The sequence below is a fragment of the Littorina saxatilis genome, linkage group LG3 (genome assembly GCF_037325665.1).
Source record: "Littorina saxatilis isolate snail1 linkage group LG3, US_GU_Lsax_2.0, whole genome shotgun sequence".
Classification (NCBI taxonomy): Eukaryota; Metazoa; Mollusca; class Gastropoda; order Littorinimorpha; family Littorinidae; genus Littorina; species Littorina saxatilis.
In genome coordinates, this window is record NC_090247.1 from 36,970,962 (window position 1) to 37,095,005 (window position 124,044).

Here is a 124,044-nt window from a genome sequence, read left to right on the forward strand (position 1 = left end):
AACAATCAGAAAAGGGAGGGGGTGGTAGTACAGAAGGTGGGGAACTGAAGCTTGACGGGGTTAGCCCAGGCAAACAAGGTTTAAGTCATCATAGTCTATCGCTTTAAACGCCGCCACGACAGTTTTGTCACTATCGTCGTCGGCACACAAGTTGTGGCTGATAAAGTTTATCCTTTTAAACGCCGCCCGTGCCCGGCAGAGGGGACATATTTTGTTACTACCGTCTTTTGGCAAACACGTTTTGATTGATAAAGTGTATCCTTTTAAACGCCGCTCACGCCCGACGGAGGTGACAGTTTTGTTATCATCGTCTCTCTCTCTTTCAGGGGGTAACAAACCCCCGTCTTTTGATGGGAGGCGACGGTGAGTGTGAAAGCTCACCAGATGGTAGCGAGCCGCAACTGAGAGGGGCGGAGAGTTAGAGCAAAGCTTTCTTTGTGCTGCGTCAAGATTTGTGAACAAACACGCCTGTTTCTTCCACTTCAAGCAATGAAAACTTTGAGGACAGATTGAGAGACTTCTTCTTCTTGGCGTTCGCAGAGGTTACACAATCAGTCCAGCACTGGTGATAAATGTTGTCGTTTTCTCCAACTCCTGTCGACTGCCGTATAGTTTGGTCTGCAAGGGAGTTGGTGACGGCCACACTTCTTTTCGTTCCTCATCTAGTAAGGGACATCGCTGTAAGATGTGTTCCGCTGTTTGGTCCTCTTGACCGCAGGCACAGGTTGGTGATGGCGCCAGCTTGAACTTTCGGTTCATGTGAGCATTGAGCTTGTTGTGGCCAGTACGCAGCCTGATGAGGTTGACTTGCTGCTCTCTGGACATTGTGTGGTAGTCATCTCTGTTTGTCCTTGGCCTCATCAATGCCTTGATGATTGTCTTCTGCTCACTAAAGCTGACACTGTTTTCAGGTTGGTCTTCCACGGCTCCTTCTTTTGCCAGCTCATCTGCCCTTTCATTTCCTGGTATCCCACAGTGTGCTGGTATCCACTGGAGGACAACTCTTCTGGTTTGTCTGACCATCTGTAATGCTTTGGCCAGCTGTGGGAGTTTGTCGTTCTCTAGGGCCTGAAGGACTGAAAGGGCGTCTGAGAGGAAGACAACTTGGTAGCAAGGGTCTGCGGAGTCCTGAACGAAGGAGGCGGCCTGCATGAGAGCTTCTGCTTCTGCTTCTGCTTTATAGTTTGAGATTGAGAGACGATAACGTATAAATCAGTTATTGCAACTGATTCTATGTGAGATTTAAACAGATATTATATTAGAATGCTGCGAAAGTGGATAAAGTCACAGCGTGAGTGTCTATTGAATTTCACTAGATGGTAGAGAGCACAGGGCGGAGAGACAGAGCAAAGTTTTCTTTGTGCTGAGATTTGTGAGCCTGTTTCTTCCGCTTCCAGTAATGAAAACTTTGAAGAAAGATTGAGAGACGATAAAGCATAAGTCAGTTATTGCAATTGATTTTATATGAGATTTAAACAGATATTGTATTAGAGTGTTCTAAAAGATGATAAAGTCACTGCGTGAGAGTATGAAAACTCAACAGATGGCGGAGCATGCATGCATGGGTAGAGAGACGAACCAAAGCTTTACTTGTTAATGCCGTGTCAAGATTTGGGAACCAACCTGTCTGTTCCACTCCAGCTGATAACAACTTCGTGGAAAGACTGCAGAGACTGTCAGCGTCATACGCGTTTATAAAATCAAATTGTTGCAATTGCTTTTGAGGCCAGATTTGCATGAATAGACGTATTTTGGATAATATGTTGTGAAAGTGGATAAATTATATAAAGTCACGGCGTGAGTTTACGAAAGCTCATCAAACGGTAGAGATGGGCAAAGAGACTGAGCAACAACGTCTTTGTCAATGCTGCGTCAAGATTTGGGAACCAACCTGTCTGTCTCCTCCACTCAGTCAGGAAAAAAAAAGTTTGAGGAAAGACAGAGAGACGGTCGAGACATGTCATGCCATACATGAGTTATTGCAATTGAATTTTATACACGATTTGAATATAGATGTCCTGAGCGTAGATTAAGTGAGAAAAAAAACCTGGTAAATAAAAATAGAATTCAGTCACACTTGATATTCTTTGTGTCGATAGTCCGTGCTTCGCGAGAAATGAAGAAACAATGGACAAATAAGAAATATAGAAATAAAACTAAATACAGGAAAGACATAAAAGAAAAAGAAAGAAAAAACGAAAGAAAGAACGAAAACAAAGAAAGAGAGAACGAAAATAAGAAAACAAGAAAGAAAAAGGTAAGAAAGAAAGAAAGAGAGAAAGACAAAAAGAAAGAAAATAAGAAAACAAAAAAAGAAAGAAAGAAACTGACAAGAAAATAAAGAAGTCGCGTAAGGCATTTAATCAAGCTGTCGAACTCACAGAATGAAACAGAATGAACGCACTGCTTTTTTCACCAAGACCACATACTCGTAGTTTCGTCAGTCCACCGCTCGTGGCAAAGGCAGTGAAATCGACAAGCCATGCAGAATAGTGCGGTAGTGGTCGCGCTGAGCAGGATTACACGCTTTTCTGTATGTCTATTCTTTTTAGCTTCCTGAGTTTGTTTTTCATCCAAACATATCATATCTATATGTTTTTGGAATCAGGGACCGACAAGGAATAAGATGAAATTGTTTTTAAATCGATTTCGGAAAATTAATTTTAATCATAATTTTCATATTAATTTTTTAATTTTCAGAGCTTGTTTGTAATCCAAATATAACATATGTATATGTTTTTGGAATCAGAACATGACGAAGAATAAGATGAAATTATTTTTGAATCGTTTAATAAATAAATAATTTTAATTACAAGTTTTCGATTTTTAATGACCAAACTCATTCATTAGGTTTTAAGCCACCAAGCTGAAATGCAATACCAAAGGCCGGAAAGTTTTTAAGCACCAAGCTGAAATGCAATACCAAAGTCCGGCCTTCGTCGAAGTTTGCTTTGCCAAAATTTGAATCAATTTGATTGAAAAATGAGGGTGTGACAGTGCCGCCTCAACTTTTACAAAAAGCCGGATATGACGTCATCAAAGGTGTTTATCGAAAAAAATGAAACATATGTCCGGGGATATCATTCCCAGGAACTCTCATGTCAAATTTCATAAAGATCGGTCCAGTAGTTTAGTCTGAATCGCTCTACACACACACACACACGCACAGACAGACAGACAGACAGACAGACAGACAGACAGACAGACAGACACACACACTGACACACACACACACACACACACACACACACACACACACCACGACCCTCGTCTCGATTCCCCCTCTATGTTAAAACATTTAGTCAAAACTTGACTAAATGTAAAAAGAAGATAAGAAAGAAAGAAGGAAAAAAGAAAGAAAGAAAGTAAGCATGTATTATCCCTTTTTCAACAGGGACCGCGAATCTTTCAATTTTAAACATTTCACACCAAGAATTAAGTCCATTTTCCGCCCCTTTGAAGTCGCAACTGGGCGTAAAGTTCTGAACACACCGAAGTCGTTAACCCAATGGATCGGGGCGGAAAATGGGCACCACCCATGACCCAACACGGGTGGGAACAATTTAAACGGGTAACGGGTTCCGCTTTGACCTTTAGCGGAAAGCAAAGATAGCGGGTTCAAACCCAGCAAATCAACTCTGCGTGTGTTCACCATGAGAACTGTTGCGTTGTATTCATAGAGCGAGGGATAGAAATCATGTCACGGATCTGTGTTTATCCCATGCATCTGTAGTCGATTTCTTCCCGCTGTGCAAACTGAACTCTGATCTCATTCAGCTTGTCAGAGAATCGGATCAAAGTTCCATTTCGTACACGCTTTAGATCACGGAGCGTGATACAGTGGCACCTCCCCTCCCTCGCTCCCTTTTTAAGGCCGTCAACATGTTGAGAAAATCAGGTCCGAAAAAGGAGGGAGTCTTATAAATCGAGGTAAATTTACAAAGGTAATGAACAAAACATGTTGAAAAAGCAGGAATTGAAAACATGTTTTCAAAGACGAAAATGGGAATGGGCATCAGCTATAGGATGGGTGCGTAGGCTCGTTCGTGGGGAGGGACAGGGGATTGGGGTAGGTTAGGGCCTCCGTAGGGGGGTTCCCCTGTATCAGATCATGGAGGGTGTATCAATGGACCAGACCCCATCTTGACCCCCTACCAGGTGTGAAAACATGTGGACAGCGGTGTTAGCATAGCAAACGTGATTGTGTGAAGATTACCCCTGGCTGATCGCAGAGGTCGAGCTTCCTTTGATCTGTCCTTCTTCGGCCTCTGGACTTCATCACCGGCTGATGAGTGAACCTCACTGTGGTAACCTCCATTGCCGCATAGTTTGCGATAACCTCCCTTGCATCGGTTTGGACAACCCCTGCTTCGATAATGAAACTTGATTGGCTCCCCTTTGTTCCGGACGTGACGTAGGTTCGCGTGATGACGGGAAGAAAAGGTAACCTCTGCATCGTTTAATTTTACTTGATTGGCTTGGCGAGGGATCTCCCTCCCTCTTATTCTGGACGTGATGTTGAGTCACGTGATGATGGAAATTAAAAGAAACCGGCCCTGCTTTCACTGTTGGATTCAAGTTGATTGGATAGGCAAGTGGGTTTACCTTTGTTCCAGACGTAACGTAGGGCCATAGGATGAAGAGAAGGAAAGGAAACGCTTGCTTTGTTTTTATATTTAGTCAAGTTTTGACTAAATATTTTAACATCGAGGGGGAATCGAAACGAGGGTCGTGGTGTATGTGCGTGCGTGTGTGCGTGTGTGTGTGTGTGTGTGTGTGTGTGTGTGTGTGTGTGTAGAGCGATTCAGACTAAACTACTGGACCGATCTTTATGAAATTTGACATGAGAGTTCCTGGGTATGAAATCCCCATACTTTTTTTCCATTTTTTTGATAAATGTCTTTGATGACGTCATATCCGGCTTTTCGTGAAAGTTGAGGCGGCACTGTCACGCCTTCATTTTTCAACCAAATTGGTTGAAATTTTGGTCAAGTAATCTTCGACGAAGCCCGGGGTTCGGTATTGCATTTCAGCTTGGTGGCTTAAAAATTAATTAATGACTTTTGTCATTAAAAATCTGAAAATTGTAAAAAAAAATAAAAATTTATAAAACGATCCAAATTTACGTTTATCTTATTCTCCATCATTTGCTGATTCCAAAAACATATAAATATGTTATATTTGGATTAAAAACAAGCTCTGAAAATTAAATATATAAACATTATTATCAAAATTAAATTGTCGAAATCAATTTTAAAACACTTTCATTTTATTCCTTGTCGGTTCCTGATTCCAAAAACATATAGATATGATATGTTTGGATTAAAAACACGCTCAGAAAGTTAAAACAAAGAGAGGTACAGAAAAGCGTGCTATCCTTCTTAGCGCAACTACTACCCCGCTCTTCTTGTCAATTTCACTGCCTTTGCCATGAGCGGTGGACTGACGATGCTACGAGTATACGGTCTTGCTGAAAAATGGCATTGCGTTCACTTTCATTCAGTGAGTTCGACAGCTACTTGACTAAATATTGTATTTTCGCCTTACGCGACTTGTTGTTATATGAAGTCTTATATCGCGCGCGTATCTCCAGACTCGGACTCAAGGCGCAGGGATCTATTTATGCCGTGTGAGATGGAATATTTTACACAATACATCACGTATTCACATCGACCAGCAGATCGCAGCCATTTCGGCGCATATCCTACTTTTCACGGCCTATTATTCCAAGTCACACGGGTATTTTGGTGGACATTTTTTTTTTATCTATGCCTATACAATTTTGCCAGGAAAGACCCTTTTGTCAATCGTGGGATCTTTAACGTGCACACCCCAATGTAGTGTACACGAAGGGACCTCGGTTTTTCGTCTCATCCGAAAGACTAGCACTTGAACCCACCACCTAGGTTAGGAAAGGGGGAAGAAAATTGCTAACGCCCTGACCCAGGGTCGAACTCGCAACCTCTCGCTTCAGTTTGTAAAACTTGATTTTCTCGGCGAGTGATGTCCCTTTTGTTCTGGACGTGACGTGAGTTTAATGAAACTTGGTTGGCTCGGCAGTGATCTCCGTTGTGTTCCGGCCGTAAGTTCACAAGATGACGTCAAATAAAGAAAAACCCTGCTTCGTTAATGAAACTTGATTGGCTTGGCGGCGAGTGCTCTCCCCTTTGTTCCGGTCGTGACGTAGAAGTATCACTTGACGACGGAAATGAGAGAAATGGAAAACGAAATGAGAAAGAAATGGGATTGTAATGACTGTGTGGTTAACGCGATACCGCTGCACACAGTCACCCAGCCAATTACAACAGCGGGGGCAGCGACTGACCTCCAGATGTTCGAGCAACAAGACTGTGATAAGTGATCAAAGCTCCTGGCGAGTAACTCTTGATTAGTACTCGCTTTGATTAGCTTCTCGCTCGTTCTTGACCTTTGATCTGTGGAAGCGTTGGCTGCGGGCTGTGAGTAGGTGTGAAAGTGATCCAGATTGCGCGCTTCAAATTCTTTTGTTCCGGTGCGATCAGGTTAGACAAAGGCCAGGAACCGTTAGCTTTATCGGCGGGAATGCTATGGATCCAGGTTGTCGTCGTGTGGACGATATCTTGCCCCTGTCCGATTAGATTAGAAGGGTGAGATTTTCTGTCTTTGAGATAGAGGGAGCCGTTGTTTGATGCACATGAATGCGATCCGGACTGTCATTTACATTAATTTTCAGTCAGCGATTCTAAGCACGTGTACCTCCTCTACTCCTATTGTCAGTATACATATTAACCGCTGTTTTCCCGTGTTTACATTTTTTCCTCTCCATTTTTACCTGTCCTTTCAACTCAATCAATCAATCAATCAATCAATCAATCAATCAATCAATCAATCAATATGAGGCTTATATCGCGCGTATTCCGTGGGTACAGTTTTAAGCGCAGGGATTTATTTATTCTTTTTATTTTTATTTTATGCAATTTATATCGCGCACATATTCAAGGCGCAGGGATTTATTTATGCCGTGTGAGATGGACTTTTTTTTACACAATACATCACGCATTCACATCGGCCAGCAGATCGCAGCCATTTCGGCGCATATCCTACTTTTCACGGCCTATTATTCCAAGTCACACGGGTATTTTGGTGGACATTTTTATCTATGCCTATACAATTTTGCCAGGAAAGACCCTTTTGTCAATCGTGGGATCTTTAACGTGCACACCCCAATGTAGTGTAACAACTGTTACAAACTGACTAACTGACTATTCCTATTTTAAAGTCCTCATAGGTAATATTATCCTATCAAAAGCATAACGTTGAAACGCTATGAAAGGATGATGAGAATGATGATGGTTGAACGGGAGATGACAGAGTATAGGGCCAATGACAGTTATACTATTTAATTTTTTTAAGGTGTTAAGCTTAGTTCATGCTTTTACCAGACTGACTCGCCTGCTGGAAAAACTTGTAACTGCGTGTTATGCTTCATATTTACACGAGCAAGGTGCCTTTCAAGTTTAGTCACTTTTAGCTGGCCGAGTTCTAACGGTATTCCGCGTGCATACCAAACTCTGTACTGGCACACTTTCACATCAAAAGCTCCATAAAACCACCGCTAACATAAGAATTTGTCATAGGCTCTTGGGCAACGAAGCATGCAATTATATGTGCGATTTCTCATCAACTCTCTGTGGTTCCTTGCCTAAGCTCTTTGGTGAAGAAGCACGCGATTGCTTATCACACATCTGTGGTTTCTAAGTTCTCCATGCTATACGACCTGCTGGTAAATAGACATTCCACCAGCTGGTATGCAACACCTTGGACCGTATAACGCGTGGGTGACATATTTTGCAAATCAGAAACCGTTCTGGAACAGCAGCAGCGTCAAATCCACTTCAAAGGTGAATGAACTCGTTGCTATCTTGCGGCCCTGCAACGTTCACATTTGTCACGGGTCTGTGTCCACTCTCTTTGATTCCAGGGTCTTCCTCCTCATTTCCGCCCATCGTGATAATGACCATCGTTCTCAATTACCCTGTGATGGGGAAGAAATGAGGTTCTGAGGTTATTAGCTTCTGCTTGCAAATGAAGAGGCGGTTGAGGGAGAGAATATTCGGTTCATTTTACCAACGAACATCGATTTTTTGTTTGTGTCGATCGACTCCTTTTTTTTTGTTTGGTGATTAAAAAGTTGTTTTTAGAATATTCCGGTTTAGTGCTTTTTTGAAGCATACAGATACTCTGGGGTTATTATTTAAATAAACTTCGATCAGTTAATAACTGGTCTGGTTCGACTTCCTTGTTTTTCTTGGACTGAATTCGTTCTGACCCTGTCCCCTTTTTCCTGTCTTTGTATTTTTGTAAACAAATCCGGCCATATTAGTCCATGGAAAGGCATTGCATGAAAGCGATTATTGTAGAACATTTTAATGTCTCGATACAAAACGGATGTCGAAATAAATGGCTGCTTTCGTTACCATGGTTGGATTTCTTGTTGCTCACACGAATTCTTAATAATATGATAATATGATAATAATAAATGAGCATTTATGTAGCGCAACATCATAACTTTACAATTATGCTCTTTGCGCTTGACACATTTAAAATTAAAACACAGTTATACAAGCATTTACATCTACATTCATAGTCAACAACGCTTAATTAAAAATTCTTAAGAGGAGGGAACAGTGTCGACCGAATCAAAATACTGACCAGAAGAAGCTATAATTATAATTTGTGTTAATGTTTTTTAGATTCACTAGGAAAGAATACTGATCAAATTCTGCAAAAAAAAGTGCGTGGCTCGTCGATCGATCATGCGTAAACGCCGCACTCATTTTTACAGGTCAAACAATCCTGCTTTTTTACTCTTGAATGGAAGTTGCGGTTTAACATTAACCAACATTAATTCTTCTTTCAAATGAATGAGGCTCCAGAGCTAACTGTTACTCTTGGCAACAAGCTGTAAATGGCTTTCTGAGTGGTCATTGCCTTCACGTCTTGCCATCAAAGAGAAGTCTTGTTAGATGGATGTGGTTGTGAAAACCGAGAATTTATTACCTTCTGCACCGAAGACGCAGAACAGTCTTGTCCTCTGTTTCGAAGATGCACAGACAATTTACAGGGATGCTTAGCGGCAATGAGCTTAGTGGGCTGTTTACAACATGTTTCCTACGTAGTGGACTCTACATTTGTATGTATGGCCCGTTTACGGCCCACTGTGGAACATTTGCACTGTGTGGTCACCTTTAACCACTGAGCAGGGCCGGACCAAATGAGTTGTAAGGGGGGGGGGGGGGGGTCCTCCTTTTTTGGGGGGGCAAATCAGCAAATTTATTTTAAAAAAAACAAACAAAAAAACCAAAAAAACACTCAAAGCAAGGTACATGCTTTTTCCAGGGGTGGGGTTCCGGAACCCCTGGAACCCCCCCCCCCCCCTGGGTCCGGCCCTGCTGAGTTATAGATATGGATATACTCAGTGACCCAAACAGACGCCATGGTTTAGGCGGGGGAATTTCAACAACTCTGACAACTTCAGTTGAAGTCTTCGATGATGATGATGATGCCGGTGATGGCAATTATAACGATCACGATCACAAACGCTTCCCGATCTGTGGCTGGACAGTAAAGGCCTAGACAGACGATAGGTCATACCAGTCAAATATTTCTCATAGTCGTCTGCATGGCACTTTCTTTCATCCTCAAATCATCAAACCATCATGACCCACTTTGAAGTTGCGATGGTCCTTATGCTTCAAAGACTTTCGCCCTTTTCAGTCTCAGCTTTAAAGACGTTTAAGGCTTTCGCCCACTTCAGAATGCAAAGGTGGCTACCCTACACCATTGAAGCTGGAAGGGTTCACTACGATTTGAGTCTCAACCTCATCCCCCCGCCCCTCCTTTTTCTCCTCCCTTTTCAGTTTTGCTTTCACTAGCACACAGGGAAAAGAGGGTTCTTGGTGCTCTTGCTTGGATCAAGTGGTCGTCTCTCTCCACTGGAGTTGGCGTCCCTGTCCATATGTTGTGTGGTTGGGGAAGGGTAGATATATGTGCTCTGTGTGTGTGTGTGTGGGGGGGCAGGACTGTTGGTGAGTAAGGGTGGGTAGGGTGTGTGTGCGTGTTTGTGTGTGTGTGTGTGTGTGTGTGTGTGTGTGTGTGTGTGTGTGTGTGTGTGTGTGTGTGAACAGAGCATCATTAAACGAATTACCTTACAGTTTGCAAAGCTTTTGAATCATAGTTAGGCCTCCTCAGTATTAACTGACAAGTGCCCTTTCAAGAGTTTACATAGCAGATAAGTGTATATTATATTATTCAAATGGTTATTCAGTTTGTCTGGAGAACCGTTGAAAACCAACAATGAATATTACTTCAAGAAATTTCTCGGTTTAGGCCAAAAGTTTGAACGACAGTTTATCAAGCTTGTATGAGAAAATCAGTGAACATTTTCAAATACTATTAAAAGTATGTACTGTATATAGGGACAAAGCCTTTAGAAAGTCTTTGAAAACTATACATATATAGTTTGAATAGTACTGTACTTGAAAATGTTCACTGATTATCCGATAGATACTTTATAAACTATATATAGGTGAGCTGTTTGAGGACTGAACACTTTTCAGACAGTTTCAAAACCTGATGGAGAAATGCTACGCTTAAAGGGTCAACTCATTGACATGTTCAAGTCCCGAGGGTGTCAAACTCAAGTGCACAGGTACAAAAACAGTATAGTCACACCACTGAAGTTCAAACAAACCTGACAGCAGCTTTTTGTCATGTAGTTAAATAAAACGTCTTTCGAGTGATTGTAAACAGAGTCCGTCCACTTTAAATGACACTACAGTATTAAACACAAGTAACAAAGCTGTAGAGACAGATGTGACCAATGTATGCAAGCTACTCCAGACTATCGAAGGCTACTTAAGCAGCGTCTAGGCAAGACAACTCGCCCAACCTGTCGAACAAAGCACTGTATGTACACACTTAAACAGCTCTCAACAGATGACGCTGACATTAGTTGGCATGCAAACTGCGGTTTTTTTCTGCCTGTTATCCTCAACCCTGAAAGTGATGTTTGTCCGACTGTACTCAAGCTTTGAAAAACTGACGCTGAGGTTACGGTGGGATATTCTTTGAGACGGAGTACAGCTGCCCGTGGTGATTGGAAACAGTCGCGCACGTGATCTTCCAATTTTAATTCATGACAAAGTCACCTTGTCTGTACTAAGTTGCCCCTCGAGTGGTTAGCGTTGGCCGGGTACGCTAAACAACAATGACAAAAACAACAACAGCAGCAGCAGCAGCAGCAACAACAACAACAACAACAACAACAACAACAACAACAACAACAACAGCAACAGCAACAGCAGCAGCAGCAGCAGCAGCAGCAGCAGCAGCAGCAGCAGCAGCAACAACAACAACAACAACAACAACAACAACAACAACAACAACAACAACAACAACAACAACAACAACAACAACAAGGAACTTAGTCGATAAATATCGACAGGGGGCCGACTAATGGTTTAAATGTGAAATGTGTGTATAATAATGGGTGTGGGTCTGAAATGAAGTTAGGTAGTAGTTAACATTTGTTTTGAATAATTATTGGTATTTTGACAATGTGGGTAGCAGGGAAATTTAAGCATTCTTAGGTACCATTGTACCCAGGAAGAGAGACCAGAGATAGGAGTAGGTTGCAATAGCTTGTGTGGTCTTTACGTTTTGTTTTTGGAAAGATATTGTTAAAGAAAAAGAAGACAATTACAGTAATGCAATATTTATTGTGAAAACCAACGATTATACAAAGAACATGTGAAGTAACATTATGTCTATGATGGTGTGAAGAAAATTAGTTATGATTTATACTATTATTATTTAGACTTGAGACTGACAGTGTTGTGACGAGCGTTGGCTAATGGTAACGAGTACATATGTGTGTAGTTGTGGTGTGTGTGTGTGTGTTTGCGCGTTGGTTTGGATTATGGGTGTAATTTGTAAAACAGATGTGACAGTAATAATGGAGTTCACATCAGTGAGGTTAGTTTGAAATGGAACACACGCACGTTTTTGAAAAAACAATATGAAATTTTGAACCATGAGATCTTTATTAAATAATAAACTGAACATCAGCAAAACATCAAAGCAATTATTAATAAGGTTTGAAAAGCTTGATTTACTATGTTAAATAGTGGATTGAAGGCTGAAAATGTCATTTACAAATTACATCTGAGATAGGGAGGGCGGGTGGGGGAAGTGCTGAAAGTGTGGATGAGAATTAAAACAAAATGCTGAGTGACAACAGGGAGGTTAAAGGCTGCCCTTTTCGTAGCGTTCATTAATTAATTCCTATTGTTTACATGTGCCAATAATGTTATAAAACTGTACCTAAGGGGATGTAATAACGATTGGCTGTAGCTTTCGAACACAGAACAAATTATTTCAGTATTGCAAAGTGGTTTTGATAGTGTCGAATGTAAACAGAACAGTCTCAAAGTGAAAGTGGATGTTTTCCGGAAATTGCGAAGTTAACAAGAATACAGAAAAGCGCGCTTTCCTGCTTAGCACAATACGCTACCGCACTAATCTGGCGTGTCAATATCACTACGTTTTGGACGTGGAAGGTGAGCGATTTCCTTCACGCGGGGATTGACGACGCTGTACTGTCTGTGTTGACGGTCTAAAAATAGCCCAACCTCTGCTTTGAGACACATGTTTACCGCCCTCAGCTAATTCAAGAAATCACCCCCCTCCTGCTAGGTACACGTGCACTCAAGTTAACCTCTGCTTTGACCTGTGTGCCAAGAGTCAGATGAGAGAGAGAGAGAGAGAGAGAGAGAGAGAGAGAGAGAGAGAGAGAGAGAGAGAGAGAGAGAGAGAGAGAGAGAGAAATGTAACTGATCTCGTGAGAACGGTTGAGGCCTTGCAAGGTTTTGACGGCAACAATAATTATTGTAGTTCTCTAAGACTTTATTTCTGTTTGATTTGTAATATGTTGAGTGACGTATTTCACAACTTCCTGTGTTACACAAACTCAGTGATGACCAATTTTGCCTTCACCCCTCCCATAGGGTGACGGATTTCACAACTTTCTACTGATGAACAATGTTGCCTTCACACCTCCCATAGGGTGACGGATGTCACAACTTCCTGTGTACACAAACTGATGACGTATTTCACAACAAAATGGCGCTGCCCATGGTCAACCTCGAAACTAACCGTATGAATGGGGGCCTCCTGGCCCCCATAACAACTGAAGGGTAAACTGTGCCCCCCCCCCCCCCACCCCCGCCCAAGCCGCTAGTTTGAAACTGTACGCCTTAACACCAATTGAATGTTCCTATGCCAACTCTTCCTACAACGTTGATGCAAACTGTTTTTTCTATCAACTTTGCTTGGTTTGTTTGTTTGCTGTTGTTGTTGTTGTTGTTGTTGTTGTTGTTGTTGTTGTTGGTTGTTGTTGTTGTTGTTTGTTTGTTGTTTGTTTTCACGTACGCGAGAAAGGCTGTATCTTTATTCTTAATTAAACCATTAATTTCGAGAGAAAAACATAAAACACACTTTTTTTCTTCTTCAGTTTTTGTTTTGTTTACCTCCCAACAGCTGTCGCTAGAATCCCTGTCTTTGAAATCACCGTGTTAAGTACTGTATAGACCAAAACCCTCGGTGGCTAATCTCCACAGCAGTGTTCATGCACGGTTCACAACTCTGAATGACCAAAGCTATCATCGTGGTGTTTGATAACAATCAGTGAATGTAACAGCTTGCTCAAGAAGAAACCCCCTCCATTCAAGCCGAAATACCCACGCTGATTTATAACCTTACCGTCAACTGTGGTGTGTCAACATCTGCCTAGACACGGGTAGATGAACACCGTATTGGCAACAGCTTGTTAAAAGGGAAAATCTCAGTTATCTTTATTGCTGTTGTTGACATTGTTGTGGAAACCCACGTACACGCGCTTTTACCCTTGCGGGGTCATCCGGTACAGAGAAGGTGACCTTAACAGACTCAATCAAGTGGGACGATTACGTACACGACCGTTGTCGATCCCGTGTCTGGCAGCAGTACTACGTCCGAAGACACAGGCACTCGTCACGAGGTGGGCGGGGCCTATGTCTTGGATGTCACTTGTGATGGACGGGGGTTCTTTTCTTATGGTTTATAGTAGTAGTCTTGAGAGCGCACAGGCCCCGCCCACTTTGATCCAGACCCGCTCCGTGACGAGTGCCTGTGGTCCGAAGAGGATTAAGGCAATGTGAGGCACTAAAATTACCAAAATTAAACTTGGAGAATACATGGAATACTTAGTTTTCTGGGTAGTTGTTGAAGTGACTGAAAAGAAATTAAAAATGTGGAGGCTCTACATAAGCTTCATAACCAGAGCTGGACTCCAAGTGTAACCTAGGTGAACGACAAGAAGAGTAAAAGTCTTATCCCATGAAAACCTGGACTGATTTGTGATGGTCAGCCTAACTATTTTCACGGCCTGACTGTATCTTTAACTATGGCGTCAGTACTGTTGCGTGTACTCCCAGCAGGTGGCGCTGGTCAATGTCCACCCTTACCTCAACGGACAATGGCAACAGGAGGTCTTTTTTTCTCACCTAAACGCCGGACAAGGAAAATGTTACTGCTGACCGAGTCCATGCTTCAACAGTTTCGAGAACCATAATTTATTCAGCCGTGATGGTCAGTGCGGACGTGTGATAGAAAGCTCTCTATTTTCCCTGTGTTTCCCTGACCGTTGGTCATTTGTGGTACATGTAGTACAAAAAAAATCTAAACAACGAAGTGACTGTGGTAAGATGAACAAAGTTAAAAAACAAAGGATTACTGTACTCACCGATACAAAGACGACACAAGACGATTACGAATTTTCGCTTCTGGAAGCTTCATCAGGAAAAGAACACAAAAGACAACAAAAAGCAGACGCAACACGGAACGAACAGGGTTTAAAAGAAAATGGAGGGGAAATACGCAAAAAGGGGAAGGAACTCTAGGAACGGAAATGAATGAAAGGGGAGAGAAGTGGTTGGATGATGTCAAGGGCACAGGCATACAGACTAAAAGTAATACACACTCATAAAGGGGTACATGTAAACTACTCACAAAAAGTTAGGGAACACCCTTCATTTTCATGTGTTTTTGCAAATCGATGCTATTGTCAAAACTTTGCAAGCTACAACGCTGATCTTACACACACGCACAGAGTGGACTCCTGCCTTTGTTGTACAGGCTTGGTGTGCTGCACGTGCTACTCGGGCGTCAGTGGCTGAGCGTTGAAAATTGGTGAAAAGTTGGAAAATGTTACCGTTTTATGCTGACTCACCATTTTTTCTATAGCGTGTTTCTGACAAAATGATGCACTGCACGTGGAAGCTTGATGCTTTGACTGTGAACACTGGTCACTGGTTACTCAATAAAAGCCAGGGCCTGGGCGGACCAGGGCACAACATCACGATGGTCGGACGACAGAAGTTAAGCCTGCTGGACTGAGGAAGAGCCATAGGGTGGTTCCAAGACGGTGTTGGCGTACGGGAGATTGCCAGAAGGCTTCTGGTGTCCCCCTCCGTCATCACAAGACTGCGACAGCGCTTCCAGGCCACTGGACTAGTTGAAGACAGGCCTCGCCCAGGCAGACGAAAGAAGACCACAGCAAGAGAAGATCGTTTCATCACAAGACAGGCCCTGACAGTGCGAACTTCCACTGCAAACCGTATCAGAAGGCAATTACGGGCTGCTACCAACACCAACGTCAGCACACAGACTGTTCGCAACCGCCTGCATGCTGCCCAGTACCACGCCCGTCGTCCATCCAAGCGCCCCAAGCTGACCCTCGTCCACAAGAGAGCTCGCAGAGTTTGGTCCAGGCGTCACATTGGCTGGACACGTCAGCAGTGGGCTGTGGTCCTCTTCACTGATGAGTCAAGGTACAGCCTGGAGCACAACGACGGCCGTGTGCGCGCGTGGAGGCGACAGGGGGAGCGCTACAACGATGACTGCATTCAGGAGGTGACTGCCCATGGTGGGGGTTCCATCATGGTATGGGGTGGGATCTCTGCCCATCACAGAACCCCCCTCTACCTCATCCAAGGCAGACTGAACGCCCAGCCATACAGGGACGAGATCCTTCGCCGTTTTGCTGTACCCACATTACAGCAGATTGGAGCCCACTCCGTTTACATGGATGACAACGCCACGCCGCACCGTGCTCGGCTGGTAAACGCCTTTCTCCAGCAAGCAGGGGTTGTCAGGATGGACTGGCCATCCTGTAGTCCGGATCTGAACCCTATTGAGAACTTTTGGGATGCACTGGAGCGCCGAGTGCACGACAACCATCCTCCACCACAAAACCTGCAACAGCTCTGGGGATTCCTTCAAGCAGAGTGGCAGGCTGCACCCCAGGCTAACCTGAGGAGGCTTGTCGAGTCCATGAGACATCGCTGCACTGAGTGCCTGGCAAATCGTGGAGGCAGCACTCATTATTGACTTTGTTTTCGTGATTTTCACACAGTCGAATGAACTTTGAAAATTTGGTGACTTTTGAAAATGATCCCTGCTGTGTTTAAAATTTTGCCAAAAATGGATTTGTCCATTCATCCCTTTGATTGTTTTGTATTCAAACTGTCGAATAATGAAATTAAATATGTGCGAACGATCATCATTGTGTCTTGACTGGTTTTGGTGCATTGCGTAATATAAAAAGTGTTCCTTGACTTTTTGTGAGTAGTTTAGTACAGTTAATGTGAAATACATTGTCTTGGATTGTGTGTAAAGTGGCCTTAAAGGTGGTCGTCTACATTTTTGCTTTTTTTCAATAATCTTATGGTTAGATTTCGATACAAAATTATGTCAAATGATGAATGAACCATGGGGAAAAAAAATTATAGAAAAAAAAATATATGTAAAAAAAGATTTTATTTTTGGGTAGCGTGACTCACGCTTCCAATATTTTGTTTTCTGTTTGCTGAGAACGTGTGCTTTGCCTAAAAATACTGACCAATCAAATTCATGTCACTATGCTTATAGCCACGCCCAAACAAGTGCAGCAACAGTATGACACTGGAGCGCTGTCCACGCGTTTTTTTAAACGCACGAAATGCATGGGATTTGAGAGGAGTTTTGCGCTTGGCATTTTCCAAATAAGGATATCCTACTATGAGTACTACGCTGGAATACTACAATCAATTTTCAAACGGCTACACTGGCTTCGCCTTTCCTGATCGAAAGGGGGTGTATTGTTGATATTTGTAGATAATAGACTCTGCATTTTAATGGTCAAATGGCGATTTTGGCATAAAAATGTAGACAAGGACCTTTAAAAGCGATATCTTGGGGTTGTATCGAGAAAGCATTGAGCTTGAAAATTGGCCAAGTGGTTGTTGTTTTGTTGGAATGTTTGAGTGGTTGGTGTTGCGAGTGAGTGTGTGCTAGGGGATACAAAGAAGTAAGTAAGTAAGTAAGTAAGTAAGTAAGTAAGTAAGTAAGTAAGTAAGTAAGTAAGTAAGTAAGTAAGTAAGTAAGTAAGTGAGTGAGTGAGTGAGTGAGTGAGTGAGTGAGTGAGTGAGTGAGAATGAGTAGGCACGCAAGCAATCAATCAATCAAGCAAGCAAGCAAGTAAGCAAGTAAGCAAGTAAGCAAGTAAGCAAGTAAGCAAGTAAGCAAGCAAGCAAGCAAGCAAGGAAGTAAGTAAGCCAGCCAGCAAGCCCATCCGTCCGTCGGCAGGTAGGTATAGGTTGGTAGGTCGTTAAGACTAAGATAGGTAGTTAGATTGGTAGAACTAACAGGTAGTTAGATTGGTAGAACTAACTAACTAACTAACTAACTAACTAACTAACTAACTTACCAACTAACTAACTAACTAACTAACTAACTAATTAACTATTTCCTCTACTTCTTGGGTCATTTTGTTATTGTGGAATTTGTCTTCGTTGTTATTGTTGCCGCTTCTGTTCTTATTGTTCTTTTCAGTAATCTTCAGGTACTCCCCCCCCCCTATCCTCTTCCCCCACAACACAACACCCCACCCCCACCCAGCCCTAACCCCACCCTCCCGTTTCTCTTCCTGCTTGTATGAGACGCATTGACAAAAAAAAATGGCTATTCGAGGGGCAGTTTAGTATATTAGCAGGAGAGAGGATTTAGCAGGGTTCGTGTGACTAATTATCTTAGAAATCCCTACTTGTACCTCTCGACAGGGCAGAAATCAGATTGTGAGGGTCGCTTGACCTCAAGACGCCTGGACCGAACAACAGTGGGAAAAACGACACATGCGTATTAGAGGAGTGTAACAAAAATGTAGGTCACGATGTCTTGTTCGTTTACTCAGTATTCTCATTTTGTGAGTTTAAAACAAATCTGTTGAATTTATGTTGATGACTCTATATAAATAGAAAGGTGTGAGTTGACTTGTTTGTAAAGTTTTAGATGACGGTTTTGGATGGTTATATATTCCCTTTTTTTCTCTCTCCGACACGAACGGTTCGGTAGTGTAGTGGTTATCACGCTCGCCTCACACGCGAGAGGTCCTGGGTTCGATCCCCAGCCGAACCATATATTTCTTTTTAATGGTTATTACGTTTTTCTTGTTCCTCTCTATAATTATTTCCTCTCTTCTTTGTCTGTGATTTGTTTTCAGAGTCATTGAAAAAAAAGCCTGAATAGCTATTTGTGACAAATAAAATAGTTGTGTTTTAAAAAAAGTGACTATCATTCAATGATTTCTGCGGCACCTAACATCCTAATTGTGCATGAATATAAAAAACGCTCGCGCTGGACCCGAGTACTCTTCAGACATTCACACACACACACACACACAGACACACTCTCTCTCCCTCACTCCTTCTCTCTTTCCCTCTCTCTCTCTCTCTCTCTCTCACACACACACACACACACACACACACACACTACCACATCTCCATTCTAAAACACGTCACGTTCCAAATCAAAAGACGACATTCTATTTTCTTACGTCACTATTCTTGGTTTACGGTACCATTCGGCGGCTTTGCTACGAGTATGGCATAGTCTTGGTTTGCCGAGACCTTGCACCGTTCTATCAGGCTGTTGCACCACGAATTCCTCCCACCGCCAAGTCGTTTTTTTGTGGTTTATTTCGCATTTAGGTCCCAGGTAACATTATGAAGTTTTAATACGATCAATCGGACCTATTATCAAGTTAGTGTATCAACTTTTGAACGAACTGCGCCCAGTAGTTTCCCAGCAATAAGCTGTTAAGTCGAGACACACACACACAGACACACAGACAGACAATTAAAGTCTGCTGGACCCTAGTACTAGCGTACTCGGGGATAAAAAAAATTATACTCTCTATCACACAGGGTAAAGAATTCAAAACAGCCAGACAGCCAGCAAGGCAGAAAAAAATCCAACATTCTCACAGACAAACATACAGACAAACACAGAGATTCATAAACAAACTTTAAACCGCACTAAAAAAAACTTTGGTTCGGCTGGGGATCGAACCCAGGACCTCTTGCGTGTGAGGCGAGCGTGATAACCACTACACTACCGAACCGCACGAAATACTGCCGTCACGCTCATAAGATAATTGCCTCTGTCATTTTATGATGTTTTGAAAAAAACGAAAAAAACTTCTTTGGTTTCTGAACAATCTGCCTATCTCATTTTAGTTATAAGTTGCAAACTGCCTATCTCGAGCTGTTACCACGGGATAAACGTGAGATAAATAGCTGGCAGCAACATTTTCAATCAGCAAAACTACATAACAACCCACAAAGAGCTTTTGCATACCTTCACATTCTCAAAACAAGTCTTCCTGTGTCATAAAGAAAAAGTGCCTGACTCAAGAAACGTGATCGGCAGTTTTGCTTACGTTACCGTGCCAATGGTTTCCGATGGTCTGAGAGTTTATACTCTCTAACACATGATAGATACCCTTCCAGTAGCTTCCCCTGTAGTTTCACTACATAAATGCCTAAAACTGAGATAGGTATTTTTTATGAGCTTGACGCTGTGTAGAAACATTTCCAAACATATCGGAATCGTTTTCCAGCTGCCTGACATGGCTGACAGAAGGCTTCATAGCATGTATTGTAATCTGTACTACTTGTTTAGCCGAACGTGGCTAAATGCAAAAAATCCCAAGCAGGTGTTTCGGGTAAAACACTGTCAACCAAGCTTAACATCAACCGACCAATCAATCGATCAATCAATCAGCCAGTCAGCCAGTCAATCAATCAATCTTCTTCTTCTTCTTCTTCGGCGTTCCAGGATTTTTGGCCTCAGGTCAGACTTCAAGTTTTGTAGCTTGAATAAAGCTGGTGGTCAGGATCAGGGAGTCTTTGATGCCCCAGAGTTGCTCCTGCAGTGTGGCACCTTGGGGCCAGTGATCTGTTCTGGCTTCCTGGTGGAGCGGGCAGGTCTGCAGGATGTGCTCCGGGGTCTGTGGGCCTGTTTCGCACGGGCAGTTCGGTGTGTGCGACAGACCAAGGCGGTGCATGTGGGCACGCAGTCGACAGTGTCCAGTCCGTAGGCGGAAGAGGATGGTCTGCTGATGGCGCTGTAGGTTGGGCATCTGATCATCAGATGGCAGGCTGTGTTGGGCATTCCAGGTGGTTTGGTAGTGTCTTTTCACCAGGGTTTTGGCTTCACTGTAAGAGACTGTTGGTCTTGTCTGCTCCAGATGGCTGCCAGTCTTGGCCAGTCTGTCCGCTTCCTAATCAATCAATCAATCAAAGGGTGCCTTCTTGCAGATCTTTGCGATGAGGTTGTTTATGTTAAAGCCATGCACATTTACTGTTATAACGGGTATTTTGTTCCGTGCCATGTGCAACTGACGGCTTGATTTACATGCGGAAGTTTCCATGCAATGTAAAGGACATCTTGAACACGCGGCCAGTACAACTGGCCTTGACACGGAAGGATTCAAGGGGGGCAATCTCAGTCATCTGAAAGAGGGAAATCCAAACGCAATCCGCCTTGTTCGATTTTATGGGCTTGGACGATAGAGAAAAAATAAGAAAAGCAAGAGCTGGAGTCCAGTCTGGACGAAACTGCTATCAAGAACGCAGAATTGATTTTTTCTGAGTTTTTTTTAGCCGCGTAAGCGCCATGTTTATCGGAGCAGGAAACTCTTCCAGAGTGAGGCCCCTTTGTTGGTTTCACTGCGGTGAACAGCAGTTATGAGAAATTCGAAATGAGAAATGGCGCTTACGGCTAAAAAAAAAACTCAGAAAAAATCAATTCTGCGTTCTTGATAGCAGTTTCGTCCAGACTGGACTCCAGCTTTTGCTTTTCTTATTTTTCTCTATCGTCCAAGCCCAAAAAATCGAACAAGGCGGATTGCGTTTGGATTTCCCTCTTTCAGATGACTGAGATTGCCCCCCTTGAATCCTTCCGTGTCAAGGCCAGTTGTACTGGCCGCGTGTTCAAGATGTGTAAAGGAGACTACAGTCACATCCGCGACAAATCTAAATTTTAAGAAAAATCAGCTATTGGTGAGGAATGATTGTTTTTTTCAATGAGTGTGTATGTCTCGACCCGCATGCACTAAAAGCACACCAGCAATGAACCTTTTCCCATACCGAGAAGAGCAGAACAATAATCTATCTCTTTTAATTCCGGGACACCACACCTCAATCCTAACACAGTGTGAGGTCTGCACGCCTCAACTGACCACGTTCCGAAAAGTGACCTCAAAAGGGAAGTGGGCATCATTTCTTCTTCTTCGAGTGTACAGGTAGCTTGCTCCTGTCCAAGACTGTATCATGCGGATCACTCGTCTGTGTGTGTGTGTGTGTGTGTGTGTGTGTGTGTGCGCGCGCGTGGTGTGTGTGTGTGTGTGCGTGCGCGTGATGTGTGTGTGTGTGTTCATATGTGTGTTGTGTTGTGCTTTGCTGTGTTGTCAGTGTTGTGTGTGTGTGTGTGTGTGTGTGTGTGTGTGTGTGTGTACTGATATGATGTGCGCGTGCCTCTCTGCGCGTGTGTGTGTGAGCGCGTTCTCTTGGGAGCACATGTTTTTGTGTCTGTGTCTATGTCTGAGCATACTCGGTGCGTGCCGCATCTTATGACCAGCACTTGAGCCTATCACCATGTTACAAAGCAAAAGAACAGTAAATCTCCGCACCTGTCCACACCACTAACTGGACACAGTGACCGCAAAAGGGAAGTGGGCATCACTTCTTCGCCCTCCGGTGTACAGGTCACTTGCTCCTGTCCAAGACACAGAGATATAGAATATTCTATATCTCTGTGGTCCAAGACTGTATCAGCATGCGGACCACTGGTCAAGCAGTGATTTTCTGAGACCTGCGGACAACGGGAGTGGACATAAGTGGACACAACACACGGTGTGAGGTCCCTTTGTTTCAGCGGTCAAGCACGAAACGCTTTATACATCGGAACACCACTTTTAAAACAGCCTCGTTTTAAGTCTCGCTCCCTTTGTAAGACCCGACTTTTTCAGCGTTCTGTTCATTCTGTCTGTATCTGTTCCTCCATTCTAAGACTTGCTCCTGTTTAAGACCTGACCCCCCCCCCCCCCCTACCCCTGCCTAACCCCCCTACCCCCTACCCCCGCCTAACCCCCCCCTACCCCCTACCCCCGCCTAACACCCCCCCCCCCCCCCGAATTTTTGGAGGTTTTAAAAGACGGTTTAATTGTGGCGAGTGTTTTAGCAATGTTTTGTTCTTTTACAGTTACATTTTATTTTTATTTATTCGCTCCATTCCTCTGCAGAACAGCTAGTTTATTTCTCTGTTCTTTTTCTCCTTGTTTATTCTGCTCTCTTCCTCACTCAAAGCCCTTCCATTTTTTTTAGAAATAGAATTGCTTCGGTCATTGAAAAGAGTAATACGTTTGGACATTTTCCTGCTCTGAATCTACAGCTTTTGATACTAATTTCTACCGCCACGAGTATACAATTATATATTTTGCAGAGTTTGAGAGCGAGAGAGAGAGTGCGAGAAAGAGAGAGAGAGAGAGAGAGAGAGAGAGAGAGAGAGAGAGAGAGAGAGAGAGAGAGAGAGAGAGAGAGAGAGAGAGAGAGAGAGAAATCGGTTTGATCAACAGACCATTGTTTTGTGGCAGCTTCCAGCCCCCTTATTAGCGACTTTAAATCCAATCCCCGAACATGATGCGGACTTTCCGACAAATTCTAAAAGAGCAGACACTTATCAACAGATTTCAAGGTCTCCTCCATCAAATGCTTTTCAATCCACAAAAAAAGATAGGCTGCTATAACGCTGCAAAATTTGAAATAAAAAAAATCCAACAAGAAAGGATGATTATTGGAACGTGTAAGTTTTGAGAAAATGAAACTTTTGTTCATCGACTCAATGGTCTTGATAGTGGACAGACCAACACATGATTATGAGAAAAATGAAAGAAACTCATCTCAGGATGAAAAACAAACAAACAAGAAAGTTAGGTTGTTGGAACGTTTGTTATTGACAAAACAATACATTCACAGATATTTCAACCCAACGGTCTTTTAAGTGAACAGACAAACAAATATTCACACAAAACTTACCTTGATAGTTCTCTCAGTTTACGTCCACTCGCCAGGAAGTTTTGTGTGAATATTTGTTTGTCTGTTCACTTAAAAGACCGTTGGGTCGAAGTATCTGTGAATGTATTGTTTTGTCAATAACAAACGTTCCAACAACCTACCTTTCTTGTTTTTTGATTCTGAATTTTGGAACGTTGGCAGTCTCTTTGTTTTTGGATTTGCTCATCTCAGGATGGTTTTGTTCCGATCTCTGGCAAGAGTTGAAAAGTTCACTGTAATGTTCAAAAATAGTGCCCCAAGTTCAAGGAAGTTGTTGGAAACTTTGCAGACGGAGAGATTCGTCACAGTGGGTTGAAACTGAGGCTATTTCGTCGTGAAAAGCGATACTTTTTATTTTGGAATTCGTTTGATTCATTCCGCAAATTTTATTTTCAGGTTCAGTGGACATACTGCTATAAATAGCAGACTGTTGGCTCAAAAAGTTAACTTGGGGGACACTGTTCTTTCTTCATTTTCAAGTGTTTTTCGTTTTTAAATTCCAAGACCTACATTTGTATGACACTCCGTTTGTAAAGAAAGTCAGTCGCTTTGTTTTCCGTCTGATATTTGCACGTTCTACTTATTTGGTTTTTGTGTGTGAACATTTTTGTAAATGATAGAACTGAACATTTCTGAAATGACAAAAACAGTGTGGCCCACATGGGGGTCGAACCCACGACCTCCGCGTTATCAGCACGGCGCTCTAACCAACTGAGCTAATGGGCCTGCGTGCAACACAATCGTATCAAATGGCTATAACACGTTAATACCCCCCACTTTTTTCCAACATTTGTTCTACATGTATTACATTTGCTAACTGTTTTTGTTTCTTTGTTGTTGTTATTTTTCAAAGGGTTGTTTGTTTGGTTGCTCAAATTGTTTGTTTCTGTGTGTTTCTCTTTCTTTCTCTGTTAATTCGTCGAGAAAAGCGATACTTTTTATTTTGGACTTCGTTTGATTCATTCCGCAAATTTAATTTTCAGGTTCAGTGGACATACTGCTATAAATAGCGGACTGTTGGCTCAAAATGTTAACTTGGGGGACACTGTTCTTTCTTCATTTTCGATTTTTTTTTCAATTCCAAGACCTAGGTACATACGTATGACACTCCGCTTGTAAAGAAAGTCTGTCGCTTTTTTTCCCGTCTGATTTTTGCACGTTCTGATTTTTGCACGTTCTACGTATTTGGTTTTTGTGTGTGTACATTTTTGTAAATGATAGAACGGAACATTCATATTAGTTTGGAATAGCAGAAATACACCTTTTTTGTATTAAAAAGGCAATAATAATAATAATATACATGTGCTTTGCACGCTTTTCGTACAGACAACGCTGAGAAGTCCGCGTCAAATTCAAAACCTCATTTAATCCTTTCTATATTTACTCATTGCGCAAACTCAATTTCTGCGGCTCCCCCTTTCCCTCGTCTCAGTCCCTATACACATTGTGTGCTTTTTATGTGCACTTTGTGCTGCGAGTTTTTATGTGGCGTTTGTCTCTCAAACTTTCAACCTCGGCTGGCCTTCCGAGACAGGTGGTTTGTTTAGGCAGGTGGCCTGTTTAGGCAGGGGTTTAAGGCAACACTTTGAGCCTACAACGACGTGTCAGTGTGTTTGACAGAGGAAGAAAAAGACGGAACACTGACCTCGAGAATTTCCCCTTCTCTCTCAGAATTGACTGCGATCATTGTTTTCATTTTGGGAAACAGGTGGGAAGGGATGGAAGGAAAGGGGGTGTTGTTGACTGGTTAAGACTGCTGAGTGATTCAGACATTGCACACAGAAACACCTAGACACGGAGAAACAGACATAAACACTCACACGCAAATCGGCACACGCTTGCTCGCACACGCATAAACCAGCACACACACACACACACACACACACACGAACATACACACACACACACACACACGCACGCACGCTCGCACGCACGCACGCACACACTCACACACACACACACACGCACGCACGCACGCAGATACAGAAACACACATACACACAATCTCACAAATACAAGCACAAAGTCACACTGGCATCCCGACAGACACAAGGAACCACAGAGACGGACCGACACTCCAACACACAGGCACATTAACAACGACCGATACATCTACAAAGACACCGACACCCGCACCGACACGGACACATACACGCCCGCACGCACGCACGGACGGCACACACGTACGCACAGCAAGAGACACACACAGTCATACACACAGACAATCTTTCTTTAAAAAAAAAGAGAGAGAAAGAGGGAGCAAAATGAACAAGAAAATCGTTGTGCTGAAAACGGCGAAAGAGAAAAGAGAAACAAAATAACAAAAATGAAATCTGAAAAAAACAAAAGCATTGTGGCCCACATGGGGGTCGAACCCACGACCTCCGCGTTATCAGCACGGCGCTCTAACCAACTGAGCTAATGGGCCTGCCTGCAACTTAAAACGTATGAAAACGTCAATACCCCCAACAAATTTTCAACACTTATTCCACATGACTATTGTCATACGTGAAATCAACAAAATAAGGCGTGTCTCGCATTCAAAGTCTTGTCTCTCGCCCTAAAATCCCGTGGCACGCCCGAGACGGAAGGAGCAGTGTTGGTCAGTCAGACTAATCTTTGACGCAAAATTGAATTATGGGGCGGTGTCCTATGTATGGCAGTTCTTGTTCCCCTGTTCGGTGAGAGCTCTGTCTCTGTGTCTGTCTCTCTCTGTCTCTCTCCGTCTCTCTCTCTCTCTCTCTCTCTCTCTCTCTCTCTCTCTCTCTCTCTCTCTTTCTATCTATCTATTTCTCTCGCGCTCCCTCTCTCCCCCCCCCTCTCTGTCTCTGTCTCTGTGTGTGTGTGTCTCTCTCTCTCTCTCTCTCTCTCTCTCTCTCTCTCTCTCTCTCTCTCTCTTTCCTCTTTCTCTAAGAGCCACCTTATTCTTCGACTCAGAAGGCCAAATGCCAATGTGCCACACGGAGAAAATGAAATCAACGCTGTAATTAACGCTGTGCCCCCAAAATAAGGCGTATCTCGCATTCAAAATCTTGTCTCTCGCCCTCTCGTCAGTGCCACGACTGAGACAGGAGAAGCATGTCTGTTAGCCAGATTAATCTTCGACGCAAAATGGAATTAGAGTGGCGTCCTAATGGCATTTGTTGTTCACCTGTTCGGTAGTGCTATCTTTGTCTCTCAGTGTCTCTCACACTTTCTCCCTCTCACTCTCACACTCTCTCTGTCTCTCTCTATATCTTTCTCTCTGTCTCTCTTTCTCTGTCTCTCTCTCTCTCTTGCACTCTCTCTCTTTCTCTCTCTCTCTCTCTTTGTCTATCTCTTTGTCTCTCCCTCCCTCCCTCCCTCTCTCTCTCTCTCTCTCTCTCTCTCTCTCTCTCTCTCTCTCTCTTTCCTTCCTTTTTCTCGAACACAGAAGACAAAAAGCCACCGTGCCGTACAGAAAATCAAATCAACATTGGGTACCCAAAATAAGGCATGTCTCTCATCCACATCTCGTCTCTCGCCCTCTAATCGCATTTCACTACCGAGACACGGAAGGGGCAGTCTACTTGGTCAGTTACATCCTGAACTCAGGTCAAAAATGAGTTACTTCCGTTCGGGTCTCATTCTATCCCTGACAGGATTTCCTTGTCTGGAGAGGAAATCGATTTTTTTACATATTTAGATCTTTTCGTAATGTGTTATGGATATAAGCAGATTCGCGATCGTCGATAATGATTTTTCATGGTGTTGTGTAATTTTTAAATTACAAAGGAATTGATATATAAGACTGTTTCAAGCGAGCTATCTTTCGCGGATGTATATACTGTGCAAACAACTCTAAAGTGTCACGTGATAATCAACTTTGGCTCCGGTGCGCGCCGGTGCAGACGATTTTTGGCTCACGAAGTGTAGCCTATGCGATGCTAACTTTTGTCTGTCTGTGCGTGCGTGCGTATGTATGTATGTATGTATGTATGTATGTATGTATGTATGTATGTATGTATGTCTGTGGTAGAAACTTTAACATTTGAAGACGTCATATTACATTGACGTCACATTATGACGTACGAGGGTTAGACGTCACGCGATGGAATTACTGAAAGTCTCGGTGATTGTTATTTTGAGCGGGCCGAGACTATTTGGCAGTCGTGTCCATGTAAGTATACATGTATGCAGACAGACAGATCTAGATCTAGTGTCTCGCTTTCTTGCACAGTTTCACCTATGCTCTTTCTCTGTGTGTGTGTGTGTGTGTATGTGTGTGTGTGTGTGTGTGTGTGTGTGTGTGTGTGTGTGTGTGTGTGTGTGTGTGTGTGTGTGTACTGTGTGTGTGTGTGTGTGACGGAGTGATTGAGTTTGTGTTACTGTTTGTCGATTTCTTACGTGAGCCTTGAAGGCTTCGCCTCTTGTTTTTCTGTAACTAGTTGAGAGTGATGCAACAATATAATTATCACGGTCTCCTTCCGACAGCAGTTTCAAAATTTCGACTTGTTTTGACCTTGGAACGATGTCTTTATCATAACTGTGAAGAACAGAACGGCGATCACTGTCGAAGTCGGCCAATCTGCAATCATTTTCGTCTCGCGAACACTGATCTCAAATTTAGATCAGTGCTCGCGAAAAAACATATGGGAGATAACTCTGCATTCTTGTTTTGATAGATTCGCGCAATAATTTAGCATGCTGTCAGAGAGAAACTGACGATAGCCGTGGAGCGATGATTATCAGAATGGGTCAGTTAGACTTATCTTCGACATCAAATTCAATTAAGTGGCATTTGTTGTTCACCTGTTTGGTAGAGCTCTCTCTCTCTCTCTCTCTCTCTCTCTTTCTCTCTCTCTCTCTCTCTCTCTCTCTCTCTCTCTCTCTCTCTCTCTCTCTCTCTCTCTCTCTCTCTCTCTCTCTCTCTCTTTCGCCTCAAGTTATTTCTTCTCGAACACAGAAGACAAAAAGCCACCGTGCCGTACAGAAAATCAAATCAACACTGTGTCCCCAAAATAAGGCGTGTCCTTCATCCAAATCTCGTCTCTCGACCTAAATCGCGTTGCACGACCGAGTCAGGAGTCGTCTTGGTCAGCCAAACTAATGGTGGCCGCAAAATTAGATTAGAGTGACGTCCAACCCTCAATTGTCGTTCACCTGTTCGGTAGTGTTCATCTCTTAATTAGTGTCTGATTAGAGTGTCTCCTCAGCCTCAGGGATGTGCTAAATAGTTTAGTGTCATCATTTTGAGCGTAGTTGCTGATAACTACATTTGACTTAAAGTGTTTCGTTTGTAAAGAGATCGTGTAATGTGTTTAGCTTGGAAAAGTTGAGGTCACTTTCAGTGCAAACTTGTTTCCATGTAAACAGCTCGATTCACCGTCTCAAATCTGCCTGGGCTTTTACATGGGAAAAGACCACCCCTACACTTGGGCACATACCAGACGTGAACAGCCTATAGGCACTCTCTGTGCAAAGTGAGAAATGTTTGTTGAATCGGTTTCATTTATAAAAGCCACCAGTGCCTTTCTACGTAAGTAATTCATTCAGAAACTCCAACTCGCCACAGCAACTGAGTAGTCTTCTTCTTCTTCTGCGTTCGTGGGCTGAAACTCCCACGTACACTCGTGTTTTTTGCACGAGTGGAATTTTACGTGTATGACCGTTTTTTTACTTCGCCATTTAGGCAGCCATGCGCCGTTTTCGGAGGAAGCATGCTGGGTATTTTCGTGTTTCTATAACCCACCGAACTCTGACATGGATTACAGGATCTTTTTCGTGCGCACTTGGTCTTGTGCTTGCGTGTACACACGGGGGTGTTCGGACACCGAGGAGAGTCTGCACACAAAGTTGACTCTGAGAAATAAATCTCTCGCCGAACGTGGGGGCGAACTCACGCTGACAGCGGCCAACTGGATACAAATCCAGCGCGCTACCGACTGAGCTACATCCCCGCCCTGACTGAGCTACATCCCCGCCCTGACTGAGCTACATCCCCGTCCTGACTGAGCTACATCCCCACCCTGACTGAGCTACATCCCCGCCCTGACTGAGCTACATCCCCGCCCTGACTGAGCTACATCCCCGCCCTGACTGAGCTACATCCCCGCCCAACTGAGTAGTCAGGTTGTTTGACTGTTAGTACGTGTCCAAGTGGAGGGATGGTCTTATCCCATTTAAAAACCGCAACACGGTGGCCTAGTGGTAAGGCGTCCGCCCAGTGAGCGGGAGGTCGTGGGTTCGAACCCCGGCCGGGTCATACCTAAGACTTTAAAATTGGCAATCTAGTGGCAGCTCCGCCTGGCGTCTGGCATTATGGGGTTTGTGCTTGGACTGGTTGGTCCGGTGTCAGAATAATGTGACTGGGTGAGACATGAAGCCTGTGCTGCGACTTCTGTCTTGTGTGTGGCGCACGTTATATGTCAAAGCACCACCGCCCTGATATGGCCCTTCGTGGTCGGCTGGACGTTAAGCAAACAAACAAACAAACAAACAAACAAAAATCCCATTTAAAAGCCTGGTGCGCTGAACGGTTTACACGAGAAGGAGTGTGTCTTTAAAATAAAGGGTCAGTCGTCATTGAACATCTAGAATTGTTGATTGGATAAGCGAAGTAACTCGTTCGAAAGTACATGTAGTTGCTTTTAAAGGCTTGCTTTAAGTAAACATATGAATGCAGTTGTGCAATACCCTAATGTGATTAGTTGCTATAGACAGTTATATTATTATATCATTAAACGACCTAATTCAATTAAAGAAACGATCTTATAAACCTTCGGGTACCCCTTCTTCCGCGCTCACCTCCCCCTCGCCTCTTCCCCCATTTCTTTCAACAATAAATATTATCTTTATCACCATCACTACCACCACCATCACACCCCCCTCCCCCATCGCCATCGCCACCACACCAACGTCCTTCCGTGTCTCGGAAGGAGGTTACGAAGATTGGGATCTGAAGTGTCTCCCTCAGAGCTCGTTAACGTGTGCAGGGCAATTGTGTTTATGTCATTGAAAGCCTCTATCTGTCTTTTCGATCGGTTGTGAAGACCTGTCCCCTCTTAGCGTGTGTCTTTGTGTTTATGTGACGACAGATAGAGGACAAGTAACGTACAGACACGGTAACATGAGGCGTGGTTGATGGTTTGTTGGTGGTCGTGTGTGTGTGTGTGTGTTTGTGTGTGTGTTTGTGTGTGTATGTGTGTGTGTGTGTCTGTGTGTGTCTGTGTGTGTAATTGTGTGTGTGCGTGTGTGTGTGTGTTTGTGCGCGCGCGCGTTTGTGTGTGCGTGTGTGAGTGTGCGTGTGTGTGTGTGTGTGTGTGTGTGTGTGTGAGAGAGGGATAGAAAGAGAGAGAGCGAGAGAGAGAGAGAGAGAGAGAGAGGTACAGAGGGAGAGAGAGAGAGATAGAGACAGAGATAGAGAGAGAGAGAGAGAGAGAGAGAGAGAGACAGAGACAGAGATAAAGAGAGAGAGAGAGACAGGGGGAGAGAGAGAGAGAGAGAGAGAGAGAGAGAGAGAGAGAGAGAGAGAGAGAGAGAGAGAGAGAGAGAGAGAGAGAGAGAGAGAAGTGCATGAAGATAATGGATTTAAATGAGAAGACTTAAGTGTGTCTACGAGTAACAAGAAGGTACCGAACTCGAGAATCGGGACTGGAAGCATAGGGGGGGGGGGGGGGGGGGGGGGGGGGGGGGCAATTGTGTTTGTGTCATCGATTGGCTCTATCGGCCCTGTCAATCGGTGGCGAAGATGTGGTATGGCAGGTCCCCCCGCTAAGTTTGTGTCTTTGTGTCTACGTGGAGACAGTTAAGACGAAAGTGGTAGACTTGAAGACAGGTGTACAACTCAACGGGGTTAAGCTTGGAAGACAGGTGTATTTACCTGAGGCGGGAACAAAGAATTTTGTTTACCGAAAGACCTATGAAGGAGAGAGAGAGAAAGGGACAAAACTGAAAATGGCACATTTCTGAAAATGTTACAAATCTTGTTTCGTCTGAATCAACCTTCGTGTACTAATTCTATTTTTGATGGGGGGGGGGGGGGGGGGGGGGGGGGGGGGTGGTGGTGGTGGTGGTGCAAACATATTGGATTGTACAAACTGAAAAAGAAAAGAATAATTATACAATTTTTTTTAAAGAAACAATTAAAGATAGCAGACCCCGTCTGTCTTTATTTTTTTTATTTTGCAATACAAACTTTACACATCTGACTTCAAAATATGTGTTTATGTCATAGATGACGGTATGTCACAAATGCAACTATGCAACTCACTATAATCATTAGGAAAAAAACGATACATTTCCTTTTGCTAGTTAAAACTGGTTAATAACAAGCCTTCTGAACATTTGACTTTTGGGGTCACATTTTTAAGGAGCGTGTCGACGAAAAGGTTTGTTAAGATGTTATGGATTAGGAATCTCCACAAACTGAATTTATTTTTGATGACGTTATTAAAAAGCATCCACAATTTCGAAAATAAACAACCCGTGACTTCATTATTAAATTGAAGGATGCAATTTCTCCGTGTGACAGCCTGAACGCATAGATGCTTAACGAGATCGTTTATACGAGAAGGAATGAACATTGTCTTTATCGTGTGTTTAAAAATCAATCTGGAATTCCAAAATAAACCCTGACCGTGTCGTTAAAAAGTCATGACTTCCTAGGCAATATAAAAAGGAAATTGATAAGCACTCAGTCATTAGAACCTACATAACACATTGCCTGAACAATAGGGCAGCTATAACCAATTGAACAGTATATGCAATTGTTAAAATTACAGCAGCACAATTAGCAGAGTAAACATGACGCCGAGCGATTTAATCTGGCTATTATGTTTGTATGGTCTTTGTGTGTGTGAGTGTGTGTATGTGTGTGTGTGTGTGTGTGTGTGTGTGTGTGTATGTGTGTGTGTGTGTGTGTGTGTGTGTGTGTGTGTGTGTGTGTGTGTGAATCAACATAACATGTCACATGGAGGCCAAAAGAACCCCCAAAAGTAGTTCATCAGTTTTGATAAAGTAAAGGCGGAATTGTATATGGAGGGAATGTTTTTTATGTTACCTTCTTTTTAATCCTGCACAAGTAGTTTTTTGTTTGTTATTAGTGGTGATTATTTTGTTTGATTACTTATTGCTAACAAGTCTGCTATTTGGACGGCGACGGCGTCCTAAAACGAACATATTGTTCTTTTGATGTTCTATAGATATAACTGTTTGTGAAAGATTCACCACCTCCAGTTGTGTCCTCCAAATCAAACAGAAGTTCCACTCATTCCAACCTGATGTCATAACCATTCCCATTCTTACAATAATTTTCTCAGTATCTCGAATCTACCTTATAATACTAACTACTAAGGCAAAGTAGACGCAGTCTTCAAAAATAAAACAAATTTAACAACCTTTGACGTGCCTTAAACAACTATTCGATCATTAAGACACAACTCCATTCGATCCGTCAAAATCTACAGCTCAAAACTAAAAGTACTGTAAGGCAAGGCAGAAACAGTCTTCAAAAATCAAATAAACGCGACAATGTCGTAACCATTTGAATTCTTACAATAATGTTCTCAGTATCTCAAATCGGCGGCATCCCAACCTGCCACATCCCACCCTGCCGCACCCAACCTGCCGCATTCCAGGCTGCCGCATTCCAGCCTGCCGCACCCCAACTTGCCGCATCCCATCCTGCCGCACCCCAACCTGCCGCATCCCAACCTGCCGCATCCCAACCTGCCGCATCCCAGCCTGCCGCACACCAAACTGCCGCATCACAGCCTGCCGCAATGTCGATTTACATCGACAAGGCGGCAGGCTGGGTTGCGGCAGGCTGGGTTGCGGCAGGTTGGGTTGTGGGATGTGGGATGTGGCAGGTTGGGATGACACCCTCGAATCTATCTTATATATGATACTATTAAGGCAAAGAAGAAGCAACAAAATAATTTTACTAAGGCAATTAGCAGTTTTCCAAAATCAAAGAAACTCGACAAATTTTGACGTGCCGCTGTCAATATTTCAAGTGTTCCGACGCCTCTCCACGCAGTCCCTGAAGAAGCCTACAGCACAATGCTGATAAGGCGACACAAAAGCAGTCACCGCGAAGCGCGAAAATACTCAACACTCCAGCACCAAGTTGGACCCACACACAGTACACAATACACCCGCAACGCTAAGACGAGATGCTCAAACGCCTTGTAACCCTCGCTTTTACTCCAATGTCTTCACAATCTTCACCAAGGACAACAGGTAATAAATAGCCAATGGTCAACACAGAGGTGGCTCAGCCCGACACAGGTAGGTGGTCGGAGAAGGATAATATTGACGCTTTTGAGGACTCGGACAGTTCAGGAAATTGCTTCTTCAAGGTTCTCCACTTCCCCCCCTATTACTTTTGACAGCTCCGCTCTGAGAAGACTGAAAAGAAAATTGAGCGGAAGAGATTCTCAGTGCCGAGAAGAATTGCTGTTGGAAATTGTAGGTTTGTTGGGAAGTCCGTTGGCACGTTTTAGTGTTGACGAATTACTAATGAGTGTCCCCCTTGAGTATACCCCCCGTTCTTCCTTTGGAAAAATTACGGCCTTGTATTGCTTGTCTTCTGCTGCCTATCTCCTTCGAGGTCATTTTGCTCTCTCTCTGTTTGTCACTCTGTCTCTCCTTGTCTCTCTCTTTCTGTCTCTTGCACGACTTCCTGTCTGTCGTCTATATCTCTGACTGCCTGTCTGTTTGTGTCTGACTGTCTGCCTCTGTCTGCCTTTCTCTGTCTCTGTCTCTGTCTCTCTGTTTCGACGCGTTCCTGTCTGTCTGTCTATCTGTCTCTGTCTGTATGTCTTTCTGTTTGTCTATCTGCTTCTGTGTCTTTCTGTCTGTTTGCCTGTGTCTGCCTGTCTGTGTCTGTGTCTGTGTGTCTCTCTGTGTCTCTTATGTCATGCCTTTATTCGCTTCCCCGTTATAGTTGCTTTGGTCACTGTAAAAATGTAACAATTCCTTACATCATGACCTCGTTAATACAAACAATTCTCTCTCTCTCTCTCTCTCTCTCTCTCTCTCTCCATCTCTTTCTCTCTCTGTCTGTCTCTCTCTTCCTTTTTGTCTCTCTGTCTGTCTGAATTGTCTGTCTGTATGTCTGTCTCTGGTTCTGCCTCTGCCTCTCTCTCTGTCTCTGGTTCTGTCTCTAGTTCTGTCTCAGTCTCTGTCTCTCTCTGTCAGTCTCTCTTTCTCTCTCTGTCTGCCTGACCGTCTGTCTGTCTGTCTTGTCTGTCTGTATGTCTGTCTCTGGTTCTGTCTCTGCCTCTCTCTGTGTCTGTCTCTGTCTCTGTCTCTGGTTCTGTCTCCGGCTAGTCTCTATGTCTGTCTCTCTCTTTCTCTCCAGCGAATCCTCCACTGTACACACTCAAATTTTCCGTGACTGAGTAAATGACAATTATGCAGCTCGCGTGTCATGTCATTTCCGCCCAGCTCCACCCTGTCAACACTCGTGGCGCAATTCATGCAATTAGCAAGCTTTTCTCACCCAGTGCCAGCGGAGGTGTGACGTAAGCATAAAGTGACACGTCACGAATTACGTCATTCAATGACGAATGGCGTGGCAAATGAGGCCAGAGGCAGATGCAGTCAATAAGCTCATCAGTATACTATCTTGTCAGTGGAGGGAGGGGAAAGGGCAGTTGCATGTCCCTCCGGGCATAAAGATAGAACTGGGGTTGAGTGATAACGGGGTTGAGCTCTCAGCAGGTAAGGTAGCTCTCCCCCCTCTGTCTGTTCATCCTTTTATGCCTGGAACATTCGATTATACCTGCCACACTTGTCAACACCGAATCTGCAGATTCGAGATTAGAATTTAATTCGATAATACTTGGGTAGCTTCGTGAAGAGAGTGTGAATATGAGTACTCTACCGGATATATTCGATCATACTTGGACACATAAATGGGCGAGACATTTGAAGATTCAAACCAAGCGAATATTCGATTATACCTGCCACACTTGTCATCGCCGAAACTGCAGATTCGCGATTATAACTTAATTCAATAATTCTTGGGTAGCTTCGACGAGAGTTTGAATGTCAGTATCCCAGCGAACGGCAAGAAGAATCAAGAAGAAGTATCCCAGTGAATAATATTATTCGATCACCCTTGACACACGTGTCTTCACAGCATCTGCAGATTTTCGATAAGGCACAAAAAAAACCCAAAAAATAGGTGTGGTTACGGTAACATAGCCCCCCAAAATAGGGTAGGAAGGTAGGCAATCACTTTTTTTTTAAACTTTTTTTTCTAATGTGTACAAATTAAACCTACTTGACAGGGAAATAAGTGTGCGACTCGGGCGCTTTCGCTTTCATTGCGTTTTCTGCACTCGTTTTCTTGTTTTTTTTGTTTTTTTTGACAAATGTAATAAAAAGTTATAGGGTTGGCCCCTAAAAATAGGGTAGGTCGGGTTACTGTAACCACACCTATTTTTTTTTTTAGGCCTAAGAAGTTAATTCGATAATACTTGGTTGCATCCATGAGGGTTTGAATGTTACTGTGAGTATCCTAGCGATTTTATTCGATTAAACTTGACACACTTGTCATCATCGAATCTTAAGATTTGTGATTAGAATTCAATTCGATAATACTTGAGTAGTTTCCACATGAATTTAAATATGAGTACTCTAGCGAATATAATCGATCATACTTTATGCATAACGGGGCAAGAAATTGGCAGGTAGTATACGGCACACAGGCTAAGCGAATAATAATTCGATCGTAATTGACACATGTGTCATCACGGAGTCTTTAGCTCTGTGATTAGAATTTAATTCGATAATACTTGAGTAGCTTCCAGAAAAAATGAATTGAATATGAGTATTCTAGTGAATATATTTGATTATACTTGATGCATTACGGGGCGAGAAATTGGCAGATAGTGTAGCACACAGGCTTAGTAAATGATTTATTCGATCGCACTTGACACATGTTGGGTAGCTTCAAGTAGAGTTTGTGTTTGAGTGCTCAAATCAAATATATTTGACGATATTTGATACATTATACGGCAGCTTCAAACAGAGCTAGTGGGATTTTTCCACGACGAATTATATCCCTTTATATACTTGACACTATAGGCATCATTGAGAATTTCGATTAGAATTTAATGCGGACCATGATTATTTGGGAGCTTCAGCAAGAGAAATGATTTTAGTACTCTAATTCTAGTCTATTATAGCAAATACATTCGATTATATTAATATTTGACACATAATAGGGCAATGACCTAAATGGCAGCTTCAAGCCAATCTATAGTGTAGAACAGTGCTTCATCATGCAGCAACTATTTGATACTACTTGACATGCACGTCATTGCAGAATCTCAGAATTGCAAATAATGCTATTTGGTTTTTGTTAAATTTTAGTTTTTTAATTGCTGTTTATTATTTTCGAGAATACATTGTTGAAATGTGCACCACCTGCATCTAACAACAAGGATGTGTATGCGTGTGCGGCCAGGACTGGGTGGCCGAGTGGTAACGCACTTGCGCTTGGAAGCGAGAGGTTGCGAGTTCGACCCTGGGTCAAGGCGTTAGCAATTTTCTCCCCCCTTTCCTAACCTAGGTGGTGGGTTCAAGTGCTAGTCTTTCGGATGAGACGAAAAACCGAGGTCCCTTCGTGTACACTACATTGGGGTGTGCACGTTAAAGATCCCACGATTGACAAAAGGGTATTTCCTGGCAAAATTGTATAGGCATAGATAAAAATGTCCACCAAAATACCCGTGTGACTTGGAATAATAGGCCGTGAAAAGTAGGATATGCGCCGAAATGGCTGCGATTTGCTGGCCGATGTGAATGCGTGATGTATTGTGTAAAAAAAATGCCATCTCACACGGCATAAATAAATCCATGCGCCTTGAATATGTGCGCGATATAAATTGCATGAAATAAAAAAAATAAAAAAATAAATCCCTGCGCTTAGAACTGTACCCACGGAATACGCGCGATATAAGCCTCATATTGATATTGATTGAACTCAGTTACAACGGTTCACAGCCAAAGTGCAGCACATTGTGTTAATCGATTTGACATGAATGTGGTTAAGCCAATGGCGTCCTAGAATGAAAACAAGAAAAGGTATGACGGCTTACTAGCGCCAAAACCAGATAATTAAAATGTTCACGTAAACATTTGAATTTTTATGAGAAATAAGAGATACACTCTAAAAATTGCCACTCCCCCCCCCTCCCAGATATTGTTTAATTTTCAGTTCTGGCTCTAGCAATCCGTCAGGAATCGCACCAAAACTAAAAATAATTAATGTTCACGTGAAAAGTAACATTTTCATAATGGTAATTTTTAATTATCAGGTGATCAAGTTTACTTATGAGTTTGGCACGAGCACGCCTTGGCCAAAATTGAAATTTAGTAATTAACAAAGTCATTGAAAGGCACAGTGCAGATCACACCCTTCGTTTTGCGTTTTTTTTTGCAGCTGAGTGCATTTACAGTTCAAAAATCCTCCTATGGTAGTAAAACAAACCCAAAACTACCCAACGACGACATCTGTGAAGCTCGACAGTTTCTTGTTCACGCGAGTGCATAAATTAACCTAGTTATTACGTGGTGTTTGGTCGGAGTTCGATTCAACTGAGTGATTCCGGCCTCCATTTTGTTTTACACAAACTCATGATGACGTCTGACATAGTTTGCCAGTGACGTGTCTTTTTGTGCATGATGTGGTGATCTACCTGATCTAAATTCAGATCCAAAAATAGGTCAAGACCAGCCGGGTCCGAGTACGAAATTAATTCGTAAAAAAATCGCAGTTCTTGACTCTTTGGGTGCAAGTCAATGAAACTTGGTAGTTCTTCTAACGGATAGCTGCCTGAGGTATGACTAAAAGCCCCCAGGGGCTCCGTGCACCTGGATTTGACAAGTTCAGTACCTTTAACATTATAGCTGTAAATTACAGAGAACAAGCTAACTCCATGTTTTGGCACTGGTAAGCCTTCATAGAACTGCTCAATCTGTTTCAGACCTTTCGCAAAAGGTAGTGTTCAAGTGAGCCCGGTTAGCTCAGTCGGTAGAGCATCAGACTTTTAATCTGAGGGTCAAGGGTTCGAGTCCCTTATTGGGCGATCAATTTTTTATTTTGATGAATTTTCTCCCTGTTAGGTAAATTCTTACTTGTACCGGCACAGCAACACTTTACAGCTTTCTTATTTTATTTTATTGATGCTCTTTACCTACTTGCGCTTTTGTGTATTTTGTTGTTGTTGTTGTTGTTTTGTTTTTATTTGTATTCTCTTTGTATGTTTTTTTCATCACCGAACATATAGTCATTGGTTATCTCTGCATTGGCTCTTGCACGCAATCCATTTTTTTTCTCCCTCGGACGGGGGACTTTTTTAATCCTCAACACTTAACAAGAAGAGGTCATTTTGCGAAAAGATCGTATCTTTAACGGACGCAGGGTAAAATAGGGAGAAATTAGGAAGAAATCGCGAAGAAATAAAAGTTTAAAATGACAACCTGATGGCTGCCATACTTTTATGCCACACTGCAAAGTTATCCAATCACACAATCAAAAAGGACTATTCACACTATTCCAACCAGCCAGACGGCAAATGTTAAGGAAATGTGAACACAGCTTAACGGTTCTGAAGGAAGTACCAGAATTACAGTAAGACTGTGATCAGGAAACTGCCGGATTGGGGTTTGCGGTCTATTTCCGTCCTGGGGAAACTCTTGCGCGGTCCAGGGCAGGTATTATGTCTTTGAATCAATCTTTCAGTCGGTCTGTAAAATGTAGCAAAGTTTTAACATTAATCTGAATGATATTAATAATGACAGCATTAATAACGGAAAAAAAGCATACTGAGCAGTCGATAGCTTGCCGCACTGAAATAAAAACGCTTAGCCGAGTTTTCACACGAGAAGGAATGCATTTTTTAAAAACTGACAAACAACTTGGACACCACGTTACGCCACGCTGCAAATAATCCAACCTCACAGACTCTTCTTGTTTTGAAGGAAGTAGTAGAGTATAAAAGCTAGACAACCACCTCATGTCCCAAATAGATTCTTATTCTGGGGACAAAAATAGAAATTTAGCATAGCATGGAAGTGGGGGGTGGAATTCTATTTCCGACCCAGGAACACTCCCTCCTCCGTCAGACAGGCATGTGTAATCAGCCGTCATTCACCGAATCTTCGAGCTACAGTAATCAATCTTTCAATCAGCAAGGGTAGTGACTGTTACGGCAGTAACATCATGCCACCATGAGCCGGTTACACGCTCGTCCGCGGTGAACATTTGCCACATGATAGATTGCCCCAAGTGTTTGCAAGCAGAGCAGCTCTACGGTTGCCACTGGTAATTGCATAGCCCCAAGTATTTGCGAGTAGAAAGGCTTATTTCTGAGTTGCCCTGTGCATGGACAGGTACTTGCAGCCCAAAATATACTCTGTTGAGTCTGTCGTGAATAACATGATTAAAAAACAAAGAAGAAGAAAAAGCGGTGCTCAAAAATGCATCAGTGCAACGTAAGAGTCACAAGCCTTTCAAGAAAGCAATTGAGCGAGTATGACAAAGAAGAAAACAAACCAACCAACAAACAAACAAACAAACAAACAAGCAAACAAACAAACAAGCAAGCAAGCAAGCAAACAAACCAACAAGCAAGTAAACAATCAAGAACTGCTATCAAACGTGAACGCTATGTCAGAGACACAAGGAAGAAAGCAGTTTAGGAAAAATGAAAAGAAACAAACAAACAAACTAACAAACTAGACCAAACATGAACCCCTAAAGGCAGACACGGCAGCTGAAGACATCGACAGTAATAATAAAGACGCAACAATCCATTAACAGCATTTAGCCTAGACCATTAGCTAATTGACAGGATTCCAAGGTACATCAGGGCCCCCTCATGGGAACCCGCTGTCTCCCCTGGGGCTCGGCGTGCCACGTTCAGCTGTTGGGAGGAATAATCGTCCGTACAAATTTGTTGAGGGGGCAACAATTATGCTTATTCGTGGATTGAGTGACAGTGCCAGATGCACCCTTGCAGCGGCGTCTTAATGTCATCCCATGCCAGCGAAGGAGGCACGCGTGGGTTGGAGATGCTTTGGGTTGAGAATGTTGCGGGGGCGACTCAGGCAGAAGACTCTTTGTACCGGCAGTGGATCCAGCTTTTTCACACCCATCTCCAAAAGTCTGAGAAAATCAGGCATCAAAAAGGAGGGAGTCTCTGCATGGCACAGTAAACAGAAAATGGGGGGGGGGGGGGGGAGGAGGGTGGGGGGGTTGGAAGAGAGGGGGGTGGGGGGGGGGAGGAGGGGTGTGTGTGTGTGGCGGAAATACGTTTGAGAAAGACAGAAAGGATAATACGTAAAATCAAAACAGGGTTCATACAGCTTGAAAAAAAACCACCCACAAACAAACAAAAAGAAAATGGTTCGGCTGGGGATCGAACCCAGGGCCTCTCGCGTGTGAGGCGAGCGTGATAACCACTACACTACCGAACCGATATATATGGTAACCACCCACTAACAATAATTCCAAATAACAAACAAAAACAAAGAAGTTCTTGATCACTTCCGTATACCACTACATGCTGACAGAGTTCCAAAACTGGTCTAACACAACTTTCGAATTAATCTATGCCAAAGCAAACAGTCCATTGTTTTTTGACAGGACCCACAAGTACAATCATTTAAAAATGGTGGGGGAGGAATAATCGTCCGTACACATTTGTTGAGGGGCCAACAAGTATGCTTATTCGTGGATTGAGTGACAGTGCCAGATGCATCCTTGCAGCGGCGTCTTAGTGTCATCCCATGCCAGCGAAGGAGGAACGCGTGGGTTGGTAATGCTTTGGGTTGAGAATGTTGCGGGGGCGACTGAGGCGGAAGACTCTTTGTACAGTGGATCCAGCATTTTCAGATCTCCAAAAGTCAGAAAAAATGTGGTCTTAAAAAGGATTGAGTCTGACTGAAAATGGAGGTTCATTTACAGTGGTTATGAACAAACATTCCAAAAAAAAGCAAGGACTTAAAAATAGGGAAGTCTCAAAATCGTGCTGTCTTAAAATGGGGTTTCACTTGTAGAAGCTTGTAACACTAACTCCATAAGGCGGCATCCCAACCTGCCTCATCCCACCCAGGTTTTTTGAGTTAAACAGTTGGTGCTCTGAAGGGACGAAATGTAAATCGACATTGCGGCAGGCTGGGATGCGGCAGCCGGGTTGGGGTGCGGCAGGGTGGGATGCGGCAGGTTGGGGTGCGGCCGGCTGGGATGCGGCAGGTTGGGGTGCGGCAGGCTGGGATGCGGCAGGGTGGGATGTGGCAGGCTGGGATGCGGCAGGTTGGGATGGCACCCCCCATAACACACCGTGACTTTGAAAATGACAAGATCACCGTGATTAAGTTACCCGCTGGTTCAGATCAACCTCGCATACAAAGACGGGTATTACGCAGTCAACATCGGAGTATCACCGACATCTGTAATGTGAAACGTTGACTAATACAAGGCCAGCGTCGTGTTGGGAGTGACACGCGGGATTAACACTAAACTTTGACAGACAGGTACCAAGTGCAAAGACAGATACGAACATGGAACATTTCGACCGTTTCTTGTGTTCGCTGCGCCTTGAGTAGATTTTAAGGCTTGTATCTTGAGATTGACACACTGGTCGTAGACAGACAGGTACAGGTGCAAAGAGAGACACAGACAAGGAAAAATTCGACCGTTTCTCGTGTTCGCTGCGCCTTGAGTAGCCTAGATATCCAGGCTTGTATCTTGAGATTGACACACTGGCCTTAGATAGACAGGTACAAGTGCAAAGACAGACGCGGACATGACTGAAGAAATTTGACCGTTTCTCGTGTTCGCTGTGCCACGAGAAGATCACACGACTCACAATTGACACTGACATTGGGTTAGGACTGGAAATGGACAGACAAATACACAGTTCAATGACAGATACGGACATGGAACAATTCCACTGTTTCGTGTGTTTGCTGTGCGTTGAGTAGATTGCAATCTTCGCATCTTGAAAATGCACACGCTCGATTAATACTGAACTTCGATATAGAGGTACAAGTGCAAAGACAGAAACGGACGTAAAAAAATTCGACCGTTTCTCGTGTTTGCTGTGCCTTGAAAAGATCACGCACGACTCACGAATGACACATTGGATTAGGACTAAACATCGACAGACAGGTACACAGTGCAAAGACAGACACAAGCAGACATGGAGAACTTCGACAGTTTCTCGCGTTTTTGCTGAACCTTGAGTAGATTTCAATGCTTGCATCTTGAAAGTGACACGCTCGATTAATACTGAACTTCGACATAGAGGTACAAGTGCAAAGACAGAAACGGACGTCGAGAAATTCGACAGTTTCTCGTGTTCGCTGTGCCAAAAGTAGATTGATTACAAGGTTTGTATCCCATGTTATGAGCGACACACTGATTTAAGACATGCCTTCGACAGACGGGCACATGCACAAGTACAGAAGCAGATACAGGTACAAGCGCATGAGACAGATACAGACAAAGAGAAATTGGACAGTTTCTTGTGTTCGCGGTGATATGAATAGATTGATTACAAGGCGTGTGTCCCAAGTTGAGAGTGTCACATTCAATCAGTTAAGGCAGGACATTGACAGACATGTACGAGTACAGAGACAGATACAGACATGGAGAAATTCGACCGTTTCTTGGGTTCGTTGTGCCATAAGTAGATTAGAAGACTCGCATTTTAGATTGACACACTGGGAAATGACAGGTTTTAGAGAGACCGGTATTTTACAGATACACATTCAAAAACAGAGATTGAATCTTGGCCGTCACTCGCGTTATTCGTTGTGCCACATGTACGACTGATTAAGTGCTGTTCACATGGCAGAATTTCTACCCACTTTCTCCCAACTTTCAAGCGATTTTTAGTCGGCGCCAAGTCAAATCAAAATCGCTGCCCGTGATTGTCATCACAGCGCAAACGCTCAAACTAGTTTCGCGGCTAAATCGGTCCTAAATCGAACCTAAATCGTTTGGACCGTTTAAAAAGCAATCTTTTTGCCGACTTTGGCCTGAACAACTCAGTGGCAATTTCAAACCAACAAAAGTTTGGGGAAAAGGGAAAAGTTGGTTGAAAGTCTGCTATGTGAACGGCACTTACAAGGGGGGGGGGGGGGGGGGGGGTAAATAACTTTGGAGTGCCACCTACGCTGGGTCATATAGTAAGACAGGCTTTTGGGAGACTGGTGCAAGTATAGATGCATAGTAAGATAGAGACGATGACAGCGACATGCATCTGGCTCTTTATCGTATCCGTAGTGCCACAAATAAGATTACAGGCCATGACACGGGCACTGGATTAAGGCGGGCTTTAGAGAGAGAAGAACAAGTGCAGAAACAGATCCAGACACAGGGATATTTGTCCGCTACTTGCATTCGCTGATTTACCCAAAGTAAGATTAAAGGGGGACTAAGACAAAGCTCAGAACCTTTGAGAAACGAGTATATAAGGTCAAAGACAAAACAGGGACATAATGTTTTGGTCTTAAACCGTTTTAATCACAAGGCAACATCTGAACTGACATGTACAGACACTGCATTAAGATACACACGGGAATTTAAACGACCGCGACACTTGAAGTACTGAGACAGAGACAGAGGCGCCACGAAATTTGACCGTTACTCGAATTGGTTGTGCCACCAGCAAGATTACAGGGCAAGCATCAGTCTTACATGTGACATCCAAGATTAACGCTGGACTTGCAGTTTGTGACAAACTAAGCCCTGGAACATTCTCCTATTACCGGTGAGGTGAGGTGTCTAATTCCTCTCTACAGCATACGTGTCGCCAATTCTGACATTTAATTGCCTTCAGGGAGCTCCTCTTGCATTTAAGTGGCGTCAGCACTGTAGCTTTTGTCACTTAGTTTTCATGTTCGCAAAATATGGAGCAGCCGGTATAGTGTGCTATATACAGCAGACAAATAGACAGACATACGGCCATATACGGATGGATGGACGGAAGGTCGGGCAGACAAACTGAATAACAGACTGACAAAGAAAGAACCCCAACAAAAGGAAACTAAGTAAGAGTGAGAATGAAAGAGAGAGAGAGGCGAACAGAGAGATATTGATAGAAAGAGAGAGAGAGAGAGAGAGAGAGAGAGAGAGAGAGAGAGAGAGAGAGAGAGAGAGAGAGAGAGAGAGAGAGAGAGAGAAAGATGTATGTCAGTGTCAACGCACAGGTAAATGACAGGGGTGCCATGACAGGTAGGTGAGCCAAGCGGAAAGGGAGGGGCGGATCGAGGGTTTTGTGGGCGGCTCCATAATAATCACCTGTCTCACAGGTGTCATAATCAACCGTTGCCTCTCCTCCCTTTCCCTCCCTCCACACACCCTCTCTTTCCCCTTTTCCTCCAATCGTCTCCCCATCTCAACCTCCCCGGGCTTTTTCGGGTTCTATTTTACCCCTTTTCCCACCGGTACCTCTATCGGCCTCGGTTTTTAGGCCACTAACACTTTTAGTAAGAGTACAATTAGCCTATTGGTTGGTGTTCTTTTCACAATGTAAATTAAATGAAGAGAGGATGTGTCTGTCAGTCTGTTGGTCTGTCGGTCGGTCTTTCGGTCTGTGTGTCTGTGTGTCTGTGTGCCTGTCTGTCTGTCTGTCTGTGTGTCTGTGTGCCTGTCTGTCTGTCTGTCTGCGTCTTTCTCTCTTCCCCCTCGTCTCCTAACAATGCAGTAAGTTTGAATTCCTCAAGGTAATGAGTCCAACTTGAAGGAGGAGTCTTTTCTGTTGGAAACACATACACACACACACATACACACGTACGCACGCACACATACACGCACGCACACACACACACGCACACACACACACACACACACACACACACACACACACACACACACACACTCTCTCTCTTTCTTTCTTTTTCTTTTTCTCTCTCTCTATCTCACACACACACTCTCTGTGGACTGACAAAATATACAATCATAAATCATAACTTGTCCAAACGTATAAAAGGAGAAGGGGGGGGGGGATATGTTCACAAAAGACAGGAAGAATGATACGTAAATGCAAACAACGTTCATACAGCGTTATAAAAAACACAATAACACCACACACACACACAAACAACTAAAAAACAGATGGTTCGGCTGGGGATCGAACCCAGGACCTCTCGCGTGTGAGGCGAGCGTGATAACCACTACACTACCGAACCGATATATGAGGTACGCCACCTACTAACACTTATTTCAAAGCGCAGCAAAATAACACGAAAACAAAAAATAAATCATGGTCACTTCCGTATACCACTACTCGCTGACAAAGAGTTCCGAAACTGGTCAAACACAACTTTTCTAATTAGTCCATGCTAAAAGCAAACAGTCCATTGTGAGCATCAGTTGAGCGTCATATGATTTTTTGACAGGGCTCGCAAATAAAATAAATTAAAAAGGGTGGGTGAGGAAACAATAAAATACATTAACGCAGGGCAAAAATAAGTACACATGTATTTAAAATCAAAACGGCGTACACACAGCGTAAAAAAACGAAAAGACAAAAATGGTTCGGCTGGGGATCGAACCCAGGACCTCTCGCGTGTGAGGCGAGCGTGATAACCACTACACTACCGAACCGATATATTGAGTACGCCCACTGAGTTCTATATTACTGGGTGCACCACCAACAAAGAATGTTTTTAATGCGCACGGACATGAAAAAACAAAATTAAACATTCTTGATCACTTCAGTTTACCATTCGCCACGATGTCACAGATTTTTCATACTGGTCCAACCCACGTGATACACCGTTTCTACTCAGTCCATGCCAAAGCAAACATTCAATTGTGAAATTCATGAGTACTTCGACCCAATTGTCTTTATAGTGAACACATAAATTAGGTAAAAACTTATCCCAGAAAGCATTGATTGTGTTCAGTCTCTGCATGACACAGTAAACACAAAGGGGGGTGGGGATGGGGGAGTGGGGTGGGGGGGGGGGGGGTGGGGTGGGGGAATACGTTCAAGATAGACAGAAAGAATGATACGTAGGCCCCTATACAAATCAAAACAGGATTCATACAGCTTAGAAAACACCCACCCACACACAAACAAACAAGTCGCGCAAGGCGAAAATACAACATTTAGTCAAGTAGCTGTCGAACTCACAGAATGAAACTGAACGCAATGCAACGCAGCAAGACCGTATACTCGTAGCATCGTCAGTCCACCGCTCACGGCAAAGGCAGTGAAATTGACAAGAAGAGCGGGGTAGTACTTGCGCTGAGAAGGATAGCACGCTTTTCTGTACCTCTCTTCGTTTTAACTTTCTGAGCGTGTTTTTAATCCAAACATATCATATCTATATGTTTTTGGAATCAGGAACCGACAAGGAATAAGATGAAAGTGTTTTTAAATTGATTTCGAAAATGTAATTTTCATATTAATTTTTATATATTTAATTTTCAGAGCTTGTTTTTAATCCAAATATAACATATTTATATGTTTTTGGAATCAGCAAATGATGGAGCATAAGATGAATGTAAATTTGGATCGTTTTATAAAAAAAATATTTTTTTTACAATTTTCAGTTTTTTAATGACCAAAGTCATTAAGTAATTTTTAAGCCACCCAGCTGAAATGCAATACCGAAGTCCGGGCTTTGTCGAAGATTACGTGACAAAAATTTCAACCAATTTGGTTGAAAAATGAGGGCGTGACAGTGCCGCCTCAACTTTCACGAAAAGCCGGATATGACGTCATCAAAGACATTTATCAAAAAAACGAAAAAAAAACGTATGGGGATTTCATACCCAGGAACTCTCATGTCAAATTTCATAAAGATCGGTCCAGTAGTTTAGTCTGAATCGCTCTACACACACACACAGACAGACACACACACACACGCACGCACATACACCACGACCCTCGTCTCGATTCCCCCCTCTACGTTAAAACATTTAGTCAAAACTTGACTAAATGTAACAAAAAGAAATTGGTTCGGCTGGGGATCGAACCCAGGACCTCTCGCGTGTGAGGCGAGCGTGATGACCACTACACTACCAAACCAATATATATGGTAACCACCCACTAACAATAATTTCAATGCGCAGCCAAATAAGCCAAAAAACAAAGAAGTTCTTGATCACTTCCGTATACCACAACATGCTGACAGAGTTCCAAAACTGGTCTAACACAACTTTCGAATTAATCCATGCCCTAGCAAGCAGTCCATTGTTTTTTTGACAGGACCCACAAGTACAATCATTTAACAATGGTGGGGGTGGAGAAGAAAAAAATACGTTAACGAAAGGCAGAAATAATGATTCTAAAAATAAAAACGGCGTACACACAGAGTAAAAAAACAAAAAACCGAGAAGAGCAATTAATGGTTCGGCTGGGGATCGAACCCAGGACCTCTCGCGTGTGAGGCGAGCGTGATAACCACTACACTACCGAACCGATATGGTTACCACTCACTAACAATAATTTTAATGCGCAAGCCAAATAACCACAAACAAAAAAAGTTCTTGATCACTTCCGTATATACACGCTGACAGATTTCACATACTCAATCAATCAATATGAGGCTTATATCGCGCGTATTCCGTGGGTACAGTTTTAAGCGCAGGGATTTATTTATTTTATTTTATTTTAATTTTATGCAATTTATATCGCGCACATATTCAAGGCGCAGGGATTAATTTATGCCGTGTGAGATGGAATTTTTTTTTACACAATACATCACGCATTCACATCGGCCAGCAGATCGCAGCCATTTCGGCGCAAAGCCTACTTTTCACGGCCTATTATTCCAAGTCATACGGGTATTTTGGTGGACATTTTTATCTATGCCTATACAATTTTGCCAGGAAAGACCCTTTTGTCAATCGTGGGATCTTTAACGTGCACACCCCAATACTGGTCTAACACAACTTTCGAATTAATCCATGGCAAAGCAAACAGTCCATTGTTTTTTTGACAGGACCCACAAGTACAATCATTTAACAATGGTGGCGATGGAGAAGAAAAAAAAACCGTTAATGAAAGGCAGAAATAATGATTCTAGAAATAAAAACGGCGTACACACAGAGTAACAAAAATATGAGAGATGAAAAATCAATGGTTCGGCTGGGGATCGAACCCAGGACCTCTCGCGTGTGAGGCGAGCGTGATAACCACTACACTACCAAACCGTTTTATGGATTTCATCCACTAAGTTCTATATTACTGAGCGCACCACCAAAAAGATTACTTTTAATGCGCAGGTACATGAACATTTGAAAAAGAAAACAAGTCGCGTAAGGCGAAAATACAACATTTAGTCAAGCTGTCGAACTCACAGAATGAAACTGAACACAATGCAATTTTTCAGCAAGACCGTATACTCGTAGCATCTTCAGTCCACCGCTCGTGGCAAAGGCAGTGAAATTGACAAGAAGAACGGGGTATAGTAGTTGCGCTGAGAAGGATAGCATGCTTTTCTGTACCTCTCTTCGTTTTAACTTTCTGAGCGTGTTTTTAATCCAAACATATCATATCTATATGTTTTTGGAATCAGGAACCGACAAGGAATAAGATGAAAGTGTTTTTAAATTGATTTCGAAAATTTAATTTTGATCATAATTTTTAATATTTCTAATTTTCAGAGCTTGTTTTTAATCCAAATATAATATATTTATATGTTTTTGGAATCAGAAAATGATAAAGAATAAGATGAACGTAAATTTGGATCGTTTTATAAAAATTACAATTTTCAGATTTTTAAAGACACAGTAAGCCTCCCGTAAACCATTACAGAGCTCCCCGAGCGTCTACATATAGTACAAGCATACTTCCATTTGAACGCTCACCGAACGGGAACATTCTGGCTGCTTTCTGTCGAGCGTGAGAAATTTTCAAAGAATATATTTTTGTGGACTTGGTCTTCTACAACAATGGCGCCTCGTTTTGGTGCTGGACGGCTGTTATGAATACCGGAATTCACGCCCGGACAGTAAGCCTCCCGTAAACCATCACAGATACTGTCAGGCTTTTACACACAGTACAAATACTCTTCCATTTGAACGCTCACCAAACAGGAACATCCTAGGTGCCCTACGTAAAGAGCGAGCAATTTTTAAAGAATTAATTTTGCAGATTGTCTGGAACACTTTTTGGACCCATCCTGAACTCAGGTCAAACATGAGTTACTTCCCTTCGGGTCTCATTCTATCGATGTAAACTGGCGATAGCCGTGAATCGATGATTATCAAAATGCTTTTAGACCGTGGTGCGTTTTTGCGCAGACCTAACTTTTAAAATCTAAATAATAAATTGACAGCTTGTTACACAAACATTCTTTAATCATAAAAGAATTCTTTTTTCATCAAGACAAGATCAGTACAACTCGAAGTTGTGAAAGTTTGAAAAAAGAAAAGCCCGGAAGCAGGGTCACGCAAGGGTCGTAGCAGACGACGGTTTATGCATATCGCCGTTCCTCTCAACAGTCAAAAGCCATCGCCAGAGTTCTTGTGAACCACAGCCGTTTGTTTCGTGCATAAAAACGTGCTATTGTAAATAAGCTCACATCGAGTCGCATTCAAATGACTAACTGACAACTACATTGTGAAAAAGGGAAACTGGATCACACGGGTTCACGATGGCTCAGGGGTAAGATAAACCACGCAAAAATAAATTCTTTGAAAATTGTTCGCTCTTTACAGAGGGCACCTAGGATGTTCTCAATCGGTGAGTGTTTAAATGAAAGGATGTTTGTACTGTGTGTAAAAGCCTGACCGTATCTGTGATGGTCTACGGGAGGCTTACTGTGCCTTTAATGACCAAAGTCATTAATTAATTTTTAAGCATCCAAGCTGAAATGCAATACCGAAGTCCGGCCTTTGTCAAAGATTGCTTGGCCAAAATGTCAATCAATTTGATTGAAAAATGAGGGTGTGACAGTGCCACCTCAACTTTTACAAAAAGACGGATATGACGTCATCAAATATATTTATCGAAAAAAAGAAAAAAACATCCAGGAATATCATTCCCAGGAACTCTCATGTAAAATTTTATAAAGATCGGTCCAGTAGTTTGGTCTGAATCACTCTACACACACACACGCACAGACAGACAGACAGACAGACACACACACACACATACACCACGACCCTCGTCTCGATTCCCCCTCTATGTTAAAACATTTAGTCAAAACTTGACTAAATCTAAAAAGGCTCTTGATCACTTCAGTATACCATTCACCTCGATGTCACAGATTGTCAATACTGGTCGTGATGCACCGTTTCTAATTAGTCCGTGTCAGAGCAAACAATCAATTGTCTGCATCAGTTGAGCGTAATATGCCTTTTGACAGGGCCCGTGAACGTGATCATTTGCAGCCGATGGATCGAACACGGTGGGAGGACACCTGTTGAACGCGGAGAATCAGTAGCACTGACGTGAGCTATGGATGACGTTTATCAGACGCTGGCAATGACACCTGTTGGACACGGAGCGCAGAACTGATGTCAGTGAGCTGTGGGAGTTGTTCGTAGCATCCAATGACGCTGTGTACTATTCAGGTGGGGGAGGAAATACGTTTAAGAAAGACAGAAAGAATGATACGTATACAAATCAAAACAGGGTTCATACAGCTTAAAAAACACACACCCACAAAAAACACACAAAAAAAGGATCGGCTGGGGGTCGAACCCAGAACCTCTCGCGAGTGAGGCGAGCATGATAACCACTTCACTACCGAACTGATATATATGGTAACCACCCACTAACAATAATTCCAATGCGCAGCCAACCCCCCCCCCCCCCCCCCCCACAAAAAGAAAAAAAAAGAAAAAAAAAAGAAGTTCTTGATCACTTCCATACATGTACCACTACACGCTGACAGATTTCCAAAACTGGTCTTACTCAACGTTCGAATTAATCCATGCCAAAGCAAACAGTCCATTATTTTTTGACAGGACCCACAAGTACAATCATTTTTAAAATGGTGGGGAGGAGAAGGAAAAAAATACGCTAACAAAAGGCAAAAATAGTTATTCTCAAAATAAAAACGGAGAAGTAAAAAAAGAAAAAGAGGAGAGCAATTAATGGTTCGGCTGGGGATCGAACCCAGGACCTCTCGCGTGTGAGGCGAGCGTGATAACCACTACACTACCGAACCGATATATTGTGCACACCCACTAGGTTCTATATTACTGAGCGCACCACCAAAAAGATTACTTTTAATGCGCAGGTACATGAACACTTGAAAAAAGAAAAAAGGCTCTTGATCACTTCAGTATACCATTCATCTCGATGTCACAGATTGTCCATACTGGTCGTGATGCACCGTTTCTAATTAGTCCGTGTAACAGCAAACAATCAATTGTCTGCATCAGTTGAGCGTGATATGCCTTTTGACAGGGCCCGTGAACGGGATGATTAGCAGCCGATGGACCGAACACGGTGGGAGGACACCTGTTGAACGCGGAGAATCAGTAGCACTGACGTGAGCTATGGATGACGTTTATCAGACGCTGGCAATGACACCTGTTGGACACGGAGCGCAGAACTGACGTGAGCTATGGATGTTGTGCGGCTTAGCGTCCAATGACGCTGTGTACTATTCACAGAAAAATAAAAGACTGTGAGAAAAAGTTATACGAAGACCGAACCGACCCCACCAGTCCTATTTTCTCATGAGTTTGTGGTATGGTCACTAATTTAGCATATTGTCGTGCGATGTACAGCAAGATAAACTGGAAACATAATTATCAAACCCCTCGTTTATTTCGCTCCTTCCTTGGCTTCAGGTCTGGAATCCTGTACGCAAATGAATGAAATCGTGCTCTGTTTTGCACATTATTGTGTCTATTGTTGGCAGCAGCGCGACCACCACCATCAACAAGAACACTATTCCTTTACTGATACTATAGTACTACTACTACTACTACTACTGCTACTATACTATACTATACTACCACTACTACTACTACTACTACTACTACTACTACTACTACTACTACTACTACTACTACTACTACTATTACCACCAGCCACCACCACAAAACAATTCATTCCAAAGCAAGCAGTCAATTGACGCAGCAGTTGAGCATGATATGCCTTTTGACAGGGAGCGTAAAAGCTGCCAGTGGAGCCAACATGGTGGACATGACACCTGGTGGACGCACAGGGCAGCACAATAATGAGCTCGTCTGGTGACACTTTGTACACTGCTAAAAGAAAAGAAGGTCAATGATATTTTTTGAGGGATGTAGTTACAGTGTAAAGCGTTCCGGTAAGAAACACTATATGTAGACCTATAAACCAGTTGTTTTTTCTACTCAAAAATGGGCTCAGGTGTTCTGTCGAAACGATTACGACCTAGATCATTTTTGGTGGGTTTTCTGCAGTTGATGTAACATAATTCAAACAATATACAGAGCAGTCTCTTCAAAATACGCCTTATGTCATGATGGAAAATTCCAGGTTCTAAATACGTGCCGATTTACAGGGAGAAAAAAAACACCAACAACATGAAAATGGATATTGTAACGGTTTTCCGTAAAATTTGAGATCGCCTTTGACTTCACAGAAACAAGAGAAGTGGCTCCTACTCTTCCTCCTCCTGCTCCTCCTCCTCCTCCTCCTGCTCCACCTACTACTACTACTGCCATTACTGCTACTACTACTACCACCACCCCTACAGCCACTCCCCAAGCCAATGCTCTTACGCCAAACAAAATATATGTTGGTTTAGGGTAACCCGACCGACCCTAATTTCCCCCGCCGACCCTAAAACATGTCTTTCATTTCTAAAAAAACAAAAATCAACTTTTGGCACATTTTTCGAACCATACGGAGACTAAGGGAAGTAACCTCCTTTAAACTCGACTTAATCATTCTGTACACACAAAAAAGAAGAAAAAAAAAAAGAAGAAAAAAAAGGCCGACCTACAGAAACAACCTATATTTTTGTTTGGCCTTATTACAATAGACTCAACAGCAGTTTAATACTAACATAAAGCATACACCTGAGGGAGGGGTGAAAGGAAGCGGGGGGGGGGGGGGGGGGCATACATATATAATTATCTATCCCGAAGTATCCCTGGCTGTCAAGACTGAAGCGTCACCAACGTCCAGACCCAGACTCCTGCCACGACTTTCCTGTTTTCGGCTGCTATGCTATGCTAACTTACAGGAACTAGTGCCTTGACATAGGACAAGAGACTGATACATGGTGGGGGAGGGGTTGAGGGGGGTGAAGAGTCGGAGGATTTGGTTGGTTAGTTAGTTGGTCAGTGTTGGTTTTTTTTATACACGTCCCTTCAGTCTATTTGTTGGCTGTTGAGGACCGATTTAAGTTTGTTTCCTTTCTCAGTTTACGTTGGGGTCTCCGTGTTTCAAATTATTTACATTTTGGTCTATCACATTTAAAAACCAAGAAGGTTTTAAAAAGCTTGTAATTACTTTAAATCTTGTTTAAAAAAAAATCTCGAACTTTTCAAGTTTAGGAAATGACAAATCTTGTCCGGCAGAACGTTTCGGAGGAAGAAAAAGAGAAGGGGTGTGTGTGTGTGTGTGTGTGTGTGTGTGTGGGGGGGGGGGTTACTGAAGCTAGCGGGGAGTTGTAATGATTTACTAATTGAAAATGGCTTGACAATTCCAGGGTTTGGGTGGGGCGGGAAGGGGTGATGAGAGAACGGATGATGGGAGGAGTTATAGAGAGATCCCTTCTTTATTTGGTGTTTAACGTCGTTTTCAACCACGAAGGTTATATCGCGAAGGGGAAAGGGGGGAGATGGGATAGAGCCATTTGTCAATTGTTTCTTGTTCACAAAAGCACTAATCAAAAATTTGCTCTGGCAGGGACTTGCAACGTAGTACAATGTATTACCTTACTGGGAGAATGCAAGTTTCCAGTACAAAGGACTTACCATTTCTTACATACTGCTTGACTAAAATCTTTTAAACACAAATTGACCATATTCTATACAAGAAACACTTAACAAGGGTAAAAAGAGAAACAGAATCCGTTAGTCGCCTCTTACGACATGCTGGGGAGCATCGGGTAAATTCTTCCCCATAACCCGCGGGGGGTTTATAGAGAGATGAGGGGGGGGGGGGGGGGGGGTCCTGAAGCTAGCGGGATATCATAATAATTTACTCAGTGGGAATGGCGTGAAAAATCAGACTAACAGACGAATACAAGACGAAATGTGTTGGTCAGCAAATCTGTTGGCTGACACGAGAGGGAATAAAAGAGGAAATGAGAAAGACAGAACCTTTATAAAGAAATAATGGTTTTGGTGTGGCGGTCTTGACTGGAGAGAGAAGGTTGAAGAAATGATCCGAGGAAACTCGAGCACACGAGTGTATGCAGACAGCGACGACAAACACACGGACCGAATAACGTGGAGACAGGCAGACACGATAACACACAAAAATGCATAAACACACAAACATGCTGAATTGCGTATAAAAGAAGGAATGTAGATTAGTACAGTCATTCGCAATAAGACATTCGCAATTTAACAAAACAGAAAAGAGACAAAGAATAGTAATACAGTAAAAAGACACAAAAATATCAGTGGCCCACATGGGGGTCGAACCCACGACCTCCGCGTTATCAGCACGGCGCTCTAACCAACTTAGCTAATGGGCCCACACGCTAGAGTTGGCAGGTTTGTGAAGGACATACACACATCCAAAAAAATAGTTTTTCAGTACTGGCGTTGTGCGTCCGCCCCTCCCTCAGTGTTTGTTTTTGATTCAACTGACAAAAATGGTTTTTTTCATCAGACACTGACAATTAAGTTCTGTAAGGCGCATCACAGGTAAACACATTTTGTTTTGTGTAGCTTGGTTTGCAGTCTCAACAGATTTTGTTTGCAAAGTTTTACGAAATCCCTAAGGTCTAATTTAACAAGACCGCTATACGGTTATGATTAATACATCAATGGCGAGGCATTAATACACTCGTGTTTGCTTTTATTATCGGCCGGTGTGCTATTGCGGTAATCTGAGAGCTTAGGGCGGGCTTTAACCCAAACGATTTCTGTACCTGAAATGAATATTCGACGATAATACTATGCGAAAATGTTTGCGTCTGATGCAATATTAGGTACAAATAATACTATGCGAAAATGTTTGCGTCTGATGCAATATTAGGTACAAACCTTGCGGTGTGATTCAAATTTGGTGTAAAGAGCTACATCCCTTCCCATGTAAACAATTCGACTGATTATATCTCAGATGTGATCAAGTTTTTAAAGAGGACAAGACCAAACTTTCTCCACTTGGATATATACCAACAATCAACAACCACATGACTAACCTCAGCTTAATTAGTTTGTACGACAATGTAAATGACATTTTTGCTGCTGCAGAAGCATTGATCTAGCAAGTCTGTGAAAGTCTCTCATCGTCTCTCTGACCCCCCCCCCCAACCGCCTCCTCCCCCGGGATCTCCCCGATATTGCAGTCCTTCCCGTCCTCTGTCACATCCTCTAATTCTGTTGCTGCATTTTTTCCTCTTTTTTGTGTGTGTGTGTGTAAAAATTGTATCTTGTCTGTCTTGCGTTCTCATAAGGGTATAAGTGATTCTATGACCTTGACATAACGTGAAATAACAATTCCTATCTAGATGTACATATCTATAACCATACTTAATATAAGCTTAGCTTGTTGTGTGGCCACAAATGTTTATATCGTATATACATGCCACCCTGTATTTCATTAATAAAATCTTGTTTAAACCAATCAACAGCCGGAGTGTTCTCTGTGCATAGTGTGAACTTTAGGACGAACTGATTTTTTGAACGGACAAAAGTGGCAATCTTTGAATATTATTCATACAACATATTCTTACTATGCAATAGAAGCAGTCAAGATTTTAATTATTGGATTACATATGTATCCAAGTGGTTCAAGTGGTGGGATTGACTTTAACCCATGTTAATTAACTGTATGGCCATACCTGAGATGGTAAGCCGTACTGTTTTCTGCACAAGGGCGGTGCCTTTAACCCGAAACGCGTTCTACATCTGTCTGAAAAGAATATTCAGCCACAGCACTGCATCGCGATTATTTGTGTCTGATGCAATATTAGGAAATGTGACGTTCGCGGGGTTAATGTTCTGTATAATAGATAAGGCGATATGTGATACAGATTGTGATCTACAGTACAGCGCAGCTCCCTCCGGCTCCCGCCCTGTTATACCACCTCCACAAATCTGAAAAATCAGGTCTCAAAGAAGGAAGGAGTCTCCAAAAGGAGGTATTTGTGCATACAGTGGCTGTACACAGAATATGCAAACTACTGTGTGTATAAATAAATAAACAAATAAATACATCCATTCATAAATGAGTGAATAAATAAATAAATAAATAAATAAATAACCGAATAGAACAAACTCCTGAAAGGGGGACCTCTCAACTCGGAATGGGGTTGGGGAGAGGGGTTAGAGGAGGGGTGGGGGGGGGAGGGAGGTGGGGGGGGGGGGGGTCTTAAAAGGGGCCGTCTTCCAGTGTACACTTAAACAAAATAGCGATAGGTTTGAGATGAATAGTAAGATGAAGACTGAGAATGAAAAACTGGGTCGAAACTACCAGGTTGCCGTAATATGTGTGGTCAGGAGATTTCATGGTATGTGATTGCTGACAAATATAACCCAGACTGTGCCTTGATTGACGCCACGAGCGTGACGAATAACGCAATGAGCAAGATAAGCATCTTAATGGCTCGTGCCATGCTGTTATATAAAGTCTTATATCGCGCGCGTATCTCCAGACTCGGACTCAAGGCGCAGGGATCTATTTATGCCGTGTGAGATGGATTTTTGTACACAATACATCACGCATTCACATCGACCAGCAGATCGCAGCCATTTCGGCGCATATCCTACTTTTCACGGCCTATTATTCCAAGTCACACGTGTATTTTGGTGGACATTTTTTTATCTATGCCTATACAATTTTGCCAGGAAAGACCCTTTTGTCAATCGTGGGATCTTTAACGTGCACACCCAAATGTAGTGTACACGAAGGGACCTCGGTTTTTCGTCTCATCCGAAAGACTAGCACTTGAACCCACCACCTAGGTTAGGAAAGGGGGGAGAAAATTGCTGACGCCCTGACCCAGGATCGAACTCGCAACCTCTCGCTTCCGAGCGCAAGTGCGTTACCACTCGGCCACCCAGTCTTCTGAATAGAGAAGACGGTGACACACTCTAGGTACGTCATCACTTGGTCAAATTTGATAAAATGTTTAAAAAAACCAAAACAAAAACAACAACAACAACAAAACAAACAATTAGTTGAATGACGCCCTTCCCGGATTGGGTCTCATTTTTGATTTTTCTCTTTGTTTGTTTGTTTGTTTGTTTGTTCTGTCTTTTCCTGTGGCCCTCACCCACTCCCCCCAGCACAACTTCTTCTTGTCTATTCGTCCATTTCTTCTTTTTCTTTCTGTTGTCTTTTTTTCTTTATTTCTTTATCTCCCGAGTTTTCTTTTGTTTTCTTATTTTATTGCGTTTTGTCCTCTTCTTTCGTTATTTCTTTCTGACTCTTTGTCTTTCTTCCTTTCTTTGTTTCTTTCGTTCTTGTGGATGCACTCTCTCTCTCTCTTTCTCTCTCTCTCTCTCTCTCTCTCTCTCTCTCTCTCTCTCTCTCTTTCTCTATTTACATAAGTAATACTCCATTTTGTGTGTTGTTGTTGTTGTTGTTGTTGTTGTTGTTGTTGTTGTTGTTGTTGTTGTTGTTGTTGAAGTACTACTTTTGTTCTCGTTATTCTTGTTATTGTTGTTTTGATTGTTTTGAATTAAAGAATTTACAATATCGTCCGCCAATTCATTATTTTGTCTCTAAGAGCACATGTATAAGTTTATCTTGTGCTCCTTCGTTAAAGGCATACTAACGCACTCCCGTGTTTACAAAGTGTAGTTTGCCCACAATCGATGTCAAACGCACCATAAGGCCATATAATGACGATACGTCACCATGCGCGGACCATAATACATGCATTACAGCTTGTTCTAGCCTCTGAAAAAGTGAGGATGTCAACAAAGCCGCGGTGTTCTCTCCCTTGCATCAACGTTACATGTGTTGCCAAATCTATAAATAGGACGATCCAGATCAAAATGAAAATTCAAATATCTCAACATTTAAGGGGTCCTAGACCACAATATTTTGCAGGGAACTTAATTTAGTCTGTCTCCAGCTGTTGGTAAAGCAATTAGCGTGTATAGTCATCGAGTACATATGGCTTTAAACATTTTTTTTTTCATGGCTTTGTAAATTTGTATTTGAAAATAAAACACTGTTTAAACCAAACCAAGACAACACAAATGACAGCAAAAGAAACAGATTTAAAAAAACAATGTTGTGGCCCACATGGGGGTCGAACCCACGACCTCCGCGTTATCAGCACGGCGCTCTAACCAACTGAGCTAATGGGCCAACACGTTCGATGGAAGCACAATACAGCTATTCAAAGTACAACCAAGTCCCATTCGTTAGTTCTTTAATCCCTGCTAAAGGACTGCCGGTCTCTTTAGTATTTCCAGTAAATCGGAACAGACGACAACTGCACAATCAGGAGCGATCGTGATAAAGAGACTAAATGAACAAACAAGAACTTGATGTTCTCAAATACATGTATTGATAAAAACTGACCACTTTCGACCGTCACTATATTTTGTGGTGGTTTTTGTCTTCTCCACAAAGCATATTTCAATGAAAAAAAGACATGTTTTTCTTTGTCACATTAATTTTACTGATATATATGGAGACAGTCAGCAACAACAAACACTTCATAATTACAAACAAACAAACAACAACATTGAAAACAAATTGACCACCCCCCGTCCCACCCACCCCCTCCCCTACCCCCCCCCCCCCATCCCCGTGCCACCATCTTTCAGCTTTTCATCAACTCACATCTGATCTCCCCCCTCCCCTCCCCCTCCCCCGCCCTTCACGCGCACAAGCAAAAAGCCTTTCCCAGCAGGGCGCCTGCAGCTGCAGTGTTTCATCATGATCATAATGACGCAGCTCTTAGAAGATCCGTCCACCTGTGACGACACCAACCGAGAGCCAGACCCTGATGACGTCATCACTGGCACTCGTCACACTGGCAACCGGCCGCTAGCACCTAGGTGTGAAACGTGCTGCAGCATAGATATGGCGGCAAGGGTAGAGGAAAGTGTGAGTTAAGAAGGATTCACACCGGGGTGTGATAAGGGTGGAAGCTAGCAGGCGGGTGCGGCGGGGATGGTGGTGGTGGCGTTAGGGCGGGTGGATGGTGGTGGTGGCGTTAGGGCGGGTGGATGGTCCGCTGAATGAACAAAATTGTTTTGTTAAGAACATTATTTTCTTTTTCCAGTGATTCTTTTGAGTTACAAACCATCCGTGAAATTGTGTAATCGTACGCGCAGGGATTAAAGATTGACTGGGGCTTTCCTGTACCATAAAGCTCCGTATTGTGCTGCTTATGACCGTGTGGGCCCGTTAGCTCAGTTGGTTAGAGCGCCGTGCTGATAACGCGGAGGTCGTGGGTTCGACATGTTGGCCACTGCGTGGTTTTTTTTAAGTATCGGTTTCTTTTAATAATAGATGTTCTCACAGGCAAATCATCATCTATCTATCTATATGAGCCTTTGCCAAAAGGTGCCATTTCGGACCCATGTATTTTTGGAAAGCAAGTGTAATTAACTGGATTACCCCAACATGTTTACATGTATTGTGCTTTGAAAAAGGGAGTTTGATGAATGCTTTTTTTTAATGTTTTGAAGCCTGTTGTTGTTGTGAATGTTAAATAAAAAATAAAATGTTTCAAACATACACCAGAAACGGCCCCGAAAAATTTTGGACATTTTGGTGTCCTCGGGAAATTTTCGATTTTTCATGGTCTGCATCACTTTATCGGTTTTAATCAGCGTATTTCATACAGTCTAAGCATGCAACTCTTAGTAGAATGTGCAACAATCGTAATTAGAACCAGAATTTACCGAAAACCTCGCCCAGTAAATACCCGGTTATTTTCGAAGGCCTCATGTCCGCAGACCAACTTGTTTACAGATTCGATTTTCGCCGGTCTTGATGCTTTGAATGGCCGCCATTTTGGATGAAAACGATAGTTTCGTGTTCGAGGAAATAAAAGCAGTGTGTTGCATTTGAGTCAGAATTTGCGAAGTTATTGTATCTAGCAGCTAAAAAGAATCGATGGAGTTTAATGTCCGAAAGTAACGTTTGACACATTTTGTTATTTTTGCAATTTTCACAAAGAAATTTCGCGAGTATTTTATACAAAAGCGTGGAAACCACTAGCTTTGCTTCTTTGGCGTTTCCGGTCACCGATTCGATTGAAATCATGGAGACGACGAGCCGTAAAGTTGAGAAAATATTGTACTGTCTGTTCAGGGTAAGGTGTAGATCTATACGTAACGTTTGACACTTTGTAGATCTAATGTTTGACACTTGCCCATAATTCTTCTCCCGACGAATTGAATTAGCTTATATTATCCCATGACCTGCCTCTTTATCTCTGTTAGCTGAGGAGGTGATTATTCTGAATATTCCATCACAACCATATGGATATCCTATGGATATCCCATCACAACCGAGTTTCGATCTCAACTGTCATTGGTCATTGTCTTTGATTTCAGAGTACAATTGAATAATTTATGGAGGTCATCTGCATATTCAGAGTTTACAGATGGACTACTTTTTACAATTAGTCAAGTTTTGACTAAATGTTTTAACGTATAGGGGGGAATCGAGACGAGGGTCGTGGTGTGTGCGTGTGTGTGTGTGTGTGTGTGTGTGTGTGTGTGTGTGTAGAGCGATTCAGACTAAACTACTGGACCGATCTTTATGAAATTTGACTTGATAGTTCCTGGGTATGATATCCCCAGACTTTTTTTCTTCATTTTTTCTTATAAATGTCTTTGATGACGTCATATCCGGCTTTTCGTGAAAGTTGAGGCGGCACTGTCACGCTCTCATTTTTCAACCAAATTGGTTGAAATTTTGGTCAAGTAATATTCGACGAAGCCCGGACTTCGGTATTGCATTTCAGCGTGGTGGCTTAAAAATTAATTTATGACTTTGGTCATTAAAACTCTGAAAATTGTAAAAAAAAAAAAAGTTTTTATAAAACGATACACATTTACGTTCATCTTATTCTCCATTATTTTCTGATTCCAAAAACATATAAATATGTTATATTTGGATTAAAAACAAGCTCAGAAAATTAAAAATATAAAAATTATTATCAAAATTAAATTTTCGAAATCAATTTAAAAACACTTTCATCTTATTCCTTGTCGGTTCCTGAAGAGAGAGAGAGATAGAGAGAGAGAGAGAGAGATAGAGAGAGAGAGAGAGAGAGAGAGAGAGAGAGAGAGAGAGAGAGAGAGAGAGAGAGAGAGAGAAAGAAAGAAAGAAAGAAAGAAAGAAAGAAAGAAAGAAAGAGAGAGAGAGAGAGAGTGAGAGAGAGAAAGAGAGAGAGAAAGAGAGAATGAGAGAGAGAGAGAGAGTTTGTTTGTTTGTTTGCTTAACGCCCAGCCGACCACGAAGGGCGGCCACACACACACACACACACACACACACACACACACACACACACACACACACACACACACACACACACACACACACACACACACAAAACCCGACCGACTGAATATGTAAGTGATCCACGTGTGAAAACCAAAACATAACAGCGCGATGACAGCCAACATTTCTATCCCCGACTGACAAACAGTAACACTGCATGCAAACTGACTTGGGTCAACGATCAAACCAGCACGGCCCGAACTGAATTTGTTGCGCTGCCATTATCGTGCGCAATTCTGGTAAAAATATAAACCCGGTATGCCGAATTGAGTATAACGAAAGTCGATGTCATATACATGATACACAAGGATATTTTAAAATGACTTTCAAAATGTAAAAGCAGATAGCAGACCTTTTTATAAGCAATTTGAATGACTGAATGTCTACATACAAGTCGAATGACGCCGTCCATTATGCTGACAAATGGGAACTAGCTATGCGCATGAATTCATTGACATGAATTTCGACTGCGGAGGCTTTTGGCAAGCTGAAAACAGGCACGGGCAGGTTTTAGTGGAAAAAGTAAGTGTTTTTAATGAAAACGTCGGAGTAATGGGATAAATAGCTTACACACTCCCAGTTCTGATTATCTTGCATATTGTGTAACCTATATACAACTGCTTGCTACTTTTGGAGGCAAATTTGATTGAAGAAAAATTCGATCCTCTGTTTTTGTTAATATCCGTGTTACGATTCAGGAGGATACGTTACGGTTCATATCCGTGCAACGATTTAGGAGGAGACATTTATGTCCTTGTAAATATTGTAGCCAAAGCTGAAAAAATGCTTTTGGGTTAGCAGGGGGAAGGAATATTTTCATGAGATTGTTTTAACACCACCCCCCCCCCCTCCCCAACATAAAAAAAAATCAAATTTTTTTTTTTTTAAATTTGGATTTTGCTAGGATTTTACGTACAACTAATTAAAAAAATTCGATTTGATTGAGAACCTTGTTCCAGATGTACATAGACATTAGGTTAAAACTGTATTCTAAATGTCTGTTTGAATATTGTAGTTATTTTTGACATTTTCATTGATTTCATGTCCACTGACTCCATGTAACACGTGACAGGTAGAACGCAGATTTGACCTGTTTTGAACATGATGTTACTTTTTTTGTGGTGCTTTGATGTTCCATAATTACCTAATCTTCAAAATATGAATGTATCCTAAAGGTCTATTTAATATCACAGTTGTCATTTATAACATTTTGAATAATTTCATGTCCACTCACACAGTGTAACATGTGACACGTAGAATGCTGTTATGACTTGCTTTTAACATGTTTTGCTATTGTTTCTGTTTTCATATTCCATAAATAACCTAATCTTTAGATTGTAAATGAAAAGTTAGTGTATGTATAACATTCTGGTTGTTATTTCAAATATTATGAATATTTTCATGTCCATCAATATTTTTGTAACACGTGACACCTACAACAACATGTTTAACTAGTTTGAGCAAACTGTAACAACTTTTAGGGATATTTTTAACATGTGTCAGTGTTTCTGTTGAAGTGTTATATTTTATTTTAGGGTTTATACTTTTTGTGGTTACTTAGCAGAAAGTATCAGTTTTGACTTTTATGATGTTTGAGCGTTTTGCGACATTACGTGACACTGCATTCAAGATTTGGCTCCAAATGTACTTTTAAAGACTGATAATGCTTCTGCAGGGTCTGTTTACTAGAAATAAATCATTACCAGTTGTATGAAATGATATTAATGGCTTCTGTGGTCAGTTTTGTTGCACATGTGGCTTTTCTCAAAATTGGCGTTTTATGGCATATTATCAAACCGTACACATTTCCCAAATGCACAAACCATTCTTTTATTACACAAATGTGTTCATCAAAGACTAATGTATCACTTAAAACACCAAAAAAAATCAACTGAAAAGGTTTAGTTTGTCACAAATGTCCAAGCACCCCCCCAGCACCTTTTGGCAAAGCCTCATATATATATGGCCAGGAATCTGTCAGTGTGTCCAAAAAGTGTTACACAAACACCATTTTTTAGACTTGCTTTATCATATTAATGTTGTTATGGGTAAGAAAGGAGATGTGGTTTTTAGCAGAATAAAACTGTTTTTATTGGTATGGGCCACCTGGGGCAGTTAAAAACCCGTTATAAACCGTTATTTTCTAATTTTTCACCGATCTTTATGAAATGTTGTGGTTAGGTTGGATGTCCCTAACCGAATTTCAACAAGAATAAAAAGTTGATTTTTGGCAGTTAAAAAACCGTTAAATCCCGTTTTTTCACCAATCTTTATGAAATTTTGTGAGTAGGTCCGTTGTCCATAACTGAGTTTCAATACGTACTTTTCAGAAGAAAAACAAGCTTTTGTCAGTTATAAACCGTTATTTTAAAATTTTTCACCGATCTTTATGAAATGTGAATTTCAACAAGAATAAAAAGTAAAATTTTGGCAGTTAAAAAAACGTTAAATCCCGTTTTTTCAGGAATCTGTCAGTGTGTCCAAAAAGTGTTACACAAACACCATTTTTTAGACTTGCTTTATCTTATTAATGTTGTTGTGGGTAAGAAAGTAGATGTGGTTTTTAGCAGAATAAAACTGTTTTTATTGGTATGGGCCACCTGGGGGGGGGGGGGGGGGGGGGGGTCAGTATAGTGTCTTGAGCACTTAAGGGGAGGTTCTAGCATGGGTGAAAGCGATTTTTCCAAAAAAAATGTGATTTTGGGTTTCTTGCAATAATGGGTAGATAAAACATTGTATAGTATTGTGGTGGAAGAAATTTCACCAAATCATTAAACTGTTAAAATGACAGTTTAACCGCCAAAAAACACTCTGCTCCTTGTTTCTTGGTCCCTAATCGTCGGATTTACACCAACATTGGCACAGTGATCCATTGTCCCTAACTGATCTCCAATACAAACTTTTCAAAAAGAAAAAGTTAATTATTGGCAGTTAAAAATAACTTTATAAACCGTTATTTTCTAATTTTTCACCGATCTTTATAAAATGTTGTGGTTAGGTTGGTTGTCCCTAATTGAATTTTAACAAGAATAAAAAGTTGATTTTTGGCAGTTAAAAAACCGTTAAATCCCGTTTTTTCACCAATCTTTATGAAATTTGGTGAGTAGGTCCGTTGTCCATAACTGAGTTTCAATACGTACTTTTCAGAAGAAAACCAAGCTTTTGTCAGTTATAAACCGTTATTTTCTAATTTTTCACCGATCTTTATGAAATGTTGTGAATTTCAACAAGAATAAAAAGTAAAATTTTGGCAGTTAAAAAAACGTTAAATCCCGTAAGATTTACTTTATTCATATGTTTGTGTGTGTTCGTTTGTAAGAGCAGTGAGTGATAATAGCATGACGTTAGGCTTTTTGAGCTAGCATCGTGGCTTACGGGCTTTGGACGAGGATGTCAATGACACAACCAGGAAATCCCAACAAAGTGTCTGTGCATCAGTCATTCCTGTCCCTTTTCTAAGTTACACACACACACACACACACACACACACACACACACACACACACACACACACACACACACACACACACACACACACACACACACACACACACTGAAAAAAACATATGCAAGCATCAACATTTCAACGAGACAAACCCAATGCTGGTGTGTCGAAGGAGACAGCCACAGCGGGCTTGTTCGAATCAAAGTATCACACCATATCTTCAGCGTATTACCAATACCTGTCCCAATATAGACCAGTTGGTCTAAGAGGACGTTAAACCCTAATAGTCAGTCAGTCAGTCTCTCTCTCTCTCTCTCTCTCTCTCTCTCTCTCTCTATTCCTGTCACCGCCCTCAATCTGTGCCTTGTACAATGATCTGGTAATTTTATTTAAGTTTATTTTATTTAATTAATTTTATTTAAGTTTCTACCTTGTGTTTTGTGTTGAAAAATAAATACATACTCCAGAATTGACAAAAAGTGTCTTGTACATTTTACGTGTTCTTTGTAAAATATTGCCCCAGCCCCTCCACCTGTGAAGAAAGTACACCTGTCTAATAGGGACACCATTACCATACCTCAAGGGTGTCCTTAAAAGAGACAGGTTTTACTGTACTGCCGAACAACACTTTTCTTCCAAGTTCCATTGTAACGAAACACTTGCCTGGAATTGTATACACTTAAATACCAGCCCACAGATGAAATGGAGCCACAACCCCAAACCAAATATAATATCCCATCTAAAAAAAAAGTCACATCCCCAAACGCAAGATAATTAACACTAACTGCCGGATGCAAATTGAAACATATTTTTTTCATTAGTTTTAATTATATTTTGCCTGAGGAAAACAAAACAGCCTGAAATGGTCTGGGTGGTCGAGTGGTAACGCACTTGCGCTCGGAAGCGAGAGGTTGCGAGTTCGAACCTGGGTCAGGGCGTTAGCAATTTTCTCCCCCCTTTCCTAACCTAGGTGGTGGTTTCAAGTGCTAGTCTTTCGGATGAGACGAAAAACCGAGGTCCCTTCGTGTACACTACATTGGGGTGTGCACGTTAAAGATCCCATGATTGACAAAAGGGTCTTTCCTGGCAAAATTGTATAGGCATAGATAAAAAATGTCCACCAAATACCCGTTTGACTTGGAATAATAGGCCGCGAAAAGTAAATATTCGCCGTAATGGCTTGAGGTTTACTGGCCGATGTGAATGCGTTATATATTGTGTGTAAAAAATGTCTGTTTGTCTGTAAAAAAATTCAATTTCAAACGGCAGAAATTAATATGTAAAGCGCGGAGAGCAACGGTTAATTGTGGTTCGCGCTATATAAGCTCTCATGATAATAATAATAATAATAACGAGTCGCGTAAGGCGAAAATACAACATTTAGTCAAGTAGCTGTCGAACTTACAGAATGAAACTGAACGCAATGCAATTTTTCAGCAAGACCGTATACTCGTAGCATCGTCAGTCCACCGCTCATGCTCGTGGCAAAGGCAGTGAATTTGACAAGAAGAGCGGTTTAGTAGTTGCGGTGAGAAAGATAGCACGCTTTTCTATACCTCTCTTCGTTTTAACTTTCTGAGCGTGTTTTAATCGAAACATATCATATCTATATGTTTTTGGAATCAGGAACCGACAAGGAATAAGATGAAAGTGTTTTTAAATTGATTTCGAAAATTTAATTTTGATAATAATTTTTATATTTTTAATTTTCAGAGCTTGTTTTTAATCCAAATATAACATATTTATATGTTTTTGGAATCAGAAAATGATGGAGAATAAGATAAACGTAAATTTGGATCGTTTTATAATTTTTTTATTTTTTTTTTACAATTTTCAGATTTTTAATGACCAAAGTCATTAATTAATTTGTAAGCCACCACGCTGAAATGCAATACCGAAGTCCGGGCTTCGTCGAAGACTACTTGACCAAAATTTCAACCAATTTGGTTGAAAAATGAGAGCGTGACAGTGCCGCCTCAACTTTCACGAAAAGCCGGATATGACGTCATCAAAGACATTTATCGAAAAAACGAGAAAAAAAAATCGGGGATATCAATCCAAGGAACTCTCATGTAAAATGTCATAAAGATCGGTCCAGTAGTTTGGTCTGAATCGCTCTACACGCACGCACGCACACACACACACACACACACACACACACACACACATACACCACGACCCTCTTTTCGATTCCCCCTCTATGTTAAAACATTTAGTCAAAACTTGACTAAATGTAAAAATTAGATAGCATGACTAACCTACCTCCCTAAGAATATTTGCAATTGCCAATGAGCTTTGATTATATAAACTAAGAATGTCACAGACCTATGGGTAACCAAGCACCACTAACACCTACACAAAACCACCACCCCCCCAAAAAAAAATTCAGCAACATTCGATTTTCGACTGAATCATTCAGGTACGAATACTTTTTCCTTTCAAACATTGTTTTTATAATGTTTCGTAAGAAATCACTCGATTTATAGCAGTTTCATTCTCAAAAGTGATGTACGTTACTATTTGGATGACGACCATGCACACTTTACCCGTGGGGCTGGGCTCGTCCATCTCGCACGTAGGTGTGAAAGTCCTGTTGTCATTGATAGATCATATGCAAATGACCAAGGGAGACTAGTTAGGTCACGCTTGTCACAACATCTCGGCAAAACGAGAACGTTTTATTTTGGTTATAAGTAATTTTTCTTTACACAAAATCAACAAATCGTGTCGATTTTCACGAATCACAGACAAAGCATGCATTGCAAGCAATTTTTTAAATATTATTTTAGACTTAGTAGACTGTGTGAACCTCGAAATCGATCTTTGGCGGCCATCTTACATTTACCGCGGACTGTACGACCGTTTGACTGACCGATACCGAATTTACACAAGGATAATAACGTACATCTCGCATCACTTTTCCAAGCGAAATGAACGAAGTTGGCAGCTCCGTCGAGCTCATTTTTGGTCTCATTAAACACTGCATTCATTTCCTGTCTGGTTTGTATGAAGGATTTACCGGTCGCGCACGTGTTCGGAGTACAGTTCTTACAAAACTGAAAGCACCCAAAATCGCGTAACGCTTTTTTCTCCAGAATGACTAGGTAAGGTTGGAATCACAAGTCCGTTATTCATTGCTTACGGCATAAATTTGCCACCATGTTATACCAAAACGTTCGTCCATTCATCCTCTTTCATCCAACACAAAAATGTTCTTTGCAAAAAAAGTTTATTAGAAGCAGGAGCCTGCCAAATAATTCAAGCGGGCTCTTTTCTTCTTTCGACGCCATGACAGATTCTTGGCCATATACGACTTGTGTCTGTCTGTGTGTCTGTGTATCTGTCTGTGTGTCTGTCTGTGAGTTCGCGATGCACGGCCAAAGTTCTCGATGGATCTGCTTCAAATTTGGTGGGCATATTCAGGTAGACCCGGGACAGGACACAACCTGGTCGATATTTCAACACGTGCTCTCAGCGCGCAGCGCTGAACCGATTTTGGTTCCACCTCAGCTACCCGGGCCCCCATACCGACACACCAAAGCCGCTACACCACATCACAACGCCAAAGTTCTCGGTGGATCTTTTTCAAATTTGGAAACCGTATTCAGCTACACCCCGGACACAATATCATCGATGAGATATTTCAACACGTGCTCTCAGCGCGCAGCGCTGAACCGATTTTGGTTTTTGTGTTCATTTCACCATTATAAGTAACTCTTCCTTATCTTCTCCAGTGTTTTGCGTTTATCTCCCTTCCTTCGTGTGGCTTCAATCCATATTCCCGTTTGTAAGTTACTATTTTTAGAATGTCACTGCGCTGTCCACAACGCTTCCCTTGCACCCGTAAGTTGTTCTTACTGTCAAAGTGAAAAGGTCGAATCAATTTATAGCCACGCGAAAAATACACTCTCACCTATCTCTATACATTTATAGATATAGATATACATATATATATACGGCTTCTCTGTGTGTGTGTGTGTTTGTGTGTGTGGGCAAAAACCTGTGTATTGTAGAGTTCTGTTTGTGATGTGGTCTAGCGGCTTTTGTCTGTCTGTATGTTCTGGCATTTGAGAAGCCACAACAGATAATATAGGGCTAAGAAATAAGCTCTAAAAATCTCAAACCCGTTTGACAGGACTTCGCCTTCAAAGGTGATTGTGGTGAACCGCCACGCTGTCTGTCTCTGTCTCGCGATTCACCCCGGCGAATTCACCATTCCCAGTAACTCTTCCTTATCTTCTCCAGTGTTTTGCGCCTTCGTGTGGCTTCAATCCATATTCCCGTTTGTAATTTACTATTTTTAGAATGTCACTGCGCTGTCCAGAACGCTTCCCTTGCACCCGTAAGTTGTTCTTTCTGTCAAAGTGAAAAGGTCGAATCAATTTATAGCCACGCGAAAAATACACTGTCACCTATCTCTATATATTTATAGATATAGATATACATATATATATACGGCTTCTCTGTGTGTGTGTGTGTTTGTGTGTGTGTGTGGGCAAAAACCTGTGGAATGTAGAGTTCTGTTTGTGATGGGGTCTAGCGCTTTTTGTCTGTCTGTATGTTCTGGCATTTGAGAAGCCACAACAGATAATATAGGGCTAAGAAATAAGCTCTAAAATTCTCAAACCCGTTTGACAGGACTTCGCCTTCAAAGGTGATTGTGGTGAACCGCCACGCTGTCTGTCTCTGTCTCGCGATTCACCCCGGCGAAGCCGGGTATTCCTCTAGTAGATAATATACCTGTGATGTTCTTGCATCGCTTCTGTTGTCTTGGTTTCACATGTTTGTACATGTTTGTTTTTTCGTTTTTTCTATTTGTGTTTGTCTGGACATGTGTATGCATGTTACAGTTCGTGTGTGTGTGTTTTACTATCAGTCTGAGTGTCTGTTTGTCAGTATTTGTTTTGATGTACTTCTACGAAGATGTAATATTTTTGTTTGTTAAAAAAATGTCACACAGCCATGGATATATTTCCATGGATTTTTCTTGTTTTGTGTGTCTTTTTGAGTGCTTACAGAGTGAAACCAAGACGAAAATGACAGCAAAAGAAACAGATTCTTAAAAGGAATGAAATAAAGTGGCATTTTTAACATTACATTGTTGGAAGTAGATTGCAGTTTAGTATATTGCCCGTCTGTGTCGCAAGTATACTTGTTTCGCCGTGTTAGAACGATGCTATGCCATGGTACAGAATACGCCAAAAGATCGTGCAATAATGCTGGATTTTGTTTCTTCTCTGGTTTTATAGGTGTTTGAATTATTTGCCTTTTTGTGGAAGAAGATAATTCGGTACCGGAAAAGACAATCTAACAAACACAGGACAATTAGCAAACACAGGCTAATCTAACAAGCACAGGACAATTAGCAAACACAGGCTAATCTAACAAGCACAGGACAATTAGCAAACACAGGCTAATCTAACAAGCACAGGACAATTAGCAAACACAGGGCAACCAAAAACACCGGACAATCGTTTATACGCAGAATCTGCTCTTACTCGATCCCTTGATGAAGTCAAACTTTGCTTCCTTTTGACGAAGAAATCAGAAGAAAAAAACCAGAAAAAACACCACAAACAGTACGCTTATAACGTGAGGTTGACTGAGACAAGAATACTGTTGCTAAAGCGATGCCACAAAACAAGACATTGATGAATAAATTAATTAGATATCAGAAAAAGAATAATAAAAATGGTTCGGCTGGGGATCGAACCCAGGACCTCTCGCGTGTGAGGCGAGCGTGATAACCACTACACTACCGAACCGATACATATCAAACGCTCTTTGCTAAGATTGTGATGGTGAGTCAGTGGGTCCCACGAACGCGAATATGTAGAGACGTAGATAATAAAACACTGTCAGTTCATAGTGTCCAGTTATTCAGCCATTCTGTGCACATTATAATCTGTACAAAAGAGAAACTCGAGAAAGTAAGATTCAAGCTAGTACGAAAAGTCAATATAATTCACAATGTCAATTTATTTTCAATTTTTTCTCTCTTCATGATTCATACTCATGAAGGGTTTTGTTGCTGACTTTCTACGTATCAGTAATATCAACATGACAAAATAAAATAATATGTGCTTAAGTCTTTAAAATATGCGTTGTGGAAAAAAACCTCACACATACAATAATCACGGTCGAAAGTGGTATACTGCGTTTCATTTTCTGTGATAGCTATCGGTTTGTTCATGCAGTTTGTATATTAATACACGTTTTTAAGAACGTCAAGTTCTTGTTTGTTCAGTCTCCTTATGCCAATCGCGTCATGCATGATTGTTCAGTTGTCGTCTGGTCCGATTTGCTGGATATAATACTAAAGAGACCGGCAGTCATTTAGCAAGGATTAAAGAACAAAGGACTGGGACTTTGTTGTACTTTAAATCTGTGTATTATGTGATCGAGCAGTGACCGTGTGGGCCCATTAGCTCAGTTGGTTCTGATAACGCGGAGGTCGTGGGTTCGACCCCCATGTGGGCCACTGCGATTTTTTTTTTTTAAAGTATTTTTGTTTTGTTTTGAATATCATATTAACTCTTCTTTCATCGCTTTCGTTGTCTTGGTTTCGCTGTGAATGTTATCACCATTACAACATGACAAATTCGTCACGTTTCATGGTTATGTTTTACAACATAAATATATACAAACTCTGATCCTATAACAGCAGGCTTCGGTTGCACTTGACAGGTTGCATGAGATTTAAAGACAATGCCAGAATCGGTTTGATATGACGTCATTCTGAAGTGGCGTCACTGTTTGAAGTCCTCCTTACATCGTGAGGCAAGGTACTCTGCATCCTTGTAAGTGACAATCACACGAACACAGGCCAACGCATGCAAATCTTACAAACACAGGACAATCAAGCAAACACAGGACAATCAAACAAACGCCGAATCTGCTCTTACTTGATCTCTACAGATGCAGTTAATACAGCAACATCAATGCGCAGTAAAATGTTGTTCCTTTTGACAAAAAACAACAAGGAAACTGCAGAATTGTGGAACAAAACCACCGCAGACTGCTTTACTTAAAAAAAGTAAGGTCGCCGCGACAAGAATAATGTTGCTAAAGCGTTCCCAGAAAACAAGACATTATAGACGTTGCGGGGAAGACGGGACCGACAACGACGACTGAACCGAGACAGGTGTGTTGTCGTTCGGCGTCATCGCTCGTACTGACACAAGTAGCGTTTGCGGGGAGAACGAGCGCCAGTGGCCTGAAGAAGAAAACTCCTGGACACCCGAACGAATGGTTTTGACACGACTTGTAGAGGCGGAGCCCCTCGGGGCATGTTTTGGGTGGTGCATGGGGAACACGCATTTCAGTGATATGAATTATTCGTCTTGCACCTGGTCTGTGACCTCATAAAAAACCCAGCTGTTGCGTGTTAGCCCATTCATTTTATGTGTGTGTGTGTGTGTGTGTGTGTGTGTGTGTGTGTGTGTGTGTGTGTGTTTTTGTGTGTGTGTGGTGTGTGTTTTTGTGTGTGTGTGTGTGTGCGTGCGTGCGCGCGCGCGTGTGTGTGGGTGTGTGAGTGTGCGCGGGTGCATGTGCGCGTGTGCGCGCGCGCATGTGTGTGTGTGTGTGTGTGTGTGTGTGTGTGTGTGCCCCGCGATTTGTAAAATGTTTTACAAATCACGTAAATGCGCCCGATATTTAACTCATCATCTCCAAAGTGAAGGGATCTATTGAGAAAAAAAAATGTCATTACTTTTTTGTCCCATCGCTTGGAAATTCGGGTCGCTTCCTCCCAGTGGAAAGCTAGCAGTAACAGAGTCACGCTACCGCAAAGTCAAGGGATCTGTTAGTCCCGTTTCGCCGTTATCCCATTTCACCCCATCCCATTTTCGCGACATTTCACAGGCCAAGTGACATATTACCACGGTATCATGTACCATTAGCTCCACATCCCATTTTGGCGCAATCTCGTTTCGCCGTTAGCCCATTTCGCCCCATCCCATTTACGCGACATTTCACAGGCCAAGTGTCATTTTACCACCATGTCATGTACCATTAGCTCCACATCCCATTTTGGCGCAATCCCGTTTCACCGTTATCCCATTTCGCCCCCACGCCCATTTTCGCGATATTTCACAGGCCAAGTGTCATTTTACCACCGTGTCATACCACTAGCGCCACATTCCATTTTGTCGCCATGCCGTTTTGCTGTCATCCCATTTCGCCGCAATCCCTATTTCGCGACAATTTGGATTGTGGCAAAAATGGGATTTCGCGTAGTTGAATAACGCAGTATAGTAGTATAGTGAGACTTGGCAAGAAGAATAAATCAAAATGGGATGGCGGCCGAATGGGATGGTGTCAAAATGGGATGTCGCGCTATTGTTATGACACGGTAGTAAAATGACGCTTGGCTTGTGAAATGTCGCGACAATGGGATGGGGGCGAAATGGAATGGCGGTGAAACGGCATGGCGGCCAAATGGAATATGGTGTCAAAATGGGATGTCGCGCTATTGTTATGACATGTTAGTAAAATGACGCTTGGTTTGTGAAATGTCGCGATAATGGGATCGAGCAAAAAATTGGACGGCGGCAAAATGGGATTGCACCAAAATGGGATGTAGATCTAAAACCACCCCCACCACTCAGCGAAGAGGCTCTAAACAACAAATATTAATAATAATAAAAGGCATGCATTACTATGTGGAATGCCATATTTTTACATTTTTACATTTGTACAAATCGCGGTTTTAGGTTCGACACCATCCCCGCAAACCCCTATCCACCGATCCAACTAACAAAACCAACACACATAAAAAATAGTTTTGACTACATTTTTTCTCATTCCTCTAACAAGTAGCCGTAGCGATGTGTGCGTGTGTGTGTGTGTGTGTGTGTGTGTGTGTGTGATTGATCAACCCCTTATAACTCAACTATTTTCCCCTTCAAAAACATGGTTTTGCTTTTTAGCCGATCACAAACTGGAACCTCAAACAGAGAAGAAAGCACCATCCAAACATCTCAAGTTTAGAATAAAACGACTATTTTATTCATTCGTTCGGCCCGGACGTGAAAAACACAAAATTTCGCCTTTGCAGCCGTTGTTTCAGCACGCGTCTCGGACCGCTGAGCCGAAATGTGTTTTTTTTACTCGGGACGCGTCCGTCTTCTGCGCAAACAGTTTATAGCGGCTTCATTGAGAAGACTTGTGAGCATCTGAGATGGTACCCGACAAAACAAACTGTAAATCCACGCCTATCAAAGATTTTTTTTCGTTTTCTTCAAAAGCAATTTGCAAAATGAACAATCTATATGTCCATAACACATACTTTGATTAAAGTGAACTCGACTTAACAGCAAAGACCAATTTCTATCTTCCGTTTTTGCGACGACGACAAATTGCTCCATTTTCCAGCTGGAACGTCTCGCAAAGGCCCCGTCCCGACTGTGTGAGAGGAAAAAAAGAAGGTCACTGTCACTTGTCGTCGTGCTGAGTTGTCGGCCGTCTTCCCCACAAACTCACTAATGATTTGTAAATTAATTAAATGAACTCTCAGTAAAAGAATAATAAAAATGGTTCGGCTGGGGATCGAACCCAGGACCTCTCGCGTGTGAGGCGAGCGTGATAACCACTACACTACCGAACCGATCTATCAATCTCTGTTTGTTAAAGGTTAGAATAGTGGGTCAGTGGGTCCCACGTGGGCGAATAGATATAGAAGCGTAGATAATAAAACAATGTCAGCTTATATTGTCTGATTATTCAGCCATTTAGCGCACTTTTTGTTTTATCAACAGGTACAAAAGAGAATCTCGAGAAAGTAAGATTAAAGCAAGTACGAACAGTCAATATTTCACAATGTCAATTTGTTTTAAATTTTTGTTCTTCTTCATTTTTTTGTACAAAGAAAATCATGTTCTTTTATTCTTTGAATTATGATTTGTGGAAGAAAAATCCCCACCAAACACAATAATCACGGTCGCAAGTGGAAGAGTTTGCTGCGTTTCATGTTTCTGTGAATAACAATCGATTGTTATTAAAACATGAATTTAAGAACATCAAGATCTTGTTTGTTCATTAGTCTCTTTATCCCAATCGCGCTCCTGATTGTGCAGTAATTGTCGTCTGTTCCGATTTGCTAAAAATACTTAAAGAGATCGGCAGTCCTTTGGCAGGGATTGATGAACTGAGAACTTGGGACTTTGTTGTACTTTAAATCTCTGCATTGTGTCGGTATGACCGTGTGGGCCCATTAGCTCAGTTGGTTAGAGCGCCGTGCTGATAACGCGGAGGTCGTGGGTTCGACCCCCATGTGGGCCACAGCATTTTTTTTTAAGAATCTATTTCTTTTGCTGCCATTTTTGATGTCTTGGTTTCACACTGTACAAAACAAAAAAGACACACAAAACAAAAAAGAAATGTTCCTCCCTGGCTGTGTCTGTCCGTCTCTCTGTTCGTGAGCTTTCACTAAGGTGCATCGTATCCTGTCATTCGAGAAAAACAGTTTAATTTCAAGTCCGAACTGAGGCACACACACACACCCACACGTACCAATTCCTGTGCCACCATTGTTTTATCTATTCATCATTTTACATAAGACCACCCTCTCCTCCTCCTCACTTCCAACATTCACGTGACCAAGCGAAAAGCCTTTCACAGCAAGGCGCTCGCTGCAGTGTTCCATCATGATCACCATGACGTCATATTAGACAGACAGACAGACAGACAGAGAGACAGAGAGACAGAGAGACGGACAGACAGACGGACAGACAGACAGACAGACAGACAGACAGACAACCCTTCACAGCAGGGCGCTCGATGCAGTGCTTCATCATGATCATCATGACGTCATATCAGACAGAAAGACAGACAGACAGACACTGACAGAGACAAAAATATAATATTTCCATTTGTGTGTGTGTATTTTTGTGTGTGTAAAACCGGACAACTAAACAAACTCTGGACAATATAACAAACACAGGACAATCAAGCAAACGCAGAACAATCGAACAAACACAGAACAATAGATAGATAGATAGATAATTTATTGCCAAGTGTACAATACATGAATGAACCTAAAAAATACACGAGGAAAGCAGCTTGCTGTGTGATAAAAACAAAAATAAATAGCATTCATACATCACTGGCGCATAGCATCATACATACATGGGTAAGACAATTTGGTATCACAGTAACTAATACTTACACTATACAGACATGGTGAGAACTATGAAACTCTAAGAGCTATCGGAACCACAATAAAAGTACGCAGAATAAGATAGGATCCCCCCCCCCCCCCCCACTATCAACTACTGTAAGAACTGAACATGTTCCATACTGATAAAATGTACCTCTAAAACAGCACATAAAAATAAACTCTTCCAACACATCACAGTGGTTAAAGAACGACTAAAACTACTAAAACATACTAGATGTGTATTCCGGTAATATAACCAGCTGCTAAAACATAGTCTGGCTTCATCGCGTCACAGTGGTGTCACCATACTAAAACCCACTCTATATATCACAGTATGTAATGTCAGCTACTAAACAATCGAACAAACACAGGACAATCGAACAAACACAGAACAATCGAACAAACACAGGACAATCAAGCAAACGCAGAACAATCGAACAAACACAGAACAATCGAACAAACACAGAACAATCGAACAAACACAGGACAATCGAACAAACACAGGACAATCAAGAAACACAGGGCAATCAAGAAAACACAGTATTCAATCGAAACAAACACAGGACAATCAAGAAACACAGTATACAATCGAACAAACACAGGACAATGAAGAAAACACAGTATACAATCGAACAAACACAGGACAATCAAGAAAACACAGTATTCAATCGAAACAAACACAGGACAATCAAGCAATCACAGTATACAATCGGAACAAACACAGAACAATCAAACAAACACAGGACAATCAAGAAACACAGGACAATCAAGAAAACACAGTATACAATCTAACAAACACAGGACAATCAAGAAAACACAGTATACAATCTAACAAACACAGGACAATCAAGAAAACACAGTATACAATCTAACAAACACAGGACAATCAAGAAAACACAGTATACAATCGAAACAAACATAGGACAATCAAGAAAACACAGTATACAATCGAAACAAACATAGGACAATCAAGAAAACACAGTATGCAATCAAAACTTCTTTTTCTTCTTCTTCTGCGTTCGTGGGCTGAAACTCCCTCGTACACTCGTGGTTTTTTGCACGAGTGGAATTTTACGTGTATGACCGTTTTTTTACCCCGCCATTTAGGCAGCCATACGCCGTTTTCGGAGGAAGCATGCTGGGTATTTTCGTGTTTCTATAACCCACCGAACTCTGACATGGATTACAGGATTTTTTCGTGCGCACTTGGTCTTGTGCTTGCGTGTACACACGGGGGTGTTCGGACACCGAGGAGAGTCTGCACACAAAGTTGACTCTGAGAAATAAATCTCTCGCCGAACGTGGGGACGAACTCACGCTGACAGCGGCCAACTGGATACAAATCCAGCGCGCTACCGACTGAGCTACATCCCCGCCCACAATCGAAACAAACACAGGACAATCACGAAAACACAGTATACAATCGAAACAAACACAGGACAATCAAAAAACACAGTATACAATCGAACAAACACAAGACAATCAGTCAAGCAAACACAGTATACAATCTAACAAACACAGGACAATCAAGAAAACACAGTATACAATCGAACAAACACAGGACAATCAAGAAAACACAGTATACAATCGAACAAACACAGGACAACTAAACAAACACTGGACAGTAATTAATAGTAAAAAATAAGTTAATGGTTCGGCTGGGGATCGAACCCAGGACCTCTCGCGTGTGAGGCGAGCGTGATAACCACTACACTACCGAACCGATGTATAAGTAGCTCTTAGCTAAGGTGCAAATAGTGGGTCCCACGTGGGCGACTAGATACACGCGAAGATAACAAAACATTACCTAGATTTAGAGACAAGAACAAAGTCCACCCCTTTCTCTTCACCACCTCATTTTCTCTTGCCCGCTGGGATGCGCGAGCACAACGAAACTCAACAGTGCGTGTTAAAAAGTGTGGCGGTTTAAGACTGACGCCAGCAGAGAAGTTCTGTTCGCAGAAGAAGCGCGATGTGCGATGTGTGTTATGTGCGATTAATTAATTTGCAACCCGAAGCTCTACTCATACAATTTATAACTGTTTAAAGTGAGACAGTTCACAAATTAAGGTCTGCCCTATAAATATAAGTATTCTATTTATATTAGGGAAGAAATAGAACTCTAAAGTCGGGAAGCGGCAATTGGCTCCGGGGCCGCCGTCTTTGATTTTCCCAAGCGCAACCTAGACAAATGTATGCTACAGAAATGCAGTGAAAGATCGACTTTAGCGTCCACTCCAGACCTTAAAGTAGGAAGATATGAACAGTTAAAATAACGATCAGGTAACCTATATCCAATAGATTAAAGGTTTCCATACAGAAATAACCAAAACATGATTACAAAGTCAACGAAAGTAGATTCGTAGAATCGCCCAAATCAACGAAAGTCGTTTGTGTTTTTGGTGTGAACTTCGTTTCACCGCCAACCGGAAATGACGTGTACGCAACATTTGTGATTTAGCACTTCCTTATATGGCACGAAACGAATGTGGTTGGTTGAAAAAAGCCTGTACTAAATAAGCCTAGTGTCCAATATTGTTCCGCCATTTTGCGCACATTTTTATCTGTTCAAAAGAAAAACTTGAGAAAGTAAGATTAAAGCAATTATGAAAAGTCAATCTATTTCACAATGTCAATTTATTTTCATTTGTCTCAGTTTTTCGTTTGTTGTACTTGCTGACTGTCTACGTATCAGTAATATTAACATGACAAAGAAAATCATATTCTTTTATTCTTTGAAATATGATTTGTGGAAAAAAACCAAAAAAACAAGTCGCGTAAGGCGAAAATACAACATTTAGTCAAGTAGCTGTCGAACTCACAGAATGAAACTGAACGCAATGCAACGCAGCAAGACCGTATACTCGTAGCATCGTCAGTCCACCGCTCATGGCAAAGGCAGTGAAATTGACAAGAAGAGCGGGGTAGTAGTTGCGCTGAGAAGGATAGCACGCTTTTCTGTACCTCTCTTCGTTTTAACTTTCTGAGCGTGTTTTCAATCCAAACATATCATATCTATATGTTTTTGGAATCAGGAACCGACAAGGAATAAGATGAAAGTGTTTTTGAATTGATTTCGAAAATTTAATTTTGATAATAATTTTTATATATTTAATTTTTAGAGCTTGTTTTTAATCCAAATATAACATATTTATATGTTTTTGGAATCAGCAAATGATGGAGAATAAGATGAACGTAAGTTTGGATAGTTTTATAAAAAAATTTTTTTTTTACAATTTTCAGATTTTTAATGACCAAAGTCATTAATTAAATTTTAAGCCACCAAGCTGAAATGCAATACCGAAGTCCGGGCTTCGTCGAACATTACTTGACAAAAATTTCAACCAATTTGGTTAAAAAATGAGGGCGTGACAGTGCCGCCTCAACTTTCACGAAAAGCCGGATATGACGTCATCAAAGATATTTATCAAAAAAATGAAAAAAAAGTATGGGGATATCATACCCAGGAACTCTCATGTCAAATTTCCTAAAGATCGGTCCAGTAGTTTGGTCTGAATCGCTCTACACGCACGCACGCACACACACACACACACACACACACACACACACACACACACACACACACACACACACACACATACACCACGACCCTCGTCTCGATTCCCCCCTCTATGTTAAAACATTTAGTCATAACTTGACTAAATGTAAAAACCACACATAATAATCACGGTCGCAAGTGGAAGAGTTTGCTCCGTTTCATGTTTCTGTGAATAGACCCTATCAGTATTCCAAGCTCTCGTAATCTCTCGCAAACTTCAGAGCATAGCAAAGCATGCGGTACAGCGATCTCGTGCGAGCTGCACAAGCCAAGGTTCGAAGTTCTCGCGATGTTCAAAGCATAACAAAGAGCGTGTCTCGCGAGAGCTGCTCAGATACCGAAAAGGTCTATAACAATCGGTTGTTTATGTATACATGCATTTAAGAACATCAAGTTCCTGTTTGTTCATTTTGTCTCTTTATCCCAATCGCGCTCGTGATTGTGCAGTTGTCGTCTGTTCCGATTCGCTGGAAATACTTAAAAGAGACCGGCAGTCCTTTGGCAGGGATTGATGAACCAAGGACTGGAACTTTGTTGTACTGGGACTTGGCTGTACTATAAATCTCTGTATTGTGTGACAACGACCGTGTGGGCCCATTAGCTCAGTTGGTTAGAGCGCCGTGCTGATAACGCGGAGGTCGTGGGTTCGACCCCCATGTGGGCCACCACATTTTTTTTTAAGAATCTGTCATTTTCGTTGTCTTGGTTTCACACTGTACAAAATACAAAAGACACACAAAACAAGAAAAATCCATGGAAATAAATATTCCTCCCTGGCTGTGTCGGTCAGTTCGTGAGCTTTCACTAAGGTGCACCGTATCCTGTCATTCGAACCGAACCGATGTATAATCGCTCTTTGCTAAAGTAGATATAGTGGTTCTTTGTGTCCCACGTGGGCGAATAGATAGAAGCGTAGATAATGAAACATTGTCAGTTGTTATTGTCCAATTATTCTGCCATTTTGCGCAGATTTGTATCTATACAAAAGAGAAACTTGAGAAAGTAAGATTGAAGCAACAGTCAATATAAATTCGCAATGTCAATTTGTTTTCAATGTTGTTGTTTGTTTGTTTGTACTTATGAAGTTTTTGTTGTTGCTCACTGTCCACGTATCAGCAAAATTAATGTGACAAAGACAAACATGTCTTTTTTTCATTGAAATATGCTCACGGACGAAAGTGGTCAGTGTTTATTAATACATGTATTTAAGAACATCAAGTTCTTGTTTGTTCATTTCGTCTCTTTGTCCCGATCGCGCTCCTGATTGTGCAGGTGTCGTCTGTTCTGATTTACTGGAAATACTAAAGAGACCGGCAGTCCTTAAGCAGGGATTAAAGAACTAACGAATGGGACTTGCTTGTACTTTAAATCCCTATATTGTGCTGACATTGTCCGTGTGGGCCCATTAGCTCAGTTGGTTAGAGCGCCGTGCTGATAACGCGGAGGTCGTGGGTTCGACCCCCATGTGGGCCAAACATTTTTGTTATATAAGAATCTGTTTCTTTTGCTTTCATTTTCCTTGTACACTGTACAAAACAAAAAAGACACACAAAACAAGAAAAGCCCATGGAAATACATTTTCCTTCGTGTCTGTGTCTGTCCGTATGTTCGTGAGCTTTTACTAAGGTGCACCGTATCCTGTCATTCGAGAAAACCAATTGTATTTCAAGTCCGAACCGAGGAACACACACACACACACACAAGCACACACACACCAATTCCTGTGCCACCATTGTTTTATCTTTTCATCATTTCACCTGTGACGCCCCCTCCCCCTCTCTTCCAACATTCACGTAACGGCCAAGCAAAAAGCCTTTCACAGCAGGGCGCTCGCGGCAGTGTTTCATCATGATCATCATGACGTAATACCAAACAAGCACAGACAGACAGACAGACAGACAGACAGACAAACAGACAGACAGACAGAATAGACAGATAGACAGACAGACTGCCTTTCACAGCTAGAGCGCTCGCTGCAGTGTTTCATCATGATCATCATGACGTCATATCAGACAGACAGACAGACAAACAGACAGACAGACAGACAGACAGACAGACAGACAGACAGACAGACAGACAGACAGACAGACAGACAGACAGACAGACAGACAGACAGACAGACTTCCTTTCACAGCTAGGCCGCTCGCTGCAGTGTTTCATCATGATCACCATGACGTCATATCAGACTGACAGACAGACAAACAGACAGACAGACAGACAGACAGACAGACAGACAGACAGACTGACAGACAGACAAACAGACAGACAGACAGACAGACAGACAGACAGACAGACAGACACTGACAGAGAGTAAAATAAGATATTTCCATTTTTGTGTGTGTGTTTATTTTTCGTACAGTTATACCCGTTGTGATTTGAAGAACCATTAAAACGTGACCATTTCATGGTTTCGGTCTCTGCTACAACATCAATAAACATAATCGTATCCTAACTGCAGGCTTTGTTAGCATAATCGGTTGCCTGAGACTATAGAAGAAAGTGCCAGAAACGGGTTGACATAACGTCGTTCAGCACGAGCGTCAAGCAGTGTGTGGTGAATTCCCCTTGGTTTCGTGCGGCAAGGTTCCCTGCATCCTCCGAAATGACAATCAAACAAACACTGGACAATCTAACGAACACAGGAAAACTTAACAAACACTGGACAATATAAAAAAACACACACAAGGAAATCAGGAAAATACAAGACAATCGAACAAACACCGGACAATCAAGCAAACACAGGACAATCGAAAAAACACAGGAAAATCAGTCAAGCAAACACAGTATACAATCGAAACAAACACAGGACAATCAAGAAAACACAGTATACAATCGAACAAACACAGGATAACTTTTAACAAACACTGGAAAATAACATAAAAATTTAAAAAAAACCCAGGGAAATCAGGCAAATGCAGGACAATCGAACAAACAAAAGACAATCAAACGAACACAGGTGAGTCGAACGAACACAAGACATCCAAAAACACCGGACAATCATTTTCACGCAGAATCTGTTCTAACGCGTTTCTTCGCTGAAGTGAAAAACTAACATTATAGAACAAAAACACAGCTGCCAGCACTACTTAACGTGAGGTTAACCGCGACAAGAGTAATGTTGCTAAAACCATGCCACAAAAACAAAACAACGATTAATAAATAAACAAGATGAACTCTCAGAAAAAACAATTGTAAAATGGTTCGGCTGGGGATCGAACCCAGGACCTCTCGCGTGTGAGGCGAGCGTGATAACCACTACACTACCGAACCGATGTGCCCAACTATGATTTGCTAACCGCTGATGATTTTCTGTATGGCAATAGAGACAAGTCAGACAGCGAAAATGCATTGATATTTGACCAGTTATTCAGGTTGATCTTATTAAGCAAACGTTTTGAATAATGAATGCATTTATCTCATCCATGTTCGAAACGACCATGTGCAGTACTGTTTACATTTCCTTGTTCTGGTAGTATTCTATTTTCAACCATGTGGAAGTCATTGTATGCGTGTGTGTGCGAGTGAGTGTGCGAACGCGTGTGAGTACTGTAGCATTGGGTGTTTTTTTCTGTTGGTTTTTTTTCCCTTTTATTGTTACATGTTTGTCTACCATAATTTACGATTATTATTATGACATTATTTCAAATTTGTTATATTAAAATCGTCCGCCAAATTTCATTTGCTTTTAAGAGTACGCTCATAAGCCTAGCTTGTTGTGCTCCATGTTCCTTATTTCATGTATGCGGTAATAGTACCAATGGAATTTCTATTTTGGTTTTTGTGTTCATTTCACCATTATAAGTAACTCTTCCTTATCTTCTCATCTTCTCCAGGTTTTCAGCGTTTACCTCCCTTCCTTCGTATGGTGCACTATAGTATGAGTGGTGCGTCTTCGGATATTCCCGGCGTTCTGTTACTATTTTTAGAAGGTCACCGCAGTGTCCAGAACGTAAATTGGACCCGTAAATTATCCTCACTGTAAAAGTGCAAAGGTCGAATCAATGTATAGCCACGCGAAAAATACACTGTCATCTATCTCTCTATATATACGGCTTCTCTGTGTTTGTGTGTGTGTGTGTGTGTGTGTGTGTGTGTGTGTCTCTCTATATGTGAGCAACACCTGGGGATTGTTCAGTTCTGTTTGTGATGTGGTCTGGCGGCTTTTGTGTATGTACTGGCCTTCCTTTGAGAAGCCATAACAGTTCAAAAGGGCTTACAGATAAGCTATAAATTGCTCAATCCTGTTTGAGTGGAGTTCGCCTCCAAAGGTGATTAACACGGTTACATTCGTCGACAAGGATGGGACTCGATATGGTCAGGAATGGCATTATGGCCACTGAATCATTTTCGTGCTGTTCCCATTCCACGAATCTGGGAGGGACCTAAGCTTGGCGGGTCCATTGTTCGGCTCTAAGTACTTCTTCCCGGCGAAGCCGGCTACCCGGCGAAGCGGGTATTCATTCTAGTATTGAATAAACTTGTTTAAACCAAAAAACAAAACAACGATTAATAAATAAACAAGACGAACTCTCAAAATAAACCAATTGTAAAATGGTTCGGCTGGGGATCGAACCCAGGACCTCTCGCGTGTGAGGCGAGCGTGATAACCACTACACTACCGAACCGATGTAATAAACGTTCTTTGCTAAGGTTGATATACAGTGGTTCTTGGTGTCCCACGTGGGCGAATAGACAGAAGCGTAGATAATAAAACATTGTCAGTTGATATTGTCCAAGTATTCAGCCATTTCGTGCAGATTTTTATCTGTACAAAAGAGAAACTTGAGAAAGTAAGATTGAAGCAACAGTCAATATAATTCACAATGTTTTCAATGTTGTTGTTTGTTTGTTTGTTTGTACTTATGAAGTTTTTGTTGTTGCTCACTCTCTGCGTATATCAGTAAAATTAATGTGACAAAGAAAAACATGTCTTTTTTCATTGAAATATGCTTTGTGGAGAAAAACAAACTACCACAAAATATGGTCACCGTCGAAAGTGGTCAGTGTTTATTAATACATGTATTTAAGAACATCAAGTTCTTGTTTGTTCATTTAGTCTCTTTATCACGATCGCTCCTGATTGTGCAGGTGTCTGTTCCGATTTACTGGAAATACTAAAGAGACCGGCAGTCTTTTAGCAGGGATTAAAGAACTAACGAATGGGACTTGGTTGTACTTTATATGGCTGTATTGTGCCGCTTTGTTCTTGAGGGCCCATTAGCTCAGTTGGTTAGAGCGCCGTGCTGATAACGCGGAGGTCGTGGGTTCGACCCCCATGTGGGCCAATCATGTTTTTGTTAAGAATCTGTTTCTTTTGCTTTCATTTTCCTTGTTTTGGGTTTCACACTGTACAAAACAACAAGTCGCGTAAGGCGAAATTACTACATTTAGTCAAGCTGTGGAACTCACAGAATGAAACTGAACGCACTGGATTTTTTCACAATGACCGTAGTCCGCCGCTCAAGGATTGAAAAATGAGGGTGTGACAGTGCCGCCTCAACTTTTACAAAAAAATCGGATATGACGTCATCAAAGACATTTATCCAAAAAATGAAAAAAAAATCTGGGGATATCATAACCAGGAACTTTCATGGATAATTTCGTAAAGAACGGTCCAGTAGTTTACTCTGAATCGCTCTACACACACACACACACACACACACACACACACACAGACACACATACACCACGACCCTCGTCTCGATTCCCTCTCTATGTTAAAGCATTTAGTCAAAACTTGACTAAATGTAAACAAGTCGCGAAAGGCGAAATTACTATATTTAGTCAAGCTGTGGAACTCACAGGATGAAATTGAACGTAGTCCGCCGCTAGTGCAAAAAGCAGTGAAAGTGACGAGCCTGTTTGGCGCGGTAGCGATTGCGCTGTGCTTCAAAGCACGCTTTACTGTACTTCGTTTTAACTTTCTGAGCGTGTTTTTAATCCAAACATATCATATCTATATGTTTTTGGAATCAGGAACCGACAAGAAATAAGATAAAAATGTTTTTAAATTGATTTCGAAAATTTAATTTTAATCATAATTTTTAATTTATTTAATTTTCAGAGCTTGTTTTTAATCCAAATATAACATATTTATATGTTTTTGGAATCAGAAAATGATGAAAAATAAGATGAACGTAAATTTGGAACGTTTTAGATTTTTTTTATTTTTTTACAATTTTCAGATTTTTAATGACCAAAGTCATTAATTAATTTTTAAGCCACCAAGCTGAAATGCAATACCAAAGTCCGGCCTTCGTCGAAGATTTCTTGGCCAAAATTTCAATCAATTTGATTAAAAAATGAGGGTGTGACAGTGCCGCCTCAAGTTTTACAAAAAGCCGGATATGACATCATCAAAGACATTTATCGAAAAAATGAAAAAATCATCCGGGGATATCATTCTCAGGAACTCTCATGTCAAATTTCATAAAGATCGGTCCAGTAGTTTACTATGAATCGCTCTACACACACGCACGCACACACACACATACACACATACACCACGACCCTCTTCTCGATTCCCCCTCTATGTTAAAACATTTAGTCAAAACTTGACTAAATGTAAAAAGACACACAAAACAAGTAAAGTCCATGGAAATACATTTTCCTTTGTGTCTGTCTGTATGTTCGTGAGCTTTCACTAAGGTGCATCGTCTATCCTGTCATTCGAGAAAACGAATTTTATTTCAAGTCCGAACCGAGGTACACACACGCACACACACATACACATACACACACACACCAATTCCTGTGCTACCATTGTTTCATCTTTTTATCATTTCACCTATGACCACCCCCCCCCCACCCCACCCCCACCCTTCCAACATTCACATGACCAAGTCGAACAAACACAGGACAACTAAACAAACACAGGACAACTAAACAAACTCTGGACAATATAACAAACACAGCTAGGGCAATCAAGCAAATCAAGAAATCACAGGACAATCATTTGGTTTAAACAAAACTTTATTCAATTTTAATCATGACAAGAACAATGCATGGATGATTACATACTCAAGCATATAATGCTTATTTTAAGCAATCATAGTAATTACAAAACAAAGGTTAGCATGATGGCGGAATAAGTACATTAGCTCATTTCAGGAAACGAAAAACAAAACAAAAGACAAAACAGATACACAAACAAGCAGAAAATGGGAAGGGGTTGGTGATACAGGAGGTGGGGAAAGGGCAGCTAGCTAGTAGCTAGCTTAAGGGAAAAAGAAGAAGAAGAAGAAGATTTGAAGCGCCAATATTTGAGGGGATTTTTGGCTCACGTAAGTGTAGCCTATGCGATGGTAAACTTTGTCTGTCTGTGCGTGCGTGCGTATGTATGTATGTATGTATGTATGTATGTATGTATGTATGTATGTATGTATGTATGTATGTATGTCTGTGGTAGAAACTTTAACATTTTTGGCTACACACCGAAATACTCATTTCACGTGGTTAATTTTCAAGCACCATCTTCAAATTATTGAAGCAATGATCAACATTGTGTCGGCATGTGTGTAGTTAAAGCGTGTATCCAAAGAAAACGGGTGGTGGTGGGTTTTGAAGGGGTACAAGCAGTTGACTGGTTTGTGTCGTGTTTGGCATGCAGACGGCAGGTCATGTGTCAAGATCAGGTCAGGGGTCGCGCGAAGGATTGTGGTCCAGTTCTCACCTCGCCGATTCGCCGGGGAAGACGATTTCATGTTGTTCGGTTTCTAAGCTCCAGAAAAGTAAATAAAGAAGATACCAAAGGGAGATTTCCTACAATTTGATCTGCACAGCGTGTTTCCAATGTCCACGCGAGGAAGAGCTGTCGAAAGCGCGGCAGTCAGTGTCGATCTTGCAGCCGTATCCCGGTAAGTTCAGAGACAGATCTAGTGTCTCCCACTCTGATAACGTGTCACCTACTGTTAATCCGTTTTGTTTTAATTTCTTTTTATTTCAGCAGACACGGATGTCAAACACAGTGCTAGGCAGTCACCTCTAGTGAAATGAGTTGATCTAAAGTGCCTGTAATGTTTGGATGTCTTTGCTCGTGGTTCGATTTATGTGAATTTCAAGACTTGCAGTAGAGTCTCAAGTTAAGTTTACTCTGCCCGAAAAAAACTGTCCACCATTTACTTGAACATGCAGATATAAGGAAACGGAATGAATCTGTTCTCAAAGTCAAAATGATCACGATTTTTTCCTCAGATTCAAAACATGCACTGTCATGGTTTTGTCTGTACAATTTAGTAAGTCTTAAGTACCTTGCAACAACTTCCTTGAACGTGAAAGACAGTTTTTGAATGCTAGATCTGTATCGCGTTTCATTCCAGACTCGATCCTCTCTTTGATTGTAGATCTACTGTTTGCTGTTTACGCACTATCATATGATTCGCTATGTAACGTTTGGTAAGCTTACCTTGCAACAGCTTTCTTGTCTTTGTTGGCATTTCTGGCTGTGTTGACCGTCAGAATTATTTTAAGAACCAGGCTGCTGCAGTCGACATGTTTCGCATATTGTAGGGTTACCATGCTGCATAGGTAAAGTGGCTTGTATAACCTGACTATTCTGTTTCAAAACACTGTTTATATTTGTGTAGGTTGTAGTCATCATAACTAATCGCATTTTGCCATTTGTTTCAGAAAGGAGGTTAACCTACAACAAGATCGACGCTATGTCAGATATATGCCTCAGCCACATGAAGACTTCCGAATTTAGATCTACTCGGCATGGTGACAAGTCTTGATGAAAAGTATAGGACTGAGGACAGCAGTGGAAAAAGTGCCCACATGGCAGGTACCTAACCTATTACCCTAGTCATTTTATCTGTGTGCCTTCTTTTGAAAATTATACATGGAGTTGATATGATGCGTTAGTTTTAACTGTGTGTGTGTGTGCGTGTGTGTGTGTGTGTGTGTGTGTGTGTGTGTGTGTGTGTGTGTGTGTGTGTGTTTGTGTGTGTGTGTGTTACGGAGTGAGTGAGTTTGTGTTATGTTACTGTTTGTTGATTTCTTACGGGAGCCTTGAAGGCTTCGCCTCTTGTTTCAATTGTAATAAGTGCACATAAGACACTCGCACAAAGTTAATGCGTATTGTGATCAGAGGAAAAGTCACTACATTGCGCATAAATCGAGACATAATTGATAAGTCGAAAAACAACAAAAGAACACGAGAGAGGTTATGGGGAAAAATTTGTCAGGCAGCATGTCGCATGAAAGTGTCTAATAAATGTAATGAGTGAAGTATAGAGGCTCATTTACGGAACCTGCCCGTCTGTCTAATATAGTCCTGTACAGTTATGAATATGGTCTGGTTGACATTTCGTGAATATTGCGGGATGCCTTTCAATAATATTTCGATATACTTATAATCATTTGTCAAATTATCAATGGACAATAATCTTATATCTCTATACAAGGGACAATGCAATAAGTAATGTTCAGCAGTCTCGCTGGGATAACCACACTCGGACAATCATTTACACGCAGAATCTGTTCTTATGCGTTTTCTCGGTGAAGTGACAAACTAGAATTAAAGAAAAAAAATTAACCGTGACAAGAATAATGTTCCTAAAACGATACCACAAAAACAAAACAATAATTAGTAAATAAATAAGATGAACTCTCAGAAGAAAAAAAAGTAAAATGGTTCGGCTGGGGATCGAACCCAGGACCTCTCGCGTGTGAGGCGAGCGTGATAACCACTACACTACCGAACCGATGTATGATTAGCTCTTGGCTAAGGTGGAAATAGTGGGTCCCACGTGGGCGAATAGATGGGAAGCGTAGATAACGAAACATTCACATTTTTTATCTGTTAAAAAAAACAACTTGAGAAAATAAGATTGAAGCAATCTATTTCACAATGTCAATTTATTTTCATTTGTCTCAGTTTTTCGTTTGTTGTACTTATGAAGTTTTTGTTGTTGCTGACTGTCTACGTATCAGTATTATTAGCATGACAAAATAACAAAACATGTTTTTAAATTCTTTTAAATACATTTTCGGGGAAAAAAACACCCAAATATTATCACAGTTGAAAGTGATTGTTTACTGCGTTTCATGTAGAACTGTGAATAGTTATAGGTTTTTTTCAGTTTTTATAGAAACATTGTACATGTGATCAAGTTCTACTTGTTTGTTCATTTTGTCTCTTGATTCCACGCGCCTGATTTTGTTTCAATTTGCTGGATATATAAGGCCAACAAAAAATAGTCTGTTTACGGTAACATAGGCAACATAAAAATAGGGTCGGTAGGTCGGTATTTTTTTTTCTCCAAAAAACCATATTTTTAAGTTATTTTGCCAAAAAAACAGACTTTTTTCCTCTTTTTTTTCTTCTCATAAATGCACACAAAAAAAAGTCTAGGGTCGCGCGAAAAAATAGGGTCGGTCGGGATGCCGTAAACAGCCTTTTTTTTAATAATGTTTTTGCCTAATAGAGAAGGGCACTCCGTTAGCAGGGATTAAAGAAGTAAGGACTGGGATCGCGCTGTACATTAAAACCCTGTATTGTGCAATCTTTGACCGTGTGGGCCCATTAGCTCAGTGCTGATAACGCGGAGGTCGTGGGTTCGACCCCCATGTGGGCCACTGTAATTTTTGTGTCCTGATTGTATTTTTCACTCTTTCTCGGTTCTTTTTGTTGTCAACGTGTTAAAGCGTTTTATGTGTGTGTGTGTGTTTGGTGCGGTGTGGTGTGGTGTGGTGTGGTGTGTGTCTGTGCGTGTGAGAGAGAGAGAGAGAGAGAGAGATAGAGAGAGAGAGAGAGAGAGAGAGAGAGAAAGAGAGAGAGAAAGAGAGAGATATTGAGTGGTCTAGCTTGCTATAAATTTCAATCGCAAACAAGAACTTCTGACATTTCGCTTTATTCAAAGTAAAAATCAACTATTTGTGCGAACTTCAGACCGTGGAAATCATCAATTAAATAAATGAATTTATATAAAAAAAATATTAAAAAAACACACAAGAAAATCACTAGAATCTCACGGCCACCACCTCTCTTGGGGAAAAGTTGATTGATAGCCAGCCCTGCATGCGATTAACACTTTACAAGATAATTAAAAGAACAGAGCAAAACGCTTAGCTGGCAAAAAAGAACGATGCCATTCATTAGCATTAAAAAAGACCCTTCTGTTGCATGCAGGCAAATATCACTCGTTCCCACACCTCTCACAGTTGATCAAACAGGCAGCCTCTTCACTCTCATTGATTGGGGCTTGGTTTCCCACGATGAAGGTGAAATCATGAAATAAACTGGAACAGATAAACCAAGAAGAGGAATGAAAGAGTGCAAGGGGGGTGGGGGGGTGTGTGTTTGCGTGTGTGTGTGTGTGAGTGTGGGTGTGCGTGTACGTGGGGGGTGGTGGTGGTGGAGGAAACAGGGAGAGAGAGAGAGCGAGAGGGGGGGAAAGAACGTGAGAGAGAGAGAGAAAGAGAGAGAAAGAAAGAGGGAGAAAGGGGGCGAGAGGGGAGGGGGAAAGAGAGAGATAGAGAGCGAGAGCGAGAGGACGAGAGGGGGCGGATATGAGAGAGAGAGAGAGAGAGAGAGAGAGAGAGGGTGAGAAAGAGTGTGTGAGAGGAGAGCGTGTGAGAGAGAGAGAGAAAGAGAGAGAGAGAGAAAGAAAGAGGGAGAAAGGGGGCGAGAGCGGAGAGAGAGAGAGAGAGAGAGAGAGAGAGAGAGAGAGAGAGAGAGGGGAGAGAGAGAGAGAGAGAGAGAGAGAGAGAGAGAGAGAGAGAGAGAGAGAGAGCGAAATCGAAAGAACGTGAGAGGCGCATTCAGTTCAATTCACACGGTTGCAAGTGTAACGAAAATTATACAAATCCATATTTGTTCGACCCATAGTTCACACTTGGAAGTTGCATTTGGCGTCATACATGGGAAGACTGAAGCTACCATCCTTTTTTTAAAATTTTTTTTTACACAGTTGACACACAATTTCTTTGACACTGACAAGAAACACGAAAACTCATGGCAAAGATTGTACGAAAGTACACCACCACAAAATTGCGTTAGTCATCATGTCCCTTTTTGTCCCCCTGAAACAAACAAGACTAAACCACGACCAAAAGACAAGACCACAAAGTGACTAAACTCTAACTTCCCACGAAGCATTGAGGACTGGTGTCTTCTCAACAAAGTACTTTGAGTTTTCTCCCCTTACCATCAAAAACACAACTTTTTTTTTCTCAGTTTCTCACAGTCTCGGTGAGAACTTCGGCGCAGAGGCCTGTGTCCAAGATGTATGTGGTCAAATGACCAGCGTGAGAGACCGAGAGGCAGCGCAGTTCTCACGTAACTTTACCGCGACAAACAAAAACCTGGACATTGGACAGTGACTATACCACAACGAAGTCATTCACGAAACTGAAAGTCAATGACCTTGTGTAAGTACACAGGAGTATACTCTTCCGTTTCGGTGAGAGACAAGATGATATCATTTTGCTGTCCTACACTTTCGTTTTCCTCTCGTTGCCATTGTCGTCGTGATGGTGATGACATGATGAGTGTGTGTGTGTGTGTGTGTGTGTGTGTGTGTGTATGTGTGTGTGTGTGTGTGTGCGTGTGTGTGTGTGTGCACGTGTGTATGTGTGTGTGTGCGTGTGTGCATGTTTGTGTGTGTGTGCGTGTGTGTGTGTGTGTGTGCGTGTGTGTGTGTGTGTGTGTGTATGTATGTGTGTGTGTATGTCTGTCAGTGTGTATGTGTGTGTCAGTGTGTGTGTGGCGTGTGCGTGGCGTGTGTGTGTCAGTGTGTGAGTGTGTTTTGAGTGTGTGTTTGCGTGTCAGTGTGTGTGTGTGTGTGTGTGTGTGTGTGCGTGTGTGTGTGTGTGTGTGTGTTTGTGTATGTGAGTGTATGTGTTGAGGGGACCTTCATCCTATACCTCAAGTACTTTCTCCCTTCCCAAATTGACGTTACACCAACCACAGAAATCATAATAAAGGGGGAGATAGAGAGAGTGAGAGAGAAAGAGAGAGAGAGAGAGATACAATGTCAATGACAATGACAATGATATTGTCAATGTTTTGTTTTACGAGGGTAATAGATTAAGCAGTGCTCTGCTTTGTTACATCCAGCCCCCGCCATAAAGAGGGAATAACTAAAGACAATCAAAACGCTTCTACATCTCTCTCTCTATCTCTCTCTCTCTCGAGAAGAGAGAGAGATTAGCCTTTGATACATAGGTATATCTGTTTATTGTTTATAGTCATACATATTGTCCTTACTACACGTACACAAATATGGTTCATGTAATAGAAATGGAGAGAGAGAGAGAGAGAGAGAGAGAGAGAGAGAGAGAGAGAGAGACAGACAGACAGAGAGAGACAGAGACAGAGACAGAGACAGAGAACGAGAAAAAATAAAGTTAATAAAATGAGAGCCAAACACAAAAACATCGCACAAAGGAAAATGCCAAAGTGTTAGCCGTGTGACCGCGAATATTACACAGGGATGAAAAACTCATTGATTGGATTTCCAAACTGTTGCTCCCGTGGGCCAACCAGACTGATCTCTTTGTCAACCGGTTCCCCTTTCAGTCTTTTCGCTGTTTCCCTGACCCCAGACTTTTTATCTTCTCGCCAAATTGCTGTGCACAGAAGCCCCCAAACAGCTTGCGCTCGTTGCTAAGTTTTCTTCAGAATTGTTTGCTCCGAGGCGTGTGAATTCTAGGAGCAAATAAATTTCCCTCTAATCTTCCTTGACTCCTCTCTCTCTCTTCTCGATCATCTCCGGGGTAAAACCGATTGCGAGTAAATTATACGTGTCATCGTCATCTGCGCGGCTACCCTAGGACTCAGTGTTCTTGTCCGCTCAGACTTGTGCTTCGTTCGTTCAAACAAAAGTGAACGGGACGACAGGATTTGAATTTTCCGACACCCCACGCGCCGCATCTGCGCGCCAGATTACGTCACCAAGTGCGCCAACACGAGGCTCGCCAAAACCAACCAACCACCACGCAGTCTCGGTGTAAAATCAATATTTGACTCTGGCATAGGTTGGGTCCGAACGTTTCGTGCGAACAAAGACGTTCGGTCCCTTTTTCGCCTCGTTGAAGTTACGGCTTAGTGGGTAATCGGAGTGGTCGAGTGGTCATCGGATGATGCAACTGGAGTGGCCGGAGCGGCCGGTGAGTGGCGGCGTGGCTCGTTGTCCATTTGTACTGACCACTGCGGCCACCTGCTGAGGCACTGGTCAATCGTAGCGTGGGTTTTTGACTGTGTGACCCTTGTCGTTCTCTGGATTGGATTGAATGGATGTGCGCATGGCTCTGGAACAGTGCCAGTGTGTTTGTGTTCGTCCGTCTGTCGCGTCAGTCTGTTTGAACTTCTCTCTGACTCAGTTTTCCCCCTTGCCATCAGTCCACCCATTTCTTTGCAGAAGGGAGGATTACTAGAATGGAAAGGCGAATCATTTGCATATGGGATATTTGCATATTTGCATATTACATATTTGTACGTCCACATGCATAACATTCTGAATACACTAGATACTTATATACATCTTACACAAATCTGCTCATCTTGACTGCCCTGCAGCTTCTATATTATAATCTAAGCTGAATCTCAGTTATTTGTGATCGGATGTTGTAAGTGCATACAGACATTTCTGCAAACTTTATCAAGTCTGCGAACCAAATGTCACAATCTGACAGCGATTATTCGATAGGTACTAATGGAGGATTAAAACCAGTTTCAAGTTAGGACAAGAAACCATCTGAGCTGCTTAATATCTTGTCCTACGAACAATAGAGGACATAGTAAGCATTACAAGTGGTGAAAATAAGCATTACAATTGGTGAAAATAAGTATTACTGGAGGTGAAAATAAGCATTACACGAGTTGGGTGTTCGGAGGGAACGCAGATGGTCAAAGCAAACGGGTCATAATGCAGCTCCACTGGTTCGCTTCATTTCGGTCGTCATTTTCACGGTTTTCTTTCATCGCCCAATAGCTGCTAAGAAGATATCTGGCACTTTTGTCTCCCTGCTGGGAGCTGCAATAAACCAACATACGCTTTGGTCCGCGCCGACACTGTGACAACAGCGTTGCTGTTAACGACAAACGCAGCAACAAGTGAATTTCTCTCAAAGTAGCAACGTCTATGCAAGGGAGACATCCAGGATGACACCTTCCTTTCAACCCGGCTGAACACCGTGAAAACGACACGCTGCTGGCCACTGGTCACTTTAGCTGTCTCGTTGGTCTCACGGGGATTCCTTGGTCTTTCACTGGTCAGTTTACTGCTGACCAGCACAGCTGGAGTCGCCGCGTAACTCCGACATCATTCGCTCGCCATCTGTTGTCACCGTGAATGCTCTCGCCCTCGCGCCGCCCCATGCCGCGTCGAACAAGTGAATGATGCAAATTAGGTAACAACCTGCTCCCCCACCCCTCCCGCCACTGACACGCCGAACAAGTGAAACATGCAAATTAGGTAAAAACCTGAAGGGTCTCTTATCTCTCCCCCCCTCCCTCCTCCGGTCACTGCCACGCCGAACAAGCGAAACATGCAAATTAGGGTCAAAGCGTGGGATAGATTTGAATCTACCGTCGCTTCGCCCGAAACCTAACCTGCAGAGCTTGAGCCTAACTTTCTACCATGTCTGGACCCAAAGGATTAGCCCATTTAATCCGGAGAGCGTTATCAGGAGCCGACCATCTGGTTGAAAAAGTGGTTTGTTTGATCTCGCACCGACCACAGTAGCTCCGCCATCATTGGTCATCTCATTGTCGTGACGCAACTTGCTGTTCAGGGGCGACAATCACATCCCCGCATCACATCCGGGCGGCAGAGCCGGTGTCACGATTTCATCTTTCGCCTGTGTACATTATTTCTCCCTCGACATATACTCAAAACTGAAATGTTGTTTTCTGGTAAAATTAAGAAGTGAAATTATTTATGGACGAAAAGCATGTCAGTTTCTTGCATGTGAAGAAAATTGGTGGTAAAATTTAATAGATTTCACCCACAAATTCGAATTCTTCGAAAACGTGTACTGAGTGGTTACGTCCCTTGAGTTAGAAGGAAAACATTTTAGGATGAATCACATTTTTAAGTTAAATAAAACAAATTGGTTGGACAAATTTGGCCCCATGAATGTAAGGTACACAAGGTCGCTCATCAGTACTATCGAAGGGTGTTTTTTTGTTCAGTGTAGAGTTTATACTAGATCAACGAGGCCGAGAAGCGAAATATCAACACGGCGAAAGATGAAAACGTCACACCGGCTTCCTGTCTTCCGGAACAATGGAGGTTGGACATACTCTATAGTCTCTGGTTGGACAAACGAATCTGGTAAGAGAGCAGAAAAGCGAGGGAAGAGGAAAACAGAGAAGGACAGGGCCGGACTACCGGGGGGGTTATGGGGGTTGCGCAACCCCCCCCCCCTAGCCTAAACATGTACCTTACTTATTTAATTTTTTTTTTATTATTGCTTATTTTATGCCGTTTTATGCAAGGAGCGACCATTTTCTTATCTCAGAATATGACCTACCCGTCAGCTTCAGGGGGCTTCGCCCCCTGACCCCCACAACGAGGGGGGGAGGGTTCTAGGGTTTCCGGACCCCCCCCCCCAGCCCAAAAATAAAAATTTTTTTTTTTTTTTTTTTTTTTTTTTTTTTTTTTTTTTTTTTTTTTTTACAATTTTATTCAAATAAATAACAACAATCAACAATATCTCATACAATGAATTAAATACATCTTATCGAGTACAACAAGCTAACTTTTTTTTAACGTTTTGTTCTTCGAACACTCACACAAAAATGCTTCTTATCTGTAACTGCCTATTAAAAATACTTTCCAACGGTAAAAACGAATTTGTTTTTTTATATATACTAACGCACATCTTTCCGATTAAGATAATGTGGTTCAATTTATACATAGTTGCCTTTTTCACCATTACAAAATGCATACCAAATAAAACATCACTAACTTTCAAAACAATCTTAATTTCTAAAGTACGAAAAATAAATTCTTCAATAAACTTCCAGAATTTGTATACAACCGGGCATTCAAAAAAGAAGTGTTCAATGAAATCAGTTACATCACAACAGTAATTACATTTATTAGTTTCCGTTACTTTCATTTTACACAGGAGAATGTTGGTCGGATAAATGTTGTGCATAATTTTCCAGTGTAAAACTCTTAATCTAGTCTCTTGTGTTGACTGATGGGCAACTATCCAAGAACGTTCATCAATTTCTACATTAAACTTTCTCTTCCAAAATCCTCCGGAACATGGTACATCTGTTTTCATATTAATAATCTCTTTCCGATATTCTTTGGCACTTAACACATTTTTGCCGTTAAACAGTGGGGTAATACAAACATCATCAGTCATATTTACAACATTTTTCCTCATGAATAATGACACAGCAGCTTTTACAACATTATATTCAAGAATTCGGTTTGGCGGTTTGGCGTTTTCCACGTGTATAAAGTATACGCATACCTCGCCAGGTTTGTTTCTGTGGCTAGTCGACAGACGATGCCATTTGCTTTGTGTGTGTTTTTGTTGTTGCTTACTGTACATGACATACATTACGTGTAAAATCCAGTTCTTTAACAGGCAACAGACCTTGCAAATTTCCAGTAGCTGCAATCTGAAGCGACCTATCTCTGATTCTAGCAGACGATCTCTCCAATGTTTAACACAAAATCAGCAAACTCTCCTGTCACATAGAACGTCCATTGTATAGTGCAATGTTCAAATGAAGTTACCGGTCTGAAACATTTCGTCGTTTCTTCTGAGACAATCCTTGTTATCTTATCATCTATAGATTTACCGCAGTCTTCACCACGCGAATTCCCAACAGAAGTCAGACTTTCGAACATACAATCTTCGTAGGCAAGCATGATACGTCATGACGTCATATGATTCCTAACATATTGACGTAATGCTAAGCATCCGGTTATCTCGAGTTTTCTCCGTAATACATGTCCGTGGTTTTTTTAATGTTCGGTTATTTCCGTGGCTTCATGCGGAAAGGAAACCGTCGTCTGCAATCAACGACATGGACCATTCTGGTACTTGTTGCTGACAAAAACATGATTTTAACACAGAATTTAATGTCAGAATAGCTATATAAACGCTATTGTGTTTTCATCGTAGCAATAGGGTCCGATATTTAAACTCGAACAAGTATAATGCGACTCGTCTTCGACTCGTCGGCATTATACTTGTCTCGTCTAAATATCGGGCCCTATTGCTACGCTGAAAACACAATAGCTGTTATTAATGACCGGTAATTTTTAATGAGTTGGGGCATTCTGACCAATCACAAGATCTGTTTAATTAAAACGCCAACTTGATTGAATTACCATTTGTGTTATTGTCAATTAGAGTTCCAAGGCAGGGTAAACTGAAGACATACATTATCCGAAGGATTATAGAATAATTGATTTTGTGCTTGTGTTTCCCGAGACTGCGAGAGACGCAGACGCTGATAATTTATTCATTAGGCTATTGCCCCTTATGCAGGGATGTGAACAAAAGGTTTGCATGAGAGAGAGAGGGAGAGAGAGAGAGAGATATTTCAGGATGCTATTTTTTTGCCTTTTATTTGACGTCGCAAATGTTAGATACTTTTGAGAGCATGCACTTCAAGTTTAAAAGTACTTGACATAGATGCAATCTCGAACTTAAGTTGTTAATACTTTCAGTGGAATCTGCGGAAGCAACCAACACCAAACCCACTCTCATTAGCCAGTCATCAAAACAACAACAACAACAACAACAATAACAACAACAACAACAACAACACAAAATACGCGGAGGACCCAGTCGTCTTCAAAACTCTTTTGAGTGTACATATCCGAAGATGTAAAAATCAACCCCCCCCCCCCCCCCCATAAAAAAATCTGGCATGCGGTCGCCTTTTTTCTATTGGAACCTCGTAATTCTCTCTGCAAGGTTTTTATGAATAATAATTTAACACATCATGGTGTGATGGGTAAATAGAACATTCTGACAATATCAAAAACTATTGTGGTCAGGCCGCTCAGAAGGCTAAATATCATAGGCATCTTGTCTCCTGTAGCCTTTAAAGGACGAGTCACCTGATTTTGGGCAAACCTTCCATCACTATATAGTTAGATGTAACATATAGACTGGATCTTTATCCTTTTTTGTTTTTTTTCCATCGACGCGTGCCTACCAACGGTATTTACACTGGTTGACGGCCGACAAGATAAAAAAAAAACACCCCACAATATCACAGAGACAGTTTGATTTTGTTTGTGGTTCGTATATGATGATATTGACATTTCTAAATGTGAGTGTAGGTTTCTTTCTAGCCCAGATAAATATAATTATTGCACTGCCAAGATGAAACCGCAGGTAAGGGCTACTTTAACAACTTGCGCGTGCATTTCCCGGTACGGAAAGCTCTTGCCATTGGATTTTGACACTTTTACGGGCAAGGAAGCCTGTCATAATACGCCGAGTTATTCCTCTGTCGTCGCCGTGGCTTATCGGATGTTAATCATAATGATTCATATCCAAACGGCCGTGGTGTCAAACCCCGAGAGTTCCTTGGCCCGTAGTGTCAATGGTATCTTGAAAGATTTATAAATTCTCGCTGCGGTGGTAAATTTGTAATGTTCTGATATCGATTGTGTTGATAATTTGGTACGTTGTAAGAATTGTTCGACTCAAGTGGCAGTGATTTCTTTCTTTCTTTTTTTTTCTTCCTTTTTCTTTCTTTTTCTTTCTTTCTTTTTTGTTTCTTTGTTTCTGTGTTTTTTTTGTTTTTGTTTGTTTGTTTGTTTGTTTTTTTGTTTGTTTCTTTCTTTCTACTTTCTTTCTTTCTTTCTATGTAACTTTCTACTTTCTATATATCTGTGGATATATCTTTCTCTGTTTCTTGCTTTCTGAAAATGTTCTAATCTTTACTGTGCTTTTATTTTTCTGACGGCATGCAGTCAGGTGGTTGCAGGTTTTTCCAGGATACAAGATGCTGCTGCTATAGATAGAGACATTATTTCTGATTTGTAAATGACGAGAGAGAGAGAGAGAGAGAGAGAGAGAGAGAGAGAGAGAGAGAGAGAGAGAGAGAGAGAGAGAGAGAATGAAATAATGACAGACAGACAGACAGACAGACAGACAGACAGACAGATAGACAGACAGACAGACAGACAGACAGACAGACAGACAGACAGACAGACAGACAGACAGACAGACAGACAGACAGAGACATACACATGCAGATATATGCAAACAAAGAATGTCCGTGAGCTCTGTATAGTTTATCCGACGCGGACCCTGTTTCAAACGACTCCCTTTGAACAAGACGGCCAATGAAAAACACCCCTCTCTACAAGAGACGACAGGACTGTCCTCTCTGTACAGGACGACCGACCACTGCTAAACTCGGACGACCGCCTGTCCAATTTGTTTTCTTCAAAAAAATCACCTGTTTTAAACAACCGCCGTCGATCCGTGTTTTAAGCTGAGTCGCTGTTTAACGATTTGCATATTAAAAAAAAATCGTTTTACCATAATAATTCAAAAAGGCTGGGTGTACTTGACTGAAGTCTGCGCAGATCACAGTAGACAGTACAAAGCAATTCATATCGGACGGCATTTCTCAGGGCAACGGAAGACAAATGCATCAACTTGTCAGATCTGGCCAGGGATTTATACTGAAGACCATCCCTCCACTTGGACTTAATAAAAAAAAAAAAAGTAATAAAAAAAATAATAATTCATCAAAGAAAATAAATTCTAATTCACCACAGTCAGGGTGTTGATTTTTTTATGTTTACATATGATATGGTTCCAACTGGGGGGATGATTATCCAATACAAAAGCCTGGTCAGATCTGAGATGTTCAGCCGAAGGGCTGTGTCTTTACTGACGACAGCATAATTATTATTCTTGGGAACAAGGGATAATGATAAACAACTTTTTAACTACTATTATTTTCTATGTATTTTTTGTAAACATATTTGTTTTAAATTATTTTTTATTATCATTTTATTTTATTCTATTTTATTTTATTTATCACAGATGTAGGAACTGTACACTGCCGGAGAGAATCGGTACTACATAATACAAAAAACATAACTTCTTCTTCTGCGATCGTGGGCTGAAACTCCCACGTACACTCGTGTTTTTGCACGAGTGGATGTTTACGTGTATGACCGTTTTTACCCCGCCATTCAGGCAGCCATACGCCGCTTTCACAACAACAACAACAGTTAGTTCTCTGCAGCCTTTTCAAACGTAATGACTCTCAAAGCTCCTTTTACTGAAAACAAATGCGACACTCTTCGAAATAGGAAAACCGTAATGACATACATCTCACGCCAGCACCTGTTAAAACCCTAGGTAAATGTCAACTACTTCCACCGACACCGGGGAGACAAGTAGACCCACCCCCTTTTCCTCCCGAACCCCCCCCCCCCTAAGTGCCTCCCTAAGAAAGGTGTGAAAAGGTCGTTCATGTTTTGACGCGAAAGTGTGAAGTCGACAGCCCACAGGACTCCTTTCGCTAGTACAAGGCGCGGTTTCTCTTGACGTCCCCTTGTGGCGAACAAATAGGGCGCAGATTTTCTAAATGCTTCGGTGGCCGTTAGTGAATTAGGGTCAAACTGCGAAGGACTTGCCATTGACCTTTACCAAAGTGCTGTTGTGCTTGGTTGGCTAAAATGAGTCAGGTTTTAGTTGGGGGGGAAAAGAAAGTGTTCAAAGATGGGGAGCCGTTAGAACTGTACAGTGGAACCGTGCCCCCCTTCCCCCCCCCCCCCCAAGCCCTTTAGAGCCCGCCAATCGAAAAAAATGTGAGGTTCTCCTAGCATATAACCACGTCATGTCCAAAATAGACACTAGTTCTGGGGATAGAAAAACCAAGTTAGCAAATAGCAAATCTGAGTAAAAAAAAAACAGGTCTTAAAATGGGTGTATATTTTACAAGTTAAGGAACAGAAAATCAGGAGAAAAAAAACCAGTGTCTTGAAGACGGAGGGAGGCTTACAGTGGGGGTGGGGGTTGGGGATCGGGGGTCGGGGTTTGAAAAGGGGGGCTCCACTGAGAAAATGTAAGTTTTACGCCCTCACGGCAAAGCCATTAGGGGCATGTTACACGGAGGGGGCTCCACTGTACCCTTGGCCTGTTTTATTGATCCGAAAACGAGTGGTAAGAACCGCTTTGAGGCATGGTTTGAATCAAAAAGGGTGTGTTTTCACTTAGGATCGTTACACCTCTTTGTTCGAAAAGTAAATTCTGAAGCTGTTGAGGTGGTAGATATATACATTATCCGGCAAACAGTGTACGACATATTGATTCAGTATTTTGTGGTTGAAAAAGTGCCTTTTTGGCAATGAATCGTCACACTGCAGGGGTCAATATCTAACACAAATCTTTTCACATTTGCGGCCTTCATGGGGGGACAGCAGAAGAGCGGTGCATTCAACTATAACAATTACAATAAAGCATAAGGATGTGGACTTGGTCGTGAACGGTTTGCCGGGGTGGGTGCCGTTAGCAATAAGTCGTCCGGGTCAAAGGTTAATGCTTTGCTTTAATTCTCGCACATCGAATATTAAGATGCGGGGAATAAAGTCTCTAGTCGGCATCATTACAGTGAGCGATATAGTGAGTCATTGAATGGTTTGGTAGCCGGGTTGCTACCAGCAATAAATCGTCACGGTTAAGCCGGGTTGATGACTGACTCTCACTTCCGTACCTCTGCATTGACGCCGTATTAACATTGAAGAGTTTGGTCAAGGTTCTGTAGCCGTTGGTATTTGCACGCCTACAATATTGCTTATTAGGTTGCACCAGAGAGCTTCTCCTCCTTCAGATTGAACTCTTGGGTAGCACACAAGGCACATACGATTGTGAGAATGAATGAGTGTTGAATTGCCCCAGGTTGTACAAAGACGACAACAGACGCAACGACTTAATAAATGCAATGGATATCTTAAACCCAGCTCGAACATTATTATTATAAACTTACTATATACGTCTTATATTCAGTGGGCCTACGTTGATAAGCATTCTATACAGAAAACACAACTTGAATCTGCGTTCTGTTCAAGTCAGTTTTTGTTACTGCTAAAAAACTTCACTGCAACACCGCTTAACTTAAACTTACTTGGATTTAGTGCAAAGGGTAAAGTTTTCTTTGTGGATCTTTGCATTATCAACAGAATTACAAATAATTGCTTTTCAGTGTCGATAAGTTTCTACCTATTAATGTCAATTACCGAGTCAACGCACAATTATTTTCATTGACAGCAAACTGACTCACAGCTCTACATTGATGCTAATGATAGATACATGGAAATGCTTGGAATGTTTTTAATCACGTATTTGCTGAGCCCATACTGTCGTGAGAAAACATATTTTGAGGGTTTTAACTCTTCTATTTCAACCTAAACGCCTGACACTAATTGTCCAGGAATGTTAATTTGTACATGATGACAAACTGTGTGTAAGTAGCTGGCTTACTAATTAGTGAGTGGTGTAATTGGCATCGTCGAAACACGTAAGCATATAATAAACACAAAAGATTCCAAGTTCAAGTAACCCTACACAAATATAATTCATTAGAATTCCTATATCATTCAAACACAGTGTTCAACCAACCTCAATATCGAGACGGGTAGAATGCGATAATTGGGGGTTGCCGTCGATGTTCTGACCTCTTGTAAACCCAAACTTTTGTGAATAGCCATGATGGCGTATTTTTTGTGCGAACAACATACCAAACGTGTTGGACATATCTCGTCAATCGCTTTATCATAGGCAAAGATAAGCCAACCTATCCGTATACCATCAGCAGGTATGTATTACACCTAAAACAACCCTCTCATTATTTCGACACCTGTTCATTACGTCGTTCCTCCCAAATCCCCCCTTGAATAACAGGACTTTGAATACCTCACAATATAAAGCCTAGCTATATCTGTGCACCAAGGAGTAAAAGTTCAAATGGGGACGCTACCGTGAGTTGGGGCTTATGACGTCAGCGAAAAGAGCCAGAATATAATTTATAGATGCGTCCGTCATTTGGGCAGTTACTGAATTACAGCCTTCTCCCGAAGATAGTTGTTTGTTTTTTCGTTCCAATTCTTTTTTCCTGTCATCTGCACATATTGTAATGCCGATCCTAACTGAGAGGGTCCAAAAGTGTCATTTTCCCTCATTGATATATTGCAAATTGAAGTTCAGTAACCTACCAATGGCATTGCCGTGAGGGCGTAAAGCTTCAATTTTCTCTACCAGTCGGTTAGCGAGGACACAGATTTTTCAACGTTTTGTCAAGCATACCATCAGGGAGCATAGAGGCCCATTAGCTCAGTTGGTTAGAGCGCCGTGCTGATGTGGGCCACATACATTTTTTCAGATTATTATATAATAAATCGTGTGTGCGATTGTTTTGTGTACCCTATTACAAACAAAAACAAAAACAATTAAAACAAGTCGCGTAAGGAGAAATTACTACATTTAGTCAAGCTGTGGAACTCACAGAATGAAACTGAACGCACTGCATTTTTTTCACAATGACCGTAGTCCGCCGCTCGTGCAAAACGGACTGAAACTGACGAGTCTGTTCAGCGCGGTAGTGGTTTCGCTGTGCTGCATAGCACGCTTTTATGTACCTCTCTTCGTTTTAACTTTCTGAGCGTGTTTTTAATCCAAACATATCATATCTATATCTTTTTGGAATCAGGAACCGACAAGGAACAAGATGAATTTTTTTTAAATCGATTTCGGAAATTTAATTTGGATCATAATTTTTATATTTTTAATTTTCAGAGCTTGTTTGTAATCCAAATATAACATATAATTTATATGTTTTTGGCATCAGGAAATGATGTAGAATAAGATGAACGTAAATTTGGATCGTTTTATATAAAAACAAAAATTATTACAATTTTCAGATTTTTAATGACCAAAGTCATTAATTAATTTTTAAGCCACCAAGCTGAAATGCAATACCGAAGTCCGGCCTTCGTCGAAGATTGCTTTACAAAATGTCAATCAATTTGATTTAAAAATGAGGGTGTGACAGTGCCGCCTCAACTTTTACAAAAAGCCGGATATGACGTCATCAAAGGTATTTATCGAAAAAAAAGAAAAAAAATCCGGGAATATAATTCCCAGTAACTCTCATGTCAAATTTCATAAAGATCGGTCCAGTAGTTTGGTCTGAATCGCTCTACACACACACACACACGCACAAACAGACAGACACACACACATACACCACGACCCTCGTCTCGATTCCCCCTCTATGTTAAAACATTTAGTCAAAACTTGACTAAATGTAATTAAGGAGTTGCTGATCCTTCTAACTGTCGATTGAGATTCACTTTCATAGTTTATTGGTTATGTTCAGAATACAATTCTAACGTCTCTTGGCCAAATTGGTCATGATTTTTACAGACTGGAAGGATATCTTTATAAGAGTGGATAATATACTAGGATGGAATATGTTCACTTTCAAAGGTTATCGTTCACGTTGACCACACAACTTTAACATCACCCCAGTTGAACATCCTTTTCGCGAACTGAGGTGCTGCCGCTATACCAAGCAAAAGTAAATGGTTGCAGGGGTGTAATTCCACCCGCTAGAGAAACGTATTAAAAAAAACACCCTGGGTACACGCACACTATCGGCCGAATCTGCCAGAGCAAATCCTCGCAAACCTCCCCCTGTAGAACGGGCACCTCCCACTACAGGACATCTCGCCATCGAATTTCCTCCCAAAGGTGCGGTCAAGTGCAGAAACGCAAGCAATCGGGGGTGTTATCGCGTTGTTCGGACGGTCATTCACAAGGGTGTTACATTGGATACTCTTGAGTTTGTCCCAAGTGTGATACCCGCTGTTACCCGGCTTGCATCCTCTTCATCCCCCTCCCCCCGACCCTGCGCTGCTCCAAAACATGCTCTTCTTGTTCCCTTCCTTTTCTTTTTCTCATTTGCTCCTCTGGATCTTCGCTGTGTTATAAGGATTTATTACAATTTCAGTGCTATCAGGACGGATTCTAGTTGACCCGCTCAAGGTTATAACGTTCAGGCAGAGACCCTTTTTGTTTACCACGTTACTGAAAAATAAACAAGACAAAGTAAAACATTTGAATCGGCCGAATCTGCCAGAGCAAATATTAGCGAGATTAGCGCTCTAACCAACTATTAAGTGTTTGCCATGTCTGCTACTTTTGCTGGTAAAATCTTATAGTATTTCACAGTGTTCACAACTGGTTACAAAAAGTGTGTTCAAAATGGGTACACTTCAGTTTACAGTGTTGGCCATTCATTTCTGAATGGTTACTTTTTCTCTTCTTCTTCTGCGTTCGTGGGCTGAAACTCCCACGTACACTCGTATTTTTTGCACGAGTGGATTTTTACGTGTATGACCGTTTTTACCCCGCAATTTAGGCAGCCATACGCCGCTTTCAGAGGAAGCATGCTGTGTATTTTCGTGTTTCTATAACCCACCGAACTCTGATCATTTTCACAGACCGAAAGGATATCTTTATAAGGGTGGATAATATAGAAAGATGGAAATATAGTCGGTTATCTTCTTCTTCTTCTTCTTCTGCGTTCATGGGCAGAAACTCCCACGTTCACTCGTGTTTTTTACACGAGTGGATTTTTACGTGTATGACCGTTTTTACCCCGCCATTTAGGCAGCCATACGCCGCTTTCGGAGGAAGCATGCTGGGTATTTTCGTGTTTCTATAACCCACCGAACTCTGACATGGATTACAGGATCTTTTCCGTGCGCACTTGATCTTGTGCTTGCGTGTACACACGAAGGGGGTTAAGTCACTAGCAGGTCTGCACATAAGTTGACCTGGGAGATCAGAAAAATCTCCACTCTTAACCCACCAGGCGGCAGCGACCGGGATTCGAACTCACGACCTTCCGATTAGGAGGCCGACGTCTTACCACTGCGCCACTGCGCCCGTCAGTCGGTTATCGTTTACGTTCACCACACAACTTCAACCTCATCATCCAAGTTGAACATCCTTTTCACGAACTGAAGTGCTGCTGCTATACAAACAAAAGTAAATGATTGCAGGGGTATAATTCCATCCGCAAGAGTAAGGTATACTAAAAACACCCTGGGTTCACGCACACTATCGGCCGTACCTGCCAGAGCAAATCCGCGGGAACCTCCCCCTATAGAACGGCCTCCTCCCACTATAGGACATCTTGCCATCGGGTTCCTCCCAAAGGTGCGGTCAAGTGCAGAACAGCAAGCGATCGCGGGGGTGTTATCGTGTTGTTCAGACGGTCATTCACAAGGGTGTTACGGTGGTTTTTACAACATTGGATACTCTTGAGTTTGTCCCAAGTGTGATACCCGCTGTTACCCGGCTTGCATCCTCTTCATCCCCCTCCCCCCGTCCCTGCGCTACTCCAAAACATGCTCTTCTTTGTCCCTTCCTTCTCTTGTCCTCATTTGCTCCTCTGGATCTTCGCTGTGTTATAAGGATTTATTACTATTTCAGTGCAATCAGGACTTATTCTAGTTGACCCGCTCAATGTTATAACGTTCAGACAGAGACCCTTTTTGTTTACCACGTTACTGAAAAATAAACAAGACAAAGTAAAACATTTGAATCAATAATATTAGCGAGATTAGCGCTCTAACCAACTATTAAGTGTTTGCCATGTCTGCTACTTTTGCTAGTAAAATCTTATAGTATTTCACAGTGTTCACAACTGGTTACAAAAAGTGTGTTCAAAATGGGTACACTTCAGTTTACAGTGTTGGCCATTCATTCCTGAATGGTTACTTCTTCTCTTCTTCTTCTGCGTTCGTGGGCTGAAACTCCCACGTACACTCGTGTTTTTTGCACGAGTGGATTTTTACGTGTATGACCGTTTTTACCTCGCCATTTAGGCAGCCATACGCCGCTTTCAGAGGAAGCATGCTGTGTATTTTCGTGTTTCTATAACCCACCGAACTCTGACATGGATTACAGGATCTTTCTCTGTGCGCACTTGATCTTGTGCTTGCGTGTACACACAAAGAGGGATAAGACACTAGCAGGTCTGCACATAAGTTGACCTGGGAGATTGGACAAATCTCCACTTTTACCCACCAGGCGCGGCCGGGATTCGAACCCACGACCTTCCGCTTTGGAGGCCGGCGCCTTACAGCCAAGCCATTGCGCCCGTCTTTTTCCTGGTTACAATTGTATTGCCCCATCATTAGAGGGTCCACACGTATCATTTTCCCACATTGGCATATTGCAAATTTACTCTATAAACAAATAGAAGTTCAGTACCAGTTTTTGGGAGGAAAACGATTCGTGAAATTCTTATGCATACAAAGAACAAATGTATACACGGGCCCATTAGCTCAGTTGGTTAGAGCGCCGTGCTGATAACGCGGAGGTCGTGGGTTCGACCCCCATGTGGGCCACAATATTTTTTTCTTCAGATTTGTTGGTTTGTTTATAGTTTGTTTCTTCATCATTCGTGTGTACCATTTTACATGTTCACAAATAGGTTCGATTTCTTCACACACTGCAAACACACACATGCACATACAAAAACAAACGAACAACAAGTCGCGTAAGGCGAAAATACAACATTTAGTCAAGTAGCTGTCGAACTCACAGAATGAAACTGAACGCAATGCAACGCAGCAAGACCGTATACTCGTAGCATCGTCGGTCCACCGCGCACAGCAAAGGCAGTGAAATTGACAAGAAGAGCGGGGTAGTACTTGCGCTGAGGATAGCACGCTTTTCTGTACCTCTCTTCGTTTTAACTTTCTGAGCGTGTTTTTAATCCAAACATACCATATCTATATGTTTTTGGAATCAGGAACCGACAAGGAATAAGATGAAGGTGTTTTTAAATTGATTTGGACAATTTAATTTTGATAATAATGTTTATATTTTTAATTTTCAGAGCTTGTTTTTAATCCAAATATAACATATTTATATATTTTTGGAATCAGAAAATGATAAAGAATAAGATGTACGTAAATTTGGATCGTTTTATAAAAAAAATATTTTTTTTACAATTTTCAGATTTTTAATGACCAAACTCACTCATTAGTTTTTAAGCCACCAGGCTGAAATGCAATACCAAACCCCGGCCTTCGTCGAAGATTACTTGACCAAAATTTCAACCAATTTGGTTGAAAAATGAGAGCGTGACAGTGCCGCCTCAACTTTCACGAAAAGCCGGATATGACGTCATCAAAGACATTTATCAAACAAATGAAAAAAACGTATGGGGATTTCATACCCAGGAACTCTCATGTCAAATTTCATAAAGATCGGTCCAGTAGTTTAGTCTGAATCGCTCTACACACACACACAGACAGACAGACAGACACACACACACACACACACACACACACATACACCACGACCCTCGTCTCGATTCCCCCCTCTACGTTAAAATATTTAGTCAAAACTTGACTAAATATAAAAAACAACAACATTGAGATGAGTAAATGAGTTGCTGATCCTTCTGCTATGCTTACTTGGTTTTTGTGTCCCTAGAACTAGTGTCTATATATTTTTGGGAGATGACTGACTGACTATTAGGGTTTAACGTCCTCTTAGACCACGAGGGACATGACGTGGTTATATGCTAGGAGCTGATCCTTCTAACTGTCGATATAGATGTATACCCTTCATTCACTTTCATAGATTATTGTTCATGTTTAGAACGTCTCAGGGCAAAGTGGGTCATCATTTTATAAGGGTGGATAATATAGAAAGATGGAAATATAGTCGGTTATCGTTTACCTTTCACCACACAACTTCAACCTCATCATCCAAGTTGAACATACTTTTCACGAACTGAAGTGCTGCTGCTATACAAACAAAAGTAAATGATTGCAGGGGTATAATTCTATCCGCTAGAGTAAGGTATACTAAAAACACCCTGGGTTCACGCACACTATCGGCCGTATCTGCCAGAGCAAATCCGCGGGAACCTCCCCCTATAGAACGGGCACCTCCCACTATAGGACATCTTGCCATCGGGTTCCTCCCAAAGGTGCGGTCAAGTGCAGAACAGCAAGCGATCGCGGGGGTGTTAACGTGTTGTTCGGACGGTCATTCACAAGGGTGTTACGGTGGTTTTTACAACATTGGATACTTTTGAGTTTGCCCCAAGTGTGATACCCGCTGTTACCCGGCTTGCATCCTCTTCATCCCCCTCCCCCCGACCTTGCGCTACTCCAAATCATGCTCTTCTTTGTCCCTTCCTTTTCTTTTTCTCATTTGCTCCTCTGGATCTTCGCTGTGTTATAAGGATTTATTACAATTTCAGTGCTATCAGGACTGAATCTAGTTGACCCGCTCAAGGTTATAACGTTCAGGCAGATCCCCTTTTTGTTTACCACGTTACTGAAAAATAAACAAGACAAAGTAAAACATTTGAATCAATAATATTAGCGAGATTAGCGCTCTAACCAACTATTAAGTGTTTGCCATGTCTGCTACTTTTGCTTGTAAAATCTTATAGTATTTCACAGTGTTCACAACTGGTTACAAAAAAGTGTGTTCAAAATGGGTACACTTCAGTTTACAGTGTTGGCCATTCATTCCTGAATGGTTACTTCTTCTCTTCTTCTTCTGCGTTCGTGGGCTGAAACTCCCACGTACACTCGTGGTTTTTTGCACGAGTGGATTTTTACGTGTATGACCGTTTTTACCTCGCCATTTAGGCAGCCATACGCCGCTTTCAAAGGAAGCATGCTGTGTATTTTCGTGTTTCTATAACCCACCGAACTCTGACATGGATTACAGGATCTTTCTCTGTGCGCACTTGATCTTGTGCTTGCTTGTACACACGAAGGGGGATAAGACACTAGCAGGTCTGCACATAAGTTGACCTGGGAGATTGGACAAATCTCCACTATAACCCGCCAGGCGCGGCCGGAATTCGAACCCACGACCTGGCCTTCCGTTTTGGAGGCCGGCGCCTTACAGCCAAGCCATTGCGCCCGTCTTTTTCCTGGTTACAATTGTATTGCCCTATCATTAGAGGGTCCACACGTTTCATTTTCCCACATTGGCATATTGCAAATTTACTCTATAAACAAATAGAAGTTCAGTACCATTTTTTGGGAGGAAAACGATTCGTGAAATGCTTATGCATACAAAGAACAAATGTCTACACGGGCCCATTAGTTTAGTTGGTTAGAGCGCCGTGCTGATAACGCGGAGGTCGTGGATTCGACCCCTATGTGGGACACAATATTTTTTTCTTCAGATTTGTTGGTTTGTTTATAGTTTGTTTCTTCATCATTCGTGTGTACCATTTTACATGTTCACAAATAGGTTCGATTTCTTCACACACTGCAAACACACACATGCACACACAAAAACAAACGAACAAAAAACAACAACATTGAGATGAGTAAATGAGTTGCTGATCCTTCTGCTATGCTTACTTGGTTTTTCTGTCCCCAGAACTAGTGTCTATATATATTTGGGACATGACGTGGTTATATGCTAGGAGCTGATCCTTCTAACTGTCGATATAGATGTATACCCTTCATTCACTTTCATAGATTATTGTTCATGTTCAGAACGTCTCTGGGCAAAGTGGGTCATCATTTTCACAGACCGAAAGGATATCTTTATAAGGGTGGATAATATAGAAAGATGGAAATATAGTCGGTTATCGTTCACGTTCACCACACAACTTCAACCTCATCATCCAAGTTGAACATCCTTTTCACGAACTGAAGTGCTGCTGCTATACAAACAAAGGTAAATGATTGCAGGGGTATAATTCCATCCGCTAGAGTAAGGTATACTAAAAACACCCTGGGTTCACGCACACTATCGGCCGTATCTGCCAGAGCAAATCCGCGGGAACCTCCCCCTGTAGAACGGGCACCTCCCACTATAGGACATCTTGCCATCGGGTTCCCCCCAAAGGTGCGGTCAAGTGCAGAACAGCAAGCGATCGCGGGGGTGTTATCGTGTTGTTCAGACGGTCATTCACAAGGGTGTTACGGTGGTTTTTACAACATTGGATACTCTTGAGTTTGCCCCAAGTGTGATACCCGCTGTTACCCGGCTTGCATCCTCTTCATCCCCCTCTCCCCGACCCTGCGCTACTCCAAAACATGCTCTTCTTTGTCCCTTCCTTTTCTTTTTCTCATTTGCTCCTCTGGATCTTCGCTGTGTTATAAGGATTTATTACAATTTCAGTGCAATCAGGACTGATCCTAGTTGACCCGCTCAATGTTATAACGTTCAAACAGAGACCCTTTTTGTTTACCACGTTACTGAAAAATAAACAAGACAAAGTAAAACATTTGAATCAATAATATTAGCGAGATTAGCGCTCTAATCAACTATTAAGTGTTTGCCATGTCTGCTACTTTTGCTGGTAAAATCTTATAGTATTTCACAGTGTTCACAACTGGTTACAAAAAAGTGTGTTCAAAATGGGTACACTTCAGTTTACAGTGTTGGCCGCTCATTCCTGAATGGTTACTTCTTCTCTTCTTCTTCTGCGTTCGTGGGCTGAAACTCCCACGTACACTCGTGGTTTTTGCACGAGTGGATTTTTACGTGTATGACTGTTTTTACCTCGCCATTTAGGCAGCCATACGCCGCTTTCAAAGGAAGCATGCTGTGTATTTTCGTGTTTCTATAACCCACCGAACTCTGACATGGATTACAGGATCTTTCTCTGTGCGCACTTGATCTTGTGCTTGCGTGTACACACAAAGAGGGATAAGACACTAGCAGTTCTGCACATAAGTTGACCTGGGAGATTGGACAAATCTCCACTTTTACCCACCAGGCTCGGCCGGGATTCAAACCCACGACCTTCCGCTTTGGAGGCCGGCGCCTTACAGCCAAGCCATTGCGCCCGTCTTTTTCCTGGTTACAATTGTATTGCCCCATCATTAGAGGGTCCACACGTATCATTTTCCCACATTGGCATATTGCAAATTTACTCTATAAACAAATAGAAGTTCAGTACCAGTTTTTGGGAGGAAAACGATTCGTGAAATTCTTATGCATACAAAGAACAAATGGCTACACGGGCCCATTAGCTCAGTTGGTTAGAGCGCCGTGCTGATAACGCGGAGGTCGTGGGTTCGACCCCCATGTGGGTCACAATATTTTTTCTTCAGATTTGTTGGTTTGTTTGTGGTTTGTTTGTTCATCATTCGTGTGTACAATTTTACATGTTCACAAATAGGTTCATTTTCTTCACACACTGCAAACACACACATGCACACACAAAAACAAACGAACAAAAAACAACAACATTGAGATGAGTAAATGAGTTGCTGATCCTTCTGCTATGCTTACTTGGTTTTTCTGTCCCTAGAACTAGTGTCTATATAAATTTGGGACATGACTGACTGACTATTAGGGTTTAACGTCCTCTTAGACCACGAGGGACATGACGTGGTTATATGCTAGGAGCTGATCCTTCTCACTGTCGATACAGATGTATACCCTTCATTCACTTTCATAGATTATTGTTCATGTTCAGAACGTCTCAGGGCAAAGTGGGTCATCATTTTATAAGGGTGGATAATATAGAAAGATGGAAATATAGTCGGTTATCGTTCACGTTCACCACACAACTTCAACCTCATCATCCAAGTTGAACATCCTTTTCACGAACTGAAGTGCTGCTGCTATACAAACAAGTCGCGTAAGGCGAAAATACAATATTTAGTCAAGTAGCTGCCATTTTTCAGCAAGACCGTATACTCGTAGCATCGTCAGTCCACCGCTCATGGCAGAGGCAGTGAAATTGACAAGAAGAGCGGGGTAGTAGTTGCGCTAAGAAGGATAGCACGCTTTTCTGTACCTCTCTTTGTTTTAACTTTCTGAGCGTGTTTTTAATCCAAACATATCACATCTATATGTTTTTGGAATCAGGAACCGACAAGGAATAAGATGAAAGTGTTTTTAAATTGATTTCGAAAAAAAATTTTGATAATAATTTTTATATATTTAATTTTCAGAGCTTGTTTTTAATCCGAATATAACATATTTATATGTTTTTGGAATCAGCAAATGATGGAGAATAAGATAAACGTAAATTTGGATCGTTTTATAAATTTTTATTTTTTTTTACAATTTTCCGATTTTTAATGACCAAAGTCATTAATTAATTTTTAAGCCACCAAGCTGAAATGCAATACCGAACCCCGGGCTTCGTCGAAGATTACTTGACCAAAATTTCAACCAATTTGGTTGAAAAATGAGGGCGTGACAGTGCCGCCTCAACTTTCACGAAAAGCCGGATATGACGTCATCAAAGACATTTATCAAAAAAATGAAAAAAACGTATGGGGATTTCATACCCAGGAACTCTCATGTCAAATTTCATAAAGATCGGTCCAGTAGTTTAGTCTGAATCGCTCTACACACACACACAGACACACACACACACACACACACATACACCACGACCCTCGTCTCGATTCCCCCCTCTACGTTAAAATATTTAGTCAAAACTTGACTAAATATAACAAAAGTAAATGATTGCAGGGGTATAATTCCATTCGCTAGAGTAAGGTATACTAAAAACACCCTGGGTTCACGCACACTATCGGCCGTATCTGCCAGAGCAAATCCGCGGAAACTTCCCCCTATAGAACGGGCACCTCCCACTATAGGACATCTTGCCATCGGGTTCCTCCCAAAGGTGCGGTCAAGTGCAGAACAGCAAGCGATCGCGGGGGTGTTATCGTGTTGTTCGGACGGTCATTCACAAGGGTGTTACGGTGGTTTTTACAACATTGGATACTCTTGAGTTTGCCCCAAGTGTGATACCCGCTGTTACCCGGCTTGCATCCTCTTTATCCCCCTCCCCCCGACCCTGCGCTACTCCAAAACATGCTCTTCTTTGTCCCTTCCTTTTCTTTTTCTCATTTGCTCCTCTGGATCTTCGCTGTGTTATAAGGATTTATTACAATTTCAGTGCTATCAGGACTGATTCTAGTTGACCCGCTCAATGTTATACCGTTCAGGCAGAGACCCTTTTTGTTTACCACGTTACTGAAAAATAAACAAGACAAAGTAAAACATCTGAATCAATAATATTAGCGAGATTAGCGCTCTAACCAACTATTAAGTGTTTGCCATGTCTGCTACTTTTGCTGGTAAAATCTTATAGTATTTCACAGTGTTCACAACTGGTTACAAAAAGTGTGTTCAAAATGGGTACACTTCAGTTTACAGTATTGGCAGTATTTACAGTATTCTTCTCTTCTTCTTCTGCGTTCGTGGGCTGAAACTCCCACGTACACTCGTGTTTTTTGCACGAGTGGATTTTTACGTGTTGTTCAGACGGTCATTCACAAGGGTGTTACGGTGGCTTTTACAACATTGGATACTTTTGAGTTTGCCCCAAGTGTGATACCCGCTGTTACCCGGCTTGCATCCTCTTCATCCCCCCCGTCCCTGCGCTACTCCAAAACATGCTCTTCTTTGTCCCTTCCTTTTCTTGCCCTCATTTGCTCCTCTGGATCTTCGCTGTGTTATAAGGATTGATTACAATTTCAGTGCAATCAGGACTGATTCTAGTTGACCCGCTCAATGTTTTTGTTTACCACGTTACTGAAAAATAAACAAGACAAAGTAAAACATTTGAATCAATAATATTAGCGAGATTAGCGCTCTAACCAACTATTAAGTGTTTGCCATTTCTGCTACTTTTGCTAGTAAAATCTTATAGCATTTCACAGTGTTCACAACTGGTTACAAAAAGTGTGTTAAAAATGGGTACACTTTAGTTTACAGTGTTGGCCATTCATTCCTGAATTGTTACTTCTTCTCTTCTTCTTCTGCGTTCGTGGGATGAAACTCCCACGTACACTCGTGTTTTTTGCACGAGTGGATTTTTACGTGTATGACCGTTTTTACCCCGCCATTTAGGCAGCCATACGCCGCTTTCAGAAGAAGCATGCTGTGTATTGTCGTGTTTCTATAACCCACCTTCTTCTTCTTCTGCGTTCGACGGTCTATAACCCACCGAACTCTGACATGGATTACAGGATCTTTCTCCGTGCGCACTTGATCTTGTGCTTGCGTGTACACACGAAGGGGGTTAAGGCACTAGCAGGTCTGCATATAAGTTGACCTGGGAGATTGGACAAATCTCCACCTTAACCCACCAGGCGCGGCCAGGATTTGAACCCACGACCTTCCGCTTTGGAGGCCGGCGCCTTACAGCCAAGCCATTGCGCCCGTCTTTTTCCTGGTTACAATTGTATTGCCCCATCATTAGAGGGACCACACGTATCATTTTCCCACATTGGCATATTGCAAATTTACTCTATAAACAAAATTAATAGAAGTTCAGTACCAGTTTTTGCGAGGAAAAAGATTCGTGAAATTCTTATGCATACAAAGAACAAATGTGTACACGGGCCCATTAGCTCAGTTGGTTAGAGCGCCGTGCTGATAACGCGGAGGTCGTGGGTTCGACCCCCATGTGGGCCACAATATTTTTTCTTCTGGTTTGTTGATAATTTGTTTGTTCATCCTTCATACGATTTATTCATACGTATGCATCATTTTACATGTTCACAAATAGGTTCGTTTTCTTCACACACTGCAAGCACACACACACACACACACACACACAAAAACAAACGAACAAACAAGTCGCGTAAGGCGAAATTACTACATTTAGTCAAGCTGTGGAACTCACAGAATGAAATTGAACGTAGTCCGCCGCTAGTGCAAAAGGCAGTGAAAGTGACGAGCCTGTTTGACTAAATGTAGTAATTTCGCCTTACGCGACTTGTTTTGTCCTCATTTGCTCCTCTTGGTTTTCTCTCGCTGCGTCATAAGAATATGAAGACCGTTCTTCGTGATCAATTTCAACCCCCCACCCCCACCCCCACCCCCACCCCCACCCCCACCCCCACCCCCACCCCCACCCCCACCCCCACCCCCACCCCCACTAGCAATATAGTAGTATTATGAATCATTCATAGGCGATATAATGATACCTACATCTACACTGCAAATTGATCAACATATCTCTATCCTACATGAGTAATGGGACCAGCCAAATGTCGTCATGCAAACGGTCACCACTCATTGACCTGTACATTTCGACACCAAGACTTCAAAACTCGGCACCAACAACGCCTTCAAAAGTTCCAGCAATCGCAACATGGCGACATCAAAGCGAACATTATGGTATGGTACGCCGAATGTGATTATAGGGCAAAACGCGTGGGACATTGTCTCCGTAATCGCCTTCAAACGCAAATCTCTGTATTCTGCTTGTGTCAAATGGAGCGACGAGCTCAAACAAAGCTACGTGTATCAGGAGAATATACCCTTTCCTCCCAACTCTATGCTCAGTCTATGTCGGCATACCTGAACCAAAAGTGTTAATTCCAAAATGGCACAGTCATCTTCGTTTTTGACACTAATAATTAAAAAAGAAAAAAAAAAAAACGCCGATGGATTGACTACACCTTGGAAGGTTATAATGAAAAAAATTGCTATTTCATATGTTACGTGGATTTCCATTGGTCAATTGGGCAAATCTGAGCACAGTGCAAAAGTGATATCGACGACATTTCCGTCGATATCAGTTTTGATATCGACGACCTCTTTATTGCTTCCCCACTTCAAAAACAAAAACACCTACATTTAAAAACAAACAAATATATATGAAAATGTAATTATCCCAGAATTTAGTTGAGCAAGTGACTAAAGACTTTTTGAAAGAAAAGACATTTTGAAATACTGAAAAGTACAAGAAAAGAGTGAACAAAAAGAAATAATAATCAGAGGGAGGGATATGGAACAGCCAAAACTGAGACATAGAGAATACTACATGGCTAGCTGTGTCGTACCAGATTTACACGAGTTGTTTTTTAAAAATATTGAACTGCGAGCGAAAGCGAGCTGTTTACTGTTTGAAAAAGCAACGAGTGTAAATCTGGTACGAAACAGCAAGCCATGTAGTATTCTGTTTATCCTACATACTGTACTTACGTGTATTTTACTGAAAATGTCCTGCAGTCGAGGCAGCTAAATTGAAGACGCTTGTTTTGGAACCTCGATCTCTTCTTAAGCCTCGTGCAATCTATTACGTCAAAGCAAAGAAACGTCACTCTGAAAGTGTGGCGTGACGTGTTAGTTCTAAAGATTCATGGAGGGTAATAAGCGAGCACAATTTTTGTTTCTGTAATGACGTTTGTCTCGGTGACGTTGGCACCATAAGCAGTGGAAAAAACAGGTCCCTGCCAGATTTGCTTGACATGACCTCATTTACATGATATACACACGTGTGATTTGAACGATTATTATCTCACGGGTGTCTCTTTTTACAGTAAATACAAAATGTCCAGAGAATTAGCAATAAATTATATCTAACATTGACTGACTGTGTGATGATATCTTCTGCTATTGGTCTGTTTCGACAGTGATATCAAAATCTCGACCTCCGGTCTCGATTTTTTTTTATTTTTATTTTTTTTATTTTTTTTATACATTTTTAATTTTATTTCCTTTATATACACATAAACACAGCATAACATACATCATACACCGAGTTTATCAACAAAGCGCATACACACGTACATACCTAGACAAGACACAGACATAGACAGTAGGGTGGGTTGTTGAAAAGACAGGGAATATGGAAGGGGGGGGGGGGACTGAGGTTGTGGGGGGGGGGGGGAGGGGTAAGTGAGGTTGGGGAGGGGAGGGGGGTAGGTGGGGACGGTGGTCACAATTTAGCCTCCAAGTATGTACATGGGGTTTAATTATCGGCATAAAAGTACTGTATAACCTGTTATGAGTAAATGGGTCAGGGGGTATCACATTCAAAAATGTTCATACGAAATCAATCAATACAATTATCCTATAGCATCAATGAAAAAAGTGTCTATATAAACACCACTCTTTTTCAAATTTACCATAATAATTATTTACACTAGCATTATACTTTTCGATCAAAAACCTTTCTTTAACATTTTGATATCACTGTCTCAACAGACCATAGCAGAAGATATCATCACACAGTCCGTCAATATTGGGTAGTATTTTGGCGCTAATATGCTTCTATATATAATGGATAAAACTTGAGTGTAAGTTAAGCAAAGAATTATTGTGATCTCTGTAATGATCAGTGAGAGTTGCGAAGAACCTTGCTGAGTTGCTTACATCATGTGAGTTAACTTTAATCATGATATTTTAAAAGATTATATGATGTCTAAGGGGTGAGCCGAAAGTGCAACACAGTCAAGCAGTGGGTGATATCATCGAGTGGTCTTTATTTTGTACCTATCGCTGATGGTTATAGAGACCACTGTGTTTTGCGTGATTAGTACGTTTTTCATTATCTTTTCAGGGGCGGCATTCCAGAGCCAACAGTCTTTATTATAATTATCTTGCAGCTATCGGTAATCAAGCGCGTCGATTTTGTATGGCATGACTGATATTAATCAGTTATTGTAACGTGTGTAATTTTCACATCTGACTCATCCTTTTGATGGAAGAAATGCATGCGCCCCAAACCTTTTATTATTATTATAATCTCACATGATGACAGAAAATTCAAGAGTGTTTTTTCTATAGACACTAGTGGTAATATAAAATTTCTTAAATATTACTTTAGGCTCCAGTATGTCGCCATACATATACAGTCTCCTCCCAGTATTCCACCCCGGTCGCTTTACCTGGTCGCAGCTTCAGTAGTAGCGTCGTCGCAGGTGTGCATTGAGTTCCCCGCCACCGAATTCCGCGCTTTCCCATAACCACCATAATAACCCGGGTAGACCCTTTGAAGTCGCAGGTCCGAGCGCCCATTTACACGGGTGCCTGCATGCTGTGTGGGTATACCCCGTGGCCTGATTAGATCGGACAACACGGGTACCCGTCTGTCTACAAGTGGATATCCGGACAAATTGGACAACGGCTTGTAATCAGACAGTTTGGGTTTCCGTATCAATTAGGTGTGGCCTGAGTTGAGATGAAAGGCAAACAATTAGGTGTATAGAGCGAGCTGGGTTGATGGAATTTTAGGGGTCTTCCCGAAGTTTTTAGACACAAATATATGTGCATTGTTATTAGTTCCTTTGCCTAAACGCATGCTGCAATGTTGGGTTACGCTGCAAAGCGTGGTAAAGATGAAAGACTAATCGATAAATGTAGTTAAACTAATGGAGTAAGAGTGGTTGAAAGCAGTCGTATATAATATGCACTTTCACGCATATAGCTTACTTCTCTCTTTCAGCAACATATATATATAATATACATTACACACATTTCTTCGCTTCAATTGATACAATTCTAGTTTCCGTATCCAAATTTTGCTATACATGCAAACAAAGGTCAATACTAATTTTTCTCAGAGGAATCAGCAATATTTAAATCAGTCTGTGTATCTGCGTGTTTACAGTACCCTTCTCATTCTCGTATGCTGATGTGCATTTCATGGCATGAAGAATTGTTGAGATAAAAAGCAAATACATGTACTAAAATTTAGTGAAGCATTTGAAAGCAGTTAGCTAAGCACGTATACTCTCCTTCAGCGGGACAGATACTGTATGCGTTTCTTTTATGTGTAAACTCATTTGCATTTCAAAGTTTACAGAGTAAACACAAGTTCGGGTTAGAAAACTGAGATGTTCATGTGCTTCTGTTTGTTAGGTTGAAACGGTTAGTATTCTGTATTGTTTGCTGAGGTCTATAGTGGCAAACTAAGGGCTGGGATGGGTGGAGATGTATTTATAATATACGTACGTGTGTGTGTGTGTGTGTGTGTGTGTGCGGTTGTGTGTGTGTGTGTGTGACTGTGTGTGTGTGTGACTGTGTGTGTGTGACTGTGTGTGTGACTGTGTGTGTGTGTGTGTGTGCGTATGTGTTATATGTGTGTATGTGTGCATGTGTGTGTGCGTGCGTGCGTGCGTGCGTGTGTCTGTCTGTCTGTCTGTCTGTCTGTCTGCGTATGTGTTAAATGTGTGCATGTGTGCATGTGTGTGTGTGTGCGTGCGTGCGTGCGTGCGTGTGTCTGTCTGTCTTGTCTGTCTGTCTGTCTGTTTGTATAGTTGTGTGTGTGTGTGTGTGTGTGTCTGTGTCTGTCCGCGTTTCTGTCTATCTGTGTGAGTGTGTGTCTGTTTCTCTGGCTGGCTGTCTTGTCTGTCTGTCTGTTCGCGCATGTGTATGTGTTGTGTAAATGGAAAAGGTGCTCAAAACACACACAATGCAAATAGCCATCCACTGCATGGAGCGGTACGGAGAGAAATACAGAGAACAACAATGTATGGTTACAATTCTTACAACAGCAAGAATAAAACAAGTACTCACTGTGGAACAAACACACTAATAATTATACGCAAACACATACGAAGACAGAAAGAAAAAAAACACACACATAAATATGGTTACTAAACTGCGAGAAACAGAAAAAAATATATAGTGGCCCACATGGGGGTCGAACCCACGACCTCCGCGTTATCAGCACGGCGCTCTAACCAACTGAGCTAATGGGCCCACATAGGAGTCAGTGCATTTTTGTCGACAGTTGAGTTTCTTTTGTACTCCCCAGCATCGGTACTAGTCCTGCTCTCCAGGTGTTTTTTTTTCGACAATAGTACATGTATCTAAAGAAGAAGCTTGCAGTATTTGAGTGGGTTGGGGCGGGGATGGGGTGGGTTTGGTGGGGGGGGAGGGGGGGGGGGGGGGGGCTTGGGTACGGAAGGCAGATCGTATCAACTGATGCATCAAATTGATGCATCCAAAACCAAGATTTGATGCATCATTTTCACAATTTGATGCATCATTTTCACAAAAGGATGCATCATTTTCGTATCGGATGCATCAGTTTTGGAAAATGATGCATCCTTTTTGATGAAAAAATGATGCATCAAATCTTGGTTTTGGATGCATCAATTTGATGCATCAGTTGATACGATCCGCGTTCCGTAGTTGGGGTGGGGTGGGTGATATGTGTAGCTCTTCTGAGGATGGAGTTTACCATTTTGACCAAACGTCGATGTATATATAATGAAAAACAAAACACAAAAAACAACAACAGAAACAAAGACAAAACAGAAATAAAGACAAGAATAAGAATAAGAATAAGAATAAGAATACTTTATTATCTCATAGAGAAATTCAGGCGTGGTACATAACACACACACACACACACACAAACACACACACTCACACACACACACACACACACACACACACACACACACACACACACACACACACACACACACACACACACACACACACACACACACACACACACACACACGCGCACGAAAACATGCAAACAAACACACAAACAATCCACAGATATTTACTTCAATTTTTGTTCTCTCACAATTAAGAAGAGAGCAGCCCCCAACACCCTACCCTTTTCTCATCAAACCATACCCTTGCTACTAACAGGGCGTAGCACAAGATTCCAGGGTAGGCGGATGGAACGGACGGACTCCAATGACAAGCCGTGCAGTGGTCGACATCCACCCGCATCCACCCGACAGGGGTCCAGACTAGCTTTAGAGCGGCATCCGTTTGATGGAAGACCTCATTACACCCGTCGGCTTATCACTTGATAATCCACCCGATATCGCTATACTCACACCCGGTCCTCTTTCTCTGTCTCTTCTTCCCCCTTATGGTGAGGGCAGGGTGGGAGGTCATATATTGTACTACGTTGCAAGCCCCTGGAGCAATTTTTTGATTAGTGCTTTTGTGAACAAGAAACAATTAACCAGTGGCTCTATCCCATCCCCCCCCCCCTTTCCCCGTCGCGATATAGGCCTAACCTTGAACGGTTGAAAACGACGTTAAACACCAAATAAAGTAAAGGGGTACGTGTGACGTCAAGTGCTCTTTACGAGGGCTGCGAGGTACCCTCATCATCAACCCTCATCCGGTGATCCCGCCGGAAAAGTTGGATTGGGTGGTGTGTGATGGGTATTGTTGGAGGTCGTTGACTGCGTTCGAGGGGCCATTGGCCCTATCACTTAGGGCCGTCGTCATCAGAGAGAGGAGAGAGGGAAAAGAGGGCGAGGGAGGGAGGGGGTGAAGAGAGAGAGGAGGGATGGGGGAAAAGAGAGAGAGAGAGAGAGAGAGAGGATGGGGGGAAAAGAGAGAGAGAGAGAGAGAGAGAGAGAGAGAGAGAGAGAGAGAGAGAGAGAGAGAGAGAGAGAGAGAGAGAGAGAGAGAGAGATGTAGGTCTTGAAGAGAGACACTTACAACAGAGTCTATTCGGAGGCAGTGGGAAAACGTTGCTCGGTGATTTATTGTCGTGTGTGTGTATGACTCGCTATTGGTTTAATAAACAAGTTTATTCAGTAAATTTCATTGGAATATTGCCGCATACATGAAATAAGGAACATGGAGCACAACAAGCTAGGCTTATGAGCGTACTCTTAAAAGCAAATGGAATTTGGCGGACGATTGTAATATAACAAGTTTGAAATAATGTCAAAATAATAATGGTGAATTATGGTAGACAATCATGTAACAAAAAAAGGAACTCGCTGTTGTTATGAATTGATGACTTAGTGGGATGCTGGTAGGGGTGTACAAGTATAGCTGTCTTGTCTTGCTCATGATTGTGTCTGGTTAGACCACAGATCAAAGCGGCTGAGATCATCATTGAGGTGATTTATTGACGCGTGTGTATGACTCGCTGTTGCCGTTGTTGTGCGCACATTTTGATAGACGAGGGAGTGAGTCGGGGAGGGGCGGTAGCTTGTAATACACAATGATAAGGAGGGAACAACAAAAGATTAAAGAGTGTGGGCTTGAAAAATAGCATGTCTAAGAGTTAGAGGATGCTGCCTATTACTAGATGATGCTCCCTGTACTTTGATGGTACTGCTTTGTCCCTGTCGAAGTAAAACTTA

At 41.9% G+C, this 124,044-nt stretch overlaps 28 non-coding genes across 28 annotated transcripts; 9 read left to right on the forward strand and 19 right to left on the reverse strand.

Moving 5' to 3' along the window:
- The first annotated feature begins 18,458 nt into the window (after positions 1-18,458).
- Trnav-cac (transfer RNA valine (anticodon CAC)) lies at positions 18,459-18,531 on the forward strand. Its single transcript has one exon. It is a non-coding gene; the product is annotated as a tRNA-Val (tRNA).
- Positions 18,532-19,443: 912 nt separating this feature from the next.
- On the reverse strand, positions 19,444-19,516 carry Trnav-cac (transfer RNA valine (anticodon CAC)). Its single transcript has one exon. It is a non-coding gene; the product is annotated as a tRNA-Val (tRNA).
- Positions 19,517-24,162: 4,646 nt separating this feature from the next.
- Positions 24,163-24,236, reverse strand: Trnai-gau (transfer RNA isoleucine (anticodon GAU)). Its single transcript has one exon. It is a non-coding gene; the product is annotated as a tRNA-Ile (tRNA).
- Positions 24,237-25,864: 1,628 nt separating this feature from the next.
- Trnai-gau (transfer RNA isoleucine (anticodon GAU)) lies at positions 25,865-25,938 on the reverse strand. The gene has a single exon. It is a non-coding gene; the product is annotated as a tRNA-Ile (tRNA).
- Positions 25,939-38,499: 12,561 nt separating this feature from the next.
- Trnak-uuu (transfer RNA lysine (anticodon UUU)) lies at positions 38,500-38,572 on the forward strand. The gene has a single exon. It is a non-coding gene; the product is annotated as a tRNA-Lys (tRNA).
- Positions 38,573-40,891: 2,319 nt separating this feature from the next.
- Positions 40,892-40,964, reverse strand: Trnav-cac (transfer RNA valine (anticodon CAC)). The gene has a single exon. It is a non-coding gene; the product is annotated as a tRNA-Val (tRNA).
- Positions 40,965-45,613: 4,649 nt separating this feature from the next.
- Positions 45,614-45,686, reverse strand: Trnav-cac (transfer RNA valine (anticodon CAC)). The gene has a single exon. It is a non-coding gene; the product is annotated as a tRNA-Val (tRNA).
- Positions 45,687-46,031: 345 nt separating this feature from the next.
- Trnav-cac (transfer RNA valine (anticodon CAC)) lies at positions 46,032-46,104 on the reverse strand. Its single transcript has one exon. It is a non-coding gene; the product is annotated as a tRNA-Val (tRNA).
- Positions 46,105-47,463: 1,359 nt separating this feature from the next.
- Positions 47,464-47,536, reverse strand: Trnav-cac (transfer RNA valine (anticodon CAC)). The gene has a single exon. It is a non-coding gene; the product is annotated as a tRNA-Val (tRNA).
- A 320-nt stretch (positions 47,537-47,856) lies between these two features.
- On the reverse strand, positions 47,857-47,929 carry Trnav-cac (transfer RNA valine (anticodon CAC)). The gene has a single exon. It is a non-coding gene; the product is annotated as a tRNA-Val (tRNA).
- A 661-nt stretch (positions 47,930-48,590) lies between these two features.
- On the reverse strand, positions 48,591-48,663 carry Trnav-cac (transfer RNA valine (anticodon CAC)). Its single transcript has one exon. It is a non-coding gene; the product is annotated as a tRNA-Val (tRNA).
- Positions 48,664-51,556: 2,893 nt separating this feature from the next.
- Positions 51,557-51,629, reverse strand: Trnav-cac (transfer RNA valine (anticodon CAC)). Its single transcript has one exon. It is a non-coding gene; the product is annotated as a tRNA-Val (tRNA).
- Positions 51,630-55,038: 3,409 nt separating this feature from the next.
- Trnai-gau (transfer RNA isoleucine (anticodon GAU)) lies at positions 55,039-55,112 on the reverse strand. Its single transcript has one exon. It is a non-coding gene; the product is annotated as a tRNA-Ile (tRNA).
- Positions 55,113-58,832: 3,720 nt separating this feature from the next.
- Positions 58,833-58,906, reverse strand: Trnai-gau (transfer RNA isoleucine (anticodon GAU)). Its single transcript has one exon. It is a non-coding gene; the product is annotated as a tRNA-Ile (tRNA).
- A 12,296-nt stretch (positions 58,907-71,202) lies between these two features.
- Trnav-cac (transfer RNA valine (anticodon CAC)) lies at positions 71,203-71,275 on the reverse strand. Its single transcript has one exon. It is a non-coding gene; the product is annotated as a tRNA-Val (tRNA).
- A 3,769-nt stretch (positions 71,276-75,044) lies between these two features.
- On the reverse strand, positions 75,045-75,117 carry Trnav-cac (transfer RNA valine (anticodon CAC)). Its single transcript has one exon. It is a non-coding gene; the product is annotated as a tRNA-Val (tRNA).
- A 600-nt stretch (positions 75,118-75,717) lies between these two features.
- Trnai-gau (transfer RNA isoleucine (anticodon GAU)) lies at positions 75,718-75,791 on the forward strand. Its single transcript has one exon. It is a non-coding gene; the product is annotated as a tRNA-Ile (tRNA).
- Positions 75,792-78,318: 2,527 nt separating this feature from the next.
- Trnav-cac (transfer RNA valine (anticodon CAC)) lies at positions 78,319-78,391 on the reverse strand. The gene has a single exon. It is a non-coding gene; the product is annotated as a tRNA-Val (tRNA).
- Positions 78,392-80,818: 2,427 nt separating this feature from the next.
- Trnai-gau (transfer RNA isoleucine (anticodon GAU)) lies at positions 80,819-80,892 on the forward strand. Its single transcript has one exon. It is a non-coding gene; the product is annotated as a tRNA-Ile (tRNA).
- A 734-nt stretch (positions 80,893-81,626) lies between these two features.
- On the forward strand, positions 81,627-81,700 carry Trnai-gau (transfer RNA isoleucine (anticodon GAU)). The gene has a single exon. It is a non-coding gene; the product is annotated as a tRNA-Ile (tRNA).
- A 1,724-nt stretch (positions 81,701-83,424) lies between these two features.
- On the reverse strand, positions 83,425-83,497 carry Trnav-cac (transfer RNA valine (anticodon CAC)). Its single transcript has one exon. It is a non-coding gene; the product is annotated as a tRNA-Val (tRNA).
- Positions 83,498-84,779: 1,282 nt separating this feature from the next.
- On the reverse strand, positions 84,780-84,852 carry Trnav-cac (transfer RNA valine (anticodon CAC)). Its single transcript has one exon. It is a non-coding gene; the product is annotated as a tRNA-Val (tRNA).
- Positions 84,853-85,438: 586 nt separating this feature from the next.
- On the forward strand, positions 85,439-85,512 carry Trnai-gau (transfer RNA isoleucine (anticodon GAU)). The gene has a single exon. It is a non-coding gene; the product is annotated as a tRNA-Ile (tRNA).
- A 4,346-nt stretch (positions 85,513-89,858) lies between these two features.
- Trnav-cac (transfer RNA valine (anticodon CAC)) lies at positions 89,859-89,931 on the reverse strand. Its single transcript has one exon. It is a non-coding gene; the product is annotated as a tRNA-Val (tRNA).
- An 18,598-nt stretch (positions 89,932-108,529) lies between these two features.
- On the forward strand, positions 108,530-108,603 carry Trnai-gau (transfer RNA isoleucine (anticodon GAU)). The gene has a single exon. It is a non-coding gene; the product is annotated as a tRNA-Ile (tRNA).
- Positions 108,604-113,219: 4,616 nt separating this feature from the next.
- On the forward strand, positions 113,220-113,293 carry Trnai-gau (transfer RNA isoleucine (anticodon GAU)). Its single transcript has one exon. It is a non-coding gene; the product is annotated as a tRNA-Ile (tRNA).
- A 3,277-nt stretch (positions 113,294-116,570) lies between these two features.
- Positions 116,571-116,644, forward strand: Trnai-gau (transfer RNA isoleucine (anticodon GAU)). Its single transcript has one exon. It is a non-coding gene; the product is annotated as a tRNA-Ile (tRNA).
- Positions 116,645-121,592: 4,948 nt separating this feature from the next.
- Positions 121,593-121,666, reverse strand: Trnai-gau (transfer RNA isoleucine (anticodon GAU)). The gene has a single exon. It is a non-coding gene; the product is annotated as a tRNA-Ile (tRNA).
- Positions 121,667-124,044: the final 2,378 nt, after the last annotated feature.